The sequence below is a fragment of the Sycon ciliatum genome, chromosome 11 (genome assembly GCF_964019385.1).
Source record: "Sycon ciliatum chromosome 11, ocSycCili1.1, whole genome shotgun sequence".
NCBI lineage: Eukaryota > Metazoa > Porifera > Calcarea > Leucosolenida > Sycettidae > Sycon > Sycon ciliatum.
Window position 1 is genome coordinate 4,890,797 of NC_088653.1, and position 144,179 is coordinate 5,034,975.

The 144,179-nt window shown below is 47.2% G+C and overlaps 1 protein-coding gene across 1 annotated transcript; it reads right to left on the reverse strand.

Moving 5' to 3' along the window:
• Positions 1-32,598: 32,598 nt before the first annotated feature.
• LOC135827012 (uncharacterized) lies at positions 32,599-92,787 on the reverse strand. Its single transcript, XM_065339534.1, has 2 exons — positions 91,398-92,787; positions 32,599-32,966 (listed from the first exon to the last, which is right to left on the reverse strand). Exons 1-2 carry the CDS (start codon positions 92,785-92,787, stop codon positions 32,599-32,601), a joined length of 1,758 nt encoding a protein of 585 aa, XP_065195606.1.
• Between the last annotated feature and the right edge of the window lie 51,392 nt (positions 92,788-144,179).

The window sequence follows — 144,179 nt, forward strand, 5'->3', positions numbered from 1 at the left end:
ACACCAGACATCAACACTACCCCTGACATCAGTCATACTCTAAATACAATCGCAGCAACAGTGGAAGAGGTCGAGAAGCTTCTATGCAGTCTAGACACTGGCAAGAGCCCAGGCTTTGACAACATCCCAACTCGGCTCCTGAAAGAAACTGCAAAGGAAATCTCCCCATCTCTCACTAGTCTCTACAATCTGTCCTTCAGAACCGGAGAAATACCACAGGATTGGAAAGACGCAACTATTACACCCATCCCCAAGTCGGGCAACCCCTCCCATCCTACCAACTACCGACCCCTCTCCCTGCTCAGTATAATATCAAAAACACAAGAAAAAATAGTCCACTCTCGTCTGTACAATCACATAGCACCGCACTTACCCTCCAACCAATCCGGCTTCAGGAAACAAGACGGGACCGAACTGCAACTCGCACGGATCGTCCACCAGATATCCACAGCTAGGGATGCGGGGAAGCATGTTGTAACGTGTTTCTTCGATCTCAGTAAAGCCTTTGATCGTGTATGGCATCAAGGCTTGCTGAAAAAGCTGAGCCACTATGGTGTCGACGGCAAGGCTCACAATTGGCTTGAAGCCTACTTGACAGGACGCAGACAGCGGGTGCAGGTTGAAGGCACAACATCCGCCTTCATACCAATACCAGCAGGAGTGCCCCAGGGCTCGGTCCTGGGACCACTTCTGTTCCTGGCGTACACCATTGACCTGCCCACTGCCTGTGAAAATGCTACAACCTCGTGTAGCCAGTTCGCGGACGACACCGCACTGATTGCCATTGCAGGCAGCTACATTGAGTGTGAGGCTGCGCTACAAAGAAGCGTCGATGCCACAGCAGAATGGCTAGAGCGCTGGCACCTGCTAGTCAATAAAACGAAAACCGTCATCCTCCCGTTCTACCATGCTAACCGACCCCCACCACGACTACCCGAAATAAAACTTGGCCAAACCCTATTAGAAACAGTAACACAACATCGTCACCTCGGCATCATCTTTCAGCACGACCTAAGATGGTCAGCCCACCTTGACTTTGTGCTGAAGAAAGCCGTAAAATCTTTTAATATTCTCTTTTGGCTCAAATCAACTCTACACACTAAATCACTCTCTCTCATTTACAAAACGTATATCCTGCCTATAATTGAATATGCATGCATTGCTGTCACCCCGCTCTCAATCGCAGCTCTTGACCGTCTTGAGCGAATCCAGCGCAAGGCGGCCAGAATCTGCCTCCGTCTCCCCCTTTACACTCCTCTGGATCATTCAACACTGCTCCATCGGCTCAAATGGCCGACAATGTTCTCTCGCCGCAAAGTGAAGCTCACCCTTCTTGCTCACTCCATAAAATACCAATATGCCCCACAACACATACGCTTGCTCAACACCCCCGCTCAAGTTACGGCCCAGTACAGCCTTCGACACGCACGCACTTGGCACCTCCCACCCTCCAGAACCGATCGCTGTAAAGACTCCCCACTGTACAAGTCCCTAGAATACTACAATGCCCTCCCTGCTAGCATTCGTGACATCTCCTCCCGACCTGCTTTCAAACAAGAAATCTGCTCACTGCTGATTAACTCAATCTGCTCCTGCAGCGCTCACCCTCTCCCATACTTGTAAAGTTCAAAGTGATGTAAATCACTTTCCAACTGTTTAACCCACAATCTCACCTTCTCATCAATTTATCTCTTATTGGCGATGGTGCCATCGTGAGAATAAAGAATTCAAACAACAACAACAAAAGTTGAGTAGGAGTAGGATGCAGATTTTGGCGCTCCCAGTTTTTCCCTAGATTTCTGCGGATTGAGGCTTACCCGGGGTACCAGACCCCAACCATGGAGCGCAACATTAGTACTGCTGCCCGAAATGGCGAGCCACGATGGAAATCACTTACCCGAGAAGACATGAAGGCCAACACCGTAGTTTTCACCAGTCACGCCGGTATCAAGACAGTGGATGTAGCCGGGGCCCTTGTTACCCAAGGGTACACGGACGTCGCCTCCGTCCAGATCACCAATTCCAACCTCACAAAGGTAACGTTATTATCTGCTACGCAGACTGACGCACTGCTGGGGCACGGGTTTTTTATCGGCGACAGCCATTTCTCTGTACGCCCTGCATTCACCAACCAACTACAACTCCATATCTTTGATGTCCCGATCTGGATCGAGAATACCGTTATCTGCAGTGCTTTGGCTGCATTTGGCCAGATCCAGGGAGACATCCGCCATGGTCAAATTCAAACCCCGTCGGGGATTACTGTAGGGACAGGTATGCGACTCGCCACCATCGAGCTGAAGGAGGGATGTCGGCAAGTTCCGTCATTTGTCCGTACAGCCGACCAGCACCAGTTTCGTGTCCGTCACGAGGACCAGAGGGCCACCTGCAGGATCTGCATGGGGGAGCACTTTGCTCGATCGTGTCCGAGCAAGCGGCCCACGAACAAACCACCCACAAATACACAGAGCACCAATTCGGCTGCACTCACTGGATCACAACTGAGCTCGGGTACAAGGGCGCCCGATGCAGGAGGTAGTGAGGCTGTTGTGAGTGCTAGTTCAGGTAGTAGCTGTACAAACAGGGACCCCAGCGCGGAGCCCGAGAGCTCAAATCAATCCACCAGCTCAGCACGCACGCGCACAGAGCCCAAGGGTTCACACTCGTACGACAGCGCAGCTCAACAGGGAGCCCGCGCACAGTTCAACTGTACGCACGGGGCGGCCGAACAGGTGAGCACTGCACCCAACGGATCCCCTGCTAGTACTAGTACCGGTACTAGTAGCAAGGATGCAACACAGAAAACCGCTGAAATGAACAGCGCCAGTGCGTCTGAGAACACAACAAGCGACGGGGAATCCAAGGAAATACAGAGCAATACTCCATCCTCTGTCGACCAAACTGAGGTAGCTGAGAGTTCCAGCTTGCAGGTAATCTCTCCCAGTACACCCCCAATGTCCGGCACCCCTCCGCCTACAGGCACTGGGGCAGGCCACGACGACGGGGCCACTACGATTGCCTCTGACGATGCGGATTGGATACCCAGCGGTCCTCGTCGTCGCCGACACAGCCACGGCCATTCGACCATGGAGGAGAAAGCCAAGGCCGATGGGACATGGCCCTCCCCTCAGAGGAAACACCCGAAATACTGAGTCCAGATAAGTTTCAACAACTAGCCAAAAGACAAAAACATAAAAAAATAAAAATAAAATTCCCCCCAAAAAAAAACGATACCAATGTCAGTGAATTTGAACTTTCTCAGTACCAACGTGCGTTGCATATTCCACAAAATGGACGAGTTACTTACCTTTACCCGTTCGTGCTCTGAATCTCAGAACGAACTATCAGTCATTGCAGTCCAGGAAAACTGGGCTGACACATCAGACCCTGACAGTCTCTATGCAATCCCAGGCTACAAGCTGATCAGAGCTGACAGACAGGACTATGGTGGTGGTGTTGCCTTGTACATAGCGGAACGTTTCAACACAAGGGTACTGACAATACCAATGACAGCAGCAGAATGCATATGGACGAGAATTTCCACCGGTAACCTTTCCCTCGTTATTGCGAACATTTACCGACCACCCCGTAGCGATGGCACCCTCTTCTGTGCGGAACTGGAAAGAAGCATCAAAACCGCTAGAGCCGAAGGTGACGACCTCCTACTACTTGGAGACTTCAATGCCAAGAACAGTGCGTGGCTCACCACAGACAGAACAGATCGCCTTGGGGACGACATACAAACTCTGCTAAACACATACGGCCTCACACAACATGTCAGATTCCCTACTTACATCCACCGACAAACACCTCTCTCATGTCTAGACCTTGTTATCTCCTCACTCCACACCAATGATATTCATATCCAATCACTTCCACCGTTTGGCGCATCCGATCACACTACTATCAGTGGCCACATCAAAAATCAACTGCCCCCCATAATTAAGAACTCCCCCCCACGATCCAGAAGCACCACATTCTGGTCATGGACAGACAGCACTATCCACCTTCTTCGAGAAGCCCTTTCACGCACAAATCTCAACCACCATCCAAACCAAGACGACCCATGCCCAGTTGACACCTTCTGGCGATCCTGGCGCGACAATGTCCTGAGCATCGCCCAAGAACACTGCCAAGTTACTCGCACTCACCCCCCTTGGGACAGGAAGAACGTGCCAGCACGACCATGGATATCAAAGGGCCTCTTGAAAGAGATCAAGGATAAGCACAGAAAACACAGAATATACTTTCACTCACGCTCGCCTGACGACTGGAACACGTTCACTGCCCAAAGAACCCGTGTCACCACCCTCCTGCGTCGTGCTAAATCGGATTTCGTAAACAACTCAACAGCCTCCTCTACTTCCCTACACCGCCTCATGAAGCACCTAACTACAGCTACAAAACAACGCATTCCCGAACTCGTCAGCCAAGGAACTCCTGCAACGACACCAGCACAAAAAGCCGCTGCCCTCAACGAATTCTTCATTTCACAGAGCAAGCTGTCCGTGTCCAATGCGCATGAGCAAACTCCAGCCATCAACACCACCCCTGACATCCTCAGTCCCCTTCAAGAAATCTCGACTTCCCAAGCTGAGGTCGAAGAACTCCTCCGCGGAGTTGATACCAACAAAAGCCCCGGGTTTGACTCTATTCCAAACCGCCTACTCAAAGAAGCGGCTAAGGAACTTGCACCGTCGTTATCGTCCCTCTTTAATCTATCGTTCCAAACCGGAGAAATCCCACAGGAGTGGAAAGATGCCACCATTACTCCAGTACCCAAGCCGGGTGACCCAACCCAACCAACAAATTATAGACCTATCTCTCTCTTGAGCACTACATCAAAAATCCAAGAAAAAATTGCACATCAACTCCTCTACAAGCACATCACACCCCACATGCCCAACCAGCAGTCCGGATTCCGCTAGAAAGACGGCACTGAGCAGCAGCTCGCCCGTCTCGTCCATACCCTCTCCACTGCGAGAGACTACGGGAAACACGTCAATGCCTGCTTTTTCGATTTAAGCAAGGCCTTCGATCGTGTGTGGCATGCCGGCCTTCTAGCAAAACTCTCCCACTATGGTGTCCAGGGCAACGCCCTGGAGTGGTTCCGACGGTACCTGTTGGGGCGTCGGCAAAGGGTCCAGGTGGATGGCGACCTATCGCCTTTCCTCGAGATCCCTGCCGGCGTCCCTCAGGGATCTGTTCTTGGGCCGGTTCTATTCCTCGTCTACACCATAGATCTTCCACACGCATGTGAGAATCCCAGCACCACCTGTAGCCAGTTTGCAGATGACACCGCTCTGATTTCCATAGTGAGAACTCTTCAAGACTGCATCCGAAACCTACAACAGAGTGTCACAGCAGCTGGAGACTGGCTTCAAAAATGGCCCCTGCTGGTTAACACAAAGAAAACAGTCATCCTCCCGTTCTACCACAATAACCGCCCCCCTGAACAGCTACCCCAGATCACCCTCAGGAATAGTCCGCTTACCCTAGCACAAAAACACAAACACCTCTCTCGTACTTGGCACTTGCCAACTCCGCGGACTGACCCCTGTCTCCATTCCCCCCTGTACAAGGCCCTTCCTTACTTTAATTGCCTGCCCTTTCAGCTTCGCGAAATCCCTTCTCGTACTCCCTTCAAATCCGAGATATCCCTGCTGTTGCACAGCTCTGTATGCTCGTGTAGCGACCACCCCTGCCCCTACACTTAAGTACGCAACGCTGTATGCTCGTGTGACGATCACCCCTGCCCGCGCACTTAAGTAGTCATTAACCCCAAGGCCCTGCCCACCCAATTCTTCCTCCCTCTTTCTCCTATCTTACACTATTATATCTTATTGGCCACTGGCTATCGTGAGAATAAAGATTTGAAACAACAGCAACAGCAACAGCAACAGCAACAGCAACAGCAACAGCAACAACAACCACAACAACAACATCACCAACAACAACAACAACATCAACAACAAATAACAACTCAACTTCCGGCAAATCAACCCCAGACGAGATTTCAAAGCAAACATCCTACCACTTGTCATCTCTTCCGTATGTACTTGCTCACATTGCTCAGCACCTCTATAGCTCCATTGCGCCCAGCCTATGTGATAAACTCTCTATTGCCATCGCTACTGCCTCAGCAAGCAGCTAAACTTTGATCTCTCTGTATCTGATCCCCGTGCCTGTAATTATTTTTCTCTTATTGGCCACAGGCCATCGTGAGAATAAAAGATTTCAAACAACAACAACAACAACAACAACTAGCAAAACACTCCCACTATGGTGTCCAGGGCAACGCCCTGGAGTGGTTCCGACGGTACCTGTTGGGGCGTCGGCAAAGGGTCCAGGTGGATGGCGACCTATCGCCTTTCCTCGATATCCCTGCCGGCGTCCCTCAGGGATCTGTTCTTGGGCCGCTTCTATTCCTCGTCTACACCATAGACCTTCCACATGCATGTGAGAATCCCGGCACCACCTGTAGCCAGTTTGCAGATGACACCGCTCTGATTTCCATAGCGAGAACTCTTCAAGACTGCACCCGAAACCTACAACAGAGTGTCACAGCAGCTGGAGACTGGCTTCAAAGATGGCAACTGCTGGTTAACACAAAGAAAACAGTCATCCTCCCGTTCTACCACAATAACCGCCCCCCTGAACAGCTACCCCAGATCACCCTCAGGAATAGTCCGCTTACCGTAGCACAAAAACACAAACACCTCGGAATAATCTTTCAGCATGACCTCCGTTGGACGGAGCATGTTGAATACATAGTCAAAAAATCACTCAAGTCTTTCAATATTCTTTTTAGACTAAGGTCTACACTCACCAGTGATTCTTTATCTCACATCTATCAGACATACATACTACCTATATTCTCATATGCGAGCACTGCTCTCACACCGTTGTCCCACACTTCCCTTGACAGGTTAGAACGACTCCAGCGGAAAGCCGCCAGAATATGTCTCCACCTTTCCCTTTACACACACTTAGAACACTCCCACCTTTTGCATCGCATCAAATGGCCAACATTATTTTCACGTTTTAAAGTTAAACATATACTCTTCGCGCATTCTCTGCGCCACAATTATGCCCCACCACATATACTCTCGCTGCATACTGCTAGCAACGTGCAACCTTCGTATAATTTACGTCGCTCTCGTACTTGGCACTTGCCAACTCCGCGGACTGACCGCTGTCTCCATTCTCCCCTCTACAAGGCCCTTCATTACTTTAATTGCCTGCCCACCCAGCTTCGCGAAATCCCTTCTCGTACTCCCTTCAAATCCGAGATATCCCTGCTGTTGCACAACTCTGTATGCTCGTGTAGCGACCACCCCTGCCCGTACACTTAAGTACGCAACTCTGTATTCTCGTGTGGCGACCACCCCTGCCCGTACACTTAAGTAGTCATTAACCCCTAGGCCCTGCCCACCCAATTCTTCATCACTCTTTCTCCTTTCTTACACTATTATCTCTTATTGGCCACTGGCTATCGTGAGAATAAAGATTTGAAACAACAACAACAACAACAACAACAACAACAACAACAACAACAACAACAACAACAACAACAACAACAACAACAACAACAACAACAACAACAACAACAACAACAACAACAACAACAATAACAACAACAACAACAACAACAACAACAACAACAACAACAACAACAACAACAACAACACCCATCATCAGTCTGAGGAAGATTGTGCCTGAAAAGCAACACTTATATAATGCACTCCAGGCCAAACCATCACCTGGGATACAAACTTATAGAGCCGCCTTGTTTCCAGGGCGACAATCACCCCGCCAAGTGCCAGACACAGAAGTTGAGAGTTGTTTTATTTACTCGTCAAATGACTGTATATAGTATTTAGTTACAGAGGTGGACAGTTACTCTTAACTCGTATCCATACTGTTCCTTTCTCCATTAATTGGATCAACATCCGAGCTACAAAAATTCTTCTATAGTTGATTTTTCTGTTTGCCAAAAACCGCAATGCGTCCAATGAATGAACTTTTGCACAAATCGAAAATTACCGTTTTTGTTTTGTTTTCTTGAACCAGCTTCTGAATTGTACTGCGACGGATTCACCATCAGTATCCATTTAGATCCGGCGGATTACAAATCTGCTCGATCGGTCTGCTCTCGGCAGCAGTTAAGGCTCCTCAGGATCAATGATCACGATCGACTGCGAAGGTCAGCATGTTACAGCGTAAGTTTTGTCGAACGATTCTAGGTTTCAAGTCATTAGTGGGGAGTAATACCAAGAGTATGTACCCCCCCCCCCCCCCAAGAGTGTGCAACGCCTGATACAGCTCTGCATAGAGTCCTCGTCGAGTGTAACCGGATCTTTACGTCATAATACCATACAGATCTGAGGGGTACCCGGGCAGTCGCGAGTACTCTCAGATCAAAACCAACGATGCCCTGCCTCGAGACCGGCCTTGCGCTGGTGTGGAGTGTACGCATGACATCAGAAGATCGGATTGCGCTCGTCCTAGACCCTATGCAGAGCTGGATAAGGTGTTGCACACTCTGGGGGTTATTTACTCTTGGTAATACATACAATAGAACAATGGGACCAAAAGCAGCAGCTTTCAGACGTTGACGATGCTGCGTTGGCTTCATCACCACCACCATTGCGCTCTTTGGTCGACAACATACACTTTCCACAAAACAAAAACTGGTACATTAGGATTAAAATGGTATTCATTTGACAGATGTTTCCGTCATTGCAAACCCATCAGAGAAGGTTGAATTGTGCATCCCCCCCCCCCCCCTTCGGACCATCTTTAACTCAGTAGAAAATTTTCGTACCTATTCATAGTTTCTTTGTCTTCTTTGACGGACAGGGTGTACTAGAACCTTTCCAATCTGGAGGCATAGACATTATTTGGCTGGACAAATTACGTAGCAAGAGTGCTCTCCGCATTTCCACCTACAACAGAATTGTTGAGCCCACTGATGAGCCTAAACCGTTCATCTGCGCAAAAGGTAAGAGTTCTCCATTTGTTTTCTGAACATGACCCATCAAGGCTTAAGTTTGTTGCAAATCACATCGGGGCCCCGGCCTATTTTGACTGTGATGTCGAACCAAAATGTGAGAATGCGTGTCAGAAGTCAGCCGGGGATGAAGAAGGGGGAAATCTGTTTACTTCTTTCAAGTTGTTTATTATCTTTGACATCCACTTCCCAGGGCCACTACGTACACCTATACATGATGGCAAATTAATATCGAAATTATGCTTCAACGTGACCAGTACCTTGCTTCCTATAGATGCATTTGAAATGAGAGTTGGTATACTAACATCGATAAGAAGGACACACTTTAGCCTCTCGAACAACTGAGGCGTGTCGTTCTTCTCAATGTTATTGCATTCTTGGAGATTGCTCAGGCAAACTGGCATCTTGAAAATTTGAATGTGAAGATTCCTAATTGCCTGGGCGATCTGCAGATCGTGCGCGCAATCTGGGGTGACACAAAAGTAAGTGTGGCACGAGGTCTGGCACGATAAATCCGTGTCCCTGAGCTACTGTGAGACATCTAGGAACACACCCAAATATGCGTGTTGCAAAATTGACGTGTGTGGGTCATGCAATTTGTGGATATTGTTAAAACCTGAAGAGCACGTGGAATCCATGTGGGGCGCAATCTGTGGGCGCAATCTTTAAATATCGTTGCAAAACATGAAGTGCACAGCGAATTGGTGTGGGGCGCAATTTGTGTTTTTCCTTGAAAACCACAGTGAAGAGCACAGCGACTCAATTCGGGGCGCAGTCTGTGGATTGCGTTGAAAAAAAAAGACCACAGAGAATCCGTGTTGGGTGCAATATGTGGCACAAACTGTGGATCTCGTTCAAAACATGACGATTACAGCGAATCCGTGTGGGCAATCTGAAAATTCCCAGAATGCACAAGCAATCATTACCAAATAATATACGTGGAGATAATAATTATAAGCTATGAATAGGATGAAGGCCGCAGACATCACGCAACTACGTTACTTGTTTGACATGCATTTACCGTGTATTTTATAACAAAATGATTATTGAAAACCCATAATCGATTTTCTTGTTCCTATTATCAGCGGGAGAAAAAAAATACGGAACTAAGGATACAACAAAAGAAACTGAAGTTAAGTACTGTAAATAGAAAGGTGTTAGAAATAACAACAAGACACAAGTGCAATAAGACCACTATTACAATCATTATCACGAGCTCCTTGTGGTTCTAGGGCCGGTTGAAACTGGGGGAAAGTTCCGTCAGATTTAGATTGCGCAACGGAATATCCAGTTTGCGGAAACTATCAGAATGCGCTGCACAAATACGAGGCTTTTCACATTCAAGCCGATGAAATTTGACGTTGACACAACCTTATTTGGATTACAGGTTGCCAGCCTTACGAAAGATATGCCTTATACTAAGACGATTGTTTCATTCAGATAGAAGCTTGAACCCTCCAAGGTGGAAGGCGGTTGGTTTGCGCACTGGAGGTGTGTTAGAGCTAGGTCTCCGGTCGTTGAATGTCTAGTAACATGTCAGTGATGTGGGCTGTTATCACACTTTCTGACTGCCTATTATCTTGTTCCAGTCGTGGATACTTCCTCCGTATACAAAAACTTCTTGACTTTTTTAACTGTGTTTTTGAGCAAGAACCTGCTCAACAAACGGCGCCAAAGGCTGTTATCGTCAACCCACGTCAATGTCGAGGTTAGTTTGGTTGATCCCGAATAGATTCTCCACGGACGCCATGTGTGTGAGAACTTGGCCGACAGAAACTCAAGAGTTAAAAGAAAAAAAACTAACACTTACTTGCTCGAAACTGACACAGTGACGAAGTGTAGCTCGTGGCTGGAACACAGAGTCACGCGACACTCGCTGCCCTGAAACTGGCCAGGCTCGTACTTGCGGTGCGTGGCCCCATAGATCTACGCAGCATGAGAAAATAGATTTGTTTCGCTCGCACGGCAAGATGAAACATTTCAGTCGTCGTGCAACCAGCGCAGACTCAGGATCAGAATGTTGATGGCCTGGCTTTCTTCTCCAGGAAGCCAGGCCTCTCTCCAGTCAGCCGCCTCCTTTGTCACCAAGGGCAATCGCAGGGACCTCCTCGAATCCATTGTAGAATGCTTGGGAGGACTATCCTGGGGAGAAAATGCGAAGCGTGTGGATGTGCCTGTACGACTCGTTTCACGGCATAATGGAGGTCGCAGGTTTGAACAACTGAATATAGTTGACACCGATTCGTACACAGCTCTAGAGATAAAGAGGACGTAGCCAAAGTCCAGCGTCGGATCATCACTGCAGGTGACAAGAATCTGAACGAAATGCGAGCGGAAGCAGCGACTGTTTGCGATGCGGAGTCAGCGTCGTCAGGTGACAATGATATGGGCGACGAAGACTGAAAAAATCTCAATCTCATTCGTCTGAGATTTTTTTCTCTGTAAATAGCGTGTAATCTAGTAAGAAAATGCCACGAGTGTTATTCCGAGTCAAACAGAACAATTCCAGAGCTGTGCGCGGCTTTCAAAACAATCACGAAGTTTTTGTATACGAAGGAAGTAGTTGTTCCATAACTCGTTTCCATGTGATTCTTCCATTATAATTATATTTATTCCCGTAGCTATTCAGACGACGTTACTTCAGTAACGTCTGGCGCTAGCCAGGGTCCACACAGCTTTAATTTGGTATTTGTGTGTTTGTTTGTTTGTGTGTTTGTGTCACGCCTGGCACTATCCCATATCTGTCCCGTACCGGACCGTACCATCAAACACAGCTGGCCACATACAGCTGGCCTGAATATTCAAATAGGGCTTTTAAACGCAAGATCATAACGTGAAGCAACTTCGAAGAATGGGTGTGAATGCGAAGTGTATGGGAGAATGCATGTAGGGCGATAGTGCGGATTCGAATCCCAGGATATGCCTGAAAAAAAAATAGGAGAATTGAAAAATTTATAACATCCCTATGCTTTTTTTGCCGTCATCGAGGCGGTAGACGGTGTCGTATTACCCTCGATCGTACCTGTCCCGTACCTGTCCCGTACCGTACCATACATTCAAAGACGGCTGGCCACAATGCATATTCAAATAGGGGTTTCAAATGCAAGATAATAAAGTGAAGCAACTTGGAAGAATTAGTATGTATGCGAAGTGTATCGGGGGATGCATGCAGGGCGTGCGATAGTGCAGGTTCGGATACCAGGTTATGTCTTAAAAAGAAAGGAATTTTTTAAAGTATTTATAACATCCCTATGCTTTTTTGTCTAGGTCATCAAGGCAAACAAATATAGCTTAGGGCTCTGAGCTTCCAAGCTTTCTCGTTGGCTCAGTATCCGAGTAAAGTTCTATTTGTATTGATTTCTTAGATTTTAATGAATGCAAAGATGCGGATATTAGGCAAGTAGACCTGTGCCCAAATGGATACACGTGTAAGAACACCAAAGGAAGGTACACATGTGAAGGTAGGTGTACCTCCTCGCTATGTCATAGCTCATACTTGTAATATCGTGGAAAACTGTGCTGATTAGACTTGGGATAGCTATTTTTCACATTGGAGTTTTGCATATTGAAGGCTTTCTGTTCTTATAATTACAGTCAACTTCGCTTATAACGACACTCGGTGGGGCATCAGAAAAGTGTCCTTATTCGCGAAGTGTCGTTATACCCGAAGTCTCATTATTATGTATTACAGTTGGATGAGACTTTGCTCTGGGCATGGAAATTCTGTCGTTATTAGCGAATTGTCGTTATACCCCCAGTCGTTATAAGCGAAGTTGACTGTATTTGTATTTTAGAGATAAATGAATGCGAAGAGGCGGAAACTACCGGCGTAGACCTCTGTCCCAGTGGATATAGGTGTAAGAATACCAACGGCGGTTACCAATGCGAAGGTAGGTGTACTGCCTTGCTTTGTTTGCGCATATGCTTAATATTGTTTGGTACCTCCTCCCGTACCTTTTCTAGCTGGCCTGCATGCACTCGCGTACTCACCTTTTGTCTCCTTTTGTTCCCTTGGCCTAGGTAGCTACTTGCGCGCCTACAATTGCCATAGCTACCCAGGCCCTTTATCTTGCCGTTCAGACTTGATCTCTTCCTCTCTTTTCTCACTCTTCAATGTAGTCGTTTCGTTCGTCTTGGTCTCTTGTCTAGTCGTCAATAATAAAAGTCGTTCCACCAACCTACCTGTTCCCTTTGGAATTTCTGGATAATGTGTCGTCAGTCGTCCTTTCTCGTATTCAACATTGGCGCCCGATTATTGATCGACCCCCAACCCTGAGATCATCCCATGCCCAGTCGTCCGTAACCGCCATTCGTCTCGTTCATGTCCATCTCGCCTCCAACCGCTTCTCGTCTATGTCAACCTCGTCTCGTCCATGTTAACCTCGTCTCTTCTATGTCAACCTCGTCTCGTCCAAGTCATGCAGGTCAGCTACTTTCTTTATTTCTCTCTTTCCTTTTCATCCGTCCTGCGTCGTCAAATTTATTTTCTGTTTATTTTATTTTGTGATTTTTGTAGTGTGTGTGCGCGCGGGTGTCCTTCATTAATATTAGGGGTCCGATCATGGTGAGCCACGCTCTCTTAATTATGTCGCATATTAAAATGTAACTAGGCTGAATTAGCCGTACAAAATACTAGTCATCAGAATACAATTTAAGTCCCTCGTCGAACTCCAATAGTTATTTTTTGTGCCATGTATTTGAAGGGGCGTTTGGCCCCGTGGTTATTGGCCATGTACACACTATAAGTAGTACAGGAACGTTGACGGTTGTAATGATCTGTAGTGCATTTTTTCGTACACACTTTTGTGAGGCCCGTGCATTGTGGATGTGTGTGTGTGTGTGTGTGTGTGTTTTTTTCTTCTCTTCTTCCTCGGTCATTGTTTCTCTCTATTTTTCTCATCGTCTTATTATTTCCCGCGAGGTCGCGGTTCTTTTTTTCACTCAGGGGAGGTATGTTAGGTACCTGCTCCCATACATTTTCTAGCTGGCCTGCATGCACTCGCGGACTCACCTTTTGTCTCCTTTTGTTCCGTTGGCCTGGGTAGCTACTTGCGCGCCCACAATTGCCATAGCTATCCAGGCCCTTTATCTGGCCGTTCAGACTTGATCTCGTCCTCTCTTTTGTCAATCTTCAATGTAGTCGTTTCGTTCGTCTTGGTCTCTTGTCTCGTTGTCAATAATAAATGTCGTTCCAGCAACCTACCTGTTCCCGTTGTAATGTCTGGATAATGTGGCGTCAGTCGTCCTTTCTCGTATTCAACAATATTATAATAATTATTATAACCGCGGCTTTGGATGACTTTTAAGCAAGTAACCTGCTAGTTCTGTTTCCATTCAAAAATGAGAAGAAAGACGCCGCAATATGACTTACATGTATGGTGCTGTTGTGGAATAAACACGAATGGATGAAGCACAGAGGAGGAAATCTGGCAGATTTTATTGGGTTAGAGTACTTTTGTACTTCGCATATACGTGTTCACTTCACCACAATCACTTCGTATCTAGTCCCGCACGCAAATCCTTTAAAATACTAAATGTACCAGAGGCATCATATGATGCATTTGCGAATTTCAAAATTGGACTGCTGTTATTATGGGGGTTTAGAGTCTCCCCAAATTTTGTGACTTTTATTTATTTTGTATTTTGTTGAGGGCAGCGGGTTGTGTTTTCAAAAATTTAGTACCGTTCCGAAATGCCAGGGGGTGCTACCTAGAAGTACCGTGCGGCATCATATGACTCCACATACCATAGGCATCAATAAAAGGGCAAATTTGTCTTAGAACCACACGTGAATAACGTTAATGAGGAATACATTTGGGAGCAAGGAGATTGGGGACCATGAAGGTGGTGATTTGTACATAATGGACATGCTAATATGCACATTTCACGTGTCGTTATGGTCAATATCGTAATCCCGAATCCTGCCGAAACAGACAGATTTGTTTGTCCTAAGTTTGGAAAGTGATTCACTATGTCATCTGCAGCATAGTACGACATGAAGTGCCAAGGCAGTTATAAAATTCTAGGAACGTCCTTTGAGTTTACGTTGGTCTGGCGGAAGCCATGTTCAGTAGGCGCAGTGTCGCTGCTGATAACGTATTTCATTTGATTTTGAATTTTTTTGGCGAGGAGTTTGGTGATGAATGCGAGGAGAGTGCCTGGGGCATTGTGCTCGAGCAATTAGAAGTGACCGAACACAGAGACGCATAGTGGTATGCTCCAGATGAAGATGAGTGAATACTAATTGCTCAGGCTTCTCGATCAGTCTGACACGGGACCGGAGTCGAGGGAGCAAGCGGATAATGTTGGTGATAAAGCAATGGAGCCATACACATAACAGAATATCAATCTCCTGAACTCGTGCAGGATTTCCTTCATGAAGCTGGGTTCTCTGGCAAAGTTGTTAGGTAATGGAAAATGTGTTGCACCAAGCAAGCGCAACCGGTTGTTGCTTCCGAAGTATGCGGGCTTTTCCGAGATATTCACAATTTTGAAGATGGGGTAGATGCATTATTTGCATTTATTGACCAGAATTATGATCCATGTCATGATCAAGTGCACAAGGTAGGTTTAACAGCGGACTCGGTTCGGGTTACATATATTATTCAAATTACAAAGGAAACAACTCGTACTCCAGAGGAACAAAAAACACAACTGAGCATCTCCGGCTCCTAAAAACAACCACGGGCCCAGATCCAGCGCGTGCAGAGTTCCGCGCGGATCTACAGCTAATCCAAGTCACAGCAGAGTTCTTTTTATTTATAGTACAGCGTAGATTTATGGACATCACCATACAAACACATGCATATTATGATCCAACACATGCACAAGTCATGGTAGCAGGGCTGCTACATTTCTCCCCTTTTGGGAAAAGACACAGTCAGTGACGAATTACGTCTTCCTTCCAGGCCTGGCTGTCGTCGTAGACTTAGCTGCCCGGTCATACTGGGTACGAGTTTGCGGGCGTTCGTTGGACGTACTGGTCGGCAATGGCTGCTGTACTGTTTCAGCAGACGATGGCGAACTAGACAATTCTGATTCGGATTCTGACGACTCTGCAGGCGATGACTGAGTTGCAGAATCTGCGGAAGTGGTACCATCAGCATGATCGTCAGGTTACGACTTCGAGCTACCAGGTTGCGGCTGAATTCGGTCGAGATGACGTCGCTGCACCGAACCCGACTGGGCTTCGATTACTGCATCATGCGTTGAGGCCTTCACAACTGTGCCTGTTTCGGTGGCACCAGATGGTTGTTTGATAAAGACTGACTGGCCTGGCACGAGTACACGGTCCTGTGCATAATGGCGGCTGTCAAACGTGGTCTTGGAGATAGCCTTTGCCTGCATATCCGAAATGCGGACAGCATCATCGAGTTCCTCATCATCCTCACTTGTGGCATCCGAGGTCGGGCTGAGCTGCTGAAGTGTCGTGCGGAAACCACCTCAAAGAAACAGATCACCGGGCGACTTGCCTGTCGCCGTGTTGACAGTCGACCGTATGGTGTGTAACGCTACTCTCAGTGCTTCGGCTGCCGTCGATTTGCCAGATTTTGGCATTAGCTGTTTGACAGTGCGATGGAAGCGTTCCACCGGGTTCTGTCGGGGTGCGTAGGGCACAGTACGCTCATGGTAGACTCCCTGGTCGTCGAGAATCCACTTAAACGCGGTACTTGTGAATTGTGGCCCATTGCCGGAACTCAGCCTGCGTGGTGCACCGAATAGAGCGAAAATCTAATCGCATGCCTTCGTGATCGCCGCCGTTGTTTCCGAGCTGAGGCGAACAACAGCAGGGTAGCGAGAATACCAATCCAGGCAGCTGAGAAACGGGATGCCGAGGTAATAGAAAACGTCGACGGAAACCGTGTGCCGCACGTGTGGGGAAGTTCTCTTGGCTTGAGCGGAACTGGTCATACGCTTGAATTGATGATGTACGGTGTGCATTCCTTGAGCATTCGACGGGCATCCTTGCTCCTGCAGGGCCACCAAACGCACTCTCTCAGGCATTGCAGGGTCTTGTCAAGCCCTGGATGTCCGTCATGCGCCAGCTTCAGAACACTGTCAACAGCAGCCGGAGGAATGACGAGGCGATCACCACGGCAAATCACAAAGCCGTTAGAGTCGAGTTACGGCCAGAAGCTGAGCTCATGCCGAAGTGCTTCAAATGGAGCGGGCGTTGGTGTCTTGGGCCAGCGAGACGTCTCCAGAGCTGTACGAACTGCTGTGAGCGTGTCATCCTATGCGGTCAACTCCGCAACTCGCTTGGGTTGCGGTGTCGGCAAACCGTCGGCAAGGGTTACCGCGTGGACCAATGCATCAGTGGTATCCGCAGGCTCAACTGGAAGACGTGACAATGCATCTGCTATGTGATTCTGGGTCCCAGGACGATAGGCGACAGTAAAGATGAGGTCTTTATTCTTCAGAAACAGCTTCTGCACACGCAAATTGGCGTTAGTGAGACAGTATGTTGGCTTGAAGACTTGAATGAGAGGCTTGTGATCAGTTATCACGGCGAAACTGGTGCCAGTGACAAACATACAGAAACGGTTGACACCCCATGCCTCTATCTCAATTGCTGCATAGCGAGACTCTGGGCCGCTTAGCTTGCGACTTGCGTAGTACACCGGTCGCCACACTTCTGGTTCGCTGCTACCGCCTCCTCCGTGCAGTTGGAGAAGGACCGCTCCAAGTCCATGACCTGAAGCATCAACCTCAATCCTGGTCTGCCTCACTGGATCAAATAGTGCCAGGACTGGTTGCTGTAGCAGCTGTTCACGAATCGCTGTCGATGCTGCGGCACACTCATTCATCGACTGCCAAGGCTTATTCAATAAGCCAGAAAGTGGTTGGGCGATGTCGGCCATGCGAGGAATGAACTTGGCCAGGTAGGTCACAAAACCCAGGAATGCTCTCAGTTCCGCCTGGTTCTGTGGGTCGGCCTCCTTGCTGAGTGCAGCTATCTTTTTCGGATCTCGGTGCAGTCCTGCGTCGGAGACGTGGTGGCCCAGGAAGTCCAAAACTGTCACACCGAACACAGACTTGCCATCATGGATTTTGACATGATGAGCCTTCAGTGCTGCCTTGACTGCTGCTAGGCGCTCACCGTGCTCTTGCTGAGTGGCGCCAAAAACTAGGATGTCGTCCAGATAGATGACGATCTCTGAGAGAATCTGTTCCATCTTTCTCTGGAAGAGTCCTGGGCCACTGGATACCCCAAACGGAAGTCGCTTGAGCCGAAAGTAGCCGAACAGGAGGCTACAACAAAGGCCCTGCGCGACTCTGGGGTCACCTCCAGTTGCGAGAAGCCCGTCTTGAGGTCGATCTTTGAAAAGATCCGGCCGTCCCCAAGCTGACCGAGCAGATCATCGGCTGACGGGAGTTGCAAACCAGGTCGGCGTACGGCGTGGTTGACCCGTCGCAGATCAACACACCACCTGATCGTCTTGTCGGCTTTTGGTGCTGGCGTTAGCGGTGAGACGAAGTCGTTGTCATTGACTGTCTCCACTCTCTCAACTACGCCCTGCGCTACCCACTTGTCGACTTGCTGGCGAAGTGACGGCAAGAGAGCTGGAGCGACTCGCCGAGCGGTCTGTTGCACAGGCGTCGCATCTTCGTCCAGAGTTACGGCTACCGGACCCTTCATGGCAGCCAGGGCATCCGTGGGCTCCATGGAGGCAGTGGGCATACCGGGCACTGACGAGACGTGGCACACATTTGGCCTGGTGTTTGGACTTTCCAGAAGGCTGAGTGCAATGCTGGCACCTTCACCGAGGAGGGATACGACATGGTAACGGCTGTCATCGATGACGTGCATTAGTTCCACACACTCATAACCACGGTAGCTGAGCCGTCCCGAGGGTCACTCCCACGGGTTGTACTTCCTGGCCACCAATAGGCCGAATCCGTGTGGATGGTGAACCCAGGTCTTGGCCAGCAGGCAACTGGGACAGGGGCAGAATGGACACTGTGCTCCCGCTGTCCACACGCATGTGCAACTGGTGTGCATCATCCAGTAGAATCGGGCGGAGTCGCAGGACAGACCCAGTCTTCCCCGCTCTGACCATAAACACATCGCCATACTAGCTGTCCAACCAGCCACAGGGTTCTGTTCCTGCCGATGGTGGCATCTGGCTTGTCATGTTAGGGGACGACGCTACTGATTCGGTACGCTGCACGACGCGGTTGCTCTTGTAAAATGGCCCTTCTTATGACAGTTTCCACAGGTTGATTTGGTATCAGGACAGAATCGTTTACCTGGTGGATGCTGTTCCCCACAGTAGTCACAGTCATAGTTGTGCTGGTCTGGGTGCTGCAGCTCGACGGTGCTGCATTCCTGAGGCAAACGAAACCTCTGCTGAGGAAGCTCCATGAGCAATGTTTGACCCAGACTGCTGCTCACTCACAGTTGCTGTGGCCAAAGCTATTGCCTGGGCACTCTCTGCAACTTTTGCGAGGTTGTCTTCGCCGCTCTCCAGCACTTTCTGTCTCCTGTAAGGCGACATCAGCCCACGGGCGAACAGGTGGAATGCTACTGCGTCTACTACCTTCTCCACGGTGGTGCTGGTTGTCAGGTCGGACGCACGCATTTCTTTCTGGATCCGGTGGCGGTATGCCTGGATTGACTCGCCATCGTGCTGAGCCACAGCAAAAAGGGCGGCCAGGCGGGAGGTTTTACTGCGCTTTCCACCGAAATATTCTGCAAACAAGTCCACCAAACATTGGACCGGGTCATTTCCCGACGGAACAGCAGCATATTGCTGCCACAAGTAATGCGCAGCATCCACGCCGAGGTTTGACGCTGCAACTAAATACTGTTATTTCTTATTGGTCACGCCATGTAGCTGGAACGCAATTCCAAGCTGGCACAGCCAAGTTTGCAAGTGGTCGGGGCCAAGCTCGTGTTCCAGGTCTAGCTTTACGCTGACCTTCACCTTTCCTGCCATGCCAAGTGTGAATCCTCTGTAATCTAAATCCTATTCACTGCGCCAATGTAACAGCGGACTCGGTTCGGGTTACATATATTATTCAAATTACAAAGGAAACAACTCGTACTCCAGAGGAACAAAAACACAACTGAGCATCTCCGGCTCCCGGAAACAACCACGGGCCCAGATGCAGCGCGTGCAGAGTTCCGCGCGGATCTACAGCTAATCCAAGTCACAGCAGAGTTCAAATATAGTACAGCGTAGATTTGTGGACATCACCATACAAACACATGCATATCATGATCCAACACATGCACAAGTCATGGTAGCAGGGATGCTACTGGAGGAGGAAAAAACAAAACAAAATTGAGAGGACTCCACTTTGAGTGAAGGCACCATCATGGCATTGGTTTCGCAAATTTACGGAAGAGGCGTCCTCTGTACCCGGAATAATCTGCTGATGGCCCTTCGGCTGGATAGGAATGGACGCCATAAAATCAAGTAAAATCCCTAAAATTAGTTTCCAGGAATTGCTCTGCTACTTGAGGTTTGATCACGAAGATGGTCTCGGGATACGACGTCGAACGAAAATTATTCATTTGCTATGAGTCGCGACACAACGTTCTCGTTTCGCTCGTAAATGTATTTATCACAGCAGTCAAAGAAGAATGACCAACCTGGCTGAGAAAGCAAGTTGGCCGAGCAGCAGCCATTTCCGGGGTTATGGACTGAAATGTAGAGTTTGCAGGATGAGCATGGCAAGCAAATGCTCTTTTATTTTTCCGTAAACTGACGAGAGGTCGCCCTTTCGCTGCGCGCAATGCCAGCTGCTGGTCTCCAAGATAGTGCACCTGTGTCATTGGTTCTTCCTTTTAAGAGGTACATTTTACCCTAAAGACTTCTGTTTCTACACATATTGCCGATAATAATTCCAAGCAGGTATATTTAAGTCCAGTGGAGTCATATGATGCCTCCGGTAATTCTAGGGTAGTTGAAATTTTGATACTTCTAGGGTTAAAAGATGGTGATTGTCGCTTTCTGATGATCTTTAAAATTCGTGAACCTACTTCACGTATCAGCTCCACAGCCCTTGGTTTCCGGTTCTGGTGTACTGAGAGTGTTACTTGCTGGTTCAGAGTTCTCTTAGGCCTCGGTCACACTACGGCAAAAATGCTGCGTCAGCGTCAGAATCATGAGCTTTTCCATGGCAACTGACGCAACGCGGGAAGTTTGAGCGTCAGACGCTGCTGCGTCTGACGTGGGGAAATCGGCTGCGTTGCCGCTGATGGGAGTGACGCTGGGCGGAAAAACAGTGTCTTTCAAGTAAAATTAGTTTCAAGACACTTTGCTTGAGTTTAGCAGTTATTCGACATTCGTCTGTTCAAGGTTTGTTTTGTTCCCTCTTTTTGTTCTAGATGAGTCCGTGGACCTACGAGGCCGAGGCTGCTCTGCTGCGAACCTGGCGGAAGAGCGAGGCGTTTTCTGAGAAGAAAATGATGTCGAGAAAGGACCAGTTGTTTGAGTGGGTCATCGGCCAACTGGAGCCTGTTGACTTGTGAGTGTTGTGTTGTCGTCAAGAGCCCCAAAAAGAACAACCAGTATGACGAAGTCAGGAGAAACACAGCTGCGATGCGGACTTTTCTTGCCTGATCAATGACACTACAACTGAAAATGGCTTCAAATTCGGAAAGAAACAACAACGATCGTGCACGCGTGGACCTAGTACCTTTCGTCTTCTTGTAATCAAAAATCAATGAAAAATTCGAAAACTTTGTCCGTCAATATTTTGGTATAATAAGCAAAAGGCCGGTTTCCGTGGGAATCCGTGTCGTCATTGAGTTTTCCTGGTGGTTTTGAGACGTAGACAAATGGGTCAAGCCGCGGCAGTCATGAGCTGCAAAAAAAACAAATCACTGTGTGACCCCGCGTCTCCGTCAAGTGCTGCGGCTTGACGCTGCGTCCAGCTTCAAACTGCCGTAGTGTGACCGAGGCCTAACTAGAGTGCAGTTAGCATGGCGTCTCAGGGCCCTGTGACTAACTGTAGATGGTGGTTTAGGGTGCTAAACGTAGACTGACTTGTGGCTTTAGTAGGCTTCAAAGGCTAACGTGTATGGTGGCTTAGGGTTCCTATAGATTTGGTGGGCAGTTCTATGCTCTTGGGGATGCACTCTGCGTAACTTGAAGAATGCCGTATGTTCGTGTTGTGTTTTTTTGCCACAGGTTTATGCGGCGGATATAACATAAGTATCCACACAAACAAACTGACGTTCCGAAAGACTCGGACTGTATGTCGTAGGCAGGACTCACGAATACTGAACATGAAAGATCATAACCGGTTGAGAAAGTCCGAATGCTACAACGTAAGAATATACAACGTAAAACCTAGCGTTCTCGCATGTATGTGCTTGATGCAACCAGCCGCAGTTGATGCATTCCTGAAGCGTCCTCATGTGTGATGACTGTTTATAACGCTACTCACTAGCATGGATATGCTGACTGTGGAATTGCAATGGGCACGGGCGCACATTTGACGGATATTAGCCAACACTAAACATAATATTATGTAACTCGAGTACTTACTACTACTTGATAATGGTTTTATTCACAACACCATGCAGTAAGAGTCTAAGAAAAAAACCAAATTTCGGAAATCAGTAGAACACTCAAGTGAAATATTGAACGCGAAAGCTTCACAAGAACATCACTGACTACTACTGAGGTTTTTTCCAGCCGTGCTACTACCCACAGTGATCTGGGAACTTGTGGCCAGGCAGAAGGGGTACATGCACATGGATGTAGCTAATGGGGTCGTTCTCGGCATTTCTGCCAGTGGTTGTGAGACTTATCCACTCCCCCCCACCGTTAGGCGCTGCATCTGCCGCTAGGGTTTACCGGGTATTAGCAGCAGTCGTAAGTTCCCTTCGGGAACGAACACGATAATTTGTTTTCCTACTGAGGCAATATAAAAATAAAATAAAAAGTTTTTCTAGAGGTTGCAAAGAGCGTATTATTCTGATCATCATTTTGATAATACATAACAAGAGGGAATACAAGAAAGGAAAATGTAAATAATTACCGTTATTACACTCACAATGGGGAATACAATAAGGCCCTCTGCAGACTACGTACGTAGAACATCCAGTACAAAATCATATAAAACCTAAAAGGCAACATTTTTCCAAGCCTGCATTCAGACTACACATTTTGCATGCAACATACATGTACAGGCAACCTTCGACCCTACGTGCAAGAAGCCTGGGATGTGTGAAATTTCGAAAGCAGCCGGCAGTCGTACAAAGTTTGTACATTTGTATGACTACCTTGTGAAAGTACGATAAATGCAGGAAAGTTGCCTTGTACAAGGGTTCCTACCCTGCCCGCAGCTTTTTAGGTTTCCCGCCAGATTCCTGTAGTTGTCTTGGAAACTTCTATGTTAATGTGACTTATAGGCTGATTTGTATCTAATCTGAAGAGGGCCAACAGGAAATGTAAATAATTATTTGAAACTCGGATGTCGAGCCAATAATAAACGTAGAAAGGAAACTACTCTGTACTCATTACTCTGTCAGTTTTGTGTCTAGTTATTGCACAGCATTACTCGTTGACGAGTGTGGTTGCGAGTTTTTTACGTCTGACGTCTTTCTCCCCCCAACCGGGAGCATGGCGTCCATTAACTTCGGAATTTTGGATAGTGAAGGCTTGGAGTCACTGGCAAAGGCCAATAACGTCAAATGGGCCGGCCTGAGCCGAGTGCAATTGGTAGGCGCCCTGAGGGGAAAGTTGCAACCACTGGACGATCAGATCGACACACACAGGGTCACAAAGCAGGCAGGAGGATGTGAATGTACCAGTACTGATGCTACTGCGCTAACGAAGATGATGGTTGACCTAATGGAGACGGTCCGAAACCTGGTAGCAGAAGTTTCCGACCTACGAAAAATCTCTCTCGAAAAGGAGAAAGGAAAAGATGCCGCCATTGCAGAACTAAGGGAGGAGTTTGCGCCATGACACAACACCACCAGCCCATCGATGTCTCTAATGGCGCCCTCGACAGCCTCCAGGATGAGTACTCGTACCGAGCAGCTACAAACATTCCCGCCACGGGTGTACCAGTACCCTCATCTGCACCAACAGGGGTTGAATCCGCAGCTCCGGGCGAGACGTACGCTAGTCGTACCCTCTCTACACCACGAACAAGCAACGCCAGTCGTACTACTGACAAGCCTATCAGTACCAAGTACGACTGGTCGATCGTACGTGAAGCCGCCAACCGCCACAGGAAGCCTGCAGATCTGCGTGGAGGTAAGAAAATAGCACGCAGAGTTGTATTCGTTGGGGGCATCAATATCAACTGCAGTGCTGATGATCTTGTTGCGTACTGCAGAAAGAAGAATGTGGAAGTTACTGGCTGTAGACTGATCCCCTCCAGAACAGTGTACGGCACGTTGTACGCACATCTGACAGTTGCTGAGCATGACGAAAGAAATGTTCTGGAAAACGATTTCTGGCCCGAGCATGTAACAGCACGAGAATGGAAGTTCAAGAACCCACCCCTCCCCGAGAAATCATAAACTGTGATGTTGAATCCACACGCACCCATCTTTTTTCCGAAATAACCACACGCTTTTACTCTTAACCCAAATGCAGCCCCGTTCTCTCCCGGCCGACAATCGCAAGTGACCGCACTGAACCCTCTTGCTCCACCATTCCAACCGTCCCCTTTGACTTTCAACTTTTCACCTTGTATTCCTGATATGAAGTCTCCGTCGAGTATCAGGATCTGCACAGTTAACGCATGCAGCTGGCTGAAGCGGGCTGATGAGATTAAAAACTTATTCTGCACATCTCAACTAGATATCTTGGGCATAACTGAAACCTGGTTGACTCCTGATATCACAAGTTCAATATTAACACCGTCAGCTGAATACAAAATTATCCGGCATGACCGTCACCACAATACCGTGCGACGTTTTTTGTTTTGTTTTTTAATTTTTTTTTTATACGAAAGTCCACTATATTCCCGAATATGTGCGAGAAGTGGTGGCGGGGCCAGGCTGCTCTGCCGACCTCAAAGGTCTCGGCGTCTACGCAGACAAAGCGCGCCATAATGCAGTAAAACCATGTAGAGAGGAGGAAGAGGGGAAATGAATAATAGTGAGAAACAAGGACAATGGGTAGATGGTCGTGAGAGAAGCAGAGTGAAAGATAACGTCACATTGTGGTAAGGGGGGGGGGAGGATGCTAGTGAGGCACTGGTCTAAACCGTTTCATAGGGCGTCGGTGGCTGCTTGCCAGTTCAGGTGCAGCAGATACTTGTTGCATTTTTCTTTGAATAATTGGAGCTGGCTGGGTTGCGGCCGTGCTGGTAGAATGGTCGCTGGTAGGCTGTTCCACAAGGGAATAATGCAGTCTGGGTAGGAGCCCTGGAGGCTGCTACGAATGCGCACGGGCAGCGTCGACTTCAGCTGGAGTGGGTGGCAGTGGGCCGTCTCCGTGGCTAACCTAGTGGATCGACCACCCACTGGGCGGGGATTGGCTGGAGGTGGGAGGATGGGCTTCAGGGGGCTTGTTGTTGGAAGGTAAGACAGCTTGAACGTGAACGAAAGCGCAGCAACCAGTCGGCGGTGTTTCAGGCTGGGGAGCCAGGCGCCTGGGCCAATCACCTTCAGTGCCTTGTGCTGGATTTTGTCCAGTCTGGATGTACCTGACCCCATCCACACCAGGCCGCAGTATTCCATTGTTGGCCGCACGTGGAGGTGGAGTGGCCGTCCTCCTCCACCCTTCCATTTCCCATACTACCAAACATCGTCCAGATCTTCAGCCTGCTGATCCAACCATTGAAATTGTGTGCATAGAACTAGAGCATCGCCACAACTCCACGTTTGTGTTCTGTTGTTACCGTCCTCCTTGGCAGCCACCTGATCAGTTCTGCAGCGCTCTCCGGACCTGCATTCAATCAATATCTTGTCCTCAAGCTTCCATATTTGTCATTAGCGACTTTAAAACTCGCCTCTCGAAATGGCTAGCATCCGATCCTGATACACCTGCTGGTACATGCATGTATGACACCCTGGATGATCTGGGCTTATCGCAACTTGTGGATCAACAGCCTACCCGCCACACCGCAAGTGGTAGGAGTTCAACACTACTCGACCTAGTTATCACTAATGCTCCAATAGCAGTCTCCCATCTCACCATCCTCCCACCGGTATCTGATCAGTGTCCTGTAGTTTTCGATGTCGTCCACAACCAATCAGAAGGCTTCACAGCCCAAATATCTTCTGCACAAAACACCTGGCTCGACTTTGCCCACACGGACTGGCAAGCATTTAACAACCACGTGTGGCAACTACCCTTGCTAGATGCCGTCCAAAATGCGCAAACAGTTGATGAGGCCTGGTCATTGTGGCGCACAGCGCTGGAAGACTCTGTATCGTTGTTTGTTCCCGTTGTCCGGAGAAGCACATTTCCAGTGAACAAGCCTTGGTACTCTGCTGTTCACCATCGTCAGAGGCGGTTTCGGGATCGCCTCTTCGCCAAGGCCAAACGTCTCGGATCTACAGATAGTTGGATAGCGTATAGACTCTCACGTAACTGTCTTACTTCCTTGCTCCGGAAGGCGAAACGCCATTATCACGAGAGGATGGCGAGAGACATGGCTCACCATCATGGAACCCGTACATGGTGGTGCAAAGCAAAGATCCTTTGTAATGTGAATCGCCCGTCTCCGGTTATCCCTGACCTCTACCATGACAACCAAGCCTACCCAGCCACGAGTAATACGGAAAAGACGAATGAATCTCCTAGCCAAAGTGTTTGCGAGCTACAGCCAGGCGCCACTGCTAACACCAGACCTGCACTCAGCTGGTATTTTAACACCCACGTCCACTGTGAAGTTCTCCATACAACCATTCTCTGTGCAGTCCGTATTTGAAACGCTATCCAGACTTCCCATTCAACGTAAAACCGCTGGACTCCTGAACAATGGCATCCTCCGTGAAACAGCTGAGGTCACGTCACAGTCTCTTTCCGCCCTTTTCAACCGCTGCTTGCTGTCCAGTACTCAGCCCAGGGAGTGGAAATCTGCCGTTGTTGTACCTGTCTTCAAGGGAAAAGGTAATCCTTCTCACCCAGTCAATTACCGTCCTATATCGCTGTTAAATGCAGTTGCCAAATTGTATGAGTCTATGATTAGCCGTCAGTTTTACTCGTTTGTTGAGAGCCATAAAATCATCAGTTCCAGCCAGTTTGGCTTTTGTCGAAAGAGGTCAACAGTTGACCAATTGGTACAGCTTACCTCAATTGTTTCGCGTGCATTTGACTCTAAGTCTTCTTGTGACCAGCTGTTCCTTGATTTTTCTAAGGCCTTTGACAGAGTTAGTCATCATTTAGTTATTCAATCTGTTTCAGGTTGGTGTTCTCTTTCTGCCTGTTCTTGGGTGAAGGACTTCATCAGTGATCGTAGTATTTGCGTTCGCATTGGCCAAACTCTTTCTGACCCTTTGCCCATCACCGCTGACGTACCCCAAGGTTCCCATCTCGGCCCCCTTATTTTTAACCTGTGCATCAACTCCTTTCCTGATGCCCCTACTTCTAGTACCCTATCCCTTTTTGTTGATGACTCTAATTTAATTCTTGTTTCTCCAGCAAACACCTCACTTCCTATCCATCATGCATTGCTCCAGACTGACATTGATACGTGTTGTCAATGGTCATCAGCTACTGCCATGACGTTTAACACCAGTAAATGCGTCCACCTACCCTTTCAAAAATATGCATTAGCTCCCGGCCCGTCATCCCCCTTGACAATGAACCGTGTGCCTATTCAGAAAGGTGATAGCCACTGTCATCTCGGCGTGACTATCACTCCTTCACTAAATTTTTCTGACCATATAAAATCTATCACCCATAAGTTTCGCAGTCGTGTTTTTCTGTTGCGCCATATGGCCCATTTCCTTTCTGCTTCAACCGTGAATTTGCTCTACAAGTGTTACGTACGACCACTGTTAGAATACGCAGTCCCTGTCTGGTCATTCGCCGTATCCCATTCAGATTCGCTTACGTTAGACCGACTGCAAGCCGTTGCTGCTCATTCATGTCTGCTTTGTAAGACCCGGCACCCTCCTGAGTGGGAAACCCCGAAGCAGATTCTTAATCGTACTTGTGACTGTTCATCCCTGAAGTGGCGTCGTCAGATTCTGTCCTTGCTGTATTTTCATCATGTCTTTTACCAGTTTCCGTCTTTGCTAATTCGTTTCAAATTCAATGTATCCCTTAGTTGTCGTCACCCGTCCTCTATAGTTTTACCTCGTTCTGGCGCCCATTTCCTTAAATCCCCTCTCTTCAGTTTATCTGTGGAATGGAACAAACTTCCAGAACACATCCGCTGCGTTCAGTCCTCTGTCAATTTTCGCATTGCTCTAAAGGCTCATTACTCACAGCATAGATATTCTCTGACTGGAATTCCGAACTTTTCCGTTTGAGAAATTTTTTTCCTTGAAAATAATCCTTGCTGGTTTTTTTTCATCTAAATGTCCCGCTATTATCTGCAAAGGTGATTTCTTCCCTCGTCGATTTCTTTCCTGTTTTTTTACCTCGATATTTAGGTACTTGTTTCCCTTCTTCCCATGCTTCATCTTCCACTCTCCTCTCCCCCATTTCCCCATTTTTCTTGCGATATTTATGTGGGAGACTTCCGTGATAAGCATCCATTTGCTTTTGGAGAATCCTTTTGACTAAATACAATACAATACAATACTTTCTGACTGTATTATAGTATCTGGGTGCAGTGATGGAGAGTTCCTCTCAACTCGTATCTATACTTCTTTCTTTTCTACGTTAATAATTATCGTCATTAAACTCGGGTGGAGAGCCAACGACTTATTCATAAGAAGAAATGAGGACCAAGGAAAACCTTCTAAGTTGGAAGGCTGTTGGAGTGTGGATCCAAGATGTACTAGAGCTGTTAACCAGTTAGTTGAAGAACGTCAGTACGGTTGGTCAGTGTCGTGCAAAGTTATCGCATGAGTTGATTGTAAAGTAACTGGCGGTTATAGAGGAGATATTGGTAATATCCTGGTCCTCATTTCTTCATACACATAGAATGACACCTGTGCGAAACATATAGGCAAGACAGTGTATTGTTATCTCCACGTCGACTGTAAGAGAAAAAATAATAATTTGTATTTTGTCGGACAAAAACGACTGGAATTCGGGAATATTCACTGCGACAAACTATGAATTCTATTTTCTCATCATTTGGCTGCCAGGGCGCACTGCAATCTACACTAGATGGAGGTATAACAAATATTTGGCTGGCCAACTATCGAGATAAAGGTGTTCTCAACATTTCTACCCATAATAGCACAGCTGAGCTAACTGACCAACCTAAACCCTTCATTTGTGCCAAAGGTAAGCGTCTGAACTTGGTTTGGAAACATGCCCGACTTCCGCGAAAATACTATCGTTGCAAATTTTAGCAGGACCAAACTTACATTGTTGTTTAAATATCGTGACTTATGTGAAACGTTTTTCTGACACCATTGCTCAGCCTCTGCATGCAAGGCCTACTGTTTATGGTTTTTAGGCTGCTTTGAGTTGAACTATAAGACGACCATACTCGGTTAGACCTAGTAATTTATATAGCAATTTTTTACTATTTACTAGCACAAGATGTTTTTATTCTAATTTCACGGAGAAGGTTGAGAGTCGAACGTGCCGGTTAAAAAAAACTGAAAAGGAAGGAGAATAAAGACGAAGCAGGTTTTAAACCTGAAGAGGCCTTTTGTGCCATTACTTCTCGAATCAGTACACATGATGGGGATAGTTATGTCAAACAGCGTAGTACAAGAGTATGACATGGAGACAGGAAGTCCAAGTAGCACTCGTTTTCTAACATTATTCCCTCTTTGTACAAAGCTGTGGCTATAACTTGGCAATGTGAATAGCCTCTAGCACATGTAGGTGGCATTTGCTGCTCGCCCACGCGTGTATCTTTAAGCGCTCTGGAATGTTCTTACACACTGCCCCAGACATGATGAGATCTGTTGCTATTTTATTGTACGACCATTCTTTTTGTTCAGCTGGTGGGTTGTGTTTGCACTTACACGGGATATTGCGAGTGCCCTGGACCAGGTAACCAGCCAACCTATCCAAGCCCATGTTTAAAGCTAGAAAAAAAACTGTTAACTGTTAAAAAGAGAAAAACTAGCAGTTTGATAGCAGACGGAATCACGCTTGTCTGTACGCTTCTGATTTTGATGGTTAGATTTTGATGAATGTACAAATGGAGGCGCTAATCTGTGTCCGATAGGAACTCGGTGTCAAAACGAGAAAGGCACTTACTCCTGCGAAGGTAAGTGTTGCATTGCTCCTATAATTATTTCGTTGAGTTCTCCGCGGAAATGTTAATTGCAATGGATCCTGCTGCTGCTCGCAAATTTCTACAACCTGTCGCTTGTTAAAACGATGCACGCTATTGCACAAAAACTAACGCTGTGGACAGCTACATCAGTGGCAACTGAAATCCGACCCCCTGGGCCGTGCGTTCATATTCTGGCTGTCTCTATTTCGCAGTTTTGCGAAATTGAATGCGAGAAACATGATCAAGGCCATCAATACGTATGCTCTGCCGGTTATGACATATAGTTATGGAATCGTAAATTGGACTGAAGCTGAAATAAAGACCACAGATCGAGCGACAAGATCAGCCTTGACTGCGTCTGGATTTCACCACCCCAAGGCCTCAGTCAACAGGCTCTACATGAAGAGGGGAGATGGAGGCCGGGGCTTGATCTCTTGTGAGGATATGCACGGCTGGAGCATGTGTGGCCTGTCCCGCTACATGAGCACCAGCACAATAGACCGAATAAGCCTGCTTTATCAGTATCATCAACAAAAACCTACAACAAAAAGCCACTCAATAACTGCAAAGGCAGGTAAGTTCCTGTCGAGTTTGGATCTGCCAACAGCTGGACCAGCTTTACCCAATAAGCATACCATTAAAGAAGCGTACGCAGAGCGAAAATCCAAAACACTTTCCACTATGCCGCTGCATGGGAAATATTGGAGCCGCTTGGAGGAAAATCGCCTCGATAAGGAGCTTACCTTCATGTGACTGAAATGAAGAACACTGAAACCTTCAACTGAAGGCATGATTATGGCAGCACAAGACCAATCCCTCAAAACGAAAAATTACCAATACGCCATAATGAAGTCAATTGCTCGAACTGATGCCAATTGCCGGCTTTGCAAGCGCAGCTTAGAAACAATTGACCACATTGTCAGTGCCTGGTCAGTTCTTGCTCGGACCAGTTACATCGAAAGTCATAACCGGATAGTAAAGTATGTGCACTTCGAAATGTGTAGAGCACGAGATCTACCTACTGGTGCTTCACGATTCGACCACCAGCTCAAGGCATTGGTCAAAAGTGATCAGTATCGGCTCTATTGGGAGTATTCGGTCCCAACTGACATGAAACTATCAGCAAACAGGCCCGATCTGCTCCTTGTTGATGACAAGGAGCGCATCGCATACATTATAGACATCAGCGTTCCTGGTGAGAACAACGTCAATAAGAAAATGACTGAAAAGCGCTCAAAATATTATGACTTGAAGCGGGAGATTTCCAGAATTTGGTCCCTCACCCAGGTTGACGTGGTCCCTGTGGTTGTCGGTGCCCTGGGAGGCTTGGTGGGGGAGACTCATCAATGCCTCCGGACTGTGCAGGGAGGAGACATGGCTACTGTGCAACAGGAGGCTATCCAAGGTTCGGTTAAAATACTAAGAACTGTACTTAACATGTAGATGCACATCTGCTGCGTTTTCATGTTCAATAGCCAAGAGACTTGAATAACGACTGATAAAGATATTTCCTTTGTAATCCCCATAACAACATCAACGTCCTTATCATCTGTACAATACCTGTCTTTGTACAATACCTGCCGTTGCAAATTCTCTATTTTTGTTTTGATGTTGGAGTTTGGATTGAGTTTCTTTCCTTTCTTCCTCTTCCTTCCCCTATTTCTTGTCCCTTCGGTTTTTGGCTTTTTATTTTATTTTTTCACTTTATTTTTGCTGTCCCACCCATGGACATATTTCCCGGTGGCTCTGGCTTATCGCCTTCGAAAGAAGTGAATAAAGGAGACATAATAATAATACGAAGTAGTGGCTGCGACTTCGGCGATGATTTGTAAGAAATGGTTTGCTCCCCACACCGGAGCTCGCGCTATTCCGCCGACTTTACTTGACACTTGACTGACTCACGACTGCCATCCAGGTTTGCAGGTTTCCCGAATCGAAGGTTCGATGGACTTCTCGTGTGCTCTGGATGGCAGTCGTGAGTCAGTCAAGTGTCAAGTAAAGTCGGCGGAATAGCGCGAGCTCCGGTGTGGGGAGCAAACCATGTCTTAATAATAATAATAATAATAATAATAATAATAATAATAATAATAATAATAATAATAATAATAATAATAATAATAATAATAATAATTAAAAAGCTTACGTGGAGATAAAAATGTAATTAACGCAATAAATAGTGTAAGCTGCGCACTCAGTATAAACACCATTAGCAACACCTGTTTTCATGTACTGCTGCTGGGGACGGAACCAACCGGGGTGTCATTGTCTTCTTCGTCGTCATCGGCTTGGTCGTCATTGCCTTAGTCTTTACCGCCTCTTCCTTCTATCCCGTCATCATCGTTGGTATCTTCGGTTTCGTCTTCTTTGACTTCCTCGCTACTGTCATCCGTTGTGTCCACCTCCGGTGGCAGAAAGCGTGGCCGACCACCGAAGAAGCCACCGGATGGTGTGTCTGCGAGACCAGTGACTCGCTCTAGGGCGAGGTTGGCAGAGTCATTATCGTCTCCGTCATTGTCGTCATTGTCGTCGTCGGCATCTTCCTCATCTCCCTCCTCCTCCTCCTCATCCTCATCATCAACATCAACAGCTATTGGAAATGGAGCATCATCGCAGCAGGCAATGCCATTAACAGACGTGTCTTTGGTATTGACATCTACATCGGCCTCGTCTGGAATGGCAGTAGCGGCAAGGAATGTCAGGTCGGTTTTATTGTCACGTAATTCCAAAGTATGTACTGGTTCTAGTAGTGTTGTTAGGGTGTATGAATCTTCTGTTGCTAACCATCTTGTTCAGAATAGTGAGTTTCGTTCTAGTTATACTTGTTGTGACAGTCCAACTAACTTCAGTAGTCATTCTTGGAATAAGCAATGATCCTTGCCATAATGCATTCTTATATACATGAACAAGCAATGATGGACATAACACCTAACAGCAGCAGCGTTATAATAGCAGGTGATAAGTGTATCCTATTCCTAGTGTTAGTAGTAACAGTGAATCTGTTACACCATTCCCCCCCTCTCAACTGTCAGAACAGTACCAATTCGAAGGAACAGTTATGGTAACTAATGATCATGCATGGATATGTGGAATGCATGGTAGCCGAAAACAACACTGATCAACTCAAGATCCAGTGCATGTCCTCTGCAAATAACGCCTGGCTTGCAGGGACGCACTATCAGGCAGAATGCTACATTTCTATTGCAACACGTAGAAACTAGCAATACAACTGTGGCTGCCAATTAAATAGTAATTTTATGAAAAACGGTCCAGGTAGGTTTTCAGCGGAATAATAGCGTTTCCTGCTTCATCCATCAAGTATTCCTCCGGCTCCCAGGTGGCATCTCGGTAGCCCTTCCATTTCACTAGGTACTGCGTGCGCCGTCCTCTCTTCTTGTGCGACAACACCTTTTCGACAATATACCGCGTATGGCCATCCGCATCGGTTAGGGGTGGTGGTGCCGGCTGAGTACGGCCCGGTATCTCATTGCCATGGTACAGCTTGAGGGCAGCAATATTGAACACTGGATGGGCCCGAATGATTCTTGGAAGAGCTAATCTGTACGCATTCGGGGCCACTTTCTTCTGCACCTTGAACGGCCCATACCACTTGAGCCTTAATTTGTGTGAAGGCCTGTCTCGTTCCTCGGGCGTCAGCAGGAAGTCCCTGAAGACCAACACCTCACCCCCCCCCCCCTTCAGCGCGTCCTCCACCCGTCCTCGATCCGCATACAATGATTGCCGGGCCTGCGCCGCCACGATGGCATCCTGTGCCTCACGTAGTGCCTCTACGCGGCCATCCAGCCATGACAGCGGACCATTCGTGTCCATGCCAGCTCCAGCTTTCTGCTTCGTCAATAAGCTCGAGGGAGTAACTGGATGGCATCCATGGTTGAGGAAAAATGGCGTGTTACCTGTTGACGCTTGATCGGCATTGTTGATCGAAAACTTACATAGCGATAGGAGTTCATCCCAATTGTTTTGCCTATGGTTGACGAAAGCTCTTAGCGTATCCTCAATGACACGGTTCACACGCTCAGTCATGCCATCGGTCTGCGGGTGGTTGGCCGTGCTCATTTTTAGCTCCACGCCAAGAATACTGAAAACCTCCTTGAAGAACGCCGACGTGAATCGCGGATCTCGATCACAAACTATCGTTTTGCTCAAGCCATGGGCAGCAAACACATGATCCATGTACAATCGGGCTGCCTCCTTAGAGTCAACATGAACAGTCGTCGGGATCAGGTGCACATACTTCGTCAGACGGTCCACAAAGGTTAGAATTGCGCTATGTCCTCGGCAGGTCAGCGGCAGTGCCATGATGAAATCCATGCTGATGTCTGTCCAGGGCTGTTCGGGGACTGGAAGGGACTGCAACAGTCCTGCCTTGGTCTGGCTACCCATTACGCGTTGGCACCGGTCGCAAGATTTAACGAAGTCCTTCACAGTACTTCTCATGCCTGGCCAATAGAAGTATCTGCTCAGCTTCAGGTAGGTCCTGTCTCTCCCCGGATGGCCGGCCGTCAGGCAATCATGATTCTGTTTGAGCAGTTGCAGCCGTACTGGACCGCGAGGAATGCAGAGGCGAGCATCGCCCGATGTTACTAGGTACAGCCGCCGGTCCACACTGTTCCAGACGTATCGCTCATGCATGGCGTCTTCGCTGCAAGCCATCAAGCGCTTGATTACTGGCGAAAGCTCTGGGTCACTATCATAACCTGCTGAGATCTGATTCGCAATTCCTTGACTCACATCCAGAGAGAACTAGATTCCATTCAGTTCCAAGTCTGGTCGACGTGACAACGGGTCTGCTATGTTACACTTCCTTGGCTTGTGATGTACCGTGTAGTCATAGTCGGCCAGGAATTCAATCCATCGAGCCTCTCTCTTGGTTAAGTTTGCTTTGGTCCTGAGGTAGACAACTCCCATGTTGTCGGTGTAGAGTTGAAAGTGGCGAAATAGGTAGACTCGCCAGCACTGCAGGGCGTACACTACAGCCAAAGTTTCTCGCTCGGCGGCCGTGTAATTCCGTTCGGCGATTCGAATAGAAGAAACAGATATTCCGAAGACAGCAATAAATACCCCATTCGGTCACTTTCAGTTCACAGTGATGGGTTTCGGCCTAACAAATGCCCCGGCAACATTCCAAACCTTGATGAACAGTGTCCTCCAGCCATACCTGCGTAAATTCGTTGTGGTGTTTCTAGACGATATCCTCATATTCAGCAAATCATGGGAGGAGCACCTCGATCATGTCAGAACCATCTTAAACGCCCTCAGGAGGAATGAGCTATATTGCAATCCGTCTAAACGTGAATTCGGCCGGACAGACGTTCTGTTTCTTGGGCACCGGATAGACGGCCAATGCATTTCTCCAGATCCAGAGAAGATCAAGGCCGTGCATAACTGGCCTGTCCCGACGACGGTCACGCACGTAAGACAGTTTCTGGGATTCGCTAATTACTTTCGAAGGTTCATTAACCATTTCTCGGCCATCTCCAAACCCCTGGAGGAACTGACAGGGAAACATGTGCGCTTCGAGTGGAATCAGACTCGACAGGAGGCATTTGAGCGATTGAAGTCTGCTCTGCTGGATGCACAAGTGTTGCGACTAGCAAACGTCAGTCAGGATTTCCGCGTTGAGACTGACGCAAGTGACTTTGCTGTGGCAGGAGTCTTGACGCAGCAAGCAGAGGACCAGTCCTGGCATCCTGTGGCTTACGTGAGCCGAAAGCTGTCTTCGGAATATCTGTTTCTTCTATTCGAATCTGATTGTAACCGGACCTCAAATCTAGCTTGGTGAAATACGCACTGCCTTGGACGGTATCAAAGAGGTCGTCAATATTCGGTAGGCATGCCTTGTTCTTAATGGTTATGTTTGTTTGTTTGTTTGAAGTTTTATTTTACATCGCAAACCAAACGGGCATTGATGCCCAATATTATGATGGCGATAGAATAAAAAGTGTAGCTCGATAAAGCTTCACTTGCGAAAATGAGAAAACAGTCAAAAGGAAGTATTTGTACCGGTAATTACAAGTCAAGTTCGAACGAAGTAACAATCAGGGAGAAATAGGAAGATGAGGACCTATGCCAGAGGGAGGTGCTATTCGGCCATATTAACCGTAGAAAAACACTTTCAGCAATCTTTTAAACGGGGTTGGACGACGAGCGGACGTGAGTTCCTGTGGCAGGGTGTTCCAAAGCTTCACGGCGGAAACCAATGGTCGGCTTTTTTTTTTTTTTTTTTTTACTAAAAAACACAGCCCTACTAATAATCAGGGGAAGAGGACAACTGAAATGACGCTGGACAACAAGACAAAGGGGAGTAGGGGCGATGTGCCGATGTGGTTGGCGAAGCTCATCCGACCGGAGGTCTCGGAATCATAGCCTACGACCAGGCATCGTTAGGAATGCAGCTAGGGAGGGAGGGAGATCAAGTGAGAAAGAGAGAGAGACAGAGAGAGAGAGAGACAGAGAGAGAGAGAGAGAGAGAGAGAGAGAGAGAGAGAGAGAGAGAGAGAGAGAGAGAGAGAGAGAGAGAGAGAGAGAGAGAGAGAGAGAGAGAGAGAGAGAGAGAGAGAGAGAGAGAGAGAGAGAGAGAGAGAGAAAGAGAAAGAGAGAGAGAGAGAGAGAGAGAGAGAGAGAGAGAGAGAGAGAGAGAGAGAGAGAGAGAGAGAGAGAGAGAGATAGAGAGAGAGAGAGAGAGAGGGGGGGGGAGAGGGAGGGAGAGAGAGAGAGAGAGAGAGAGAGAGAGAGAGAGAGAGAGAGAGAGAGAGAGAGAGAGAGAGAGAGAGAGAGAGAGAGAGAGAGAGAGAGAGAGAGAGAGAGAGAGAGAGAGAGAGAGAGAGAGGGAGAGAGAGAGAAATAAATAAATAAAATAAAACAAGAAAGAGATGAGAAGAGAAATAAAAAAAGAAAGAGATGAGAAGAGAAATAAAATAAAAACAAGAAAGAGATGAGAAGAGAAATAAATATAAAACAAGAAAGAGATGATGGACGAGGGTAGTTGCTCATTGACGGCTGTCGCCAGATGTTCGCCGAGTTAGCGGAACAACGTATTTGCAATTGTCATTGCCACGGGTGTTACTGGGAGGTTGGAGGGCTACTCTATCTTTCAGAAGAGGGCTGATGCTGCTGGTGTGGACACGGTGCATAAGGAAACGGAGTTTGCATTTGGCACGTTCAATTACAGGGGTCAGGGAAAGGCGAGTGTATATAGGAGTGGTATGGGACGGGAAGGGCAGATTGGCTACGCAGCGAACACATCGCTTGTCGAGGACAGTGAGCTGGTGCCGCTGCTGAGCCGTGAGGGCAGAGAAGAACGCGTTTGATCCATAAAGCATGTCAGGAAGTATAAGGGCAGAATAGAAGAGGAGCGACTGGCGTTCAGATAGCGACGGGCGGATGGTTCTCAGGGTGGTTAGCTTCTGGGAAGTTTTACGTACTATGCTGGAGACCTGCGCGTTCCACCGAAGACAGGAATCGATCTGTAGGCCCAGAAAGCGAGCAGTGGTGGTCTGGGTGAGAGGCGTCCCGTTGCAGTTAACGTTGAGTTCCAGGGTACTACGGCGTGATGCCTCAATGGCTAAGACCTGCGTCTTGTCAGGGTTTAAAACCAGGCCTTTCCCGTGTAGGTAGTCAGCCAAGTTTGACACAGCAACTGATAAGACTTGATTTAGGGTTGCTACGGATCTGCTTGCGGTGTCGAGAAGGATGTCATCCGCAAACAGCTGGGAGTGTGCTGGGCTGGTGACGCTATGGACGTCCATGGTATATAGTGAAAACAGCAAAGGACCCAGTACACTACCCTGAGGGACTCCACACTCGCATGCAGTTAGGCCCGAGCACTGCCCACTCGCCAGAACTACTCTCTGTCGACGGTCCGTGAAGTAGCTCGCAAACCAACGCAAAACAGTCGAAGATACACCCAAAGCAAACAAATCTTGGATCATGAGCTGGTGCCGTACTTTATCGAATGCTTTGCTCATGTCCACTAGTACTGCGCCAGTATGTAGCTGGTGGTCTGCTGACGACAGATAGCGGTCCATGGCCAAGGTCAAGGCATCTTCCGTGGAGTGTTGTGGCCGGTACGCAAACTGATTGGCGGGCAAAAGTGAATGGGTTTGTAAAAAGTCACACAGGCGTTTGTGGACTATCTTCTCCAAGATCTTCGATGCTATTGGCAGTAAAGATATGGGACGGTAATTGCGAGATGCGTTCTTGTCACCAGACTTCAATAGGGGTCGAACATTTGCAATCTTCAGGGAGACGGGCACAATGCCAGACGAAAGGGATGCATTAATTAATATGGATAGCGACGGGGCGAGGGCTGCTGCACAATGCTTCAGGATGAATGCCGGAATACTGTCGCTGCCCTCAGCTTTACGAGCATCGAGTCTCACGAGAAAGGTGAATACCTCCTCAACACTAGTGGCCTGGAATTCCCGCAAAGGTTCCCGTGGTGACGGACCACAAGGTAAGGATAGCTGCACAGGTCTACTTGGATCGGAGACTACTCCACTGAATTGCTCGCTGAGTGCTGCTATACTGACAGAGGGTGGGGTGGGAGTTTTGGTCCGGCCGCTGAGCTCGTTTATTGTCTTCCAAGTGAGGCGCGCATTTGCCTGACTCCGTGTGAGAAGATTCTTGTAATACTGGGCCCTGAGGCGTCGGGACATTCGCTTAGCCTCGGCTCGTGCTGATGTGAATACAGTTCGTAGATCCATGTCAGTCGGCGAGGCTCGCCAGCGACGATGTGCTGCGTTGCGAAGTAGAATAGCGTCGTGGAGGGCAGGTAATTTCCAAGGACAGGGCGTGCGGGAGGAAGATTTAGGCCGATACGTTCGGACAGGAGCGTGCTCGTCCAAAACGGAAACAATCTTGTCAGTCCAAGAATACCACATGGCATCCACAGTCTGAGCGGTTGAAAAATTCTCCAGGTCACAATGATGCAAGTCATGAGCGAATCGGTTCATATCGATCCTTGCTAGGTTACGACCGCACTTGACAGCAGGAGGTTCCACAGTGCACTTGAAAGGTAGGTCAATTACGACCGCAAAGTGGTCGCCGATGGTACAAGGGAGAACCGTGCAGGAGGTCATCGCTCCATCCACAGCTAGGGCGAGATCCAGTGTTGTTCTGCTGCCGTGGGGGGCAATGCGGGTAGTGTCCTGCACCTTGTTGCTGATATTGAACTGGTCGCAGAAGCGATGTAAATTGTCGAGCTGAGGGGCTTGGCGCCGGCTTACGTCGACATTGAAGTCGCCCGTTAAAATCAGCGGGGACGATGGCATTGAAGTAGTAAGTGCGGGGCGGGTTCTGGTGCACTTTTTGACCTTTGACCTTTGGGCCAAATAAGGCACACTGTGTCGGTCGTGCTTGGTCTGGCCCCGGGACTTCCCCAGGGTTTGACCTTTGACCTTTGGGTTAAATAAGGCACACTGTGTCGGGCGCGCTTGGTCTGGCCCCGGGACCCCCAGAGTTTGACCTTTGACCCCTGGAATGCCATAAGTGTCATCATGTTCTTTTCCGTGGCGAACGTGCACTTGTGCACGTTCAGTGCATTCGCACCGTGGAGTAGTACAATACGTACTATTCCCTGATTCGCACATCGTAGATGTGCATTGCATGCAGTGACATATTGCGCATGCGCGCATACGCACGCGGAGCGTGCGACCTTCAGTGGTCCTATGCGTGTGGAAAAGACGCAGTGCAACACAAGGTGTACTAGTACACTTGTCATTATACTACTCCCTGATTCGCACTTCGTAGATGTGCAGCAACAAGTTCACGTTCCTTGCATTCGTTTTATTCGCACATCGTAGATGTGCACTGATTGACAAGTTGCCCATACAGAGCATGCCTAATCGGCTTTTCGATCGGTTAAGATAATGTTCAAATTCGGCCATATTATGAGCCCCAAGATCAGAATTCGGCTCAACGTAGTACTTGAAGTCACCGTTCCCATTACGTGATGTACATTTACACACAAGCACACTCTGTTGAAGCACTGAAACATCGATTTTCGGCGAATTCAACATGCGAAATTTGAAAATTCGGCAAAAAGATGGGTGATTTCTTCAAAACCACTTTTTTCGGCGAATTTGTCGGCCAGCCGACTTGGGAAATGCCTACTGTCCATGCAGGTGCATTAGATGCATATTTCTATTTTGATCGGGATACAGTTAGAATCAACCGGCTTCGCCCGGAGTATCCTGCATCAAAACAATTATTGAAGGGGTGTCACAGTGAAGCAGTGTTGCTACGCACCACAAATCCCCTCTGCACTGCATCGAATCTATACTGGAGAATCCAGAGTGACCAGCAAAGAGTCACAACCCGCGGGTATCCAGTCACACTAAGGCATATCCACCATTCCCCACATATTCACTGTAACAAAACACAATACTGTTTACTATAATACACTTTTATTTAAATGGACTTGGATGAGTCTGTAGAAGAGAACACAATGCACGCACACGCACGCATGCGCGGACACACACACACACACACACACGCGCGCGCACACACATCTAGGTTATAGTGCTATACACGTATCTAGGGTTTAGGAAGCACGAGAATATGTCGAAGCACCCACACATATCCCTTCATGCAGTGTACTTCAGTAGCCCAACACATTACGACCGCTATAGCACAGGACCATCACAAAACACATTACGACTGCTATAGCACAGGACCATCACAAAACACTACACACTGTTACTACACTGCACACACAGTTACTACACTACGCCTGTTACAAGTACTTACAAATAATTTTGAAACAAATGGCACATCCTGAAGACGGCAGCCTAGCCCCAGACCTTCATACATCATCATCTGTGAAACCAAACATGAGCGCACACAAACACTATTAGTGTCACGAATACGAAAGCAGGGTAAGACAAGAGGATACGAAACAAGTAAGTATCGCTATAACGAGGGGGTAAGTATACATCTAAACAGAGCAGTGCTTACTTACAGGGTCCTAATACGCTCTACGGCGTCTTGGTAGTCGGACTGCAACAGCAGTCCGACTTGCCGACCCTCCCAGTAACGGGTTAGATGGGCCGCACCCGCCAGGTGGGCGACCACGGCTGGGCCTCCCGCCAGCCTTTCTCCACTGTAAACACGAAAGAAACCGCAGAAGGCACAGTGTCATAGAGCTCTTTTGTTGGGGGAGAGAGCTAGGAGCACTGCACACTTACCAAGTATCACAATATATGATAAGAAAGAGGCGGCGCTTGACGCACCGCCTCAGGTGCTGAAACAGGGGTATAACCCCTGTAAGGCGAACACCGCAGTGACACGTGAACGTCATTTCTACAGACTGTTTTCAGGATAATGATACTGAAGTGAAGGTGTGAACCGCAAAGCAAGACCTTTACCTTCTTCCTGTCGAATTCGCTCCCCAGCTGCATACCGACATCATCCGCTAAAACCCAATCATACCAAGTAACGCAAAGGTCATCAGTTGACCTTTTGGACTTTTCAACTCTTATCCAAAACCACCAAGAGGAAAAAACCAGGATGAAGAAGACGTCAGTTGTAGAAGCGTTTGTGGAGGAGTTGTTACATTATCCTCAGTAAATAGATATGGCTGATACATTCGGTGTAGACTTGGACGACCGGTCGTGGTCTCTCACCACGGGTCCTTTACTAATAGAAAGGCGAACGCCAATAAGAACTGTTGTGGAGTTGGCAGATCAAAACGCGCAGCAAGAAATTTGGCACGTCGATGGTAGACTCCATCGGGAGGACGGACCAGCTGTTGTTGATAGTAGGGGAGTGTCCGCCTTGTGCTATGGAGGTCGCCTTCATCGCGTTAATGAACCTGCTGGGATAGGACGGGATAGCATCGAGTACTACCTCAACGGTGTCCGTCATAGAGCCGGCGGTCCTGCAGACAGTTATTGTGACGCCACATGCTGTATTCTACGGTGGTATCACCACGGAAGGCTCCACAGGGAGAATGCGCCAGCGGTGATACGCAGGGAAGGTAACAATCGTGTACGGGAGTGGTACCGATACAACCTTCGGCATAGGGAAGATGGACCTGCTTTCATCTCTCAGGAGGAGGAGGGTATCTATCAGTGGTACCTCAACGGGGTGTATTACGGTAGCCACCATCAAGACCAGGCAATACACCCCATGGAGCTGCAGTACATCAATATAGTGCCTACTAAGGTAGACTCGGCAGCAATAAGTCATGAGCCCATTTGTGTGATTTGTCAGGATACCCTGGACCGTCCTCTATCCAAGTTGGAGTGCGGTCATGAATTTCACTTCCACTGTATGAAGGAGTGGATCAGTTCTGCCCCCCAGCCAAACTTGCCCAACCTGCCGCTACTCCATGACTGCTGAGGACTTGGTTGAGTTCTTGTAGTAATACATGACACAGTTGCATGTAGGCGACTACGAATGACCAGTCATGTGTTACAGATGGACACGGACACGCCAACCTAAGTAGCCATGAGCGGCTATTTGGACAAGGACAACAAAGCACCTCGTGGGCGGCCAAGGTTGACACTAGCCACAAGTCTGGTCGCTCAGTTGAATAAGCTGGGTGTGCCCATGAAGACCATGGAAGACCTTTCCAGGTGCCGGCAACATGCAGAGGACAAGACAGACTGGAAGAAACTGTGCAGCTCGACACTCGAGGACAAATCAGTATCAGCAGCTACTACACCTTGCTGATGATGCTCACAAGACAGAAGTGGGAAAAAACACTGAATTTCTTTATTTAGTGCTCAACTACGCGAAATGTGTTTTATTATTATTATACATGTTCAACTGTACACAGACTGGCTGACTGCCATTCTCTACCACACATTACCGGACACTGTTGTGGTTGTCGTCGTTATCGTCGTCGTCATTGTTGATGTTGTTGTCGGTTGTTGTCGTCGTTATCGTCGTCGTTGTTGATGTTGTTATTGGTTGCTGCTGTCGGTTGTTGCCGGTTGTTGTTGGTTGTTGTTGGTTGTTGTTGGTTGTTGTTGGTTGTTGTTGATGTTGTTGTCGGTTGTTGTCGTCGTTATCGTCGTCGTTGTTGATGTTGTTATTAGTTGTTGCTGTCGGTTGTTGGTTGTTATTGGTTGTTGCTGTCGGTTGTTGGTTGTTATTGTTGATTGTTGTCGGTTGTTGTTGGCTGTTGGATGTTGTTGTCGGTTGTTGTCGGTTGTTGTTGGTTATTGTTGGTTGTTGTTGGTTGTTGTTGGGCGTTGTTGGTTGTTGTCGGTTGTTGTCGGTTGTTGTTGGTTATTGTTGGTTGTTGTTGGTTGTTGTTGGGCGTTGTTGGTTGTTGTCGGTTGTTGTCAGGTGTTGTTGGTTGTTGTTGCGTGTTGTTGTCGGTTGTTGTCGGTTGTTGGGTGTTGTTGTCGGTTGTTGGGTGTTGTTGTTGGTTGGTGTTGGTTGGTGTTGGTTGTTGTTGGTTGTTGTCGGTTGTTGTCCGTTGTTGTTGGTTGTTGTTGGTTGTTGTTGGCTGTTTTTGGTTGTTGTTGTTTGTTGTTGTCGGTTGTTGGATGTTGTTGTGTGTTGTTGTTGGTTGTAGTTGGTTGTTGTCAGTTGTTGTTGGTTGTTGGATGTTGTTGTCGGTTGTTGTCGGTTGTTGTCGGTTGTTGTCGGTTGTTGTTGGTTGTTGTTGTTGTTGTTGGCTGTTGTTGGTTGTTGTTGGCTGTTGTTGGTTGTTGTTGTTTGTTGTTGTCGGTTGTTGGTTGTTGTTTGTTGTTGTTGTTGTTGTTGGTTGTAGTTGGTTGTTGTCAGTTGTTGTTGGTTGTTGGATGTTGTTGTCGGTTGTTGTCGGTTGTTGTCGGTTGTTGTTGGTTGTTGTTGGCTGTTGTTGGTTGTTTTTGGTTGTTGTTGGTTGGTTTCGGTTGTTGTTGGTTGTTGTTGGCTGTTGTTGGTTGTTTTTGGTTGTTGTCGGTTGTTGTCGGTTGTTGTGTTTTAATCGTTATTTTGTTCATTATGCAGGAGGATGTTGCTATGATCCAGTACCATTTTTTCGCAAATATGAGACAAGTTTGTGTAACGTTAGTGTGACGTGGGGTATGCTGATTGGATGTGAGGTGGTGAGAGTATGCTGATTGGCCGATAACAATTAGTGGAAGGGATAAAGTAATGCGCTGCTTGTGCAGCGTAACCAAACACATGGTCTGTGGGAAACACCCTAGTAAAATAAATAAAATAATAATAACATGAATTGCCACCGGCACTTGAGAGACTCGAGCCCCGCCACCTTGTTCAAATCGGACTTGGTAGCTTCATACTGGAACTTAATCTTCTTATTTTGAGGTATGACCGTACAAAACGCGCTTGGATTTTTTCATTTTATTTTATTTTTTTTATTTTTTTTCATTGCAACTTTTTTAGCAGATAGCAACTTTTTTAGCAGACTCGTGAAACAACGGTGAATCTGGAACGAATAAATGGTCCATGTCAAAGGCATGACGAGTCTCGAAGTCTTCACATTCATGATGGAACCTTGTCATGATTGACGCATTCCTTGATGGTGCGCACATGAAATCACCCTGGCTCATCTTTTCCAACTCCATTCTTTTCACATCCTGCAACCCATACCCTACTAGTATCAGTGGGGATGCTAGAATCAGAAGAGGCAAGGCAGCACTCTTCCGTGGATGTATTACTCGACACAACACCACCCATACTTGTTTTCTAGAAGTTTTGACTATAATGATATATTGCAGCAGGAAGTAGTATACAGTCAAATAGGATAGGATAAGAATGAATGATCAACTGTCTGATAAAGAATGCAGTTCATTAAAGACTTATTGGAAGGTCTCTACCAGCTGATCGTCATGTCGGACGGCGACACTGCATAATGATATGAAGCTCTCAGTTAGCTGTTTCAGTTCCGTGGTAGAAAGTGTCATGTGTGCGTCCAGAGAACGATGAAAACATCTGGGGTCCACGTTGATGCAGACAATTGGAGCAACAGCAAGACGTACCTTCAACGCTTGCTCGTCAATGTCGAGGGAGACTGCCCCGGGGTAGATGAAAACATCTTGTTCCACATCCAGTTCGAACCAGCTGGTCGGGACTAGCTTGCTTTCACCGTTGATGTACACCCGACATTGACCGTAGGACGAACGTGATGGGTAGAAGTTGGTCTCGATCTTCTCCACACGTCCTCTTCGGAGAGTGTCACGGAGCGATGGACAAGTCTTGATCAAGTTCGTAATGATGAACTCAGTGGACTCATTCAGTTCGATGTAAACCTGTCCTTGAGCATCTTTGCGAGATGTTGCCGTACTACAACAGGCTGGTAGAGCTCCTGAAGGGAAGTACATCTTATAACCAGGCTTGTAGAAGGATCTACCTGATGACTTGTAGGACAGTTGCATGTCCTCCTGAAACCCATCTACCACAATCTCTTTGTGGAGCTTGGTAGGAGCAGGTGACACATAGCGACGCTTAGCCGGTACTGCCTTCGAAGAGAGCACAACTTGAGGAGGGTCAACAGGAAGAGCGGAATTCTTCCTCACCCGCCGCTCGTATAGGTTATCCATCTTCAAGGAAGCGAAGGGAGAACAACTCATCAGCACTGTATTCGATGAACGAATGACTCGACTACAGGACAACCACCCGTATTTATACAAGGCAGAGACGGAGGCGGGTTGAAGTGATAACATATGTGTCAGCTAGGTCAACCAATCACCATCAAGCCCGCCAAAAACATTTGACCACTCAGCATTGAGCCCACCAAAAACATTTGACCAACCAGCATCAAACCCGCCAAAAGCATTTTGTCCAATCAGCGGCATGCCCACCAAAATCATATCTCATCTTAAAGATTCCTTACATGATACCGCCACTTTAGTGAACTGATACAGTATGGAAATAAGATCAGAGTCAAACGTGTGCAAGTTCTGAATCACGTGATCAAGTGAATAGGTTTCCCAACAATAGGCATCAATCAATGATGCCATAAGAGATGTATCAGATGGAGATAAAATCAGCAAATTCGTACGCAACGTGGACAGTTGAGAAGAAGACACCATCCTGGTCGACTCCATGAGATGCAGTACATATAGGAGTGGAAAATGCTGAGGAAGAGGTTTCATGATTCGACTGAACCTCAACCATGATACATTGCTACGAGGTAAGTAGGAACGCAGTTTACGTAGTACATCCACATTCGTATCGTATACTATGCAGGATAATGCTATAGCATAGTTTATACTCTTGTACAAACAGGATTTTTTCATCGCAAGTATCTGCTCCCGAAGAGTGTGTACGCAAAGCTGATCGGATAAGAGTTCAGTTTTCGAAAGAAAATGCAAAAGATGACGATCCACACCGCTTAACCGCTCATGTACCGCGTAAGGCTTCTTCATCAAACTACATCTCCCATGCACATCATCTTCAGGGAAGTAAATCACCGCCATGACAAGTCCACACGAAGAACACACGTATCTTCTTTCATGTAAAACATGATCAAGATGTTGACACTGTTTTTCCTCCCCGTATTGCTCTTTTTCTTCTTCTTCTTCATCCTTCTCATGAAGTCTCCTTTCACGTACATAAGCAGGTAAGATCTTAAATTCAGAATCCATCTTCACTCCTCACCAACATCCTCATTATGACACTATATCCAGCATGATATCTACTTTATATAACCAATCCTATCCAGGGCAATTATCAGGTACAACCGTTGGGGTAGAGGACCTCATACCCTCTCCCACACGTCGGGGAGGGTATGAGGTCCTCTACCCCAATGGTTGTACCTGATAATTGCCCTGGATAGGATTGGTTATATAAAGTAGATATCATGCTGGATATAGTGTCATAATGAGGATGTTGGTGAGGAGTGAAGATGGATTCTGAATTTAAGATCTTACCTGCTTATGTACGTGAAAGGAGACTTCATGAGAAGGATGAAGAAGAAGAAGAAAAAGAGCAATACGGGGAGGAAAAACAGTGTCAACATCTTGATCATGTTTTACATGAAAGAAGATACGTGTGTTCTTCGTGTGGACTTGTCATGGCGGTGATTTACTTCCCTGAAGATGATGTGCATGGGAGATGTAGTTTGATGAAGAAGCCTTACGCGGTACATGAGCGGTTAAGCGGTGTGGATCGTCATCTTTTGCATTTTCTTTCGAAAACTGAACTCTTATCCGATCAGCTTTGCGTACACACTCTTCGGGAGCAGATACTTGCGATGAAAAAATCCTGTTTGTACAAGAGTATAAACTATGCTATAGCATTATCCTGCATAGTATACGATACGAATGTGGATGTACTACGTAAACTGCGTTCCTACTTACCTCGTAGCAATGTATCATGGTTGAGGTTCAGTCGAATCATGAAACCTCTTCCTCAGCATTTTCCACTCCTATATGTACTGCATCTCATGGAGTCGACCAGGATGGTGTCTTCTTCTCAACTGTCCACGTTGCGTACGAATTTGCTGATTTTATCTCCATCTGATACATCTCTTATGGCATCATTGATTGATGCCTATTGTTGGGAAACCTATTCACTTGATCACGTGATTCAGAACTTGCACACGTTTGACTCTGATCTTATTTCCATACTGTATCAGTTCACTAAAGTGGCGGTATCATGTAAGGAATCTTTAAGATGAGATATGATTTTGGTGGGCATGCCGCTGATTGGACAAAATGCTTTTGGCGGGTTTGATGCTGGTTGGTCAAATGTTTTTGGTGGGCTCAATGCTGAGTGGTCAAATGTTTTTGGCGGGCTTGATGGTGATTGGTTGACCTAGCTGACACATATGTTATCACTTCAACCCGCCTCCGTCTCTGCCTTGTATAAATACGGGTGGTTGTCCTGTAGTCGAGTCATTCGTTCATCGAATACAGTGCTGATGAGTTGTTCTCCCTTCGCTTCCTTGAAGATGGATAACCTATACGAGCGGCGGGTGAGGAAGAATTCCGCTCTTCCTGTTGACCCTCCTCAAGTTGTGCTCTCTTCGAAGGCAGTACCGGCTAAGCGTCGCTATGTGTCACCTGCTCCTACCAAGCTCCACAAAGAGATTGTGGTAGATGGGTTTCAGGAGGACATGCAACTGTCCTACAAGTCATCAGGTAGATCCTTCTACAAGCCTGGTTATAAGATGTACTTCCCTTCAGGAGCTCTACCAGCCTGTTGTAGTACGGCAACAGCTCGCAAAGATGCTCAAGGACAGGTTTACATCGAACTGAATGAGTCCACTGAGTTCATCATTACGAACTTGATCAAGACTTGTCCATCGCTCCGTGACACTCTCCGAAGAGGACGTGTGGAGAAGATCAAGACCAACTTCTACCCATCACGTTCGTCCTACGGTCAATGTCGGGTGTACATCAACGGTGAAAGCAAGCTAGTCCCGACCAGCTGGTTCGAACTGGATGTGGAACAAGATGTTTTCATCTACCCCGGGGCAGTCTCCCTCGACATTGACGAGCAAGCGTTGAAGGTACGTCTTGCTGTTGCTCCAATTGTCTGCATCAACGTGGACCCCAGATGTTTTCATCGTTCTCTGGACGCACACATGACACTTTCTACCACGGAACTGAAACAGCTAACTGAGAGCTTCATATCATTATGCAGTGTCGCCGTCCGACATGACGATCAGCTGGTAGAGACCTTCCAATAAGTCTTTAATGAACTGCATTCTTTATCAGACAGTTGATCATTCATTCTTATCCTATCCTATTTGACTGTATACTACTTCCTGCTGCAATATATCATTATAGTCAAAACTTCTAGAAAACAAGTATGGGTGGTGTTGTGTCGAGTAATACATCCACGGAAGAGTGCTGCCTTGCCTCTTCTGATTCTAGCATCCCCACTGATACTAGTAGGGTATGGGTTGCAGGATGTGAAAAGAATGGAGTTGGAAAAGATGAGCCAGGGTGATTTCATGTGCGCACCATCAAGGAATGCGTCAATCATGACAAGGTTCCATCATGAATGTGAAGACTTCGAGACTCGTCATGCCTTTGACATGGACCATTTATTCGTTCCAGATTCACCGTTGTTTCACGAGTCTGCTAAAAAAGTTGCTATCTGCTAAAAAAGTTGCAATGAAAAAAAATAAAAAAAATAAAATAAAATGAAAAAATCCAAGCGCGTTTTGTACGGTCATACCTCAAAATAAGAAGATTAAGTTCCAGTATGAAGCTACCAAGTCCGATTTGAACAAGGTGGCGGGGCTCGAGTCTCTCAAGTGCCGGTGGCAATTCATGTTATTATTATTTTATTTATTTTACTAGGGTGTTTCCCACAGACCATGTGTTTGGTTACGCTGCACAAGCAGCGCATTACTTTATCCCTTCCACTAATTGTTATCGGCCAATCAGCATACTCTCACCACCTCACATCCAATCAGCATACCCCACGTCACACTAACGTTACACAAACTTGTCTCATATTTGCGAAAAAATGGTACTGGATCATAGCAACATCCTCCTGCATAATGAACAAAATAACGATTAAAACACAACAACCGACAACAACCGACAACAACCAAAAACAACCAACAACAGCCAACAACAACCAACAACAACCGACACCAACCAACAACAACCAAAAACAACCAACAACAGCCAACAACAACCAACAACAACCGACAACAACCGACAACAACCGACAACAACATCCAACAACCAACAACAACTGACAACAACCAACTACAACCAACAACAACAACAACAAACAACAACCAACAACCGACAACAACAAACAACAACAACCAACAACAGCCAACAACAACCAACAACAGCCAACAACAACAACAACAACCAACAACAACCGACAACAACCGACAACAACCGACAACAACCGACAACAACATCCAACAACCAACAACAACTGACAACAACCAACTACAACCAACAACAACACACAACAACATCCAACAACCGACAACAACAAACAACAACAACCAAAAACAGCCAACAACAACCAACCACAACCAACAACAACGGACAACAACCGACAACAACCAACAACAACCAACACCAACCAACACCAACCAACAACAACACCCAACAACCGACAACAACACCCAACAACCGACAACAACCGACAACAACACGCAACAACAACCAACAACACCTGACAACAACCGACAACAACCAACAACGCCCAACAACAACCAACAACAACCAACAATAACCAACAACAACCGACAACAACCGACAACAACCAACAACGCCCAACAACAACCAACAACAACCAACAATAACCAACAACAACCGACAACAACCGACAACAACATCCAACAGCCAACAACAACCGACAACAATCAACAATAACAACCAACAACCGACAGCAACAACCAATAACAACCAACAACCGACAGCAACAACTAATAACAACATCAACAACGACGACGATAACGACGACAACAACCGACAACAACATCAACAACAACCAACAACAACCAACAACAACCAACAACAACCAACAACAACCGGCAACAACCGACAGCAGCAACCAATAACAACATCAACAACGACGACGATAACGACGACAACAACCGACAACAACATCAACAATGACGACGACGATAACGACGACAACCACAACAGTGTCCGGTAATGTGTGGTAGAGAATGGCAGTCAGCCAGTCTGTGTACAGTTGAACATGTATAATAATAATAAAACACATTTCGCGTAGTTGAGCACTAAATAAAGAAATTCAGTGTTTTTTCCCACTTCTGTCTTGTGAGCATCATCAGCAAGGTGTAGTAGCTGCTGATACTGATTTGTCCTCGAGTGTCGAGCTGCACAGTTTCTTCCAGTCTGTCTTGTCCTCTGCATGTTGCCGGCACCTGGAAAGGTCTTCCATGGTCTTCATGGGCACACCCAGCTTATTCAACTGAGCGACCAGACTTGTGGCTAGTGTCAACCTTGGCCGCCCACGAGGTGCTTTGTTGTCCTTGTCCAAATAGCCGCTCATGGCTACTTAGGGTGGCGTGTCCGTGTCCATCTGTAACACATGACTGGTCATTCGTAGTCGCCTACATGCAACTGTGTCATGTATTACTACAAGAACTCAACCAAGTCCTCAGCAGTCATGGAGTAGCGGCAGGTTGGGCAAGTTTGGCTGGGGGGCAGAACTGATCCACTCCTTCATACAGTGGAAGTGAAATTCATGACCGCACTCCAACTTGGATAGAGGACGGTCCAGGGTATCCTGACAAATCACACAAATGGGCTCATGACTTATTGCTGCCGAGTCTACCTTAGTAGGCACTATATTGATGTACTGCAGCTCCATGGGGTGTATTGCCTGGTCTTGATGGTGGCTACCGTAATACACCCCGTTGAGGTACCACTGATAGATACCCTCCTCCTCCTGAGAGATGAAAGCAGGTCCATCTTCCCTATGCCGAAGGTTGTATCGGTACCACTCCCGTACACGATTGTTACCTTCCCTGCGTATCACCGCTGGCGCATTCTCCCTGTGGAGCCTTCCGTGGTGATACCACCGTAGAATACAGCATGTGGCGTCACAATAACTGTCTGCAGGACCGCCGGCTCTATGACGGACACCGTTGAGGTAGTACTCGATGCTACCCCGTCCTATCCCAGCAGGTTCATTAACGCGATGAAGGCGACCTCCATAGCACAAGGCGGACACTCCCCTACTATCAACAACAGCTGGTCCGTCCTCCCGATGGAGTCTACCATCGACGTGCCAAATTTCTTGCTGCGCGTTTTGATCTGCCAACTCCACAACAGTTCTTATTGGCGTTCGCCTTTCTATTAGTAAAGGACCCGTGGTGAGAGACCACGACCGGTCGTCCAAGTCTACACCGAATGTATCAGCCATATCTATTTACTGAGAATAATGTAACAACTCCTCCACAAACGCTTCTACAACTGACGTCTTCTTCATCCTGGTTTTTTCCTCTTGGTGGTTTTGGATAAGAATTGAAAAGTCCAAAAGGTCAACTGATGACCTTTGCGTTACTTGGTATGATTGGGTTTTAGCGGATGATGTCGGTATGCAGCTGGGGAGCGAATTCGACAGGAAGAAGGTAAAGGTCTTGCTTTGCGGTTCACACCTTCACTTCAGTATCATTATCCTGAAAACAGTCTGTAGAAATGACGTTCACGTGTCACTGCGGTGTTCGCCTTACAGGGGTAATACCCCTGTTTCAGCACCTGAGGCGGTGCGTCAAGCGCCGCCTCTTTCTTATCATATATTGTGATACTTGGTAAGTGTGCAGTGCTCCTAGCTCTCTCCCCCAACAAAAGAGCTCTATGACACTGTGCCTTCTGCGGTTTCTTTCGTGTTTACAGTGAAGAAAGGCTGGCGGGAGGCCCAGCCGTGGTCGCCCACCTGGCGGGTGCGGCCCATCTAACCCGTTACTGGGAGGGTCGGCAAGTCGGACTGCTGTTGCAGTCCGACTACCAAGACGCCGTAGAGCGTATTAGGACCCTGTAAGTAAGCACTGCTCTGTTTAGATGTATACTTACCCCCTCGTTATAGCGATACTTACTTGTTTCGTATCCTCTTGTCTTACCCTGCTTTCGTATTCGTGACACTAATAGTGTTTGTGTGCGCTCATGTTTGGTTTCACAGATGATGATGTATGAAGGTCTGGGGCTAGGCTGCCGTCTTCAGGATGTGCCATTTGTTTCAAAATTATTTGTAAGTACTTGTAACAGGCGTAGTGTAGTAACTGTGTGTGCAGTGTAGTAACAGTGTGTAGTGTTTTGTGATGGTCCTGTGCTATAGCAGTCGTAATGTGTTTTGTGATGGTCCTGTGCTATAGCGGTCGTAATGTGTTGGGCTACTGAAGTACACTGCATGAAGGGATATGTGTGGGTGCTTCGACATATTCTCGTGCTTCCTAAACCCTAGATACGTGTATAGCACTATAACCTAGATGTGTGTGCGCGCGCGTGTGTGTGTGTGTGTGTGTGTCCGCGCATGCGTGCGTGTGCGTGCATTGTGTTCTCTTCTACAGACTCATCCAAGTCCATTTAAATAAAAGTGTATTATAGTAAACAGTATTGTGTTTTGTTACAGTGAATATGTGGGGAATGGTGGATATGCCTTAGTGTGACTGGATACCCGCGGGTTGTGACTCTTTGCTGGTCACTCTGGATTCTCCAGTATAGATTCGATGCAGTGCAGAGGGGATTTGTGGTGCGTAGCAACACTGCTTCACTGTGACACCCCTTCAATAATTGTTTTGATGCAGGATACTCCGGGCGAAGCCGGTTGATTCTAACTGTATCCCGATCAAAATAGAAATATGCATCTAATGCACCTGCATGGACAGTAGGCATTTCCCAAGTCGGCTGGCCGACAAATTCGCCGAAAAAAGTGGTTTTGAAGAAATCACCCATCTTTTTGCCGAATTTTCAAATTTCGCATGTTGAATTCGCCGAAAATCGATGTTTCAGTGCTTCAACAGAGTGTGCTTGTGTGTAAATGTACATCACGTAATGGGAACGGTGACTTCAAGTACTACGTTGAGCCGAATTCTGATCTTGGGGCTCATAATATGGCCGAATTTGAACATTATCTTAACCGATCGAAAAGCCGATTAGGCATGCTCTGTATGGGCAACTTGTCAATCAGTGCACATCTACGATGTGCGAATAAAACGAATGCAAGGAACGTGAACTTGTTGCTGCACATCTACGAAGTGCGAATCAGGGAGTAGTATAATGACAAGTGTACTAGTACACCTTGTGTTGCACTGCGTCTTTTCCACACGCATAGGACCACTGAAGGTCGCACGCCCCGCGTGCGTATGCGCGCATGCGCAATATGTCACTGCATGCAATGCACATCTACGATGTGCGAATCAGGGAATAGTACGTATTGTACTACTCCACGGTGCGAATGCACTGAACGTGCACAAGTGCACGTTCGCCACGGAAAAGAACATGATGACACTTATGGCATTCCAGGGGTCAAAGGTCAAACTCTGGGGGTCCCGGGGCCAGACCAAGCGCGCCCGACACAGTGTGCCTTATTTAACCCAAAGGTCAAAGGTCAAACCCTGGGGAAGTCCCGGGGCCAGACCAAGCACGACCGACACAGTGTGCCTTATTTGGCCCAAAGGTCAAAGGTCAAAAAGTGCACCAGAACCCGCCCCGCACTTACTACTCATTGACGCCGCTGCTGTGTCAACTGCGTTGGACAAGTCCTGCCAAAATTGTACTGGCGTGCCTGGAGGTCGATACACTCCTCCTAGGAGAATCCGGTTTCGATAACTTCTGATCTCCAGTAGCAAAAGTTCTATGTTGGTGTGGTCTCCCACCACTTGTGCTTGAAAGCGATTGTGGACATAGGCTGCTAGGCCACCTCCATGACCGGGACGATCCCTCCGGAAAAGTGCATGGTTAGGTATGCTGAGCAAGCTGTCTGCGGTAGAACTAGATAGAAAGGTTTCCGCCAGTATCATGATGTCAATGTTTTGAGATCGTATGAAATCCTCAACTTCATGCTTTTTATTAAGAAGGTGGCACACATTGAGGAACCCTACTCTAAGATTAAGACTAAGGCCGTTGTTGCTGTTTGATAAAGGGGCTAAATTAGGGGTGTGTGGTCTAGGATGGAATGGGATTGCATTAGGGTTTAGTGGGGTGTCGGCATTCATGATGCGGCTGAAGCTGAAGCTATCTTGTCCAAGGCGAATCTCCACTCTCGTGCACGCACCTCCACTGGCCAGAAGTCTTCCTGCAGGGCTCTGTCGATTTGATCTGCTGGGATCACGACATGTGCGTACGCAAGTCCGAAGTACCGGGATTCTGACACACTGCACTTCATGACTGGCAGGTCTTTTTTCTCGCACCAACCTACTATGGAATCAGCACTACATCCCATGTGGACATTGCCAAGGTGAATTGCGCGGCACTTTATCCGAGGGGCTCCACGAAAACTTGCAGGAGCTTTAGGTTTGTGCTGATAATACGAGGTGACAGTGGACTGGCCTGGCTTGTGTGCTACTTCACGGCTGGCAGTGGTAGTCTTATTTGCCAACGTGCGTGCAGGGTTTCGCGGTTTTCTCCGTTCAACGTCCTTCCACTCAGGTTCGACCGGTACGGGATCACATGTTGGTTCGCGTGGTGTACTCGTGTCAGTTGTAACCCCTGAGCTGCAAGCATTTGAATACGAGTTGCGTGTAGCAGGCCCTGAGTCAGATGTGCGTGGGTTGATCACTGATGTGGCCGTGGAGGACGTGGACTGGCCTGTTGGGGTACATGTACTCGTACGCAATTTCTGAACTTCCTCCCTGAGTGCCGCCACTTCGATTCTCAGGGAATTGTTGTCAACAACAGCTTCTTTCATGGCAGCCAATTCCTTGATCAAACTACTCATGATCCCCATGAAAGATTCGCCACCGCAACATCTATGGTCATGACACATGCATGAGCACTTACGGTTAGCAGGCAAGTTAGACGAGGCCACATCAATTTGGCATCCAGAAGAGCCGTTTTCGCCAAATAAAGGCGTGACGTCAACAGAACCGTCCATACCAGTGCTCGGAGAACCACTTTGGGCAATCGGAGTCGTACTAGAGCTATCTTCTCCGCTTTCTTTAGACCTGGTTGACATGGGCATGGCGAACCCGTATAAAACAAGAAAAAATCAGCCAAACGTTGGAGCTAGAAAACTTGCATCCTACTCCTACACGTACAACTTTGGTATGTTATGCGGTTTAGCTCACGCCAGTCGCATACCATTCGAAGTGTTCCATCCGCTTTCTTTACGAAGAACACAGGGGCTCCGTATGGGGATGTGCTGGGCTGGATGAATCCTCTACGGAGCAGCTCAGTGAGCTGAGCTTGAAGCTCATCCATCTCTGGTTTTGGTAAACGATATGCTGCACGAGATGGCGGTTTAGCTCCTTCTTCCGTTTTTATCTCGTGATCTGCGCCTCTTCTGGGTGGCAGCTTGTTTGGAAGCTCATCGGGAAAGACGTCCCCGAACTCCTTCAGCAGGTCCTTGAAATCCTTCTGATCCTCCCTACCCGGACTATCCACCGTCTGTGGCTCGTCCGGATCTGCTGTCACATACGCTAGGATTCCTTCTGCGCCACCTCTCATTGCATGCCTAGCCTGCTTCCCTGAGATGAGGAACGTCTCGATCGGTGGGTTGGATTTGTCCGTGCCATCACTTTCACTCGGTTGACAGATGATGGATCCACCCTCCAGCTTGATTTCATTGGTACGAAAATTGATCTGTGGGTTCGTCCGGGTCAGCCATGGTTTGCCGAGGATCACGTCATACCGCGTCATAGGGAATACTAGGAACTGTTGGTGCTCGCTAAAGTCGCCGACTACGGTCTTCAAGCTGTCCGTTTTCGTAATAGGCTGTGAGCGGACCGATCCATCAGCAAGTGTGACGTTCAGGACGTCGCTACCGGTTGTTGTGGAGATGTGCTTCTTGACAAGGTCAGTTGAAATGAAGTCGTGGGTTGACCCAGAATCCAGTAGCATGGTAACGCTGGACGCGCATTAGGTCGTGTTCGTTGTCGGCGGAAATGCTCCCTGTGCTGGCGGTTACTTCATTAGGCCGGCCAACAGTATCAGGTGACGAATGCTTGACAGGCGAGGCTTGAATTTCGGTCTCCTCGAGGCGTGGTTCCTCATTTGCTAAGGGGCTGAATTTGTTCTGAACTTTGATTCGTGGCCTATTCCTGGGTGCTCTCGTGTTCGCCAGTAGTCGCACTCCCTTCCTTACTGGCGTCCATCGTTTGAATAAGGCTTGCTTGTGGCGTTCCTCCCTCCTTCTGGACAGAATCTGGCAATATGGCCGGGTTTCCTGCAGGTGAAACACAGCCTTGAACGACCCTCTGGCTCCCTGGTTTCTCTCCCACCGGATGGTGTTGGTTGGCTTGACCAGGGTCCAGGCTGGCGCCTCTGAAGCCCTGGTGCGCGCACTGCCTTGGCGTAGCTTGCTTGGGCTAGCCGCATCGAATGGTCTGCTGAGACCGCAGCTCGTATGGCTTGGGCCAAATGTTGCGGATGCTCCCTAAGTACCTCACCGCTTAGGCCCTGAGCCAGCCCACGCGTGAACAAGATAGCTCTGGAGTGGTCATCAAGCTCGGGAACTTGTAAGCTAAGCCGCGAAAATTTGTTGATGTATTCGTCAAGAGTCTCATCTTGGTGAAGAGCGAATAAGTCGATGGCCGCCTGTTCCCTGTTATAAACCAGGCCGTACACTTCTCCCAGCTTTCTATTCAGGTCTGGCCAGTCGGAAAACAGCGTGTTTGCCTCCTGAGAGGCGATAAACCAAAGACGAGCGTTGCCCTCCAGAAAACTCGCCGCTTAGCTCAAGCGCTCCTCCGCGTTGTCCAGCTGCAGGGACTTCATGGCGAGTTCGATGGCGAAGGCCCACTCCTTGAACTCTCTTGTATCTCCACGAAACACAGGCGGAGACTTAACATGGCGCATGCGTGGCCTCTCTCCGCTGGGAGCTTGAGCACGTCTTGGCGTTTGATCTGATCCATCGCACTGACGGAGTGCGATAAGGTGATTCAGACGCTTCTGAATCTCGAATATACCGTAGGCGACTAATGCGGCCACTGCGCATAGCCCGAACATGACGAAAAGAAAAACCATCCTCTTGCTAACAGTGTAACAGTCCAACTAACTTCAGTAGTCATTCTTGGAATAAGCAATGATCCTTGCCATAATGCATTCTTATATACATGAACAAGTAATGATGGACATAACACCTAACAGCAGCAGCGTGATAATAGCAGGTGATAAGTGTATCCTATTCCTAGTGTTAGTAGTAACAGTGAATCTGTTACACTTGTTGTTGTTGATTTGTTATTTGAATTCGCAATACCAAACGGGCAATAGGCCCAATTACATGGAAGCGAATAAAATAATGCTAAGAATGAGGCATTGGTGTGGATATTATTTCAAGTGGAAATACTGATCCCGGGAGGTACTACAAATAGGTACAATGAAAATCTGAAAAGGCCATGGTACAGTCGTTTACCATGCTGGAAGCAGCTACATGAAGAAAGAAAAACGACAAGAAAGACGTTTTATCTCATGTATTGGACAAACAGAGCTAACAGGAAAACACCGTTCGTTTATGCCTGTACATCCATGATTTTCAATGTCTGAGAGGAATGTTGAACGGTCACTGCTTTATTATTATTCTCAATTCATGGATGACATGGTGTTAACCAATATTATGAATGAGGGCTACCAGCCATGGAATAAAAGAACAAGAAGAGGCAAAAATGCACACGCAAAATAAGGTTAAATGAAAATGAAAATGAAATAAAAAGTAAATCAATCCAAAACCAAAATTAATTCTTGGATGACGACTGCACTATAGCTCAGTGCTTAGAGCATCACTGGCCTTCAGTTAGGGTACCTGGTTCGAGATATGAAGGTGATACTCAATTTTCTTTATGAATTAATTTTGATCCCAATTTTGGTTGTACATAAGATCAATTCTCTTCTCGAACTATTTTTTCTGAATGTTTTATATTTAGGCATCGATTGCAGGGCTCCAAACATTTCAAATGGGTTTGCTAATGCAACACAAATACAATACCCTCAAACTGTCAACTACTCATGCAATACTGGATACAATTTATTTGGAAATGCAACATTTGATTGTACAACTCTATTGGAACATTCTTTGCCAAATTGCATTGGTAAGTGAGACACTCAAGCGAAATATTTCCAAAGTGATAGAAAAAAATTTCTGATCCTATCCTACTTTGTTTGTCTCAATCTCAAGTCTGTGGAAGATGCTTTGATACATGTACTTCGACCTAGCAACTTCTCAAACCATGGGGCCAGAGCTGGAAGATCAGATTCGAGCCGATAAAGTCCCACGTATTGACGGTGTTGCATGACAGTCAACCCTGGCCGATTCCTCCAGCCACTTTCAATGGGGTGGCCATAGAGGAAGTTGAGGGCCTGAAGTTGCTTGGAGTGTTCTTCGATCGGAGCCACTCTTTTCGCTCTGACATTTCACAAGTTGCAGTCTTTGATCGCACACGTCTTGGCTTCATGAGAATGTCTCTACCAATTACAGACAACAAGGCCCGAAGTAAGTGTTAGAAGTCACCCAAACTTGCTAATGAAGTCAAACCTTGCTTATCCGGTACTCGTTAACCTGCATCTTTCGCCATCCGGACGAAAATCATTGTTATTTTTCCTGGATGTTTTACATTGTATATTTAGGTATTAATTGCAAGGCTCCAAACATTTCCAACGGTTTTGCTACTGCAACACGCATACAATACCCTCAAACTGTCAAGTACTCATGCAATACTGGATACAATTTAGTTGGAAATGCAACATTTGATTGTGCAACTCTTTTGGAACATTCTTTGCCAAATTGCATTGGTAAGTGAGACACTCAAGTGAAAAAGATATACATTGCTAGATTAGAACTTCGGATCCTATCCTACTTTGTTATTTTCAAGTACGAGCGAGATGCTTTGATACGTGTGGCTGCACAATTTCATAATATGAGCCTGGATCAGCAAAAACCATCACATGTGCAAAATTTTCAAAAATTATTTTTGTGCTCCAAATTGATCCACAACTACTGATAACCAGTCTCAAGAATTTTTAGATCAATCACAGCACCGTAAGTGACCAAAAAATGCAGTACACCACATCTCTGTACAAATGTTGGAAGTGGCATTTCTGTGTAAGATGCAAGTAAACGTTGGTATGTGTCTGATCCTGTTAAGCATTGCCATAATTCAGCCGGTTAACAAGGAGTAATTTTATAGTCCTTGGGGGTGTACTTAGACACTGGCTTGTCCAATCATTGGCTTCACTGACTATTGGGCAGCTAACGGCATATGGCCAAGTTCCAGGGGCTGATATTGCATCCACAACAGGCTCTGTACTGATGCTCTCCAAGCCTTCACTTCCATGAAAACATATCTGCACACACGGAGTGCAATCACAGCAGCTGTGACTACTTAGCACACAGGCTTACGAGCAGGAGGCACGTACTAGGTGCAGATACATTCAACCTTTACCTGACCCTACAAGAACATATTTTTTTGATTTTTTTGGGAGCTGCTGCATGGACAAAACAAATGTTCCAAGTTGCTCAGCGTCCAAGCCAACGAAGCAGATCTTGTCTGGCGCTAGCTCTCGTTGCTCTTCCAGTCGTGAATCGAGACTCCTTTGTTCTGCATCGTCCCTGTTGATATCCGACAAACTTAATAGTGAAGGAGTCATTCATCTCTCAACAATTCCACTCGAGTCGTCATCATTCTCATCAGCGCTGCTTTCTTCTAAACGAAGTCTGCAGCCTCGCCGAGTCGCTTTGCGGCAGGAGAGAGTGATCCTCTGGAGCTCCGCGGCTTTCACCTGACTCCCTTGATGAACAATCGCCATCCCAGTCATCACCAAAAAATGTCGTGTCGTGATTGTCGTCAACCAGGGAGTCGTATAGACCCGGGAGGCGACACGAGGCCTTTTGAGGACTATGATTGACTCGCGGCACTTTCTCCCACTTTTCCCTCAGATATCCCCGGTGCGTGCCCTGAGTTATAAACCAACTACTCCGCGTACTTATGCCATGGGACTTTGGGAGTGCACTCCTTGGGGAACGTACTCGTGCAGGATCGATAGGATCGTGGGAAATCGTAGCTCGAAGAGAAGAAGAAGAACATAGCCAGCAATCGCGTGTCACCACGTACTTTGAAAATCAACATAATTTTTTGAATCGACCTTTTTTTCCGGATCACTTTTCAACGAGGACGAAGCAAAGTCGGCCGAACGAAGCCTAGAGGAAGAAAGTTACCCTCTCAACTTCACCATCACGATACTGACATAGATACGAGATGAAACAATTAAAAAATCCACAAGAAAACTGTACGGCCATCATCGCGCTGACTTTGGTCTGACTTTGGTCTGAGAATTTCTATCACGATCAAAAATGTACGAGGAGCACTCAAAAATAAGCCACAGACGTACCTTTATCGCTCTCTACTCCTTTTTCAAGGCACAAAAGTCGCCTCTACACTTTCAAACCAGGAACCAGACATACCAGTGGTCCTTTTCAGCTGCTCCACGAGCGCAGGAAATGTTCACCAAGGGGCGCAGAGCAGCATCCATTCCAGAAAAAGAGCTAAAATACGAGTGAGACTGCATGACTGAGTACATGAGTACATGAATGAGTACATGCAGAAAATAGTCAATTTCAGCGTTTCTGCTCCAAACAGCAACTAGCTTCGACTAGAAACAAAGATTACACCAAAGGATCAAACAACAACTATTTTCTGCAGTTTTTTTGCAGATGGCTTCCTTGTGCTTGGCCCAGCACGTCAAAAATCACACCTCGGAGGAGTACAAAAATTACCAACTCTCAGATGTCCTCGATTGCTGGCCATGTGAACTACTTTTCCAAGTAATTAGTTTCATTTGATGATCGTGATTGAGGCACAGAGTGCTGCTGATCGCGATCCAGATCCGGGTCAAGAATCACCTCCTGATGCTTAGGAAACCTCAGCTGACGTAGATCTACGTTCTCTTCGCGTGAACGCTCAGTCTGCATTGGCTTGAGCCACAGGTATGGTTTGAATTCTAATTTTCTATGTTGTTATATTTTTCAATTTGTCTTGAAACTTTCAACCTTCCTACTTAGCGGCTTCTGATCTGGTGCGCGTACTGCATAAAAATTTGCGAATAATCATGAATTGGAAGAAATACTTGTGGGTTGATAGAGTGCAGTACTTGTTCAATGGTTTCTACAGATCGTTCCGAATCCCAGCCGCTAAAGACCCACAGAAGGCAAGAAGCTTGCGTTGCAAAGCTGCTGTCCCGCCTGACTGCGGAGAAAGAAGACTTGTTTATGGTTGTTCTACAGCCGCTGCTGACGTCCATCAGCTCTGTCCTGCTCCCAGCTGCAGATAGGCCTGGATTTCAATGAGTCGAGTTCCAACTCAATTTATTGTATCAGTCATTCTACCTGTTCTTTTGTACTGTTGTTCGTGTTTTGTAACGAAGCTGTCCGCTAAGGACCGCCAAAGGCTCTCTACTGTGTTCCGCCGTGCTGTACGAGCTGCCTGTGGTGCTAAGTCACAGGACGACATCACGCCATTATTGACCACATTGGCGATTTATCCATTTGAACACTATATGATTCTCAACTTTGCCCAGTTTATTCATAGAAATCATGTCATCATCTCACTGCCTACCCTAACGGAATTATTTCCACCGATCACAACAAGCCTTAGAACTAGAAGCCACTCTAATGCTTCCATTGCCATATCTAAGCACCGGACAACTGATGGAGTAAATTCTTTTTCTAATCGTGCCGCAATTTTCTTTAATACACTACCTGCCGAGTGGCGCAGACACCACCGTACCTCTACATTTGCAAACCAACTCAGGGATCTTTTTAAAGACCCAGTGGCGTTTAAGAAGTATTTTGACCTTCTTTTTGGAATCTGTTGAGTTTCTCGATGATCTTGATAGTTCTTGTACTAAGATTGAAGTTGACTTGGTGTTTGATTACTGTACTGCTTGATGTCTGAATTCCAATTTTTTCTATTTTTTCTTTTCTTTTCCTTTCCTTTCCACTTATCCCGTTATCGGCCCTCTTAAGAGTTGTGTGTATCACTGTTGAGGCATCCGATGGTAAATAAAATAAATACTACTACTACTAACTCCGGTGTGAACGATTTCCCGACGTCAAGACGAAGTGGGGTCAAGTCATGGGTGTTGCAAGGAAGCTGTCACAAGATGATCCGGTATTGAACGGTAGGTTTTGTAAAGCTGCTCTAACATTTGGATCCTATAAATTATAACATTAAATTATTACTTGTATTCACGAAGCCATGCCTAAGACGTGCGACATAGCGTGCGTTCGTGTGTATGTGTGTGCGTGCGTGTGTATGATTATTGTGTGCGTGTGTGCGCGCTTGTGTATGTCGTAAAATCCCGCCAGAGCACCCCTACCTCCGGAACCATTCGAGTAGATCCATTTGGGGAGGGGCGGATGGGCGACTCCTGCTTGCCACATTCAGTACTACATGAAAAAGTACTCGCCCTAAGAAAACTGTGCGTGCGTCTCGTACACCCAACAAAAGTCAAGAGCTGGGAGTCGTTCAAACCCATCAAAACCCTAGGGTGTGTGCGATCTCTGGTCAAGAGGGCGGGAACTGTTGCGTACATTTCCAACCAGGTCGTAGACGCGTCTGAAGTACTGTACGACCTCACACTTCACATAGTCATACGAGGATACAACTCTATTGATAGATAAGATAACGTGCTTGTAGATCTCTGCCATGCCAAAGTTGCATTCAGTAGAGGTAGTAGTCTCTGTCAAACGTGTTTGCCATTGGCTCACGGCACTTGTAACAGCTGATCGGACGATGCAATGGACTCCCAGTCCACATTAGCTGGTTCTTGATATGCCTTCGAAAATATACCATGGCACGGACTTTCCACCTTTGTTACATAGGGCCGGACGTGTGTTGTCCTGAGCTTGCCACGATACTTTCCGATCTGTCCATCTCCTCTCCTGTTAAGTTGGAATTATTTGAAGAGCTGATGGCTGGTAACTTGCTGGTCAGCTGGTAGGAATACGTTTGCAAGTGTTGCTGCTGATTTGTACATTGAATTGCCGGAGTGACGTGGCCTTGAGCAGTCTTCCCCAGCAATGAACTGAAGAGTAGCATGCGTATTGAATTCTCTTGTTGCCGGTTCATCGGCCCCTCTCCATGACACCGGACTAGACTGAATTACTGGCGTCCCTTCATAGGCCTGCTTTTCGCCTCGAACTTCAGGAGTCTTGAAATCTGGACCCAACATAATAAAAGTGGGACTCAATTGCGCAGTTCAGACGATAAATTGATGCAATAAGGGGTTATCGCCAAAGTGATTAGTCATCCCTGAAAAAACATCTATCATTTCGTACTCGGACCTCCTCTCCACCCTCCGAAATGAATGGACGACGAAAATCGCATGCATGTACATGTGTATGCATAGCGTCAGTCGACTGAGATTTTAGCTCCCCCCCCCCCCCCCCCCCCCCTGAACGATCTTCGTTTCAGGGACGACCAAAAACTTGTGTGACCACTGACTTTATTTCTCTGTTATCAAGCAGTATGCATTATTTGTAACAGTTATTACTTGTCTGTGTCATGTGGATGCATTGTCTTATTTCCTTTTCAGGCTACAGCACAACGGGGAGAACGAAATGTACGTCGCAATCAAGCTATGTCGTTGCCATCTTCTAAGTTCCATGCGTTACCTGATGTGTCAGCCTGCTATGTCGGACACCGCTAACCATGCATCGACTAGGCGCCAGGCGCGAACTGATGGTAGTGGTGGTGGTGGTGAGAAGGACAGCTCTGTGCCAGAATAACTTTGCAGTTTAGAGAGCGTGTCTGGGCAGGCGTGTATTTACCCCCATATTGCCAGGTGTGTATTTACCACCAAATGAACCAACCATAAGTGCAGTTGCAGTGGAGTCTTCAACTACTAAGCAAACAATTCTCACACTATCGACAGCCAACTCCACTGCAGCCACGGCTATGGAGAAGGCCACAGCTCTCAACAAGTTCTTTATCTCCCAAAGCCAACAGTCCATCGACAAGACCACCTGTACTAAACCAGACATCGACACTACCCCTGACATCAGTCATACTTTAAATACAATCGCAGCAACAGTAGAAGAGGTCGAGAAGCTTCTAAGCAGTCTAGACACTGGCAAGAGCCCAGGCTTTGACAACATCCCAACTCGGCTCCTGAAAGAAACTGCAAAGGAAATCTCCCCATCTCTCACTAGTCTCTACAATCTGTCCTTCAGAACCGGAGAAATACCACAGGATTGGAAAGACGCAACTATTACACCCATCCCCAAGTCGGGCAACCCCTCCCATCCTACCAACTACCGACCCATCTCCCTGCTCAGTATAATATCAAAAACACAAGAAAAAATAGTCCACTCTCGTCTGTACAATCACATAGCACCGCACTTACCCTCCAACCAATCCGGCTTCAGGAAACAAGACGGGACCGAACTGCAACTCGCACGGATCGTCCACCAGATATCCACAGCTAGGGATGCGGGGAAGCATGTTGTAACGGGTTTCTTCGCTCTCAGTAAAGCCTTTGATCGTGTATGGCATCAAGGCTTGCTGAAAAAGCTGAGCCACTACGGTGTCGACGGCAAGGCTCACAATTGGCTCTAAGCCTACTTGACAGGACGCAGGCAGCGGCTGCAGGTTGGAGGCACAACATCGGCCTTCATACCAATACCAGCCGGAGTGCCCCAGGGCTCGGTCCTGGGACCACTTCTGTTCCTGGCGTACACCATTGACCTGCCCACTGCCTGTGAAAATGCTACAACCTCGTGTAGCCAGTTCGCGGACGACACCGCACTGATTGCCATTGCAGGCAGCTACATTGAGTGTGAGGCTGCGCTACAAAGAAGCGTCGATGCCGCAGCAGAATGACTAGAGCGCTGGCACCTGCTAGTCAATAAAACGAAAACCGTCATCCTCCCGTTCTACTATGCTAACCGACCCCCACCACGACTACCCGAAATAAAACTTGGCCAAACCATACTAGAAACAGTAACACAACATCGTCACCTCGGCATTATCTTTCAGCACGACCTAAGATGCTCAGCCCACCTTGACTTTGTGCTAAAGAAACTGTAAATCTTTTAATATTCTCTTTAGGCTCAAATCAACTCTACACACTAAATCACTCTCTCTCATTTACAAAACGTATATCCTGCCTAAGTTTGGTTGAGTTGGGTAACTCCGCTCTTCTTCCTCGCTCACCGGAGGAAATGTAGTCTCCTCGCGCAACTGGGGAGCAGTTTTCATTGGACATTAGTGACGGGACGATGCGACGGGAATCAATGGTACGAGCTGATGAACGAACGCTTTACGGAGGAAAAGAAAAATTTGCTGTCGGAATTTTCGATGTGCGGGGCCTCATGTCGGCCGTCAAGAGGAACTGGCTTGTGTCGGTACCTCTCTTTCTACGGCATAGACGTCTGTACCCTTCAAGAAATCAAGTTACCTGCAGGGCTTGACGAGCAGCGAAACGGCTAAAGAGGGAGTACGAGTGGAGCGGAGTGTTAGAGCACGCGGACGGCCAGTGTCATTGTGGAGTCGCGACTTGCAGCTGTTCGGCTTGTTGGTCACCCGGAGCTCCGTCAACGCGGGCATGGAGCTAATGCGAGCGCGTGGCCGAGGTTGCGCTGACTAGTTGGCGGCGGCTAGCCGAGCTCGACGACTTGTATACGGCCTCAGTAACGGAGCTGCCACCCAACACCTGAAACGCAACGGCTGCAGAATCTTGGAATGTTCGAGTCTGCCTTGTTCGTTCTGCCAATGTGTCATGCAAGTAATGTCTTCTCCCTGAATGTTCGGAACGTTTTTGCAAATTGTCTGTACATGTGAAAATGGGTTGGCCATCTTTTGTAGCTTTCCACTACGTGGTTCGCGGCTGTAGTTTTTATGGTGGGAGATCTGCGCCAAGCCAATGCTGGATTGTTCAATAGTAGACGCTCTGCAGAGCCTGGGAGCCATTGCCCATGACAGACCAGCATGGCGAGATCTATGCATGAGGGTCTGTGCATTGTGATATTCCGACAGATCCTGAAACAGTCAAACTCAGGAAATAGCACTATCATTATCACTCAGGCTGCAATATTCATATTATGGACATATTCATAAATGACATATCTTCAATACCCATGAGCTACATTGTATATAATATATATGATATAAGTATCATAATTATTATTATCATCGTTCTAGCTCATTTTTTCCCCTGTCATAGTCCTGTTTATCATGTTCAGCATAAGCGAAGTTGTGGATCATGCTTGCATGGTTGACTCCAACGCGTACATGCAAGTAATAATAATAATAATAATATCCTGCCTATAATTGAATATGCATGCATTGCTGTCACCCCGCTCTCAATCGCAGCCCTTGACCGTCTTGAGCGAATCCAGCGCAAGGCGGCCAGAATCTGCCTCCGTCTCCCCCTCTACACTCCTCTGGATCATTCAACACTGCTCCATCGGCTCAAATGGCCGACAATGTTCTCTCGCCGCAAAGTGAAGCTCACCCTTCTTGCTCACTCCATAAAATACCAATATGCCCCACAACACATACGCTTGCTCAACACCCCCGCTCAAGTTACGGCCCAGTACAGCCCTCGACACGCACGCACTTGGCACCTCCCACCCTCCAGAACCGATCGCTGTAAAGACTCCAAACTGTACAAGTCCCTAGAAGACTACAATGCCCTCCCTGCTAGCATTCGTGACGTCTCCTCCCGACCTGCTTTCAAACAAGAAATCTGCTCACTGCTGATTAACTCAATCTGCTCCTGCAGCGCTCACCCTCTCCCATACTTGTAAAGTTCAAAGTGATGTAAATCACTTTCCAACTGTTTAACCCACAATCTCACATTCTCATAAATTTATCTCTTATTGGCGATGGTGCCATCGTGAGAATAAAGAATTCAAAACTTCATTCTCCCGAATCGAGCTCCTTGTGAAGACATCTAAGAAGAAGATTGCCTGATGAGTCCAGCCGGGACAAAAGGTACGTCGCAATCAAGCTATGTTGTTGCTGTGTCATCTGCTATGCGCCATACGCTACCTGATGTACCAGCCTGCTCTGTCGGACATCACTCACCCTGCATCGACTAGGCGCCAGACGCGAACTGATGATGGTGGTGGTGGCGGGAAGGAGAGCTCTGTGCCAGAATAACTTTTCAGTTTAGAGAGCGTGTGTAGGCAGGTGTGTATTTACCGCCGTATGAATCAACCACCGTACGATCAGCTGACGTTATAACTTATAAGGATGATCTCGTGCAGCGATATTATTGATATTTTTTAAGTCTTTTCTAAGGACTCTCCACTGCAGCATTTTCTTTCCACTCGGTTCTCTTCTTTTCATCGCTCAGCTTGCACTTGCAATGCTTATACAAACTGATCAATCCCGGTCAATTTTCCGTACATTTTTCTCAAAATCCATAGCGCGGACGAAGTAGTGATTTTCAGTACAAATATGGAAAATACGGAAGATTGATAGCACTGTGTTGAGGCAGCTATTATTGACTTTATTTGGAATTAATTATGTCGTATTTGCACACATTCCTGAGTGCATTGTATTACTATTAGCATCCAATGTGTGTTATCTGTGCGAGCTTCTAACCTTGTGAACATTAACCGAAGGTTTGGTTGGTGGTGCACAAGATCTTCCGGGATGGCTCTTGCGGGCTCTCAGCCCTGCGTTCACTGCATAAAACTTGGCAGAACAGTTCAAGTTTCAAATTAGGCCATTTCCTTACTCTGTGACTCCCAATATTTCACATGTGCAATGATTATAAGTATTGTAGATCACTGGGACAGCGCCAAAATTGACTTCATTGCCCTAAAGGTGAGAAGAAATTGGGACTATTTGTGAAGGAAAACTTTGGAAAATGTAATTTCGAATAAAAGTTATTTCGTTTATCTGGATAGGTCCAATATTTCACAAATGTGCAATATAAGTATTGTAGATCACTGGGACAGGGCAACTTGGTCTGTCGAAGTTAGTCACGAGGAAAAAATTACTTCATTGCCCTAAAGGTGAGAAGAAATTGGGACTATTTGTGAAGGAAAACTTTGGAAAATGTAATTTCGATTATACTGAGCTTGTATACCATTTCTCCCCGCACAACACTCCAGACTTGTATTTTGCATATAACAGGTACTTCGATGACGAGAATATAAACTGGTATATAAACTGGTATATAAACTGGTATATAAACTGGTGTATAAACTGGTATATAAACTCCTTTTTTTTTTTAGGATTACACTAGTGACCTGCAGTCCGCCTTGATGGTTTTTCGACATGCACGACAGTCCCAACTTCAGGATCTCTTTCCCGTCAAGGATGAAGAATACAACGTCGTCCTTTGTAACATGTGCCTTGTGCTGCACCTGGCGTTCGAGGCTGTCCTTCTTTCGCTGTTTCAGCACTCCGTCTGTCAAGCGCAGCACTCGACATGTGCGGCTGAAGAGCCCCGCGTGCCGCTCCTCCTGCTTTTTTGCATGGACATAGAATGCAGATAGCAGGGGCGACGGAACTTCACTACTGATGGTTTTCCAATCGATGTTCTCCTTTCCGCGTCCCTCGCAGAGCGGACGGAACATGAGCAGCCATAATCCGTGGCACTGCCAGTGTTCTTAGAAACTGCTGCTTGAATAATGGCATCGTGATTCGTTGTCGTCCTCAGAAGAAACGTTTGAGAGTCGATTCAACAGGCTCGTGCTGATTCATTTTACTCTTACTTTGGAAAGGAGACGAACTCTATGTCTCTAAAGTCTAATGAGCAAACGGTTCTTTGACAGAGCCCGCGGTCAGATCTGCGCGCGGTAACGGTCACTAGCACTATGAGGTTCAAACTAACTATTACTTACTTGGCGCATAGCTGTTACTTCCGATGTAACTAGTACTTCAGTACTAAACTGAAGTCACAAAGAGTGTGTGATGGCACTGCACTAGCACTGCATGCACTGCACAGAGTCAGTGATAGTCTTTTACTTGATCCGCACAGGTTGGTGAAAGGAAGACTCGTCGAGCCATTGTTGTGGGTTGGAATTCCTATCTCTACCCTTGTGGGGGAGAGGGGAGTTTGTATATCAGCTCAGTATAAGCATAATATGGCCCAGAATGTGCGAAAACCAGGCTTAGGGTGAAATTTAACAAAATGACTTTTCTCATTTTCAGCTTCTACTGGGCATGGGAGGTCAGGAAACAAAATATTACAGGTGTGGGTCCACTCATAGTGGTATTAAAAGTATCTCAAACACACCAGGGTTTTGTGTTAAAAAATCCATAAAAAACACAAAATTGTTATCACAGGAAAGAAATGAAGAGAGAGCCACCAGAGTGAAGGAAGAGACATGGATGATTTTTGTTTAGGTGACATGACAAGGTAGGCATGTGAGGGCAGGCTTGTTGTAGCCCCTTGGTGCTGCAGGCTGTAGTGGCCATGCACAGTTACTGGTTCTGCATGAATCATTTTGTTTGCTCCTCACCCAGCACATTCTGGGGCTGAATACATGTGCTGGCATGCTCTGGCGCTACACACCACAAGGAAACCCGACTCCAGTTGAGATGGCACCTTTGGAAGGGTGAATCTAGTACACCTATTCAAGAACAATCAAGAACACGGCCTTTCAAACTGTTCCACTGTTCGTACTGTGCGCATAGTGTGCTGGCGTGCTGCAGTATCTGCTTGGTGCTGACCAGCAAGTGAAATCTCGGCACGCCGTACAATCCCTTGCAGCTAGCTGTCCAGCGAGGAAAGTCTCGATTGGAGGCCTCTCGATCTGCTTGCTTGCAGCTAGCTGTCCAGCGAGGAAAGTCTCGATTGGAGGTCTCTCGATCTGCTTGCTCATTCGCCTGGCATTCAGTAGCACTTCATCGCCAAGGACTTCAATTCAAAACCGTTTTCACACTGCACTTCTAGCCTTTTTCCTCGTGAACTTGCTGCAAACGTATGAGCTCTGCTGCGCGTGTTCCCTTTGCGTGAGGCCCAGAAACAGCTTGTATCTCTGTACTTCGATTGGCTGGATCGATGTCGTCCAGGTTCTCCTCGCTATCGCCATCACGACTCTCACTGGAGACGATTTCTTCACCATTTTCCGCAAGCAGCAGCTAGCGCAGAAATTTCGCTATCCCTGAGTGAAGGAGATGGAATCCGTTCGATCAGCTCAAAAACTCTTTGTTGTGGCTAGAGGAATAGCAGGGCATAATAATAATTTCTACCGGAAGCCCTTTGACTTCCCTGACTGCTGAAACCCTTCCTGCCATGACTGCTACTTCTTCAAACAAGCGAGATTCTCTTTGGTTCCACTTCACTGCACTCGAGCGTCCACCATGGTCCACGCGACACAACCTTTTTACAAAACAGCATTTTTCTCAAAAAAATGATTTTCACCCTAAGCCTGGTTTTCGCAGAAGTTGGGCCATATAACCTACTCAGTTGATTATATGGTAAATATAAACCAATATACAAACCTCGGCTTCGCCTCGGTTTGTATACAGGTTTATATTTCCCATATAATCAACTGGTTAGCTTATATTATATACATATAAGTCATTCCCGTTTATCTGGATAGGTCCAATATTTAACAAATGTGCAATATAAGTATTGTAGATCACTGGGACAGGGCAACTTGGTCGGTCGAAGTTAGTCGCGAGGAAAAAATTACTTCATTGCCCTAAAGGTGAGAACAAATTGGGACTATTTGTGAAGGAAAACTTTGGAAAATGTAATTTCGAATATAAGTCATTTCGTTTATCTGGATAGGTCCAATATTTCACAAATGTGCAATATAAGTTTTGTAGATCACTGGGACAGGGCAATTTGGTCGGTCGAAGTTAGTCACGAGGAAAAAAATTATTTCATTGCCCTAAAGGTGAGAAAATATTGAGGCAATTTGTAAAGAAAGGATTACCTCATCTTAGGTGGTCAAAGTGCCTCAGAGTTCGAGTGGCAGTGCAAAGCCAGTGAGTAAGCCAGTGAACAAGACCCTTTATTAGTGAACTCCTCAGCGATGGCCACAGATGGCTGTTTTTCGGCAATGGAGATCGAAAGTCTGACCACAATTGTTCAGCGAAAGGACGAAGACGACGCTATGTACGCATTTCCCGGGCGCTATGACCTATGTACGGACTTGTCCCACACCGAGCAGGTCGTAATATTTTGAATCGTTGAGTCAATCATGGTTGTGCACAAGTGATGCGCGTGTCGCCTCCCGGGTCTATACGACTCCCTGGCGTCAACGACGATCGATGCGCGTGCGATGTTCGCACCCCGCGATCGTACCTATTCGCCAGCCAAGCTCAGGTACGTGGGGTTTCCCAGCCATGTCTCCTCACTTGCCTGGGGATTACCTAGCTAGCTAGTCACTGACAAACAAACAAACAAACAAACACGGGCTTGTCAGGCGGAAAGAAAGACTAGCGACAAGAAAGACAGAAAGGTGATGGGTAGTTGTTAGGTCCGCGACTTTTCTTTCGCTCGACTTCAACGTCACTTTTTGATCAACTTGATATCAAACACAAGTGATGGTTTTCGCTGATCCGGGCTCATATAGTAAAGTTTGAACAACATCATCAACATGTGTTACTGCTTGGATGACAACTGCACTATAGGTCAGTGCTTGGAGCATTGCTTGCCTTAAGTGAGGGTCCCTAGTTCGAGATCGGATGGTTACACTCGATTATTTTAGAGGCCTGGGATACATATATGCCAGGCCTCTACCGTCTCTCAATTCTTGGTGCCGACCGCATTAATCCTATCAAGAGTACATAACCAGTTATGTATTCTTGAGGCTACATAATGCTACTGTTCATGATCATTCTCTTGATGGTACAGTGCGGGACAGATACGGGATAGCGCCAGGCGTGACACAAACAAACAAACACGCAAGCAAACAAACAAAAACAAAATTAAAGCTGTGTGGACCCTGGTTAGCGCCAGACGTTACTGAAGTAACGTCTTCTGCATAGCTAAGGGAATTAAAGCTGTGTGGACCCTAGGTAGCGCCAGACGTTACTAAAGTAACGTTTCTTTGATAGCAACGGGAATAAAATTATTTTAGACTTGGGATTTCCCGCTCGCTAATTAATTTTGCATGTGTATTTTAGTGGTTTGCAGCAAAGGCTGTGTCTCACTCGCCTGAGTGGATGAACAGGATGCCTGATTTTCAAAGTCAGAGAAGCATGTTGAACGGTCACTGCTTGGACGACGACTGCGTTGCAGCTCAGTGCTTAGAGCATAGCTAGCCTTCAGTGAGGGTACCTGGCTCGAGATATGAAGGTGATACTCAATTTGCTTTCTGATTTTGATCACAATTTTCTTTGTACATAAGATCAATTCTCTTCTCGAACTATTTTTCCTGAATTTTTAATATTTAGGTATTGATTGCAGGCCTCCAAACATTTCCAATGGGTTTGCTAATGCAACACAAATACAATACCCTCAAACTGTCAACTACTCATGCAATACTGGATACAATTTAGTTGGAAATGCAACATTTGATTGTACAACTCTATTGGAACATTCTTTGCCAATTTGCATTGGTAAGTGAGACACTCAAGCGAAGAATTTTCAAAGTGCTACAATAAAACTTCAGATCCTATCATACTTTGTTATCCTCAATCTCAGGTCTGTGGAAGATGCTTTGATACTCTGTTCGGGTACATGAACTTTCATGACTTCGACCTAGCAATTTCTCAAACCATGGGGCCAGAGCTGGAAGAGCACATTCGAGCAGACAAAGTTCCAAGTAGTGACGATTTCGCATGACCACAACCCTGGCCGATTCCTCCAGCCACTTTCAATGGGGTGGCCATAGTGGACGTTGAGTGCCTTAAGTTGCTTGGAGTGCTCTTCGTTCGTAGCCTCTCCTTTGTTTGTTTGTATATTTAGAGTCGAAGAACAATAGGCAAGTTTGCCTAATTACATGATATCGACTAAAAAGGAGAATAAAGTACAAAAGCCAGTGAAGGTAATGATACTGAGTAGAGTGGGTAGTAAAGTATTAAAAGCCAGTTAGGCCAGTAAGGGAAATGATAATACAGCGGGCAGTGGCATTACTGAAAAGCAGCATGTGCTGAGAGGGATCGCATGAATCCGTGGTACTGTGGGATTTTCCTGATGTCGCGCTGGAGCCTGTTCCACAGTGATACACATTGGAATGAGGCAGAATGTGTGCCAGCGGATGTCTTAGTGACTGGAAATTTTTAAAGTGCTCGATTTCCCTGACTATGTGTAGCACGGCCGGCATTAAGAGGACTGAACATATCGGTAAGCAATGTGCTGCATATACCTTGAAGGCAACGTTCCTTTCGCTCCAACATTTCCCAAGTTGCAGGTTTTGATCACAAACGTTTTGGCTTCAGGAGGATGTCGCTGGAACTTATAGAAAACAAGGCCCGAAGTAAGTAATAGCAATCACACTTAACTTGCTAATGAAGTCAAACCTTGCTTATCCGGTCCCGGTTATTCTGCATCCCTCGCCATCCAAACGAAAATCATGGTTATTTTTCCTGAATGTTTTATATTTAAACAGTTTCCTCTGAGACAAAAATGCGATAAAACTCATAACAAGGACACAAATCAGGCTAATTACGAACATCTTGAAAAGGTTGGTTTTCACAAGTATACTTTCAAGCCTTCTGATCAGGTGAAATACAGGCAAAGGAAGAGGAACAGAAACAGTGGGTTAAGTACAGTAAGGAGGTGATAAAACTGCGCAAAGAAGAAGATAGCTAAGGGGCCGTCCAAGGTTACCAATAATATTTTCAAAACGAAATGTTTTCGTTTGTGGGTGGGTGGGTGGGTTTGATGGAGTTTCGTTTTGAAAATAATTATTGAATGCTGATGGAGAATGCTCAGTTACCAGGTTACTTCTGTGTGTCGAAAATTGACATCAATAGTTTATTGGAATTCGTTTTACCTGCAGAAAAGGTGGGTGGGTGGGCGGGGGCTGAAAAATACTAAAACATTTCGTTTTGTAAAAACAATCGGTAACCCCGGACAGCCCCTAAAGTAAACAGCGAAAAATGTGACCTTTACACATAGCAATAATGACAAAAAGATGCAAGTGCAAGAAAACTCAATAAGCGTGACATGTAGTGCAACAACAAGAGAAACCACTGGACATAACGTACGAGGTTTTGACGGTTTACCTAACAGCCTAGTCGGAATTTAAGTTGCTTCTGCTTGAATATCGTATTTTAGGCATTAATTGCAAAGCTCTAAATATTTACAACGGTTTCGCTAATGCTACACGAATACAACACCCTCAAACTGTCAACTACTCATGCAATACTGGATATAATTTAGTAGGAAATGCAACATTTGAGTGTAAAACTCTATTGACACATTCTTTGCCAAATTCCATTGGTAAGTGAGACACAAGTGAGACGCGGCTACTCTCCCTACCACCATCATGAAGGGCCTGGCAGGGCACGACATCCCTTTGAAGAATGCCAGCGACCTAGAAGGAGCACGAGCATTTGCTGCAGACAAGTCGAAATGGAGGTCAGACGTTGTTTACGGATGAGTTTTTTTGTTGACAGGAGACAGAAGCGGACTTGGCTTAATTTCAGTGTATTCTCATGCACTGTTCTTTGGCCTTTGTACGCGTGCTGTGGTATTATTATTATTATTTTAGTGAGACACTCAAGCGAAGAATTTATGTTACACTCAGTATGGCCTCAGTTCTTTATTTGTCGTCACTGTCGCTATGTGTCATCACCTGTTTATTTATTTCCTACTTGTATATGGCTTCACTGCGACTTTCTCTATATTATAACTCCAGATGCGACATTCCCTATTTATTTCCACTCAGGTTGAGATTTTCTCTGTGTGACTCCAACTCAGGTTCTGTATGGAGAAGTTGGTAATCTGAGTTGGAGCCACAACGAGAATGTGAGAAACACACACAAGCAAGTGAAGGGTTAATACAGTGCTACGAACATTTTAGAACCTTTACTTATTTGTGATTTGAAGGTGCGGCGAAGCAGTGGCTGAACACAGATCGCGCTTACCAGGTCTTCGTTTTTCCGCATCCCTCGCCTTCCTGAAGAAAATCTTTGGAAAACCGATTAACAGTATATGCCATGCATACACACAGTATGCGAGTTCGATTATCCAGTTCCCTCGCCTAACCGTATATTTTGTGGATAACGGACGTGGGCGGTTATTCGATGTCTGAGTGTACAGCATACAAGTGAAGTAAAGACTAAATATATTTTACCACAAAATGACCAGGCAGGCACAGTGGGTTGGTCAAAGACCATGATTGAGATACGATAGGTACCCGGTTCAAGTCCGGCCTGGGAGTGGTTTTTTCCAGCCGTGCTGCTACCCACAGTCAACTCGGAACTTGTGGCCAGGCACAAGGGGTAAATGGATGCAGCTAATGGGGTCGTTTTCGGCACTTGTGCCAGTGGTTGTGAGACTTACCCACTCACCCCCACCGTTAGGCGCTGTATCTGCCGCTAGGGTTTATCGGGTGTTAGCGGTCGTCGTGAGTTCCCTTTGGGAACGGACACGATAATTTACTTACTTTTTTGCTTACAAAATGTATCAAAACAAAAAAGGCAGCACAACAAGGACTGCACCAAACACTCCAGATATCTCTGAGCGTCTTTATGTGCTGGGCAACTACCCTCCATACATTGTGTCAACCTCAACTAACATTAATATTATATTTCACTTGCCGCTACCCAATTGCTAGTCTGTATATGAATTATGGTGGTTACGGCAAGGGCTGTGTCTCACTCGTCTGAGTGGATAAACAGAATGCATGATTGTCAAAGCCTGAAAAGAATGTTGAGCGGTCGCTGTTTGGGTGACGATTGAACTATACCTCAGTGCTTTGAGCAACACTGGCCTAAAGTGGCAGTACCTGGTTCGAGATACGCAATTCGCTTTGTGATTTTGATCACAATTTTGATTGCACACAAAATCAGTTATGTTCTCGATTTATTTTTCCTCAATGTTTTGTATTTAGGTATCAATTGCAGGGCTCCAAACATTTCCAACGGCTTTGCTAATGCAACAAGAATACAATACCCTCAAACTGTCAACTACTCCTGCAATACTGGATACAATTTAGTTGGAAATGCAACAATTGATTGTACAACTATATTGGCTCATTCTTTGCCAATTTGCATTGGTAAGTTAGTGAGCAACTCAAGAGAGGAATATAGAGAGGAATATATACATTGCTAGAATAGAACTTCGGATCCTGCCCTACGTTGTTATTTTCAGGTACGAAGGAGATGCTTTGATACGTGTTGCTGCACAATGTTAATATAGTAATGTTTGAACCACATCATCAACATGTGTTACTGCTTGGATGACAACTTCATTATAGCTCAGTGCTTAGAGCATTGCTGGCCTTAAGTGAGGGTCGCTATTTCGACATCTGATGGTGACACTCGATTTTCTCTGTGATTTTGATTGCATACGAGAATTATTATTTCTTGAATGTCCTATATGTCGGTACTCATTGCAGGCCTCCTAGCATTTCCAACGGTTTTGCTAAAAATATTCAAAAATCCAAAATCAATCTGGAGTGCGGATGCACATTTTGGAGCTCGGAACATCTCTTCAGGGCGTCTGCAGTTTATAGTGTCTAGTAGATTGTAACATTGTATCATATTGCCCCAAAGTTATGGATGGTGCTGGAGGCTCCGCGGCGGCATTGAGGGTCCCTCCTCACACAGTTGCGAGAGACATCTGCCAAATTCCATTGCCCGCCTGGCGCTCAAACCGTCCATATTGCAAACACCCTGGATGATCTTGGCTATGCTGACCTTCACGCTGTGCATTTAAGTGGAAATCGTTCATATATTGTGACCTTTTTGTCTTTAGATAGGGCCGAGAAACTCGTTAGTGAAGGGATGATGGCTCATGGTGAACATGTAAACGTGACGCATGTTTTACAGCCTACACTGCAATTACTGGTCACTGACCTCCCTGTGTGGATATGACGCATGGTAGAGTGAAACCTAGTTGGTCCAGCTGACGAAGGAACTAGGAGGGCTTGCATATCAGACCTTACGTGCCCATTCTGAGACCTCAGGACAAGAACGAGGAACTTCTTCCTGAATATCTCGGATACTCTGTGGGTGTCCAATTTCAGCAGGAGGGTGCGCATGGAGGTATGATGCGAAAGTCCGAAAGCCGCCCTTGCCGACCGATTCTGCATGACTTGTAGCCGATCCAATTGGTTGGCAGTAAGAAGTGGGGAAAACGCATTGGGTCGGTACATCAGGTCATACATGATGATCGCTTTAAAGTAGAGAACTCGGCTCTGATGAGTCAAGCAGCGACGCAACCTCCATAGCGCTCCGATCCTCTGGGCCAGTCGAGCTGTGCAGCGATCAACACGGGGCATCCATGACAGATCCGAACTGAGGAGCACTCCAAGATACCTGGCCGCAGTAACGACAGGAATCGGCGTTTCATGACAATTTACATTGATCGTGTGCTGGGGCTGCTGAGGTTGCCTGTAGGGGTATACAGGGATCACGGGGCTCTTGGCTGCATTCAAAATGAAACCACGGGTCTGCCAACAGTCAACAAGTGCAGAAACAGAGGCCAATAGCGTAGCAGATACCGAGGGATGTGCTGCTGCTGATCAGCGCGATGTCATCGGCAAATTGAACTGATGAAGACTGGTTGGCTATGGCTGGAACTTCGCGGCTGTAGATAGTGAAAAGGATCGGCCCTAGAGCAGAACCTTGTGCAACGCCACAGGATGGTTCAGAAATGGCACTCTGATCCCCTCCCATACAGATACGCTGAGTACGGCCCGACAGATAGGCGGAAATAAATATAACTCCAGATGCGACTTTCCCTTTTTATCTCCACTCAGGTTGAGACTTTCTCTGTGTGACTCCAACTCAGGTTCTGTATGGAGAAGTTGGTAATCTGAGTTGGAGCCACAACGAGAATGTGAGAAACACACACAAGCAAGTGAAGGGTTAATACAGTGCTACGAACATTTTAGAACATTTACTTATTTGTGATTTTAAGGTGCGGCGAAGCATTGGCTGAACACAGATCGCGCTTACCCGGTCTTTTCCGCATCCCTCGCCTTCCTGAAGAAAATCTTTGGAAAAGCGATTAACAGTATAATGCCATGCATACACACAGTATGTGTGTTCGATTATCCAGTTCCCTCGCCTAATCAATCAACTTGCACTGTATAGTGCAGTTAGCTTTTTTTGAGCTCCGTAGTTTTTCGCAGGCTTTGTAGAAGCCAGCCGGCAGCAGGCCGGTCTGGAGCAGGGTAGGGGCTGGATAGTTTAAAAGTAGGTAGTTGATAGTTAGAGCGTTCCAAATGCCCACGTCCGGTGAAAATCGCAGTTGGAATTCGGTCTCTCCGAAAGTTCTAAAGAGGAACACGGGGACTTTCCACGTTTCACTGCACACGAAAACCCTCGAAGGTGCTGAGGCATGGATTTGTCAAGAGGAAGTCAGGGCTCGCCATTGCCACTGGTATCCGCTTCGCCACATTCTCTCTTCGCCCCAACATGCAGATTCCGTCGTATGTGGAAACATCTACGAACAACTTGTTTCGTGTACGCTACGAAGGCCAGCCTGCAACCTGTCGTAAATGCTCCCAACCGGGGCACATCGCTGCAGATTGCAAACTCGCCACAGGAACGACATACGCCAAGCGAACCGCGCACACCAGAACAAGCGCAACTGCAACTAGCTTAACTGTCGGAGGGCAACCTGGTGAACTTACCATACAGACCGGAGTCCAAAACGAGTCGCCAGACTCGGCACGCTCCAGCAGAAGGCCCAGCACCAGCCCGAGTACTCTCTCGAGTATTGAATGTAGTACGAGTGCAACTCCTGTGGGGTCAAATGTTGGAGAACCCGCAGTCAGCACTGAAGTGCTCGAAACGGATTTGAATTTGAAATCTACGAAAGTCGATGAGGGGACTACATGTACTGAGGTTACTTCAGCGTTGAACAACCTGACAAATACTGAGCCAGACATGTCATCCGCACAGGGATCGCTGTCAAGCATGACAGCACACCCCAGACCTCCCCTCGCGGACGTCGAAGTAGACATTGCAGAGCGAGATCTAGAACGGACAGAGCGACTCCTATCAGAAGTGGCATCAAACATCAACACCAAAGCGATCCACATTTGGTTCACGCCTGAACGGATTTGAATTTGAAATCTACGAAAGTCGATGAGGGGACTACATGTACTGAGGTTACTTCAGCGTTGAACAACCTGACAAATACTGAGCCAGACATGTCATCCGCACAGGGATCGCTGTCAAGCATGACAGCACACCCCAGACCTCCCCTCGCGGACGTCGAAGTAGACATTGCAGAGCGAGATCTAGAACGGACAGAGCGACTCCTATCAGAAGTGGCATCAAACATCAACACCAAAGCGATCCACATTTGGTTCACGCCTGAACGACGAGGCAGGAATGCGAGCACTGAGTCCTTACCAGAGTTGGCAACTGGGGTGAAGAAGAAGGATTCCCGGAAACCAACAAATCTAGCTCCAGGCCCACGATTTAGTCCGCTTGCCAGAGTCTAAACGTGACTTGAAAAAAAATGCCGAACTATAACTATAATGTAACACCCACAGCACCACCTACCTCCTCGGCCCAGTCACTGCCCCTCCTGGTGACTAAAGCTTTTAGCTTAGCAAACAAATTTGGAGAATTTGTCCACACTGTCACGCACCACAATGTAGACATCGCTGTTGTGACCGAGACCAAGTTTGATGCAACTATCATGCCAGCTAAAGAGATGCGAAAAGACCACCAACAATCTATTAGATCATGACTAGTTCACATTCCACATTGAAAGTACTGTCCCTGAACATCTGCAGCCTCCGCCAGAAGCTGCAGGATCTAATGCAACTGGCCTCTACTTGTGTGCCCAATGTAATAGCTGTCTCAGAAACCTGGCTCGATGGTACCATTGCAACAGCAGAAATGTCCATACCAGGTTACACCCTACATCGGCTAGACCGTTGCGGGAACTTGGGTGGTGGTGTGTGTATATACACTAAGGTCGGACTGAAATGCCACCCCCGGCCATATCTTGCCACACAGGGTATTGAGTGCTGCTGGGTAGAGGTGAAGGCCCAGCCGAAGCCTAGTCTCATTGCCTGTCTGTATCGGCCACCTCATATGCGAGTGTCTTACTGACAGGCCCTGGAAGCGACGTTCACTCGTGCGATGAGGGAGCCAAATGATGTGACAATCGGTGGTGACTTCAATGTTGACTATAGCTGCCAGAGTGGTCAACTCTCCTATCTATCTGACATCGCGAATACCCTCGGACTGTCACAAAGTGTGAGTCAGGCCACAAGAATCGGAATTACGGGATCACAAACCACCCTGGACATAGTATTTAGTACGTTGCTGTGCAGAGCCCCAACCATTGTCTCCCCAGTATCATTTAGTGACCATTCAGCTGTCATCTCTACCCTGGCAACCACTGCTGACTGTGCACCCCAGAGTGCTCAACCGCAGACTCGGCACCTCTGAGGCATCAACATGGAAATGTTTTGCAATGACCTCGTGGCTGCAAACTTGTGCTCCTTGGATGGATCGTGTGATGAGATGTGGACTCGATGGCTGCAGAAGTTCCTAGATATCCTAGACAAACATGCTCCTTTGAGGACCCGCCGCACCAAAACACGCAAACATGTTCCTTGGATGGATGCAAACCTGCTGGCCACAATATCTAGTCGAAACCGGGCCCACCACAAATGGCTACGCACCTGCAACCCTGTGGACCGTGAAGCTTTCCGCCAGACCAGACGTGATGTGAACCAGCTTAACCGACGACACAAAGCCTGCTACTATCAGGATCAGTTTGCCAATGCGGAAGGCCAGCCAAGACAAACATGGAGAGTGATTAACCAGGTATCAGGCAGACCCACACTGCTCCGGATGAAATCGGACAAGTGTTTGCGGACATCGTCACCGATGCGACTCGCCCAAAGGTGCCCTCTGGTTTGCATGCAAGTACCGATCTCTGCTGTTTCAAGCCAGTATCCATCGCATGTGTACGCAAGTTGCTCAGCAGTGTAGATTCGACAGAGTCAACGGGCAGTGATGGCGTACCTGCTCTTGTACTAGCAGCATGCTCTGACCTCTTAGCTCCATCAGTAACTCTCATCTTCAACCAGTCACTTTCCGAAGGGAGATTTCCACTATCCATGAAACTTGCAAATATCACCCCTGTGTACAAGAGCGGCGACCCTACTAAGGCCACCAATTTCAGGCCTGTTTCTCTGTTGCCTATTATCTCAAAGATCCTTGAGCGCATCGTACATTCGCAACTCACTGAATTCTTGACCACCCACAGCCTCTACCCAGATTGCCAGTTCGGATTCCGGAAACAGCACTCAACAGAGGATGCTGTTGTGATGGCATCAGAGGCCTTTGCCAATGCCAAAGACTCCGGACTCTCAACTTGCACCGCCTTTGTTGACATGTCGAAGGCACTCGACAAGGTTCAACATGGCACCCTCATCCGCGACTACTTCAGTATTGGTGTTGGTGGAAGTGCGCTGAATTGGCTGGCAGACTACTTAATTGACCGGCAGCAAAGAGTTGTCATTGGGAACCAGCACAGCAAGGTATTCCAGCCCAGCAGTGGTGTGCCCCAGGGTTCCGTACTTGGTCCTCTGCTGTTTGTCCTCTATGTCTGTGGTGTGGCAGCTGAAGTGCAGCCGTATGGCGTGCGGACAGTTCACTTCGCAGATGGCATCATGCTCTATATTAATAGCAAGGACAAATATCAGCTGGAACGCAGTATGTCTTCTGCAGTTACACCCCTGGCCAGATGGCTTGCCAGCAGGAACCTTGTACTAAACGAGAGTAAAACCCAGATTTTGTTCATCCCTGCCCATCGTTCTGTGAATCCTCGTGTCAGCGTTATGTGCTCTGGAGTTCAACTGGCACAAGTAGAATCCGCAAAGTATCCTGGTGTCCACATGGACCAAGATCTCAAGTGGACCACAATGGTCAACCAGATCGCCAAGCGAGCTGCCTGTAAAATAGCTGTCCTGTTTAAAAACAGGCGCTGCATGCCCTTCCCGTGCCGCATCAGGTACCTGAAATCCCTGATCCTTCCTGACTTCCTGTATGCTAGCAACTGTTTCTCTGCTGGCCTCACCTCACATTAGCTCGAGCGCCTAGAGCGGCTACTCAAGCGCGCAGTCCGCTGTGTTTTCAACGCTCCATTTGCATCCCCATCTGCGCCGCTGTATTGCCAATTGCGATTGCACTCGCTAGAAGTTATGTACTGCCACAAGCTTCTTGGCTACACTTGGCACTGCCTTCAGGGTAAATGCAGCACATTGCTTACCGATATGTTCAGTCCTCTTAATTCCGGCTGTGCTACACGTAGTCAGGGAAATTGAGCACTTAAATTTCCAGTCACTAAGACATCCGCTGGCACACATTCTGCCTCATTCCAATGTGTATCACTGTGGAACAGGCTCCAGCCCAACATCAGGAAAATCCCACAGTACCATCGATTCATGCGATCCCTCCCAGCACATGCTGCTTTTCAGCAATGCCACTGCCCGCTGTATTATTATTTCCTTTACTGGCCTAACTGGCTTTTACAATGTAATACTTTACTACCCACTCTACTCAGTGTCATTACCTTCATTGGCCTTTTATAATTTATTCTCCGTTTTAGTCGATATCATGTAATTAGGCAAATTTGCCTGTTTGTTCTTCGACTCTAAATAAACAAACAAACAAAAACAAAAAACCGTCTACTTAGTGGATAACGAACGTGGGCGGTTATTCGAGGTCTGACTGTACAGCGTACAAGTGAGGTAAAGGCTAAAGACTTTGTTACCAGAAAAGTATCAAAACACAACGGCAGCACCACAAGGACTGAACCAAACACATCAGGTATATCTGAGTGTCTTTGTGTGCTGGGTTAACTACCATCCGTACATTTTATTGTGATCACCTCACCTAACATTAATATTATTTTCACTTGGGGCCACCCAATTGCGAGTTTGTATGTGAAGTATGGGGGTAACAGCAAGGGCTGTGTCGCACTCGTCTGAGTGGATAAACAGGATGCTTGATTGTCAAAGCCTGAACAGAATATTGAGCGTTCGCTACTTGGATGACGACTGAACTATATCTCAGTGCTTAGAGCATTGCTGGCCTTAAGTGACAATACCTGGTTCGGAATACGCAATTCTCTTTGCGATTTTGATCACATTTTGATTGCACACACAATCAATTATGTTCTCGACCTATTTTTCCTGAATGTTTTATATTTAGGTATTAATTGCAGGGCTCCAAACATTTCCAACGGTTTTGCTAATGCTATACAAATACAATACCCTCAAACTGTCAACTACTCATGCAATACTGGATACAATTTAGTTGGAAATACAACATTTGATTGTACAACTCTATTGACATATTCTTTGCCAAATTGCAGTGGTAAGTGAGAAACTGAAATGAAAAATATATACAGTGTTAGAATAGAACTTCAGATCCTATCCTACTTTGTTATTTTCATGTGCGAGGAAGATGCTTTGATACGTGTGGCTGCACAATTTCAATATAGTAATGTTTGAATCACATCATCAACATGTGTTGTTACTGCTTAGATGACATCATCAGCATGTGTTGTTACTGCTTGAATGACATCATCAATATGTGTTGTTACTGCTTGAATGACATCATCAACATGTGTTGTTACTGCTTGAATGACAGCTGCACTATAGATCAGTGCTAAGAGCATTGCTGGCCTTAAGTCACGGAGGGTCCCTAGTTCGAGATCTGATGGTGACACTTGAATTTCTGTGTGATTTTGATTGCACAGGAGATCAAATCTGAACTCGAATTATTTCTTGAATGTCCTATATGTCGGTACTCATTGCAGGCCTCCTAACATTGCCAAAGGTTTTGCTAAAAAAATATTTAAAATCGCTCTGGAGTGCGGATGCACATTTTAGAGCTCGGAACATCTGTTCAGGGCGTCTGCAGTTTATAGTGTCTAGTAGATTGTTACCTTGTATCATATTGCCCCGAGGTTATGGATGGTGTTGGGGGCTCCGTGGCGGCGTGGAGGAGTCCCTAATCACACAGGTGCGGGAGACATCTGCCAAATTCCATTGGCATTGCCCGCCTGGCGCCCAAACCTTCCATATTGCGTACACCGTGGAGGATCTCGGCTATGCTGACCTTCAAGCTGTGCAGCTTAAGGGAAACCGTTCATGTATTGTGACCTTTCTGTCTATAGATAGTGCCGAGAAATTTGTTAATGAAGGGATGATGGTTCATGATGAACATGTAAATGTGACGCGTGTTTTACAGCCTACACTGCAATTAATTGTCACTGACTTCCCTGTGTGGATATCAGACGAGGCAGTTTTGAAAAGCCTTGGGTCCCTACTGGAAAGCCGCTAGTACAGTACGTCATGGGCAAGTAACGACCCGCCGAGGTTTGAAGGTGGCGTCAGGTGTACGCTATGTAAGCTTCCACCTTGCTCGCCATGCATTGTCTATTCAGTCATACGTCAGGATAGCTGGTGGTCATGTGTTCTCTGTACGGTACACTGACCAGCTTAATTACGTGCAGACTGTGCGACGCACCAGACCACCTGGCTACTGACAGCCCAAAGTGAAAGCGTCCAGTACGGGAGAACGAAAAGTCTTCACCATGTAATGAGCAAGCAAGTGTGCAACAGCCTGCTATATGCTCGTATTCCGATGCCATCAACGGCTCCCAAGCTCCCCCACAAAGCGAACGCGAGGTGGAGAAACACAGCAACAAACATCGACCAGCAGTAGCAGCAGATGTAACAGTCCAAACCTCAAGGGTGACACACGGGGGGGGGGGGCAGCAGATGGAGCGATGATCAAGCCCTATCCTGGGGTGTCTGAAGTGCTCATTGAGGTACCTGCACCAAGTGCTACACCCACAGCTCCCCAACACCCACCAGGCGGTGGAAAGACCAGTCAAAAGTCTCCTGACACACCAGTCTGTGAGTTTTTTCTGGCAGTTGGCAAACACACATTTCGCACAACACCTGCAATGCCAAAGCAACCCGACCTACATGTCCTGTGAGCCAATGAGGCTGCAGCGCTTGAGCAGCGCCAACTGGCGGCAAGGATTGCAGCACGCAGTAGATCGCTGGACCGCAAGACCACCATGTACTCGTAAGTCTCATTCACAGATAAACTTACTTCCTCCGTATACAAAAACTTCGTGACTTTTTTTTTGAAAGCTGCGCTCAGCTCTGAAATTGTTCCGTTTGACTCGGAATAACACTCGTGGCATTGTCCAACCTGTTTACAAGCTATATACAAAGAAAACGCAACTCAGACGAATGACGTTTTTCAGAGTCTTCGTCGCTCTTGTCATTGTCACCTGACGACGCTGACTCCGCATCGCCAACAGTCGCTGCTTCCGCTCGCATTTCGTTCAGATTCTTGTCACCTGCAGTGATGATCCGACGCTGGACTTTGGCTACGTCCTCTTCATCTCTAGAGCTGTGTACGAATCGGTGTCAACTATATTCAGTTGTTCCAACCCGCGACCTCCATTATGCCGTGAAACGAGTCGTACAAGCACATCCACACGCTTCGCATTTTCTCGCCAGGATAATCTTCCCAAGCATTCTACAATGGCTTCGAGGAGGTCCCTGCGATTCCCCTTGGCGACAAAGGAGGCGTCTGACTGGAGAGAGGCGAAGAAAGCCAGGCCATCGACATTCTCATCCTAAGTCTGCGCTGGTTGCACGACGACTGAAATGTTTCATCTTGCCGTGCGAGTGAAACAAATCTATGTTCTCACGCTGCGTAAATATGGGGCTGCGCACCGCAAGTACGAGCCTGGCCAGTTTCACGGCAGCGAGTGCCGCGTGACTCCGTGTTCCAGCCACGAGCTACACTTCGTCACTGTGTCAGTTTCATTTTCAAGCAAGTAAATGTTAGTTTTTTTTTCATTTGACTCTTGAGTTTCTGTCGGCAACATCCTCACACGCATGGCGTACGTGGAGAATCTGTTCGGGATCAACCAAACTCACCTCGATATGGACGTGGGTTGTCGATGACAGCCTTTGGCGCCGTTCGTTGAGCAGGTTATTGCTCAAAAACACCGTTCAAAAAAGTCACTAAGTTTTTGTATACGGAGGAAGTAGAAGTATGTTCATTTAGTCCTCCCCTCAGATAACCCCACCACCAACATTCAGCTTGCCCCACTTCCCACCAAGAACATGCTCAACCCATTAGCCGCTGCATTCATACTGTGCCAGATCTGTTAACAACCAAGCCTTCTCGTCCACATCTATGTAACATCCCCCCTCCCCCCTACGTCGCTTTCCTTCACTACATCCTCAGACGTTGGTCTTCGAATCGGTCAACTTAACTGGCAAAGCGTGGTGGGCAAGCTGCCTGTGGTTGAGCAACCTTTGTTTGATCACAAGTTAGTCATTCTATTTCTCAGTGAAACTTGGTTCTATCATTCATTGCTAGACGCAGTCCTGACACTAGATGGCTACACCCTCTTTAGACGAGATGGGGGGGGGGGGGGTAGCAGTCTATCTACGCTCTTCCCTGGCTCCATACCTTTCTCGCTGTTCCCACCTTGAATCTCCATGCCTAGAAGATATCTGTTTGCTTTACCATAAAATTAACAGCCCTGCTAGTCCACTCTGTTCCTTTCACCTTTTCTACAGACCCCCGCATTCCATAGCGGCCCAACGTGAAAAATGTTACCATGCTTTCCATGCCACTGTCACTCGACACCTTGATAACCCCCATCTCCCCCTCATTCTGATCGGCGACTTCAATTGCAGAATGTCCTGTTGGCTCCAGTCCTACCCAGATACAACAGAAGGCCAGAAACTGGTCACCCCACTTGATGACCTGCGTCTTCTCCAAATCGTCACCCACACACCCACTCGTTATGCGCCAACAGGTTCATTGCCTCCGTCTCGGCTTGACCTTGTCATCACCACTGTCCAGTACTCTGCAACATTCAACTGAGGCAACTCAGACGGCAAACTCGTGAGCAGATAGTGGTACCAGTTTACACACTCACCGACTTTGAGGCGAGCGGACCTCTGCTTGCAGCCTCTCCGAAAGTGCATTGATGGCGCCAGTTGTATGGAAAGCGCCTGCCACTCTTGGCGCTCCTATGGCAATGAGAGTATCCAGCGCCACATGGCCATGTGGACATTGAAGCCAAGAAGAAAGCAGACTATGAAGCCTTGGTTCACTGTCCAGCACAAGCGAATGCACCAGAACATAAAATGTATTTTCTAATGAGCCCAGTGAAAAATATTCTTACAAACAGTCTTAAAAGCAACAAGGCCCTGTATTTCGAAGGGCTTTGCTGGCATAGTGATAGCGAAAAAACTGTTACAAATGGTGGGCCGAGGCCAAGAAAAATGCCCAGATCAGCAAGAAACGAGCGACCATCCCGACCCTGGTTGATTATTGTGGAGATACGGCTTGTGATACTTCTAAAGCAGAAGCACTGGTCCGTTGCTCAAATTCCAGTTCTCCTCAAATCCGTCATTTGACCCGCGTACTACCACCCTACCGCCACCACAATTAACACAAGATCTCCAGTTTCAATTGCCAACATCATCCAGCATGATGTCTTCCGCAAGCTGCGCACTCTGCCCAAGCAAAAGACTGTGGGCGGGGATATCACCAACGTCATACTGAGAGAAGTTGCACCCGTGATCACGCAGTCCCTGTGCCACCTCTTCAACACTAGTCTCCGCCTCGGGCAGCTACATAGTGACTGAAAGTTGTCTACAGTCATACCTATCTACAATGAGCACGGCAAACTTGCGAAGCCAGCTAGCTACAGGCCTATCTCTCTGCTGCCGGCCATAGCTGAGATTCTGGATGCCATAATCGCCCAGCACCTCACCAGCTTCCTGGATAGGCAGGGATTAATTATCGATGTTATGGAAATGATGTGTTGTTTTCCTGTGTGATGGCATTCCTCAAACTGTCTCGTCTAGCCACGTGCATGTGTTATATGAGCATGCGGAATTTTGTAGTCGAGAGTCTTTTTGTCAGTCTGCTTGTTCGTCTCTGTCAGCGCAGTTTGCTTTTCCGTCTTGTCAAAATATATAATGTAACACGAACTAACACGAACCTGTGTGTCCTGCGTCCCAGGGAACGGAGTGGCTTTGATTCCGTAACGTGGACCACCAGTATGGCTTTGTCTCCTGCAAGTCGACACTCGATCAGCTGATTGTCCTGTCTTCAAGAGTGGCTAAATCACTCCACAAGCTCACTGGCTACCACGCTCTAGACTTGGATTTCGCGAAAGCGTTTGACAAGGTACCGCACCCTGTTCTTCTCCGTCAGCTCGCTACTATAATATCCCCTGAAGCCGTTTCTTGGTTCACCAACTACCTCAGAGACCGGTCTTTCTACCAAATCTTTGCCCCGCCCAGTTTCTTCAGGCGTTCTCACCTTGGCCCCATTCTTTTCATTCTCTACATTAATGCCCTTCCTCGCACCATATCGTCTGATGTCACTACTGATGTGCTCATATTTGCCGATGACACTACTCTTGGGAGAGCAGCAGGAGAACCTAACCAACAACAAATGGTCCACCCCTCCAGGCCCCAACTGATGCCGTCCTGCAGTGGGCTGATTCAGTTGGAGGGCGCTTCAACCCCTCGAAGTCTTGCACCATGCAGTTCCCTCCTAGAAGTCGTGCAGAACGTGCCCACCGTACTCATCCGACTCCGCACCTGAGAATGCAGGGAGATGACGTGTCGGATGTTTTTTTTTTTTTTTTTTTTTTTTTTTTTTTTTTTTTTTTACTATATTCACATAACCAGCTCGAAAAGAATAAGGAAAGACAATGGTACGGAGACTAGGACAAACGTGACAACTAATGAGCAGGCGCTGCACCGAGACGCAGCAGTGATGGTGGGGCATTGATGACTCTGCCGACCTGAGGTCTCGGCGTCACGGCCAAAAACACGCACCAAAAACAATGAAAAAAGAAGAAGATAGAGCTGTACAGGTAAGAAAGATGCAAAAACCCAAGGCTTAACACTTAGCGTCATACTATTCATAGGGAATCGACTGCCCAGAGCCAGTTTGTGCTGCGAAGATGGCGGTAAACATTCGTTTTGAATGATTGCATTCTCTTGCTGTGGGGAGGCTGGGATAGGAGAGCGGCAGGGAGGGAGTTCCAATCGCTGATGCTGCAGTGTGGGAACGAGCGCTTCAGTGCCAGCGGGGCAGATGCAGGCAGCTGGTGTTGGAGCTGGTGGTCATGGCCACTGACAGCACCGTGCTCGCTGCGAGTTCTGGGGTTGGTAGAGATGATGTGGCGCGGTGGCAACACAGAGAGCAGCTGCGGAGGACCAGGCAAGTAGTGCAGCTTGTACAGGCAGGCAAGCGAGGCAACAGTTCGGCGGATGGCCAGGCTGGGTAGGTGTGCCCCAGGGCCGATAGCATGAAGCGCGCGGCGCTGAACATTGTTCAGACGCTGGAGGTGGCTCTGCGCAGCTCCCATCCATACAAGAGGCGCATACTCCATGACTGGTCGTACGAACGCCTTGTATACGGTCGTCCGGCCGGCGGGGGTGAGTATGTGGGCGGCTCTGTTTAGGACCCCAAGCCGTTGGCGTGCACGGGTGGCTACGGAGCGTAGGTGATCGCTGAAGGTCAACTTGGCGTCCACCTTCACACCAAGGAGGGTGATGGTGGTTGTCTCGGGGACCAGTGTGCCACCAAACAGGAGTGGGGGGAGATCTAAGCCGGTGCGTCTGAGGGTGGCTGTCATGGCCTGGGATTTGGTCGGTTCAAACATCACTTTCCATGTATGACCCCACTCGTGCAGTCGGTCAACGGACACCTGCAGTGACTGCGCGGCGACTGTTGGGGTCTGCTGGGAGGTGACTAAGCTGTACAAGGTTGTATCATCAGCATAGGCTTCCAAACTGGCGCCGTCAGCGAGAACATCTGGCGCGTCGTTGACGTAGGACAGGAAAAGCGTTGGTCCAAGGATGCTTCCCTGGGGGACTCCAGCGGAGGTCGTATACCTAGATGACGTCCGCCCTCCAACGAGGCACTGTAGGGAACGGGTGTCCAGGTACGAGGCCAGCCATCTCTGAAGCGGACCATCTATGCCTAGGCTACGCACCTTGTGAAGGAGGCCGACATGCGAGACACGATCAAACGCTCCTGCGATGTCCACAGCTAGGATACGAGCCGCCCCTCCACAGCCCACAGCGCTTGCCCAGGCAGTTTGGAGAGCTTGCAAAGCGTCCGATGTTCCAAGGCCTCTGCGAAATCCAAACTTGTGCGACGTGAGCAGATGATGGTCTTCAAAATAGTTTACGATGTGTCTGTTTACAAGAGTTTCCATTACTTTCGAGATTATGCACAGTAAGGATACGGGCCTGTAGTTCTTAAGGGTTGAGCGGGAAGATCGCTTGTGGATCGGAACCACGTTGGCCGTCTTCCACATCCTAGGTTGCACTCCAGACCGGAAGCATAAAGCAAATAGCTTGGACAGTGGCTCTGCGAGCTCATGAGCACATTCCTTAAGGACGCGAGCAGAAATACCGTCAGGCCCGGTAGCCTTGGAGACGTCGAGCCTTGCCAGGAGTCGGCGGACAGCCTGTGGGCGGAAGCGGATGGTGCGAAGAGGTGGAGCCTCTGAGGGAGCAGGGTCCGGTAGGTCAGCCTCCACAAGGTCCGGACCGGCAACGCTACATTTCTTCGAGAAGAAGCGAGCGAATGCCTCTGCTTTCTCTGAGCTTGTTGCCCACTCACGGCCGTCAGAGTCGACAACTAGGGGAATTTCGGGCTGTGTGCGGTTGCCAGCAGCGTTCTTCAACTTCGTCCACCCCTGTTTGTCTCTGAGGGACCCAGTTGAGAGGCTGCGACGGAGGCTGTCCTCCTTTGCACGTCGTGATCGGAACTGGGTGGCGATCGCTACAGTCACGGAATCGGTGAATGCCTGCTGAAGTGCTGGGTCATAAGGGTGTTTTCTCCAGTCGCGCCAGCGCTTGTCCTTCTCCCTCTCGGTCTCTGTGCATTCAGGCGTCCACCATACCGGATCGGAAGGCCTCGTTTCCAGAACTTTGGATGGGACAAACTGTGCAACAGCTGCAGTAATTGAAGCGGTAACCTGCTCACAGGAAGTTTCTGGGTCCTCCGTGATGATATCACCCCATTCCACGTTGCGAAGGTGCGCCCTAAGGCGATCCCAGTCTGCCCTGTTGTAGCGAAATACTGTTCGCTTAACAGGGGGTTCACGTCTAGGGAGCACGGAAGAAAAGTCTGACAGTACAACTGCATGGTGAGATCGACCGAGGGGCGGAAGTATATGTGTAGTTACTGGGGACGTGAACGTTGACATTATGAGATCTAGCGGGTTGTCTCCACGAGTCGGTACTGTGACATGCTGGACAAGAAGATGGGCAGCGCAGGTATCTTCGAGAGCCTCGCCTGCAGGCGTAGATTTCGAGCTGTTCAGCCAAGCCCGGTTGTGCACGTTGAAATCGCCAGCTAGGATAATGTGGGAGCCCTGGTGTCTAGCTTCTGGGAGGATGTTGTCGAGATGATCGATTAAGGTAAGATCGCCAGGGGCACAGGACCCTGGCCGATACACTGCTCCCAAGACGGTGCGGAGACCTGGGGCCAGCTGGAGAGAAACCCAGATGATCTCATGTGCGGGGGACATGAGGTCAGGGATCAGCATGGAGGGGAGTGACGACTTCACCCAGATGGCTACCCCTCCCCCATGTGCCGTTCTGTCCAACCGAAGTGGTGAGCTGTATCCAGGGAAGCTGATGTCAGAGGGAAGCACTTTCTCCGCAGTGAACTTCGTTTCTGTCACAATTGCTACGTCGGGGTGATGCTGCAGGAGTGCGTGCTGTAGGTCGGGAAGTTTGCTGGCTAGGCCGAAAGCGTTTGTGCAGAGAATGCGAAGATTCTTGCTACCCTTCATTGCAGGAGGAAGTAATTAAAAAAAGGGGAGGGACATTTGGCGTAAGCGGGTGCATAGTTACATGTATGGCTAAGGGTCCTAAATTCTAATGAAATACCTAAAAGGATCAAGCTAAAGATAAGAATGAGGAAGCTGGAGGAAGACACGAGGTTGAAGTAGGACAGGGAAAACCAGGTTGTGTTTGTATACCTAGGGCTACACAGGGGGAGAAGATGTTATCTGCGCCAAGTTATCTGCTTGTTGCTTGACGCAGTGATCTTTTTCGCCTTCTTCTTTCTCTGGTTATCACTGGAAACTACCAATGGGGAGGTCGACTCCCGCGGCCTCTTGTGGAAGCAGTCTGCCAATATCGCCAATGCTCTAGCCTCATCGCCCCCTGAGAGTTTCCCCTCAGGTGGACAGTCCGACTCCTCGGCCCAGCTGCTGTCAGGAGACAGAGTCAGGTCAAGTTCCACGTGGTTGCTTTGTTTATCATGCTCAGGTCGCATTTTGACAGTTACGGCAGAAGCTGAGTCTTGGCTGCCATGTGTACCCGTGCCCTCCTCCAGGGGTCTCGAGTCGACCTGACCAGCTGGAGAAGCGCCCAGGCTCTCGTGTTGTGGCTGATCCTCGCGCGCTTTGTCTGCACCGATGACCTCCTGGGGTCCCGATTTGACTGCAGAGGCTAGGCTTTCAGGCAGTGGCTGATCCTCGCGCCCTTTCTGGGGTCCCGATTTGACCCTGTTAGCGTACGTTCCACGAGGGGTGCGTGGCCTGGTGGGGCAGTCCGCGGCCAGGTGACCTGGGGACTCGCATACCCTACAGGTGCGTGGTTGATCCTTATACCGTACGGCAAAGACGTGACCCCCTGCCGTTTGAACGTACGATGGAATGGAGGGGCATTGTTTCCCTAGTTTGAAGCTTAAAAAGCGTACCCCGGTTGTAACATCGAAGCCATGCTTTGTGGTGACTTGCCCGTATCGAACTGTTGAAGCGGGACTACCGTACGGTTTGAGAGCGTCCGTCAATGCAATGTCCGAGATCCAGACAGGGAGGTCAGATATATGCAGCTGGAGGATCGAATCCAGTACGTTTGAAACCAAAATTGTCTTATCCAATAGAGAAAAGCCCTCCCGAACAACACGCTCTAGACTCGCAGTGGACATGAAGGTTACAATGCACTCATGCTGTGAACTTATCTGAACAGATGTGAGGTCGTTGTATCCAGCATCTCCCAGTGCATTCGCGACATCCACCACTTTGGTCCCCAGTGGGCAATCGAATTTCCCGGACGTCTCTCGCATCTGCTCCGAGGTCAGTGCCATCCATCGGGGTCTCGAGTTACCAGTGCTCGCCATGATTGGTGGTTAGGTTATAAGGGCACGCCCTAGATATGCTTTATAAGGATCCAAAAACTACCACATTCACAAAAGGATGCAGAGCTCTCAAAACTGCATCCGCTCTTGCTTGCACAGCACCAGTGTAACGACTCATCCACAAATTGGATTCATCTTCTAATCTAACCTCGACTTCACCAGCCACGTCACCACCATCACGACAAAGTTCCCCCAGTGAGTGGTCCTGCTGATCCACATGACCAGGTGTATCACCCAAGCCATAGCCAGCCGCTTGAACACTGGATATGTTCGACCTGTGGTTGAATACACCTCACCCTCTGACAATTTCAACTCTCCTGCACCCTCCTCTAACGGAGCTGAGAGCCTCACCTTTCACGCAACTCCAGTGGCCTCGCCTCGCATGGCGAAGACACATTCAGTGACTTCTTGGGCTCCACCACCTTATCAATAGCCAGATGACGACCATGGAGGACCTAGGCTACACAGTATCAAACAGCGCCAGGCGCCCCCAACATCTACTCCCGCCTGCTAGAGCCAGCAAGCACACACGTGCCACCTTTCTCTTTGTCTTTTGTCTTCACTGCCACGCGGAACTCCCTCCGGCTGCCATTTGTACTGTATCCAGCCCAACATGTTTTACTACTCTTGTCGGCACACACGTTGCTATCACCCGTTATGAGCCCTCGGGTTTCATCCCACGGACAGTAGCGATGTCATTGAACACTGTGTTATGCTACTAAGGCCTGTGGAGAATAAATAAAATTACAAATACAAATACAAAGCAAAACAGGTAAATCAAGAACACTCTAAATTCTACACTTTGAAGCAGATAAGCACTCCCGCTCTGTCTCTTCTTCTCGAATTGCTCCTTATGTTTACAGGAATGACCTGCACTGCTCCAGGAATTGCCAATGGTACGGTTGACATGTCAGAAATACAATACCCTCGAAGTGTCACCTACTCTTGTGATACGGGATACAATTTAGTTGGAAATAAAACATTTGATTGTACAACTCTATTCGAAAAGAAACCTTTGCCGATTTGCAATGGTAAGTGAAAAACAGAACTGTATTGAAATTCTTGTTTCTTGGTTTTGACACATAACTTGTAATTCGAGTTTTACTTTTCAAACCAAATGCTTTGAAATTATAACTTCCTCCATTTTCATCTCCTTTCTAATGCAGTCTTGGCGGTAAATTTTAGAAAGGCGCTATAACGTTAAAAAAATTGCTTTGTGTAAAACTGACAAATCGGCATCTTTGTGACTTCGGCAGTGTCTGTGCTGAAGTTAGTTGTTCCAACGAGGAAGAAACGCTTCTTACCAAATTTGACACTTGACTGACTCGCGACTGCTATCCGCAGCACTGGAGAAGCAAGTCGCACCTTCCACTCCGCTAGCCTGGAAGAAAGCAGCACTCCCTGCTCAATACACGGTGTTTCGTTCAATTCACCCATCATCAGTTGAGCTTGAGTAGGCTAAGGAAGTTTGTGCCTGAAAAGTAACACTTATTATAGTGCTCTCCAGGCCGAATCATCACCAGGAATACAACATCGGTCTGCCACCATGGTCGCGCACGAGCCCGATCTTTGAACAGCTCCGCCTCACCCCCTGGAGGACATTAAGCTCCTCATCTTTGTCTGTCGTTGCCTGTTCTCCCGAGCTAGCTCCCTCTTCACCAGCTTCTTCGTGAGAGTTACTGGTGACCGCACTCGGGAAGCAGCACATCACCTCGTTCGAGTACCATTTTTGGCCCGGTCCTGCGGGTCGAGCGACCATGCAGTTCATCGGCACAGTCCTGTGGAACCAGCTCCCGCCTGATCTCCGTTCCGAGCCCAGCCACCTTCAGTTCTGTGCCCTGCTAAAAGCGCATCATGGCTCCGTTTAAATGCTTTTCGGCTACTCTGTTTTTGTGGTATAGCGGACTGAAGAATAGTAAACGTATTTTGCAATATATGTATGAAGCTATTTTGTATATAGTATGTTCACATTCCGTTTTTGCTTTTGTGTAGCCCTGAGGTTGATTGCTTATTTATTTCTACCCTTCCTCTCTCCATACTTCTGTCCCCCCCCCCTCTCTCTCATTCCTTCTGTCGTCCACATGTATCAAAGGAGGCGAAATCGGCTGTTTGTGGTACGACGTTAAATAAACTTCTACAACAACAACAACCTCACAGCGACGCTTTGTTTCCAGCGCGATAAGCACCCCGCGAAGTGTCAGACACAGAACTTGAGAATTGTGTTCAGTTTTACTCATAAAAGAAAATGCACCGCAATTCAACTTCCTCGAACTTCGACTCTTTTTGCATGCAATAAAACATGTGAAAACGTATGTTAACCTGTAAGCAAAACAGGTAAATGAACAACACTTACATGTTCTCAAAATTCTACATTTTGAAGTAGATAAGCACCCTTGCTCTGTCTATTTTTCTCGAATTGCACATTATGATTACAGGAATGACCTGCACTGCTCCAGAAATTGCCAATGGTACGGTTGACATGTCAGAAATACAATACCCTCAAAGTGTCACCTACTCTTGTAATACGGGATACAATTTAGTTGGAAATAAAACATTTGATTGCACAACTCTATTCGAAAAGAAACCTTTGCCGATTTGCAATGGTAAGTGAAAAACATAACTGAATTGAAATTCTTGTTTCTAGGTGTTGACACATAACTTGTATTTCGAGTTTTACTTTTCAAACCAAATACCTTGAAATTATAACTTCCTCCATTTTATGGGTGCAATAAAGCCTATAAGAGATGCAGACATGGCCAGGCAACAGCGAGTTAATGGAAGTTTAAAGGATTTTATGTCATTCAAAATCGATTTCGTGTTCCGCTCGTCAGTGAATAGTATCGGAACTGAGGATACTGTGTACAAAAACAACATTTTATAATAGGTATAAAGAGAACAAATTCTGCTGTCATCTCCACAGTACAACAAAGTCATGGAATCGATTTTGGTAAACCTCCATGACTTTGTTGAACTGTGGCGATGACAGCAGAATTTGTTCTCTTTATAGCTATTATAAAATTGTTGTCTCCGCGTCGATTATAAACATTTGATAACAGCATAATTAAAAGGGTGAACAAAAAAGGGAAGTGCTACAGCATTACATCATAGATAACATCATGTTCTTTCGCACACAGTACCCTCAGTTGCGATACTATTCACTGATGAGCGGAACACGAAATCTATTTTGAAAAACATAAAAATCCTTTAAAATTCCATTAACTCGTTGTTGTCTGGCCATGTCTGCATCTCTTATACTCTTTACTGCACTCATAAAATTGCTTTCTCAACGCCGACTCTTTAAATTCCTCCATTTCATCTCCTTTTTTAAACACTTGACTTACTTGCGACTGCCACCCACAGCACAAGAGGAGCACGTCGCACCTTCCACTCGGCAAACCTGCAAGAAAGCCCCACTCCATGCTCAAAACATAGTGTTCCGGGGAATTCACCCATCATCAGTTGAGCTTGAGTAGGCTAAGGAAGATTGTGCCTGAAAAGCAACACTTATTATAGTGCTCTCCAGACAAAATCATCACCAGGAATACAAATGACAGAGATACTTTGTTTCCAGCACAAAAAAATAAAACGCGAAGCGTCATACACAGAACTTGAGAATTTTGTTTAACTTTACTCATCAAAGAAAATGCATTGCAATTCAACTTCCTCAACCTTCGGCTCATTCGACTCATGCAATACATGTGAAAACGTATGTTAACCTGTAAGCAAAACATGTAAATCGACAACACTTACATGTTCTCTAAATTCTACATTATGAAGTGGATAAGCACCCCTGCTCTGTCTATTCTTCTCGAATTGCTCGTCATGACTACAGGAATAAAATGCACTGCTCCAGAAATTTCCAATGGTACGGTTGACATGTCAGAAATACAATACCCTCGAAGTGTCACCTACTCATGCAATACTGGATACAATTTAGTTGGAAATGAAACATTTGATTGCACAACTCTATGCGACATGAAACCTTTGCCGATTTGTAATGGTAAGTGAAAAACAGAACTGTAGTGAAATTCTTGTTTCTAGGTGTAGACACATAACTTATAATTTGGGTTTTACTTTTCAACCCAAATACCAAGAAGTTATAACTTTCCATGTTTTCATCTCTTCTTTAATGCAGACTCGGTGTTAAATTTTGAAAGGTGCCATCACTTAAAATAACAAAAGAACAGCTGAGTGTAAAACTGATAAATCGGCATCGTCGTGACTTCGGCAGTGTCAGTGATAAAGTTCGTGGTTTCAACGAGGAACAAACGCTTCCTACCAAACTTGACACTTGACTAACGAGCGACTGTCATCCACAGCACACGAGGAGCACGTCGCACCTTTCACTCGGCAAACCTGCAAGAAAGCACCACTCTTTGCTCAATACACAGTGTTAATGGGAATTCCCCCATCACCAATTCAGCTTGAGTAGGCTAAGCAAGATTGTGCCTGAAAAGCAACACTTATTATAGTGTTCTCCAGGCCTAATCATCATCAGGAATACAAAGTTACAGAGACGCTTTGTTTCCAGCACGACAAACATCCCGTGAAGAGTCATACACAGAACTTCAGAATTTTGTTTAATTTTACTCGTCAAAGAAAATGCATTGTAATTCAACTTCCTCAACCTTCTACTCTTTTTGCATGCAATACATGTGGAAACGTGCGTTAACCTGTAAGCAAATCAGGTAAATAAACAACATTTACATGTTCTCTAAATTCTACATTTTGAAGTAGACAAGCACCCCGGCTCTGTTGCTTCTTCTCGAATTGCTCCTCATGACTACAGGAATGACTTGCACTGCTCCAGAAATTGCCAATGGTACGGTTGACATGTCAGAAATACAATACCCTCGAAGTGTCACCTACTCTTGTGATACGGGATACTATTTAGTTGGAAATGAAATATTTGATTGTACAAATCTATTCGAAAAGAAACCGTTGCCGATTTGCAATGGTAAGGAAAAAAACAGAACTGTAACGAATTTCTTGTTTGTATGTGTTCACACATAAATTGCATTTTGAGTTTTACTTTTCAACTCAAATGCTTTGAAATTATAACTTCCTCCATTTTGACGAAGAAAGGAAAAGGAAGAAATGTTACAAAGTTATGACTAACTGTCCACAAACGTCACCAGATCTTATACCGTCAGCAAGTGCGACAAAATGGTGCAACAGTGACAAGGAGTACTGATACATTCGGCGACCTGACACCTAGGTCCAACACTTCTCCACGGCGCAAAACAACACCCTTCCAACTTGGAAGGCTCAGGTTCGGAAAGGTCCAAGAGCGGACGGCATAAGATCTGGTTACGTTGGTGAACAGTTTGTCATAACTCGTAGCAGTTTGTCCTTTTTCCTTTCTTCATCATAATAATAATGGCTCACAATCCGAGTTAAACTTTCCTCCATTTTCCTCTTCTTTTTCATACAGTCTCAGCGATACGTTTTTGAAAGGCACCATCACGTTAAAGAGAGATGCGATCACTTTAACAAAATAATTCACCCATCATCAGTTGAGTTTGAGTAGGCTGAGGAAGATTGTGCCTGAAAAGCAACTCTTTTATATGTAGTGCTCCCCAAGCCAAACCAACACCAGGGATACAAACTTACAGAGACGCTTTGTTTCCAGGGCGACAATCACCCCGCCAAGCCCCAGACACAGAAATTGACCATTTTTTTATTTACTCGTCAGAGCAAATGCATTGCAATTCAACTTCCGCAACCTTGAACTCTTTTTGCATGCAATCAATGTGAAAGCTGAGAAAACATATGAAAGCCCTATGTTAACCCTTTACCGGCAAGTGCATTTCGTATATGAAATCCCTAACATTGAGAAGGATGCCCATAAATCACAACGAGGGCACAAGTTATGTTTTCTCGGAAGTGTGGTACTACTAAGTCCAAGTCTGGTCCTGTTTCGAGTTGTTTTTCTTCTCTCTTTTCTATCCCTTATAGTAACTATAAGGGGGGGGGAGGGGCTGTTGCTGTTACACTAACTGATCCTTATCCACAGATATACAGCATTTCATCACTAGTGGGACCATTGTTATTAGGCTAGGGCCTGTTTTGGCCTATTACTACTTTGCTTGTTCGCGTTGGCATCAACATGCATAAAGTAGGTATATAGAACAAAACAAAAAGTAAGTTATCGTATCCGCTCCCGAAGGGAACTCACGACGGCCGCTAACACCCGATAAACCCTAACGGCAGATGCAGCGCCTGACGGTGGTATATAGCCTTCGCATAAGCTGCCATAAAAGAGAAAGCTCATCTTGCGCGAGAGGGCTAGATGAAAAGATAACGATAACGAGATACAGAATACAAAGAAATCCAAGGAGTTAAACATAGTTTAAAACATGAAAACTGAACAAACAAAAAACAAAAGCAAAAAAGCAGAGCCGAAGTTACTAATCGGAGTTACGAATGCTTTTGTACCGACTGATCCATCAATCGACAAAGGGGACTAATACTTTATGATTGCAAAGTAGAAACTGATTGTTTTGGACTTCCCACTCTAATTAAAGAATACAAACAACAACAACAAACAAACCACTTCTTGACAATGGAAAAAAATTATTTTCACATACCACACACATACGCTGCTAAATCGGCACCTATCACATGTCTTTATCAATGATAGAAATGAAACTAAAATCCAAAACAATTTTAAAATGTAAAGAACTCAAAGCAAATGCAAAACAATCAAAGCAAAATGAAAAGAACCCAAAGCAAATGAAAAGAAGCCAACCGGCCGCACACGGAGAACACAGGAGGCAACACCATAAATATGTTAACTTCCTCAAAAAACGTATCAATGAAATCCATAAATCTAGACCGGAACTATCCACCGGCGGATTATGCCGGCCCATTTTTTGACATAATTTGGAGGTTGAAAATTTGGAGCATAATTTGGCATCCTTTTGAAGGTAGGAGCATAACTGCAGTTTGTATCACAGTTCTAGTATGTAGGCTATACAATTGTGTACAATGCACCTGATCAGTGCCGGTGGTCTGCATGGCAAAGCGATCGGACGTCATGCAGATAGTGTTTTCAATGAAAAGCAGGGTAGAAATCATGGCAATACATTTTGTGTGCTCCAACTAGTCTTCTTCAAAGTTCTTTCTCACACTGATACAGTACATGTAGCAGAAGATGCGAGTGAATCAGCCTTTATCAGGTGTCCCAGGGCGGACGAGATCATGACGGGTATCATGACGGGTAGTCCGCAAAACTCCGCGTACATGTACACTATGCTTGTTACGAAGTCATGAATATTGCTCTAACAATGACACAAATTAAGGTATAGTTCATGTTCGAGCTGGAGCTACAAGAGAGACGAGCTGTCTACGAGAATTTGCAGGGTTAGGGTGACATCCATTGGACGAGTATGACGATTACGATGACAGTTTAAAATGACAGTTTTCAAACGTAACTCAAAATAATTTGGCAATTAAAAGTCTTTCAAACAAAAGAAGTAAACTAATGAATAGAAGAATTAATGTTTTGTCATTTCCAGGTTGATCTCTAGCATGCTTGGACACCTTGGTATGGGGATACTCATGTATTTTGTTTTACTTGTAACCACTTGCAAGGACGTTGAAGGCACAATTTTCCGAACTTTGAGGCTCCATAAGTACTACAAAGTGAATATGTATCCCCACGTGCCAAAGCATAATATGAGGATTTGCGAGTATAATGCGAGAATCCATGAAAGCATAAATACTCCCATGATTTCGCAGGCATAATCCACCCTTTCCGGTCCGGCGCCTGAGCCTCGACACAGCTTGTGAAGCAAACGAAGCACCAGCCTCCATAACCATGGGACGTCCGAAAAGCTTTCTCCAACCTCAGAGACACATAATACAAGACTTAACTAGCGAGAAAGACCACTTACATCGAACATAGGCCATGATGTGACAATACTGATCGGACTTCTTTGCTGCCAGAAGAGCGCCTACCCTAATTGCAAAAAAAGGGGCACCTATACGTGTAAACACGGAAGTTGTACATAATGCAAATCGTCAGATTCCGACATTGGCATGATACTCACTGCGGCCAAAACAAGTCGACTTCGGAGCGGCAACGAACGGCATATCCATCACAGACTTCAGTGGCCGTGCCTCGCTCGCAATTGAGAGCAACATCGCCCCAGAATCGCTGTCCGATTACTCCGTAAGGTAATGCGCAAGTCGCGCTGGGCTGCCGTCACTCAGGTATGTAGAACGTCGATTGCCTAAAATTCCGTCCCTGGGAGACTGTCGTCACCGGGCTCGCTTTCCATTGGCTTCCCCATCATAAGCACCATCAGATTCTTCCAGGACCATCACGACGACATCGTCTTCAGCGGCTGGAGCTCCCGACATTTGCGGTACCTGAGCAAAGGTCTGCTAGATCCTCGACGGAGAAGTCATCTGAGGACGAAAGGAACTCACTGCGCAAGAGGAAATGCACCTAACGACGTTTTGACGGAGGCAGACGGCATTGTCGGTGCGCGTGTGTTTCTGGAAATTTTCGATCGCACAGTTCTCAATGAAATCAAATGGGACACGCGTAGAAAGCCGCCGGAGATAGCTACAGCTACGGATAGGGTCATACCTAGCCTGTGTGAGGGCCACGGGAAATCCCCGTGGGCTGATGCTCCCTCTCATACCGGGCATGGTTTCAGTAAGCATGTCGAATGAGTCGTTTATGACGCATTCAAGTATTCGGCTGCCGGTAAAGGGTTAACCTGTGAGGAAAACAGGTAAATCAACAACGCTGCTATATTCTCTAGATTTTATAAATACCGGAATTTTGAAGTGGTTCAGCACTCCCACTCTATCTATACTTCTCGATTTGCAACCTATGGTTACAGGAATGACCTGTACTGCTCCCGAAATTGCCAATGGTACGGTTGACATGTCAGAAATACAATACCCTCGAAGTGTCATCTACTTTTGCAATACTGGATACAATTTAGTTGGAAATGAAACATTTGATTGCACAACTCTATTCGACATGAAACCCAGTTTGCCGATTTGCGATGGTAAGTAAAAAGCAGAACTGTAATAATATTCTGTTTTAGGTGTTGACGCATAACTTGTATTTTGAGTTTTACTTTTCATCCCAAATACTTTTTGTTATTTGAAACTCGGATGTTAAACCATAAATAAATGTAGACGAGAAAAGGACATATGGATACGAGTTAAGACTTTCTGACTGTATATAGTATCATGTTACATTGATGGAGAGTTACTCTTAACTCGTATCCATATGTCCTTTTCTCTTCTACTTTTTGTTATACATGACAAATCTGTTCTCATGGCGCTCACCTCATGACATCAACGTCATGGTTTGACAGACGTGCCCCCCCCCCCCCAGCCAAACTCCCCACCTGACTGTGTCTTCGACTCGGATCGGCCCGGAATGGGACCTTTGGTCTAGAAGGTGGGCCGTGAAGCCCAGCTCCGCCACATCGAATAAGTAAGCAAAAGGATGAAAGGAGTGATATTTCTCCGGTGACCGAAACCTCCCATTTATCCTACACCTCTTATGTTTTCTCACAAAGTCAGACTAGAATCAATTTCAAGAGGGTATCCTTTCCCCACTGATTTTGCCAAGCCCTTTCCCTTGCCTGTGGTTTCCCTATACATTAGATAGGGACAATAGGAATTTCGTTAATCCGTTCATGCCCGTCACTGATTAGATGGCGAGGCATTTGGCTACCTTAAGAGAGCCATAGCTGCCATTTACCTGTGCTTGGTTGAATTTCTTCACTTTGACATTCAGAGCACTGGGCAGGAATCACAGTTCTTCAACACCACTTTCTGGCCATCGCAATGCATTGTTTTAACGAAACAGTCGGATTCTCCTTATCCGTACCAGTTCTAAGTTGGTTGTTCATCGCCTGTCAATATGCTCTCTCGAGCAAAGCTCCGCACTTCCAGGCTGCTTCATGAGAGCGGTAGAGCGTCGACCGTGAAGCCTCAGCCCAGTCGCCACTCCTTCCGCCACCCTTCGGAGCAAAGCCCGACAGACCCAACCCTTAGAGCCAATCCTTTTCCCGAAGTTACTGATCTGTTTTGCCGACTTCCCTTACCTACATTGTTCTATCAACCAGAGGCTGTTCACCTTGGAGACCTGATGCGGGTATGAGTACTTCCTCCGCGTCATCGAAATTGTCGCAGTTTGACTAGTGACTTGTCACTTGTTACTGACAACTCCATAAGCTAAGCCATTCAAAACTTATTACACAGTGTGATAGTGTGAAGACTAGTGTAACGTTCCAGGAAAGTTAGACTGAGAGTTTTCATGCAGAGATGAAGTCCTCGTCGTCGCTGATGTCAATGGACGCAAAAATATCGTTTCAAAATATTTCAAGGAAGGTTGAAAATTGGTCGCGCCTCATCTCAAACGCTTTGACTTTCTCCACAGGACAAGAGCTGCTATGCTTGTCGTCTGCTAGCTCTAGATGATTTCTACTTCACCACCAACGAAGCCTAGTAAGAATACACGATCGTGGCGAGGTCGGTTAATTACCGTTGTTATAGCTGTGTGGTCACAGTTCTTGCAGGTAAGTGTACTATCACGTCCAGCGCGCCCTGTTCTTCAGCATCACTGGTATACTATGGTACGGCACCTTATCGCTGTTGCATGCATTTAGTTTGCTGACCCCTCGATGTTTCTCCAAGCGCTGCGACTTGTTTCACGAAGTCAATCTCACCCCAGCTAAGGAAAACAGTGATAAGGCTTGAGTGAATGGCCATAAGCGCGATAAATGTGCAGGCTGCAACGCATGACTGATCTGAGCGAGTCGAAATTACAATCGCCGCAACATCAGTGAAGAAATTGTGTCTAGTTCAAAAATTCCAGCTTCCAATAACAGAAAATAGAACTTTGCTGTCACCCTATACTGATGACTATCGCCTATGTCCGATTCCTTGCCTCTGGTACGAGTGCTTGCGAGTAAATACCCCGTTTTATATCAAAAGTCAAACTGCGACAATTTCGATGACGCGGAGGAAGTACGACCGGATGCGAAAACAGTACACCCTGCGGTTTTCAAGGGCCGTGGAGAGTGCACAGGGCAGCTCATGAAGTATGCTGGTTCACTGAGAGGTGGAGAAAGGAGGCACGAGGCCAATTAGCGCACCTTGATACGGAGCTCCTCCAGCCCTTAGGATCGACTTACCCATCTCCAACTGCTGTTCACATGGAACCTTTTCCACTTCGGTCTTCAAAGCTCTCATTTGAATATTTGCTGCTACCACCAAGATCTACACCAGAGGCCGTTAAACCCAGGGTCACGCCAAGGGCTGCATCACAACCACCTCGTTGTCACCTGGCATTTACGACGACAGCCTGGTAATAGTTGCGACCCTTGAGCGACATCCATTTTCAAGGCTAATTGATTTGGCAGGTGAGTTGTTGCACACTCCTTAGCAGATACCGACTTCCATGGCCACCGTCCTGCTGTCTATCAACCAACAGCTTTTCTGCGGTCTGATGAGTGTCCACTTTGGATCCTTAACCGCATCGCCAGTTCTGCTTACAAACACGTAAAAAACCCTAAATTAGCCTATAAGCAAAAAAGGACAATCAACAACAATGACATAATTATTCTCTAGATTTTATAATTACAGGTATTTTGAAGTGGATCAGCACTCCCACTCTGTCTGTTCTTCTCGAATTGCTCCTTATAACTACAGGAATGACCTGCACTGCTCCAGAAATTGCCAATGGTACGGTTGACATGTCAGAAATACAATACCCTCGAAGTGTCACCTACTCATGCCATACTGGATACAATTTAGTGGGAAATAAAACATTTGATTGTACAACTCTGTTCGAGACGAAACCTTCGCCGATTTGCAATGGTAAGTAAAAAAGGACCTGTAATGAATTTCTTGTTCGCACGTGTTGACACATGACTTTTTTTCGAATTTTACTTTTCAACCCAAATGCTTTGAAACTACAACTTCCTCCATCTTCATATCCCTTTCCATGCAGTCTCAGTGATGAAGTTTAGAAAGGCAATACAGAAAAGAATAGCTGAGTGTATAACTGACAAATCGCCATCTTTGTGCCTTCGGCAGTTACGAACTTGGTTGTTGGAAGGAAAACACACTTCCTGGCAAATTTTTACACTTGACTGACTCACGACTACCATCCGGATCACACGAGTTTCCCATGCCTGGACTACTTGGACTTCATTTGCTTCCTTGTCATTGGACATGTTCAGTCCGTTCGGTTTGCGAAATCAAATAAACACAACCAACCACAGCAGGAAAACGTCATGCCTTCCAAGCAAACCTGCAAGAAAGCGTACCCCCTGCTCAACATACAGTGGTCCGGGGAATTCATCCCTCATCAGTTGAACTTGAGTAGGCTGAGGAAGATTGAGCCTGAAAAGCAATACTTATAATAGTGTTCTCCATGCCAAACTATCACCAGAGACACAACATTACAGAGACGCTTTATTTCCAGGGCGACAATCACCCCGAATAATGCCAGACACAGAACTTCATAATTATATTATTTACCTGTCAAAGCAAAGTTTTTGATTATTTTTATTAGTAGAAAGGAAAAGGACATATGGAAACGAGTTAAGAGTAACTCTCCACCACTGTTACTAGATACTATATACAGTCAGAAAGTGCAACAACTAGGCACAAAACTGACAGAGTACTGAGACATTCGATTATTTTTATTTATTTTATTTTTACAAAGGCCACTTAAATGCCAAACATGACATGCAGCTAGGGGAAGCACGCACAACCTGAATCGTGGCAGTCGTGGTGAGGACTAGGGAGCTCCGCCGACCTAGGGTCTCGACTTCATGGCCACCTAGACGCACCAAGAGTGGGTGGGAGAGGGAGAGCGAGAGAGGGTGCGCGTGTGCACGCGAGAGAGAGAGAGAGAGAGAGAGAGAGAGAGAGAGAGAGAGAGAGAGAGAGAGAGAGGAGGGAGAGAGAGAGGTTGCGCGATTGTAAAATAAAACGAACATTGAAAACATGAGATGATTGGTGAGGTGACTGCAGCCTCAGATATTTGGCTAGCAAAATCATAATTATTACAGGGGGCCAGCCATTACATGAACAAGGGAGCTACTGTGGCGCAACATAGAGCAAGGGAGAGTATATAAGCTAGCGAAAAAAAGACAGGGTCTCCGACGCGGTGTGCGCACTATGGCTGAGGTGGGTGTGAGAGGTCTGCTACAGGCTCTCAGTCGCCCAGCTCCAGTCGTGCAGCTGGAGGTGATGGTGGACATGGCGCTTGAAGACTTGCAGTCCCTCCAGGTGTGGGGGTCTCAGCAGTAGGCTTTGGGACGGAGCATTCCATGTCTGCAGGAAATGCGCGAAGACAGCTGTTTCGCGTGCGTGCTGGGATGTTAATTGATAGCTGGTGTGGTTGTATAGGCTGACGAGAAACGCGGGTGGGCTGTATGTCCTGAGGTCGACGTTGGGCACCAGCGGGGAGGATCTTCGTGAACGGGCTGTCCGCATACAGGCAAAATAGCTTGTACAAGTATGCAAGCGAAGCCACTGTCCGGCGCGGAGATAGACTTGGGAGCAAGGAGCCCGATCCGATGGTGTGGATTGCTCGGCGCTGGATCTGGTCTAGCTTGGCCAAGCGTGAGGGTGGCGCACCAAGCTAGACCAGAAGCCAGTACTCCAGCACAGGGCGGCCAAACCCATTTCAGCGTCGGAGTCGGCCAGGGGGCTCTAGGATAGCAGAGGCCTTCCGCAGGAAGCCTAGGCGTTGCTGTGCTCTGGAGCGGATCGTGCGGACGTGCTGCGCATATGTCAGCTGGGAGCCAAAGGTGACCCCCAGTAGCTTCAGGTGGCCTACTGACTGGTGTAGCTTTGAAAGTGGTTCCCAGGAGCTGCCAATGCTGGCGAGGATGTGCGATTGCCATGGCTTGGGTCTTGGAAGGCTAAAACTTGATTTTCCACTCCTCGCCCCAGCGAGACAGTGCATCCACACCCTGTTTCATGATAGCAGAGCTGCCAGGTTTGGACACTCTTGAGGTGATGAAGTTGAAGAGCGTAGTGTCCTCTGCATATGCTGCGAAGTCCATTCCAGGAGGGAGATTGTCCTCGGCGTCGTTTGTATACATGATGAACAGTGTCGGTCCCAGGATGCTGCTCTGGGAAACGCCAGCTCTCAAGTGTAGCCTTGGCAATAACGACCTCTGTGCTACTGACCTGCCTGACCTGCAACGACCTGCCTATGCCACGCTAAAGCACATTCACTTCCGCGCAGCAAAGGTCAAACGGCACTTGGCGAACTTGGCTGTATCAAAAGCAACTGGACCGGATGGCATCTTTGCTCGTGTGCTCAAGATGTGCTCATCTGAACTTGCAGACCCACTGGCAAAGCTCTTCGCCCTCTGCTTCTTAGCAGGTGTGCAACCTGGGGCATGGAAACTTGCCCATGTAGTCCAGGTTCACAAGCGGTCCTCCAGATCTTTGGCACCTAACTACCAACCAATATCACTGCTAACGATCATGTCGAAAGTCATGGAGGGCATTGTAAACACGCAACTGGTCAACTACCTAGAGAAGTATGAGGTGTTGCCAAACAGCCAGTTTGGATTCCGACGTGGTAGAGGAACCGCAGATATCTTAACGGCTCTCCGACATTAATGGGTCCACACCATAAGTACTGGCGGTTGTGTCCAGGTCCTCGCAGTGGGTATTGACGGTGCGTTTGAACGGGTATCGCACACAGGTGTGCTGTACAAAGCAAAGCAGGCCGGCGTCGATGGACGCCTGCTTGTATGGCTACAGGACTACCTCACCAACCGAAACATCCGCGTTGTGGTTGGAGGCCAGACGTCAGATGCTCAACCCATCCAGGCTGGTGTCCCCCAACGCAGCATCCTAGGACCCAGCCTCTTCCTTCTATACACTTGTGACATTGAACAATATTTAGCTCCAGGAACGCAGTTGAGCAGCTTTGCAGACGACACCACACTCTACAGCTTAGTACAGCCAACTGACGATCTCCAACAGTCCACTGCCTCCCTCCAAGGGTCCCTCAACAGTCTTGAGGAGTGGGGCCACAAGTGGCGTATCCGTTTCGAGCCAGCCAAGACACAGCGCATGACTCTACATCGCAAGCACGTTCCCCCTGCACTTCACCTTTGGAGGGGAAGCACTCCAGGAGACAGTTACCCTGAAGCTGCTGGGAGTCATGCTCGACCCTACTCTCTCCTACAGAGCGCACACTCGCAGTGTTGCACTGCGCGCCTCCCAAAGGCTGGGTTTCCTACGAAAGGCAGCACCCATCCTGGACGACCATGGTCGAGTGCCGGTCTACAAGGGATTCGTGCGCCCCCTACTTGAATATGCCCCACTGGCCTGGTCGAGCGCAGCCGCAACTAACATGGCCCAGCTGGACAAGGTTCAGCAACGTGCCCTGCATTTCCTGGGACCTGAAACCATCTTCCAAAGTCTTCAGCTTCGTCGGATGGTGGCAGCCCTGTCATACTTGTTCAAGCTGCACTACATTCCAGGGCCTCCCCAGGTAAAGGCCATGCTGCCGCTAACCAAGCCCCCTGCCGTAGCTAGCATGTGCACATGGCAAAAACGTCAGACGCACCATGCCTTCCAGCTGAAGTGGACACCCCCTCGCACAGCCCCTGACTACCTCCTGCGATCCTTCCCCTTCTTCGCCATCACACCCTGGAACAACCTACCTGCGGACCTCCTGCCTCATGAACCTCATTCAAGACGCCTCCAAACCTTCAAGGTCAACGTATGTAAGGATCTAATCCGAAAGAGATGGCTGTTGTCCACACAGTACCTGTGACGATGATATTGAGACCCATTTAATATTTACCTCTCTACTAGTACTTGCTTCTTATGATTATTGTTCTCTTTCTTCTTTTTTCCCTTCTGGTTTAGTCATTACACGTATTTATATTATTTGGTGCAATACTAGCGCCCCTTTCTCGCGCCAAATTATTATTTTTGCTACTTGACCATGCAACCCCCCCCCCCTTTTATTCGATGCCAGGTTGCAACGCTAACACCGAGACCCTTGGTCGGTCAAGTTGTACCCTGTACATCGGCACGTCGTCCCTAAATCCCCTGTGTCTTGTCTTGTGTTTGTCTCCACATGTCTCTTTGTAGGGCTGTGTTCCAAAAAAAATAAAATAAAAATAAAATAAAAACTGGGTATGACTGAAATAGCTAGGGACCGGCGGATTCTGCTCAAAAAGGTCGCAGATTCTGCTCGAAAATCAGAAAAATTGGCAGAACCATGCAAACCTTATGGCGGGCAATTCCTCGAATTCTGCTCCAATTCTTTATCCACATACCAAACATGCATGAAACTTATCAGAAAATGTACAGAATTCTGCCAGTTTTTCTGCCCGCAGAATCCGCTGGACCCTAGAGATAGCTCCCCACCAACAGCTGCGGTTAGATTCCAGTTGCTCAGGTAGTCGCGGAGCCAGCAAAGCAGGTGACCAGCTACGCCATAACACTCTGCCTTGTGGAGCACTCCGGTGATGCATTGCAATTGAACTTACTCAACCTTCAACTCTTTTTGTATGCAATCCATGTGAGAATGTGGGAAAACATGTGAAAAACCTACGTGATCCTGTAAGGAAAACGGGTCAATCAACAATGCTGACATATTCTCTAGATTTTATAGATACCGGCGTTTTGAAATAGAGAATCACTCCCGCTCTGTCTATTCTTCTCAAATTGCTTCTTATGACTACAGGAATGACCTGCACTCCTCCAGAAATTGCCAATGGAACGGTTGAAATGTCAGAAATACAATACCCTCGAAGTGTCACCTACTCATGCAATACCGGATACAATTTAGTAGGAAATGAAACATTTGCTTGTACAACTTTATTCGACACGAAACCTTTGCCTATTTGCAATGGTAAGTAAAAAACAGAACTGTATTAAAGTTCTTGTTTCTAGGGGTTGACACATAACTTATATTTTTACTTTTACTTTTCAAACCAGATGCTTTGAAATTATAACTTCCTCCATTTTCATCGCCTTTTTCATACAATATCAGCTATATATTTCAGAAAGGCCCTTTGACTAAAGAACAGCTGGGTGTAAAACTGACCAATCGGCATTTTTGTGACTTCGGCAGTGTCAGTGATGAAGTTGGTTGTTCCAATGAGGAACAAACGCTTCCTGCCAAACTTGACACTTGAGTGACTCGTGACTGCTATCCAGAGCACACCAGGAGAATGTCATACCTTCCACGCGGCAAACCTGCCAGAACACACCACTCCCTGCTCAATACACAATGTTTGGGGGAATTCACCCATCATCAGTTGAGCTTGTGAAGGCTGAGGAAGGTTGTACCTGAAGAGAACGACTTATAGTCTTCTCTGGGCCAAACTATCACCAGGGAAAAACACTTACCGAGACCCCTGAAAAACGCCAGACACAGAACTTGAGAATATATTTAGTTTTTACTCGTCAAAGCAAAGGCATTGCAATTCGTTTTTCTCAACCTTTAACTCTTTTTGCATGCAGTTCATGTGAAACGTTGGGAAAAACAAGTGAAAAAGTTAACCTGTAAGCAAAACAGGAAAATCAAAAACACTGACATATTCTCTATAACTGTTCATTACTGCTACATGTATTTTGGTGACATATTCTCTAGATTTTATAGATACCGGCATTATGAAATAGAGAATCACCCCTGCTCTGTCTCTTCTTCTCGAATTGCTCCTTATGACTACAGGAACGACCTGCACTGCTCCAGAAATTGCCAATGGTACGGTTGACATGTCAGAAATACAATACCCTCGAAGTGTCACCTATTCATGCAATACTGGATACAATTTAGTTGGAAATGATACATTTGATTGTGCAACTCTATTCGAGAAGAAACCTTTGCCGATTTGCAATGGTAAGTGAAAAACAGAACTGTAATGAAATTTACACGAACGGCGATGGGACAATAATTTTAAAACCGCAATCAAGAAGACAAGCTGAATCGATATTTTGCGTATACTTTATTCATGCAATGTAAAACGGTGGAGACAATGTGTTATAAAACGAAGAAAATATGAAGAAATAGTGTAGCGAAAAAAAAGGATTCGAACAAGTTTTTGTACAACACTTATCAAGAATCGTCGTTGTACTAAAGGACACTGAAGCAAAGTCGAACTATTATAGAAAACCTAAGTTAGAGAAAGAACACCAAGAACAACAGTAGTAAAATTTTAAAGTGTGAATTTTATCAATGAAATCGAGAGTAATCACGAATGCGGGTGATAACAATAAACTTGCAAATTAAAAGTGAAATTCTTGTTTGTATATGTTGACATATAACCTGTATTCAACCCAAATGCCTTGCAATTATACTTTCCTCCATCTTCTTGTCCTTTTTAATGTAGTCTCAGCGAACAATTTTAGAAAGGCGCCGTCACTTTAACACAACTGAGTGTAAATCTGGCAAATCGGCATGCTTCCTAAAGTATATAATTGATATAACTTACCAATTCTTCTCTGCTTCTCTGCTCCATATGTTAACAGCATCGACCTGCAGTGCTCCAGAAATTGCCAAAGGTACGGTTGACACGTCAAAAATTCAATACCCTCAAACTGTATACTACTCATGTATTACTGGATACAAATTAATGGGAAATGAAGCATTTGATTGCACAACTCTGGTGCTGCCAAGTTGCACTGGTAAGTAAGAAATTGAAGACATGTTTAGCATGTATAAACATGTAGAGTCACGTGTTTAAAATTTATTATTATTAAAAATAGGTTGCGACTACGGCCATGATTTTGTAATAAAGGGTTGGCTTCCCACGCCGAAACTCGAAATATTCCGCCGACTTGAATTGAAACTTGGCAGTCTCACAATTGTCAACCAGAACACAAGAGAAGTCCATCAAACCTTCGATTCGGCAAACCTGCAAGAAAACACCACTCCCTGCTCAATGCACAGTGTTTCGAGAAATTCACTCCTCATCAGTTGAGCTTGAGTAGACTGAGGAAGATTGTGCCTGAAGAGCACCACTAATATATTGCTCTCCAGGCACAAACATCACCAGGGATACAAACGTACAGAGACGCTCCATTTCCAGCGCGACAAACCTCGTGAACACCAGATAGCAGCGTGAGACAGTGTCGCTCCTGGGCGGTGAGAGCCGACGTTGAGGACTCTCAGTCGTTCACAACGCTGTCACCTTCAAACCAGCTAGTTCAAAAGGTGATTCAGGCAATCCTTGGTACAAGTGCAATAAAACTACATGAGAATAAAGGCTAAACAATTATAACTAAAATGGTAAATCTTTTCATAGCTCTGATTAAATTATAGGGACATTGTTTATTCGTGTTTGATTTTTTTGTCTCTGATTCTATTATCTTCCCTGTAGCCATTCCTAAAACAACCTCTTCAGCAGCGGCAACGCATGACATAAACACAACTGTCAGCGATGTACATGTAACGCCCATAACAATACCCGTCACTAGCTCCCAAAGTCATGGCAGTAGTAGTAGTAGCAGCAGCGAAAGTGACACTACAACACCGTTGAGAGAGATATTAACAACTGGCAATGATACCAGCATCCAATGTAAGTCCATGAATATGGCGTCATTAAAGAGGCGTTTGAAGGATCAGAATACATGTATACAACCTGCAGAAGAATCTAGCTGCTGCTAATACTGGAGCTTCTATTTCCTGCTTGCAAACTGTCATCCTACCACCTCTTGAGTGCCTCGTACAACACAGCAGAAGCATGCTTGACCGCCTGAGCACCCCCAAACCTGCATTAAGCACTAGCACTGATCAGCAGCAATTTGTTTGGGAATCCAATCTTCAGCAGTATAGCTTGAGCATGCGATTGAAATACTGGGAACCCAGAAAAATTCTGAGAAGATTTATTTTCGGCAACTTCGGTGCAAATCGGGCATTTGCAAGCATTCCATGGAAACGCCACAACCTGAATTCCAGGCTGTGTATGTTTTCCTGCCTGATATTGCCTGTCTTGCTGTATAATTGTGCGCTTTGGACCTTATCGCAAACATTAACCGACGTCGTCAATGTATGGCACCGGAAAAAACTACGTACCATCATTGGTATCACGTACCCACAACGAATCTGGAACACAGCGCTGTATGCCAGAACCGAGCAGACCCCACTATCTCAAGTCTGCAGGCAACGGAGACTGCTGTGGTTCGGCCATGTAGTGAGGGAAGGCGAAGAATCGTCCTCGTTCCAAGCCCTCCTAATGTCAATCAACACAACAGACATACGACGACCCCGAGGACGACCACGTCTGAGATGGATCGACGTTGTCAAGAAAGACTTACAATGCATTAATCTGTCGCTTCTGGATGCTGTGCAATCTGCTTCTGATAGAGCTGCTTGGCTGGAAATTGTTAACAGATGCGTTGACCTCATGCAATGAGTGAAATGCGAACTGTCATTATTATTATTATTATTATTATTATTAACTTTGGTCCATTTCTTACTAAATACGCGACCTAAAATACAATGATGGAATGCCACTCGGTGTGCAATATGCAGTTTGGATAAGGAAAACAGGTTCACACAAATTTCGAGCTACTGAACAGTGTTGTTTTTGGGAAGTACTGAAAATATTATACCACAGAAATTCCCTTTTTAAGTTCGATGTAACCCAGTGCTTTTGGAGACACACAATCAGGGGTAGTGGTTGTTGTTGCTTTAGTTTACCTCACCAGAATTACAGGCATGTGAATGATTTTTCACTACACCAGGTCTAGTTCTCGATAATGATGAAGGATGTGAATGAACGCGCTGAAGCTAATGAACAACTAGATATAGAAAAAGCTGAGAAAAACTTGTGTTTTATACCACATTATGACGGTATTTGGATGTGAGCGACGGTGATTACATGACAAGGGAAAGAAGAAATGATATAAAGAAAAGAGTCAGGAATAAACGAAGCAGATGTATGAGCTAGAAATTGAGAAGTTGAGGTATTGAGGAGAAAAGTCAGTTTGTCGATTAGAGACCAAGCCAAAAGATCAAAATTCACATGTTTGACGAATGAGTCAAGACAGAAAAAGCGTGTCAAGAACATCTTGGGGCAGAAAGGCTTTCAAACCCAGAATATCTTCATGGCAACGAATATTTGCCTCAAGCCTGTTCCACTACACGCTGCCCACGAATTCCATGGACGCTCGAGATGCTGGTCCAGGCACGAATGGAACTTGGAGAAGGCGTGAGACCTGGCCACGTGAAACACGGCGTGAGCTTTGCTCAAGACCAGGTTCAGTGATTGACCCAAAGAAGGGCGAAAATAACTTGCTTGCATTGGAGCCAAGGCATCTATGGACAAAAACAACAATCTAGAGCTTAAAATGATGAATAATTAGTGGGGATAGCAATGAACAATATCAATTGTGCGCTCATAACCATGTATAAACAATTAAAATGAAACAATTCCAGAACGTTTTCGTGTGACCATCATCAGTGGAACATCGTCACATAGTAAGAATCACTAAAACAACCAGTTATATAGCTACAGTAATATGAAAAGAAGCGTGAGAATGCAGCACAGCTAGCGGTTATGCATAACGCGTGTAGTGTGAACCATTGCAGTGTATCTGAGAATAGTAGCAGTAGATGAATGTGGCAGCTGTGAGTGCGTGTGAACAAAAACTGGTGAGTGCGTATTATTTAAAAAGTGTGAGTGCTACAACATTTTCTTTTTGCTTGCATAGAACAGGGTCACGTGTGCGAATATATACAGCTTCCAACACCTGCAACTGCTTAAAGAAACGCGCGTGACAAATAACACTAAACCAGGAATCGTCAAACAACTTACGACAATCCGGACTGGACACCAAATGCTTGTAGATGGCAGACTTGCTCTTGTCGATGTCGAACTCCTCCTCGTCCGTATCACTCTCATCCTCCACTTCCTGTTCCTGCTCAACCTTGCTTTCCTCCTGACCATCCTGTTCATCCCCATCATCATCCTCCATCTCCATCTCCTCATGCCATCGCTTCTTTCTCCTTGACGTGTTCACTGCTCCGCCCGTACTTTCAGCTGCCACTACTGGTTCCGCCTTCTTCATTTTTCTCAGTCGTGTCTCCGCTAGTCTCTGGCTTCTCCTCAGATTCGTTTTTCCTCCATTTTCATTTCGTTCTCCTGGTGATCTTTCCGTTACCGCCGTCGGGTTTGTTAACGAACGATCGTCCGGTGGTCTCCCATGCCGTGTTGTTGTCGTCAAGAGTGACACCAGATTCATGTGTTGCGCTACTGTTGAGTCCGGTGTTGTATCCGTTTCTGGTTGTGTTGTAATACTGACAGGCGTAGTAGTAGGCAACGGGTGTTTTCGTGGCCTCCCATATTCATCTACTGCTACCATTCTCAGATACACTGCAAAGGTTCACACTACACGCGTTATGCATAACCGCTAGCTGTGCTGCATTCTCACGCTTCTTTTCATATTACTGTAGCTATATAACTGGTTGTTTTAGTGATTCTTACTATGTGACGATGTTCCACTGATGATGGTCACACGAAAACGTTCTGGAATTGTTTCATTTTAATTGTTTATACATGGTTATGAGTGCACAATTGATATTGTTCATTGCTATTTTACGACTGTTGTCTCCTCGTCGGTTATTTAAATTAGTGGGGAGAACTAGAAATAAAAGGTGCGGTCAGTGGTGACTGATGACATAATCTTCTGCATTGTAGATTTGCAATAGTCAACAACTTTATGCATTTCCTTAACATGAAGTTTGCAGTACACAAGGCAGACTGGTTCAACGTCCACCCAGTACATGTCTTAAAAACGTGCTTGGTTGACCTCCAATGGCTTTGCTTACTGTTTACCTGTGCGTGGGTGTGTTTGTGTGTTTGTGTGCGTGCGCGGGTGCTTTTATTTGTGTGTATGTGTGCGTGTGTGTGTTTGTGTGTGTTTGTATGTATATGCACTCGTGTACGATATGTGTGTAAGTATGTATGTGTATGTATGTGTGTGTGTGTGTGTGTGTGAGAGAGAGAGTCTCTCTTTCTGTCCGTGTGTAGAAAGAATAAAGAAGAAAAGTTTTCTTTTGTCTTTTCCATCTAGATCCTATCCCGATCAAGAACCGTGGTTTTTTTTCTATTTGGGTCATTGTTGCCATCGCGGGAGTATTTGGAATGGGTTTTGCAGTTGCTCTGCTTATAGTGTTTCGGCGTCGAGCTGCAAAGGCCAGAGGGAAAGGGTAAGCTTAGAAATGCTACTACACTTCACAAGAACTACATGTTTGTCTGAAAATACATCCAAACAATCTGGACTCTTTAGCTCTTTGCAGGTTGAAGTTATGATCACCTTACCGTATTTGTCCGATTGCATCAGACAGCCTGTAACATGCTAGACTTGAGGCCTTTCAGTTATGCTACGTTGCCTGTAATATAAATCACCATAGGTACAGGAATTGCTGCCTTATTGCTGTGAATCATAAATGATGCCACAGCTCCTAGGCTATGATGAAAACATAGCATAATATGATAGATTAATAGTATCAAAATATGAACTGTATGGAAATTGCGAAATAATAAGTTTTTATCAGCAGCACACTTATAAACACCATGCAGCAGTGTATTTAATGTGTGTTGTGGTTGTAGATGATATGGGGATAGACAGTGGATGATAGACTGGGGACAGAATGTAATAGTGTGTCAATAGCTAATGGAGTGAGGTGAGATCAATATCTGAAAGAGATTTTTTGAAATGAACAAGGTTTGTGCTAAAGGGCAGGCGGATCGGGTAGAGCTGTTACCTTTAGGTTGTCAACTCATCGGTATGTTTCTATTCAAACCTACACTGCATTCATATTGCTTGCGTTGGGTAGTTGCTGATCACAAAAAAAACATTTCACTAGCTTTGTCACATAGCGCCGTGAACGAGTCACTAGGACTACCAGACACCTCATTATCCTGGTTTCTGTTGTGTATGGTGTTGCTGTAGGTTGCTGAAGTCTTCAGTCAGGAGTTCACAATCTCTGGTTCCTACACAGTCGCTAACTTCAGACACCTCACTGACAAACAGTCCCGTGGCAATATGCAAACCACTTCATTCCCAGCCGAGCAGCGATTCAATGCTCTTCTGGAAACAGACTTCGTTCACTGAGGAAAATCCTGAAATGTACAACTCAATCAGGGACGAATACCTTCAACCTGTGGCCCTCAGTGAGATGCACCCTAGCTTCGCGAGCACTGAGAGTACTTATACCCATCTATCAAGTCCATGCAACGTAGACAAGCGCCTAGCAATCCAGGACAATGTTTTCGAGGATGAAGATTCAGACCCTAGAACAATTGACCAATTCAGTTCCACGGCAGTGCAACGTAACGTAGATGTGACCACGGTAGAGCAACCGCCCATGTCAACTGAGTCCTATCAAAATGGAAAGTGCGATGTTGCCCATACAACACAGGGAGATGAGCTATTCACACATGGCAATAAGTTTCTTCCCAGCCACAAGGATTCATGGAATCAGTCCACACAAAAGGAGAGCAGCAAGGTTGCAAACAAAACGTCCGTCACGAGCAGGCTGTCGATAGTCCTGCTGCAGGGCCGCGGGCATTGTGCTAGCTCTCCATGCAATGACCCAGCGGGTGTATCACCAAAGAAGGGTGAGAGTGACAGGGAGGTGTCTCTGAGCACAATGCTTTCAGGCGATGGAACTGATCTGGGGAGTTCCCTCCAGCAAAATTCAGAATATCTACTTCCTCAAGATGTTGGTGGCAATGTGCATGAGGTTAATGACGTTGATGCACGCACCACTACTGACGGGAGAGGATATGTACATGAGCCAGTAATTGGAGTGCGCAGTCAAAAGCAAAAGATCAAGGCTGGCAAGATCCATCTACCCAGATCACAAACGAATTCAAACCCTTCAGCATTGGCGCAGGCGAGTGCCAGAGTTACTGCTGGAATTGCTAACACTTCTTCTAATGAATCAAGTCAAGGAACTTCATTGGGTTGTACGGGAGGGACAAGCCAGGAAGCTGAGCGTGATGCTTACAGTCATGTTAGGACTGATAATGAAAATATCGCTGCAACAAACAGGAATGGAGGTGGAAAGGCTCATGTCTCTAAAGAGTCAGGCAAGAGGGATCGGAACATATCAACAGGCTACGAAGACGTTCATCCGTACGAAACGCATGGTTTCGAAGCTCCTAGTAATATGACTACCTGTCCAACGAGGCCAATGAATATTTACAATGATACGCCTGATAACGGGGCTGACAAAGGTAAATCCAACATCAGCAGAGTGTCCACTGCAAGACCCCGCATTCCTGTAAACCCTACTGAAGCACCCGCGTACCTTTACGATAACGATACAAAGGACTACATCGACCTGCCTATCAAAGAACCCAAGACCAGTAGTGCTGAGTACTGCTATATAGCGGTTCAGTCAACACCTCCACGTTCTCGCCAAAGCAAGCAGAGCTTGCCAGTAGGTTCTCATTAATGCAAAGAATACGCCCGTTGAGATGAATTTATGAAGGCACGGCCTGCCACAGTGTCCAGGCACTGGTTCACAGCCACCCACAGGCGGGAATGCGAAACATAAACCATTATACGATATCCTGATTGTTGAGGATACGGCCCGTTACAACGGTAGCATTGTTCACAAACACTTCGCTGCACCTGTACAGCCTGCTGAAGAGCTGACGGAAATCTGCAGCCACATATCACAGAAATACAGAGTCCCTCAACGTATCGGAAACACAACCTTGGAATCACTGTAATGTTTAGGGAACTATTTTTGGAATAGCAAAATGCAGATCAAACCATAAGAATAAAATTAATTATCTACCCATGCCACCATTAATGTACACAACCATTGCCGTGGCAACAAGCACATGATGGCTCAAGACGATTGAAAAAGAATAATACCAATGGCCATGTGTCCGGTGCATTAGGTCATTATGTGTCTAGTTTGATCACGATCAGTTGGAAGTCCCTTACCAAAGCCCTTTCCCTCCCCTACAAACGTGACTAGTATGTCTGGTTGAATGTCGCCGGTGCATGTGCTATCTTGTATTTCACTCCCTTCACTCTTACTATCTCCTGCCTTGATCTAAGACCTGCCCAACTTTAAGTTTCATATCCATCGATCTCTGACCATCAACATGATTTGTTTCTCCTCACACTGTTAACGCCCAGCACACCTTCTGCGATTTTTACACACAAGGTTCATGAATCAATCATTCTAGGTAGAACAACGTTGTCGCTCACCTCATTTCGCTACAAATTTAGCGTTTCCTGTTTTTTTCTGCCACCGTTACGATCCTCAGGCAAACTCCCTTTTTCTTTAACGTGAATATCTTGTTCCAGTTGGAAAGACCTTATGACGTGCAACACCCGGCGGGGAATTTTAATCGGATAAAAAGCATGCCACGGCAGTTGCTTATAGGTGGACTCGTGGGTACAATGTTGTTTGAAATATTTTATTCTCACGATGGCCAGTGGCCAATAATAGAGAAATAATTACAGCCACGGGGATCGGATACAGAGAGATCAAAGTTTAGTTGCTTACTGAAGCAGTAGCGATGGCAATAGGGAGTTTATCACATAGGCTGGGCGCAATGGAGCTATAGGTGTGCTGAGCTATGTGAGCAAGTACATACGGAAGAGATGACAAGTGGTAGGATGTTTTTTTTTTTGAAATCTCGTCTTGGGTTGATTTGCCCGGGGTTGAGTGGAATGCTAAAAGATCAAGAGAAGCATAGATGGGGGAGTCTCTTAGCCGGTTTGTACGTGTTGTTGGTAGCTCAAAGGTTCGGGGGAACCTGAGCGTGCGAATGGGTTGTATTCAGGGTAGGTGAATTGCAAGAAGGTGTGGTGGTCCATATCTATGATGCAGGCTATGTGCAAGAAGGATATGTGAGAGGGTACGGCGGCTGCTGAGTGATGGCCATATGAGTCGGTGCAGCAGCACGGAGGCGGTTCTGTGTTCAAAGAGGGAGAAATGCAAACAGAGGCGAGCGGCACGCCGTTGGATGCGCTCAAGCCGGTCGTTCAGGGTTGCGGGGAGGGGTGAGAGGACAGTGCAAGCATACTCAAGAATAGGGCGGATGTAAGTTAGATGGATGGAGGAGAGAGCAGAAGTGTTTAAGGAATTGCGTAGTCGCAGGAGAAGGAACATCTTCCTGGTCGCTTTAGTGATGATGTAGTCAACATGCGAGTTCCAGCATATATTTTGCTGTATGAGGAGGCCAAGGTGGCGATGCCTTGAGGCCACAGTGAGGTTGGTATCGTTGAGTGTGATTGATGGTGGTCTGGGAGGTGGCCGGTTGGTGTGGTGAAAGTGGATGACAGTGGTCTTACTCTCGTTGACCAGGAGATGCCAATCCTTCAGCCACTGTGCCGCGGTTGTCACAGCGGACTGGAGGTGCTCTTCTGCGACTAGAAATTTCTCGTGAGCGGCAATGATGGCAGTGTCGTCGGCAAACTTGCTGCACTCAGTGTTGACATTTATGCAGGCGGTTGGCAGATCGACTGTGTAGGCCATGAACAAAATCTGCCCCAAAACAGATCCTTGCGGGACCCCCGCTGGAATGTTTAGCCAGGTTGATTTGCTGCTCTCCACTTGCACACGTTGTCGTCTGTTGGTGAGATATGAGGCTAGACTCTGGAGGAACTTGCCATCGAGTCCGAGGTGGGCCAATTTTGCAAGCAGTCTTTGGGGCCAAAACCCGGTCAAACGCCTTAAGCGGGATTCACGGAAGCTTTTTTTGCGATGCGACACGCGATGCGACGCGATCTGCGATGGATGCGTGCGATGCGAACTCCCGAAATACCATTCACAGAAGAAATCCGCGATGCGACAAAGTTTTGCTGATTTGGGTACGTCACCATGATATTCGCGCGGTTAGACACAACTTGTAAAAATTTATAGGCAACTCTTGCACCTTTGTACAACTTTGCTGTAGAAAAGGTCAAAATCGTACACCAAATCGCTTGTCGCATCGCATCGCATCGCAAAAGTTGAGCCAAGCTCAACTTCTGCGATGGCCTGCGATGGCCCAGTTGCGGCAGTTGCGTTGGGTGCGACATGGCTGCGATTTGGGGTTTTCCCGGTTTCGCGTCTGTCGCATCGCGTGTCGCATCGCCAAAAAGCTTCTGTGAATCCCGCTTTAGATAGGTCGAAGAAGCAAGCATTTACTGTTTGCCCAGCGTCTCTTTTCTCGGTGATCTGATGGATTAACCGAGATAGCTGCTGTGTGGTGCCATTGTTTGGACGAAAGCCTGATTGGCCGTTGGGGAGGTGAGGTTGGATGTGCTTCGAGATGCGGTCAGCAACTATCCTCTCTTGCACTTTCGACGTCACGCTGAGTAGCGATATCGGACGATAGTTGGAGGTCTAGGTTCTGCTGCCCTTCTTGTGGATGGGGCTGACTGTTGCGTCCCTCCACTCTTGCGGGCTAGTGCAACGTTCGAAGGAGATGGTAATTGTTGTTGTTGAATTCCTTATTCTCACGATGGCACCATCGCCAATAAGAGATAAATTTGTGAGAAGTTGAGATTGTTGTTGTTGTCGTCGTCGTCGTCATCGTCGTTGTTGTAGTTGTTTGAATTTTTATTCTCACGATGGCACCATCGCCAATAAGAGACACGTTTAGGAGAAGGGGAGATGCTGTGGGTGGGGCTGGGGGTTATGCAGTTGGAAAGTGATTTACATAACTTTGAATTTTACAAGTATGCGAGAGGGTGAGAGCTGCAGAAGCAGATTGAGTTAATCAGCAGTGAGCAGATTTCTTGTTTGAAAGCAGGTCGGGAGGAGACGTCGCGAATGCTGGCAGGGAAGGCGTTGTAGAATTCTAGTGACTTCTAGGGACGGTGGAGAGTCTTTACAGCGATCGGTTCTGGAGGGTGGGTGGTGCCAAGTGCGTGCGTGTCGAAGGCCGCTTACACTGGGCCGTAACTTGAGCGGGGGTGCTGAGCATGCGTATGTGTTGTGGAGCATATTGTTATTTTATGGAGTGTGCAATAAGGGTGAGCTTCACTTTGCGACGAGAGAACATCGTCGGCCATTTGAGCCGATGGAACAGTGTTGAATGATTCAGAGGAGTGTAGAGGGGGAGACGGAGGCAAATTCTGGCCGCCTTGTGCTGGATTCGCTCAAGACGGTCACAGACTGTGATTGACAGCGGGGTGACTCCAATGCATGCATATTCAATTATAAGATATATGTTTTGAAAATGTGAGAGATTGATTCAGTGTGTAGAGTTGATTTGAGCCTAAAGAGAATATTGCAAGATTTTACGGCTTTCTTCAGCACAAAGTCAAGGCGGGATGACCATCTTAGGTCGTGCTGAAAGATGATGCCGAGGTGACAATGTTGTGTTACTGTTTCTAGTAGAGTTGAGAGAGAGAGAGAGAGGCAGAGATAAATAGAGAAATAGAGAGAGAGAGTGTGTGTAAAAACAACCTAAACATGAGAAGGCACCTATTTTTGATAATCCATGGGATGGCCCACGTCTGGTATTGCTTAATCATACGTAAGAGAGAGACAGAGAGAGAGACGGAGGCAGAGAGACAGAAGCATATGCTATCAGTGCGTATCTCTTGTGTGTTGTACAGATCAGTAGCTTGAGCTTCTCCGCGTTGGCATCTATGCAATGTAGATAATCACATCATGTATAGCTTTCGCATAACCCTACGCGACAACAGCCTTGGCAGACGTCTTCGGAATGAACAGCTGGGTAGAAGAATGACTGTTCCGCACTTGCAAAATCAATCGTCTCCTCTCCGAACACCATAAATCAATCAACCTAGATGCTGATGCACATGTTCGGATAAAGTACGACGAACTGCTTCCGCTTCCTGAACCGGTGGTTTTCAGCGGCATTCTCCTGCCGTTGAGGAGCATGAACTTCTCTTGGAATCCAGCTGTCCTCAAAGGGACAGTTGCAACGTTCCAGGACATTGTGCAGCGCAGTAGCAACAAGAGCTATGCGGCTCGCCAGGGTAGGATCACGGATAAAATTGTGTGTGAGAATGCTCCATCTGCCCTTCAGACGGCCAATCGCGTTTTCAACGACGCGCCTTGTGCGCATGACGCAGTAGTTAAAGTTCTTCTGCACATTCGTGAGCTGGTTTCCATCATAGCACTTCATCACAGCTGGTGAGAGCGCAAACGCCGAGTCTGCTACAGTGTACGGTCGTAACGAACGATTTCCAGTCCTCACTGCCTCACATGATGACAGAAGCTCTCCTTCAGATTTTCCTCTCAACAATGATGAGGTGTTCCACGTGTAGGCATCTCCCCTGGCACTTGGGTATGCAGCATTGATATAAATTAAATGTCACCGGTCCCCTGTCATCAACACATGGCAAGAGAACTATTGCAGGAAATTGTTTACAGCAGAAGTATGCGTCATCGTAATCCACTGGCTTGCGGGTCCGCATGAAGGTTCCATCCAAAGCCCCTGCGCAGCCAGGCATATGGCAGAGACTTTCAATGTCGATCATGGTTTATCGAAGCTCACTGCAGGTAGGGAAATGACAGACGACTGGCAACATGGTACTGATTACGTCAAGTCCAGCATGAACAATTGCATATAACTGCTGATGTACCAATCGCATATTCAGTTGCCAAGCTGTGCATGGTTGGTGACTGTGCTATCCACTCCAGAAAAATGGCCATTCTCTTCCTTCCTGGAATGCTGGTCCTCAGAATAGTATCCTGCTTATTCATATTGCACTCCATAATTGTGGTGTACCTGACTGAAAGTGAGTACATCCATGCGAAATGATTCCAGCTACTCCATGTCCTCATAGTCAGGAAAGTGACGCCTGAGCTCTCGCCATATCCCAAGAACCTCTAGTTCCCATTTCCCACGACTTGTGACATGTGCTGACCAAAACCTTCTCCTCCTAGGAAGGTCTAGCATAAGACGAGTCACAGCGCTCCACGACATGCTCACCAGAGAGGAGCACCAGGGAAGGCGAAAATCCATTGGCCGACGAGATCTCCTTCTTGGCGAGATATGGATCAAAGAACGTGGAGAACAGTATTTTTAGCTTTTATTGCCAAGCTCCCTATCCGGGGGCATCTAGTGATGCCCTCGCAAAAGCAGCAACAAGCACACGACCATATGGCGCGGGTTTGACAAATCCATGACCAAACAGAGAACAATGAAATACAAGTCGTCGGAGCAACTACAGACTATTGACTCCATGTGTAGGAAGACAAGAAAGACAAGAGTTGTTTTTGAATTCAATTTTATGAAAAAATAATACTTTTCATGAGCCGACTGTAGGCCTCCGTGTAATATGCCGGCATTTTTTTGAACATTTTCGGTACAATCCGCGAACCCAGCACTTTGGGCTCGTGATTTTTTTACTACAAAATCCACAAATCTCCAGACACTGGGGTGAATGATGGAGTGTGGTGGTATGGCCCATTAAGCTCCGCCGACCAGAGGTCTCGGCTTCATAGCTCCATGGACGCACCAAAGGGATATTGGGTAGGGAGGATTAAATTGAAAAAGAAGACAGAAGAAAGAAAATGGAAAGATTGTATTGCTCAGTGAGCAAAAGAATAAGTTGAGTATTGATGTGAACGCTGTTAGACTTTTAAAGTCAAGAGGAGACTGTCTGTGAGGAGAGATTACGTGTATGTCCAAGCAGGGTAGGACACTGTACCCTCTTACTCGCGTATGCTATGAGTGGCCCAGTGCCAGTTCGTTCTCAGGAGATGGTGATAAGCAGCTGTCTTGAACTTTTGGATGTTCTTTGGGTGAAATGGGTGGGGAATGATAGAGGTAGGCAGCTGGTTCCAAATTGGGATGACGGAGTGGGGAAAGGCTCGGCTCACATTGTTTCGGGAATTGGCAGGAAGAACATTCTGTAACTGATTGGGATAAGCGATGGACAGTCGTACAGCCTGGCAGGTGAGGCGTGTGGTCCAGGGTTGGTGTGTCGGGGGTGGAGCCATTCTCGAGAGAAGAGCGGGAGAATTATCGCAAAGGGCTTTCTGCAGGAGGCAGAGGGCAGCGATGGTGCGGCGAATTATGAGGCTAGGAAGCCAGCATTGCGGATGTATTGCCTTGATGGCTCGCTCCTGCACCCAGTCCAGCCAATGCAAGTGGGAAGGAGCTGCCTCCATCCAGACGATTGGGCAGTACTCCATACCCGGCCGGACAAAGGCTTTGTAGGCTCGAAGCCGGGCAGGAATAGCCAGCAAGTGAAATGCCTTGCGCAAGGCTCCAAGTCTCTGCGTTGCTCGGACTACAACAGTTCGGATATGCTGGCTAAATTTTAGCTGATGGTCAAACGTGACGCCGAGTACTTTGATGGAGGGCTGCTCCTCGACAGGAGTTCCATTGAAGACAATGGGGGTATTGGCCAGTCCCGACGATGGTGGGAAATTGTAAGGGCCTGAGATTTGGCTGGCTCGAACTGCACTTTCCAATCCGAGCCCCAATTGGATACTAGGTCGACAGCAGCCTGGAGTACTCTAGCGTTGTCAGGAACAGCAGCGAGCGTTGCAATTTCGGCGTATAGGGTGGTGTCGTCGGCGAATGAGGCAAGGTTGGAGCCGATTGGGAGGTGGTCTTCAAGGTCGTTGACGTAGACCAAGAATAAGGTGGGGCCCAGGATACTGCCCTGTGGCACCCCAGCCTTAACTGGGCGTCTGGCTGATGTCTGGCCGGAGATAAGGACTTGAAGTGTGCGATTGCAGAGGTAGTCTTGGAGCCACCGGTGCAGGTCTCCTGAGATGCCATACACTCTAGCCTTGTGCAACACACCAGTGTGAGACACCCGGTCAAATGCTCCAGCAATGTCGATGGCCAGCACTCGAGAAGCTCCTTTATCTCCGGCGGTGTGCACCCACTGGTGGTGGAGAGCAGTCAGCAGGTCTGCTGCACAGACAGGACGTGATTCGTCTCCATGAAGTTGCCCATTGCCCCGTTGACTATGGTCTCCATGACCTTGGAGAGGATGCTCAGTAACGACACTGTTCGATAGTTTGATGGCGACGATTTAGACTTGCGCTTGTGGGCTGGAACTACGTTTGCAACCTTCCACTGTTGTGGCTGGATGCCGGAGCGAAGACAGCATGTAAATTGTTTTGAAAGCGGCCGTGCCAATTCTGCAGAGCAAGCTTTCAAGAAGCCGGCATGTATCCCATCTGGACCAGTGGCCTTGGTGGGGTGGAGCTGGCGGAGAGTTCGCTCGACTGTGGTCTCGCGAAACCGGACGGTGCAGAGGTTGCGGTCAGTACGTTGTCGGACGTGACGAAAATGGAGCGGATAGGTGGTCTGCCCCTAGACTGCATTTGTTGGCGAAGTGTTCGGCCATGCACTCTGCTTTGCTGCGGTTGGTGTCGTGCTCCGTACCATCGGTGCTGCGGAGAGTAGGTATGGATGGGCTGTTTCCGTGGCCAACGGCCTTCTTGATGGTTCGCCACCATTCACCAGACGCCACACACCCAGAGGCTAACTTCTGCGCCAGGCTTGCTGATGCAGCATTTTGGGGGAAACGGAGCACTTGGCCGTTGTGCATCAAAATTGAGAGAAGAAAAACTTCCCCAACAAGAACGTCACTTCCGCATTCCTTGGGTTAGCTTCTTGTTGAGAGTAGTTTATGAATTGAAAATAATAGTTTTGACCAGGGAGTCTTAAAATACCGGTATTTTCGGACTCCTTGGTTTTGAGTCTTGACGGCGTGTGCTGAGGATTACAAAAGAATGAGCATTATCCGAGCATTTTCGCCAAGGTTCGGGAGAATTTTCGCCAAGGTTTACGAGAATTTCCCAAAAGCATTTTCGGCAAAGTTTCGGGCATATTACAACGTGCCCTAGCCGACTTGCCCATGCTCAGGCGTGCGCCATTTTATCTCCAAGACGACAAGGTCAGTCACAGTGAAAACCCGCACCCGGATTCAGATGCTGGTGTGAATGTCCATGCCGCACAGTCGCTCAGCAGAGTACTCAAACCGAGAAACCGCGGATGCATGAACTCGTGGCATGAATGGCTTATAGAAAGGAACAACCCCAGCATCAACTTCCATACGAACGCAGTTCAGTTGGACGGTGAGCTAACCCGCCAACAGATGACCGGCCAACTGTGGAAAGAATGTTTATCAGTGGCCGACAAGCTCGTCATGCCCTGAGGAGTGGAGCAGCGGGGTGTCTTGCTTGGGTCACTGCTGCAAATGAGGAGAATCGCGCCGGGCCACAACTCCAGGAATCAGAGCAACAGGACATCCAGAACCTGCTGAAGAGGTACCAGGATTTATTTCCAGACGAGCTGCGGAATGAGCTTCCACCGAAGAGACCAGTTGACCATGAAATCCAGATTGAAGATGGAGCCAGCCCACCATCTGGACCCGCCTGCCGCTTGCCGAAACCAGAGATGGATGAGCTCCAGTCACAGCTGTTAGAATTACTAGAGAAGGTATTCATTGAGCCAAGTAAGTCGCCATACGGTGCACCTGTGATTTTTGTGAAGAAGTCAGATGGTACTCTGAGAGTGGTGTGCGATTGGCGAGCATTGAATAGAATTACGATCAAAAACGAAGCTTGTCTTCCCAATATTGATGACTTATTTGACAAGACCAGGGCAGTGCATATTTCTCCAAGTTGGACTTGCGGTCGGGGTACAATCAAATCAGAATTCAAGACTCGGATGTGTCCAAAACGGCCATCAATATGCCGTTCGGCCACTTCCAATTTAGAGTCATGGGATTCAGGCTGACTAATGCCCCAGCCACCTTTCAGTCACTCATGAACTCTATTCTGCAACCGCATCTCCGAAAATTCGTTGTAGTGTTCTTGGATGACATTCTAGTTTTCAGCAAGACCTGGGAAGATCATCAGCATCATCTTCAAACAGTTCTGGAAAACTTAGCAGTAGTGAGCTGTATTGCAAACCGTCTAAATGCGAATTCGGCGTGCGAGAAGTTCTCTTCTTGGGGGATAAAATCAATATCAATTTCCCCTGATCACAAGAAGATACGTGCTGTGGAAACAAAGCCACCTCCGTCGTCAGCAACTGATGTGAGGAAGTTTCTTGGTTTTGCAAACTATTTCCGAAGGTTCATAAATCGACACTCGACCATCTCTCGTCCATTAGAAGAAATCACCGGAAAAAATTCACGCTTTGAATGGAGCGCTGCTAGACAGAAGGCATTCGAGTCCCTTAATTCAGCGTTACTCAAGGCGCCAGTGTTGCAACTGGCCGATGTTGAGAAAAGCTTCACAGTAGAAACTGACGCAAGTGAGTGACTTTGCCGCGGCGGCTGTGCTCCTGCAGCAGGGAGAAGAGATGGATTTGCATCTCGTAGCCTATTGTAGTCAGAAACTGTCAGCTGCAGAACGCAATTATGCTGCGGCCGAGATGGAAACGTTGGCTGTGGTATTTGCATTAAATTGCTGGAAAATCTTCCCATTCCGCCACTTTGATCTGATGACCGATAATATAGGTGTTGTCTACTTACGAACTAAACCGACTCTCACCACTTTCACGCCGTCCAGATCTGTTCAGTGATTCTGAAATAGGCGGGTCATCCTATCCTCCTAAAATTCAGTTGAATGCCATAGAGCATACCCTAGAGATTAATCCAGACATAGCGCAGTTAATGGCCAGCGGTTAAAAGTACGACAAGGATCTTGCTCCCATTATCAGGAGACTGAAAAATTCAAGCCATGACAATCTGCACGAACGTTACCTTCTAAATGAAACACCCAGTTATCTTTATCTCAGATCTTCACCACAGAATCGGTTATGCATTACAAAAAGTAGCAAACTCCGACTCACCCTGCTTCAAGACTACCATGACTGTGTGACTGCGGGGCATCCTGGTCGCGATCGCACCTATTTCAGACTCGCTAGATATTTCTATTGGCCCAGAATGGGACTGGATGTAAAACTTTAAAGCGTTTGTCAAGTCATGTGCCGTCTGCCAAAGAGTTAAAGGCGGCCAGCTAAAAACTGGTCTCTTGCAGAATTTACTAGTGCCCAGTCATGCGTGGGCGGATATCTCGATGGATTGTATCACGGGTTTGCCTAGGACCGATACAGGTCATGATATATCTAATATTGACTGAGGACGAGGTCAATATAGGAAATAAAAGCGGAGGCGAAGCCGAGGTCTTTTACGAGATTTTTTTATTTCCTATACTGACCAAGTACGACGTCAATATTAGATTTATCACGACTAACAGTCCGTATTTCAAATTCCAGAACGATGACCTCATGAATCCCGGTTTTATGATTGCACAAGCGTTGCACCATCACCTAGTCTTACAGTGACCATGCAGGCTGCACTACAAAGCACCGTTCGACTGCGCAACCCATAAGCAGTCAAATATAAGCAGTCAATATAGCCATAAGGAGTGAAATATGCAGGATTATACTGGGCTTGTATACAAACTCCCATCTCCCCCCACACAACACTCCAGACTTGTATTTTGCATATAACAGGTACTTCGATGACGAGAATATAAACTGGTATATAAACTGGTATATAAACTGGTGTATAAACTGGTATATAAACTCCTTTTTTAAGGATTACACTAGTGACCTGCAGTCCGCCTTGATGGTTTTTCGACATGCACGACGGTCCCAACTTCAGGATCTCTTTCCCGTCAACGATGAAGAATACAACGTCGTCCTTTGTAACATGTGCCTTGTGCTGCACCTGGCGTTCGAGGCTGTCCTTCTTTCGCTGTTTCAGCACTCCGTCTGTCAAGCGCAGCACTCGACATGTGCGGCTGAAGAGCCCCGCGTGCCGCTCCTCCTGCGTTTTTGCATGGACATAGAATGCAGATAGCAGGGGCGACGGAACTGCACTACTGATGGTTTTCCAATCGATGTTCTCCTTTCCGCGTCCCTCGCAGAGCGGACGGAACATGCGCAGCCATAATCCGTGGCACTGCCAGTGTTCTTAGAAACTGCTGCTTGAATAATGGCATCGTGATTCGTGGTCGTCCTCAGAAGAAACGTTTGGGAGTCGATTCAACAGGCTCGTGCTGATTCATTTTACTCTTACTTTGGAAAGGAGACGAACTCTATGTCTCTAAAGTCTAATGAGCAAACGGTTCTTTTACAGAGCGTGAGATCTGCGCGCGGTAACGGTCACTAGCACTGTGAGGTTCAAACTAACTTACTTGGCGCATAGCTGTTACTTCCGATGTAACTAGTACTTCAGTACTAAACTGAAGTCACAAAGAGTGTGTGATGGTACTGCACTAGCACTGCATGCACTGCACAGAGTCAGTGGTAGTCTTGTACTTGATCCGCACAGGTTGGTGAAAGGAAGACTCGTCGAGCCATTGTTGTGGGTTGGAATTCCAATCTCTACCCTTGTGGGGGAGAGGGGAGTTTGTATATCAGCTCAGTATAAGCATAATATAACCTACTCAGTTGATTATATGGGAAATATAAACCAATATACAAACCTCGGCTTCGCCGCGGTTTGTATACAGGTTATATTTCCCGTATAATCAACTGGTTAGGTTATATTATATACATATTTGTTTGTTTGTTTGTTTGTTTAGCTTTATTTTACTTTACCAGAAGTACAGGCAACATCTGCCTTCTCACTGGGCGTATTGCCACAGTTCTCGCAAAATGATGAAGGTGGTGATAATAAGAAAAGGAGGAAGAGGAAAATACAATCATGAACAAGGCACCAAGAGAAGACGGAAACAAATCAATGAGGGAGTACTACAAGGAACAAATTGGAATTTGATGAATTTTTCATGAAAATAATGCAACGGATGCAAAGCTTCCAGGGTTGAGTGAATGTTGACAGTTATGCGTCTTTGAGATCTTAGGAGAGGGTACGAGAGTTTAAGATATCGTTTGTAATTGCTTTCTTAAATGCAGAAGGAATTGTGATGGAGCGGACATCAGGCGGCAGGCAGTCCCAGTACACACTACCAATGAACTGAACAGTGGATCGACCGGAAGGACCCGGCAAAAACGGGACACGAAGCAGACGTGAAGCCTGACCCCGCGTGGCACGACCATTGACTAAATCAAAGAAACTTCTGAAAAGACTACTGATCATTTCAGCACCAAGACATCTGTGAACAAAAAATAATAATTTTAGCTGATATATCTGAGTAAGAGTAAGAAAATCAAGTCGACAGAGAAGAGGGGATGATGGGGTAGTAGAAGGCACCTGGAAAACGGCGCGAATTCCGGATTTGAAAACCTTGACAAAGGGATCCAACAACTGCACTGTGAGGCAAGGATAGAAAGCCGTAGACGCATAGCAGAGATGGCTGCTGATCATGCTAATGAACCACGACCGTCTGGCTGATAAACTTAGAGCACGACCATGGCGCCAGAGCTGACCAATGGTCTGGGCAGTTCGCTTAGTCACGTTGTCCACATGCTGCTTCCATGACAGTTCGCAATCAATGACCACCCCAGGGTAACGCAAAGTGAAGCTCACCCTTCTTGCTCACTCCATAAAATACCAATATGCCCCACAACACATACGCTTGCTCAACACCCCCGCTCAAGTTACGGCCCAGTACAGCCTTCGACACGCACGCACTTGGCACCTCCCACCCTCCAGAACCGATCGCTGTAAAGACTCCCCACTGTACAAGTCCCTAGAATACTACAATGCCCTCCCTGCTAGCATTCGTGACGTCTCCTCCCGACCTGCTTTCAAACAAGAAATCTGCTCACTGCTGATTAACTCAATCTGCTCCTGCAGCGCTCACCCTCTCCCATACTTGAAAAGTTCAAAGTGATGTAAATCACTTTCCAACTGTTTAACCCACAATCTCACCTTCTCATCAATTTATCTCTTATTGGCGATGGTGCCATCGTGAGAATAAAGAATTCAAAGGTGCTTGGAAGTAGGGGTAACCTTGAGTGCGTCCTGACCACAGAATACATCAGGAATGGCAGCTCTCTGTCCACGGTGCTGGATGACCATGACTTGCGTCTTCTTCGCATTGAGCAACAGCCCAATTTCAGCAAGCCAACGTGATACAGAAGTGGCAGCTGCACTAAGCTGTCGTCACACAGTGTTGAGATCGCTGTCGGAGAACTCTAGTATGATGTCATCCGCAAACTCTTGGTGGATGACTTGTTCAGGCAGGATGGCATCTAAGTGGCGCGTGTATAGAACAAACAGCAAGGGACCAAGTACACTGCCCTGTGGCACACCACTGGAACAATGCACTGACGAGGAGACTGAGTTTGCAATTTGGACTTGTTGTCTTCTTTCAATCAGATAGCTACAAAACCATTGTAGAGCACTAGATGAGATACCAAGGGAGTGCAACTCAGAGACGAGTCGTTCATGCTGCACCCGATCAAAGGCTTTACTCATATCTACCATGACGATGCCCGTGAAGCGGCGATGTGAGCGTGCAAGCACCCACCTGTTGACGGCAAGCACAAGTGCATCCTCCGTCGAGTGACGCAAACTGAGTCTTCGGATAAAGTTCATGCGCTGTGAGATATTCCACGAGCTGCTTTTTCACAAAGTGTTCGAGAATACGAGATATAATCGGCAATAAGGATACTGGGCGGTAGTTAACTGGCACTGTGGGGTCTCCTGACTTATACAAAGGACTAATAAACGATCGCTTGAACATCATTGGTACTGTTCCAGTGGACAGTGATCCGTTAATGATATCCGTGAGTGGCCCAGCAAGGCTATCGGCACATTCCCTCAACACTAAACCAGGAACGCAATCACTGCCCGTGGCCTTCGCGGGATTTATGCACTTCAGACAAGCTTTCACATCACTCTCCGGCACCAGTTCAAATTGCAGAAAGCTAGACGCTGGCATCGGTCCACTTGGTGGTGTTAGCGTGGATGATCGGTCTGGGTCGCGCACCACATCCCCAAAGGTTTTGCTCAGGTCGTCAATGCCGGCTTGAGGTTCTTGACGCTGCTTAGCACGGCCTGTGACGATGTTCATAACTGACCACAACTTTCTCTGATCACGAGTTGCACACTGATTCATGAAGTAGGCATTACGTAGATGGCGATCCAGTTTCCTTGCAGTAGAGCGGGCCTGACGGTGGAGCTCACGCAGATCCGCATTGCCTTTGTCGCTCATCAACCGGCGATGGAACTGGTTTCGCTCACGAACCGCGGCAACTAGCTCCGGTGTTAGCCAGGGGCAAGGACGTTTCTCCTGTCGGCGCCGATGAATCAATGGTGCATGCACATCCAGGGTAGATATGATAGAGGTGGTAAGACTCTGCACAGCATTTTCAAGATTTCCGGTAAAGGTACAAGTCGCTAGATGATGGTTCAAGTCCTCATTGAATGTGTTCCAATTTATCCGATGGAGTCGCCTACCTTGGCGTTTGGCGGCTGGGTGTCCAGAGTATGCCTTTCCCATGCCAAAGCCAGGCATATGGGCCAGGATGGCAAAATCGCTCATATCAACATAGACAGTGCGACATACACCCTCTATGGGAACGTTAGACAAGAACAGGTCGATAACAGATGCCGAAGAGGACGTGACTCTTGTCGGCTGAGACACATGGTTAAACAAGTTGCAGTGTGTGAGTGTGGAGTGCAAGTGATTTGCACGGCTGGCAAGAGGATCGGCATAGTCCACATTAAAGTCTCCAATGAGAACTGTGCGCGACTGTCGTCCCTGCATTGCCTTTCCGATTTTGGCTTGGAATACATCCCAGTTAGCCACTGACTTATCTGGTGGACGGTATGCACATCCCACCAGGGTACTGTGATTTTGCTCCATGACCTCAATCCACAAAATTTCCAAATCTGTTTCCAGATCAGCACGTCGTTTGACACGAGTCGTTTCATGACAGTATATGCAAACGCCACCGCCGTGTTGTAGGGCACGATCTTTCCTGAATAGCTTGTAGTGAGGAATTTATTTATTGATTTATTTATTCAACATCTCCTGGCCCGTCCGAAGACTGCCAATAAACATGAGAGGTCAGGTGATAGCCAACCACGGCAAGCTAAAAGGGAAAAAAAAAAAAAGATGCTGTCAGAGAGGGAAAGGAGATAGGGAGAGAAAAAGAAAGGGAGGCACATTAATAATACATGGGATCACTTCGGATGAGACAGTGTGGAAAGCTGGACTGTGAATTTCCTGATATCCTGGCATGTCTTAATACTAGTAGGCAGGTTAGACCAAAGGGAGTATGCTGAGAAGAAAGGGGATTTCAAAAACAGAGAGGAACTAGCTCGGGGCAGTGATAAGTCATTGCGTGTTGGTCTAGTGGTAACAAACCAGTTGTACTTGGCAATATGTTTCGGGACTTGGGCTAGGAAGATTTTTTGCACAAGGATACAAAGATGCTGCTGATGCCGGGCAAGAAGAGGGTGCGTGGAAGCAAGTTTATAAAGACAAAGGGAGGCAAATGTTTGGTCTTTTCGAAACAGAATTTTCAGAAGCAAGCGTTGATGTACCTCCAGTCTGTGGAGTAAAGTCTGAGACAACCCGCACCAAGCTATATCGCAATAGTCAAATATAGGCAAAATGTACGACTTAAAGAACAATTTTCTGCAGTTATCATTCAAGTGTTGGCAGTGGGGTTGTAGCATACCTAAGGACGCACTCGCACGCTTGCACACAGACTGGACTTGTGGAGACCAGGAGAGTTGGCGGTCGAGAATAACGCCCAGGTGCTTGTGCTCGTTAACAACTTTAATAGGTGTACTATTTAGACCAGGAAAATACAGAAGTTGAGTGGGGGGCGAGGGAGAGAAGAACATGGCCTCGGTTTTGGCGAGGTTAGGCTTCAGTTTCCAGGTTTCCATCCATGTTACTGTAGCGTTGACCCCGGACTGCATGGAGGCCGTGAGGTTGTCTGCCGAGCTGTCGGAGCACATCAGAGCAGTGTCGTCAGCAAAAAGACTTACATTTGGTACAAGGGCTGGCAAGTCATTAACGTACAGTAGAAATAGGAGCGGCCCAAGTATGGACCCCTGGGGTACCCCAGACACGACTAGTAATGGGTCTTATAGGGAGGTAGATACTCTGACAGTCTGGTGGCGGCAGGAAAGATAGGATGAGAGTCATTGCAGGGCTGGACCGTGTACCAAGAAGACGGACTCTAGCTTTGCAAGCAGACCACGATGCCAGACGGTGTCGAAAGCTTTCGCTAGGTCAAAGAACACGATGCCAACATGCCGCCTGAGGTTCCGCTGGGTGTAGATGTCTTGTACTAGACGTGTTAGTTGGAAAGTTGTGGAGTCTCCACGGCAGAAACCGGATTGAGATGGTGAAAGCGCTGGGGTGACGTGGCAGTACAGAGACTCAAAGAAAATACGTTCACAGACCTTGGACACAGCGGGAAGGAGAGAGATTGGTCTGTAGTTGCCAGCCTGAGAGCGTTGGCCTTTCTTATAGATCGGGACGATAACAGCAGATTTCCAGACGGACGGAAATACTCCTGTACGATATGACATGTTAAAGAGCAGGCACAAGGGATAGGACAGAGATGGCGCAAGCCATTTGAGAACCTCATTGGGTATGCCATCTTCGCCAGGGGACTTACAATTCTTCAGGAGTTTGAGGTGCTTACAGACGGTAGCAGTCGTGGTAACGACGCGTGTGAGTGGTGCGCTAAGTTCAGGGGCTGGGGACAGCGATGGAATGACCCAATTCGGATCTTCCGGAATGCCGGATGAAACAAACTGCTTGTTCAGTGTGTCTGCAATCGCCTTCACATCGTGCTGGCGGTTGCCATGGGAGTCCGTCAGGTACTGAATTGGCGCGCGGGAGGTCCCGCGGCACTGGTTGCGAATGAATTGGTGGAGTGATGGGCGATCGGGGGAGGAGAGTGTTGCAGAAAGAGAGTTTAGAAAGGAGCGGTGTGAGGTACGAGAAAGGTGCTTGACGAAGTTGCGTTGAACTCGGTAAGCCTCCCGGTTAACCGGCGTTGGGAATTTCTTGTAGATGCTGAAAAGATCACGCTTGCGCTTCACTTCAGATACGAGGGACCGTGTCACCCATGGGGGACTAGATGTCGAGGATGTTGGGTTGGAATGTTTCCGGTTGTTCTAGCCGATAGCAAAGTTAGAGAGGTGCTGTTGGAACCCTCGTTCAAGGACGGCTGCAAAGTGATCTACCGCGGCGTCAACAGTTGGAGAGCCTTCTGGTTGCAGAAACGACCAGTCGTGGCAGGAGAAATCAGCGTTCATAGAGTCCCAGCACTGAGAGGGAACTCGACGGAAGCGATATGGGAACGGTTTGCGAGAAGGAAGTGGCAGGTCTGGATCCGAGTGCAATGAGACGGCGAACTGGCATGAAACCATGAGATGGTCCGAGGAGCCAAGAGCGCAAGCTGTGTGAACGTCCGTCGCCAGCAGGGGTTGGTTCGTGAAGACAAGGTCTAGACATGACTGTGTTCCGGAAGATGTTGTGTGCGTTGGACTCTGCACCAGCTGATCCAAACCGAAGCAGGTAAGGGTGCGAAAAAGTGCCGCCCCAGCAGGACACGTTAAATCCGATGGGCACCACCATTTGTGCTTACTGTTGAAGTCCCCAGCCATTACGACATGGTAGGATGACATGGGAACGGTTACCAAAGCACTAGCTAGCATATCACAGAAGTGGTCTATTTCCGTGGTTTTGACTGAGGGCGGACGGTAGGTACAGCAGACGAGGATGGGTGTCGGGGAGCCTAAGATTGGGTGAAGCTCAACCCATACGGATTCACAGGTCGGACGAGCAAGGTCGTCGCGAACTTGGACTCTTCCGAAGCGATTTTGCCGGACAAGAATCGCAACTCCACCATATCCTCTGGTTGCCGTACCGGATTTGTTATCATGAGGTGGTCGGTCGCGACGAAATGTGGTATAACCGGAGATGGTGAGCGCTATGCTTGGATTTAGCCATGTTTCATTTAGACAGATGACATCAGGTTTGTTGAAATCAGCAATGACAGACAGTTCGGCAGATTTGTTAACGATTGAGCGGCAATTTACGGAAAGCAAGGTCAGTTTACCCTGGCAAGGGGGGAAGTAGGGCCGAGCCAGTGGATTCAGCTGTGGTCGCGCCATCATGCTGAGCCTGAGGAGAGGACGTTGTTTGCCTGGTTGGCATTGCTGGTGTCAAAACTGTCCGCGGCAAAACGCCAGGGCCTAACCGTGTGCGAAAGAGCATCCGGCCAGAACCCTTTGTCACCGACTGTGTTCTCATCAGCTGCCTCGACGGTCACCCGTGCGTAGGCAGTTCTGAAGTGCTTGGATGCAAATATGACACCTTCCTGAATCTGCACTCCTCGGGCAGAGCACCATTCAGCAATTGATGATGCGGAGCAGTGTGGCTGCACGTTGCCAACGTAAAACACTTTGCGTTTGGCCCGGGGGGATGCCGTGAGGTCTACTGCCGGCTCGCTATCACGAGCCGGCTTGGTGTAGCGGGATGTTTCCACCCGCCTTGTTATGCTTTGAGCTAGCTGGGACTGACTACTAGTATCTGCCGCGTGCCTTTGTCTCTGGGCGGCTCGAGTGCGTCTGCCCTGGTGTTCCTGCCATTCATGTACTTGTTGTTCAGTATCGGTGGACCTACGGGATGCATCCAGGCCTGCTGCGGGGCTGGAGCTACGACTTGGAGTAGTGCTGGACCTACGGGATGCATGCACGCCTGCTGCGGGGCTGGAACTACGACTTGTAGTAGTGTTGGGTTGTGGCACACGCGTTTCTCCTGGCAGGCTGCCACTGCCGGCGTGTGTACCGTACGTTTGTACAGACCTGCCCGTTGTGGTGCTGAGCCTCGCACGTGCACTTGCAGTTTGTGTGGCGGTTCCTAGTACTACGTCGCTGTACTGGTGTGGCATGGCGTGCTGTGTGTGTACGCTAGTATCTCGCAGGTCAGCCATTTCCCGCCTCAGCTGTTGAATTTCAAGCTTCAAGGAAGCAATTTCATCATCTCTTCCCACCCTAATTGCCACTATTTCTTTATTCAGGTCCATTATTGTCGAGGACAATGCGGCCAAAGCAGTCGTGAGATGTCCTATACCGGTCATACCTTCCAGGATGGGGTGGGACCCAATCCCCTCCTTCCGGAGCGCTCCCACCAGGTCAGGCCGTGAGAAGGAGTCCGCTTTCGGGATGCCAGTCCGGGTGGCCAGGTTTTGTAGACAGTCGAACGTCAGAAGGGCCAGGTCGACATGCTCATTGGTGGCCATAGTCCGCAGTACAAGTCACAGCTCCTGTAGGTTACAGTTACAGACTCGGAAAGGCTGATAGGAGCGGAGCTCCTAAAACTGCATCCGCACTCGAAAAATTCAAAAACATACTTCTCCATCAGCTACATCAGCAGCTACATCAGCTACATCAGCAGCTGGCCATGTTTCAGCAACGCCCATGACATGCACACGGGTGAGGTCGTCTATTTTACTATTTAATCTTTTCTCTCGATCGGCAGCAAGACTACGTTCCATTTCCATTACTTCGAGGATTTTTAAAAATGGCTTTCACATGTTGAGCAAGACTGACGGACAGAATCGTTCCTCACGGGGTCTGGAACACCAAACTGATCTTCCGCTGTGATATCACCACATACACTTGTGTCCATCGTGCTAAGCCAGCCCCCGAGGGGCAAAAACTGTCAGATTTACTGAAAACAAGCGGAGCCCAAAAATGGCAAACCGCCCGCCAAAAATGTCTTTGGGTATAACGAGTTGAGGGCACGACAGCAAAAAAGGACTGAAATAGGGTGCTACATGCATCATGCAAACATCGCCAGATCGTGTGGCTGGTGCTTGACGCGGCAGCGGATTTCGTAGCTGGCAACTATGGCCGGGGGCCATGCGGAGATCGTTTCGAGTGCGAGTGGCGTCACGGGGCTCAAACCTTGGTGGGAGGACTGCTAGCAATTGAGTCGGACCGGTGATGAAATGCAGTTTGTAAGTGTATGTTAATGCAGCAACGTATCGCCGTAGCCTGAGGATCTGGAGCTCCGTCCCGGGACCAATGATGCGCAATGCACGGCGTTGGGTGCTATCTAGGCGTGCAAGATGGGAGGGAGCAGCTCCCATCCAGACGAGCGGAGCATACTCCAAAACGGGCCGTACAATCCCCTTGTACACCGTGAGGCGGCCTTCTCGGGAGAGATAGGGCGCAGCTAAATAAACAAACAAACAAAACAAACAAACAGCTAGCCGCAGGAGGCCCAAGCGCTGTTTGCCACGTATAGACACTGCGCGGATGTGCTCCGCGAAGGACAGCTTCGGATCAAAAGTCACCCCAAGAGCTTTATTGTGGATGACTCTGGCACAGGGTTGCCTCCAAAGAGGAGAGAGGGCAAGGCTAGCTGCGCTCTTTGCAGCGTGACTGTCATAGCCTGGGATTTCGACGGCTAAAACGCTGCACGGCATTCCTTGCCCCAGTCTGACAGACGATTGACGGTGTTCTGAAGCAAGGCAGCAGCAGTGGGGAGGTCGTTACGGAGAAGAGTGTACCATGTCGTATCGTCAGCATAGGCTTCCAGCTGCGTGTTCCCAGCAACTTACTGCAAGGCATGTTGATACGTCGTTAATGTATACTTCCTCCGTTAACAAAAACTTCGTGATGGATTTTGATGGATATGAAAACGCTTAGAACAGATCAAGAACAGTTTGTATCGACTGCAAATCACTGGACGAAGGTGATTCAGCCTATGTACAGCGTCTTTACAAGAGAAACTGTTGGCGGAATGAGCAGATAGTTCAGTTTGCGTCGCTTTCGCTCGATTCATTTTTGACATGCGTCGCTGTCGTCATCTGCTGCACGCGAGTCATCATCTGCTGTACGCGAGTCGTCATCTCTCTCGAGTCGTTGTTCAGCTCGTTTCAGCCTTGCCTCGGCTTCTTTGATCACACTCCGCTGACCTTGATGTCGCCGTCGTTCAAGTAAGTTGGCTTTCAAGCTGCGTGATTCGCCGCAATGGCGATTACTCGTTTCCACCAGGGAGTCAAAAAAAATATTTTACGACTCCTTGGTTTCATCTTCGCTGTCCGAACTCCGCGAAACGAGGAGTAAAGGCACAGCCAAACTGATTCCATTTTCTCTAATGGATTCCCCTGCCAGCACAGAACGGCAGCGGCTAGCAAGTCCAGTCGACTTTCTTTAGCCACGAGACTCGCATCGGACAGCGGACTTCTGAAAGAATGCATGGTCATGAGCATTCGAATCTGGACTTTGCGCAGGTTGAACAAGATCTTGAGTTCAGAATTGTTTTCATTGAGCTGTACGATCGGAGCAGCTCCTTGTTCACTCGCTCATTGTGTGGGCTCGCTGCTCCGTTTCATCGCTCTCTACCACTCTCCAACTTACTCAGTGCTAAAGTGACAGAGAGGCCAAGCAACGCAATATCCCCTCGGAGAAGTGGTATTTCAGCTTCGCTCGCCATGACTGTCATCACCTATGTTTCCACAGCGCAACCATTGAGACCGCTCGGCTTGTTGTGAAAGGTCGCTTTCCTTGCATCGTACCTCTGTCATGGCATGCCAGGGAAGGCCAAGAAAGTGATTGCGACTCATTTCACGGCAGTTTGTGCCCAAATCAGCCCCTCAAAATTTCATCACGAAGTTTTTGTTAACGGAGGAAGTATGAGAAACATGGTTGGCCCCAAGATGCTGCCTTGTGGAACTCCCGCCTTGATGGGGTATGGACGGGAGGTTGCACCACCGACAACACACTGTATTCTTCGGTTAGACAGGTACGATGTCAGCCATGCAAGGAAGATTCCTTGGATGCCACATTGCTGTAGCTTGAAGAGCTCACCCATCATTTTATACCGTAGCATTGTGTGGTGCAGTGCTGGAGCAGGAATGCTTATTATTATTATGCTAACGCGGCTTGAACTAATGCATCGCAGGATTTTGAGAGCGATATTTCGCTTACTGCTTGACTGAATGTTCTGAACAGAGCATGCAAGAAATGTAATGCATCTTACCTCCTCCCTCATGGTCCGTTTCGAATAGCGCCTCGGGAACGATCGTGATCATGTGCATTGTGTCGTGCACCAGAAAGCATTATCCTACGTCACGATGCCCGTGATTTCATCATTCCTCCTGCAGTAAAATCCAAAAACTACACGCAAAAATTCAGTCACTTTTGCATCAACTATTGCACTGAAAAATGTTGGTGGCGCAAGGAGAAGCTTGTCGTTTGGAGTGACAAGTGATCACCGCTGCTTTTCCTTGTCAGAGTCAACAATACACTTTGTTCTGGAGCGTTAGGAGTGGTGTTGGAGTAGAAACTGCTGACTAGACGTCGCGGAGGGGCGAGCTTTCCTACGCAGGTATGAGTTGGGACGTATTTCAGAATGGTCGAGTGGAAAAATTCAAAATTGTTTATTTCAAGAAAACCCATAAAGGATGATGGGGGACATGTCCTCAGTGCTAGAAGAGGTGTTCTTCTATCTGCCGGTGTTTAGTGTTTGCTAATTGAGGACGTAGCTCGCTGTTTTATCAGCGCTTGTAATTTGGCTATTTTCAAGACGATCATTTGTCGCGTCAAGGGATGATTGCCCTCGTCTTCTGGGATGCTGGCGTGGCTAAGTGGTGCTGCCCCAATAACTAAGGTGAGGTAATGTTGACTTGATGGAGTTTTGTTCGTAGCTTGTTCCTGTACGCTGTGCCGTAGCTCGTTTGTAGACCCATAAATCGTGCCAATATTGGGCGAATATTGAGGGGTATGCCAATTTCATGGTTCCCTTCAAAAGATTTTGTGCGGGCTTTGGAATGTCGATCTACACCCCAAAGCAAACCTACCTGCAAAATTTGAGTGAAATCTGAGAGATCGACTTGCATAATTATATGATTGTTTTGGGTTTCTCAAACATGCTCTCTTAAGTATTATTATTATATATATTATTATTTATTCTTCTTTTACTAGGGAATTTCCAACAGGCGTCAGCGCCTTTTTACAGGGAACCCTAGGTATAATTTGATGGATGAGCGAAATTCAGCTGGTGAACTAGACATGCGGCAAGCCGGTGGAAGTGTATTCCACCTGGCAGCGCCCAAATAAGAAATTGCACTAAAGCCATATCGGGTGTTAGCGGGGGGGGGGGCAGAACAAGAGCAGCAGAGACTTGGCCACGGGTGGTGGCTGCAGTGCGAGCACCATGGGCGCGCAAGGTAAAGCGGTCTCGCAGAAGAGGACTAGCAAGTCCATTCAGGCAGCGGTAAACAAATACATAGGTTTTGAAGTTGAGGCGTTTCTCAAGGGCGTACAAGTTAGTATGACTGTATAGAAGAGTGGTATAGAAGAGTGGTGGGAGTCATTCTATCCAACGAAAATATTCTCTTTAATGCTACGCGGCTGGCAGTAAGAAGCTTGTCATATAGGGTTTGTGATAAGCAATGAATATATGCAGTGCTGCCAAACTCAAATGTGGACTGAATGATCGATAAATAGAAAAGTCGTTTGCCAAAAATGCTGATATTCTGCTTTGCATGGACAAATGCTCCGACCTTCCTATTGACAGTTGCACATACTGCATCCACTTGGGTTGAGAAAGACAGATGTTCGTCAACCAGTATTCCTAAGTACCGAGCGTAAGCAGATGGGGCTATGGAAGTGCCCCGGCAGTTGACTGCGGTGCCAGGTGGCAGCTCCTTGCCCGGTCGCCTGAGCAGGACAAACTGAGTCTTGGACGGGTTCAACACCAGGCCCTTCTGATCTAGGTAGCGATCCAGAGCGGCAAGGTCAGCACTCAGCTGGGTTGTGATGGTCTGGATGGACTTGTGCCTGATATAGAGTGTGATATCATCGGCATAAAGTTGATTCAATGCATGTTGGAAGCACTGTGGTGCATCACGGGTGTAAATGCAAAATAGCAGTGGGCCGAGCACGGAGCCTTGTGGGACGCCTCTTGTGCAAGGGCGGGCCCCACCTAGCTCTTGTCCTACTCTTACTCGCTGGACGCGTCTGGTCAGGTAGCTTGCAAACCGGGCAAGTGTAGTGTCAGCAATGCCAAGCATCTTCAACTCGTCAATGAGCTCTTGATGCTTAACTCGGTCAAAAGCTTTGCTCATATCTGCAAACACTATGCCGCAGTACTCGTTGTTATCAAGGGCTTGGAGCCATTCGTCGACCACTAGCGCTAGGCAGTCCTCACACGAGCTGTTGGTACGG

Coding starts and splice junctions, on each gene's coding strand:
- LOC135827012 (XM_065339534.1), bottom strand. CDS start 92,787: ATGAAGGGTAGCAAGAATCTTCGCATTCTCTGCACAAACGCTTTCGGC. Junction 32,967..91,397: donor CAAGGCTACCGGGCCTGACG/GTATTTCTGCTC, acceptor CTGCCATTCCAG/ACGAGGCCGATGTAGATGTC.